General features: G+C 30.3%; 6 protein-coding genes across 7 annotated transcripts; 4 read left to right on the top strand and 2 right to left on the bottom strand.

The window, feature by feature from the left end:
• Positions 1 to 50,399: 50,399 nt before the first annotated feature.
• PIG-G (phosphatidylinositol glycan anchor biosynthesis class G) lies at positions 50,400 to 54,362 on the top strand. 2 transcript variants are annotated; one of them, XM_065509902.1, is made up of 8 exons: positions 50,400 to 50,582; positions 50,919 to 51,297; positions 51,385 to 51,698; positions 51,806 to 52,017; positions 52,082 to 52,278; positions 52,348 to 52,987; positions 53,299 to 53,750; positions 53,900 to 54,362. In XM_065509902.1, the coding sequence occupies exons 1-8, from the start codon at positions 50,410 to 50,412 to the stop codon at positions 54,332 to 54,334; spliced, it is 2,802 nt and encodes a 933-aa protein (XP_065365974.1). In that variant the 5' UTR covers positions 50,400 to 50,409; the 3' UTR covers positions 54,335 to 54,362. The 2 variants fall into 2 exon arrangements, with proteins under 2 accessions (XP_065365974.1, XP_065365979.1); XM_065509907.1 differs by lacking the exon at positions 50,400 to 50,582 and having other exon boundaries at positions 51,160 to 51,297; positions 51,364 to 51,698.
• A 1,442-nt stretch (positions 54,363 to 55,804) lies between these two features.
• Positions 55,805 to 59,592, top strand: Ipo9 (Importin 9). Its single transcript, XM_065509892.1, has 6 exons — positions 55,805 to 56,018; positions 56,153 to 56,806; positions 56,911 to 57,329; positions 57,402 to 57,787; positions 57,860 to 58,025; positions 58,088 to 59,592. The coding sequence occupies exons 1-6, from the start codon at positions 55,886 to 55,888 to the stop codon at positions 59,423 to 59,425; spliced, it is 3,096 nt and encodes a 1,031-aa protein (XP_065365964.1). The 5' UTR covers positions 55,805 to 55,885; the 3' UTR covers positions 59,426 to 59,592.
• Positions 59,593 to 61,692: 2,100 nt separating this feature from the next.
• Positions 61,693 to 71,677, bottom strand: LOC135958927 (transketolase-like protein 2). Its single transcript, XM_065509882.1, has 4 exons — positions 71,402 to 71,677; positions 64,040 to 64,375; positions 62,428 to 63,699; positions 61,693 to 62,361 (listed from the first exon to the last, which is right to left on the bottom strand). The coding sequence occupies exons 1-4, from the start codon at positions 71,503 to 71,505 to the stop codon at positions 62,184 to 62,186; spliced, it is 1,890 nt and encodes a 629-aa protein (XP_065365954.1). The 5' UTR covers positions 71,506 to 71,677; the 3' UTR covers positions 61,693 to 62,183.
• A 9,887-nt stretch (positions 71,678 to 81,564) lies between these two features.
• IKKbeta (I-kappaB kinase beta) lies at positions 81,565 to 135,586 on the top strand. The gene is made up of 6 exons (XM_065509870.1): positions 81,565 to 81,799; positions 124,340 to 124,743; positions 128,877 to 129,911; positions 129,967 to 130,139; positions 130,205 to 130,585; positions 134,292 to 135,586. The coding sequence occupies exons 1-6, from the start codon at positions 81,685 to 81,687 to the stop codon at positions 134,338 to 134,340; spliced, it is 2,157 nt and encodes a 718-aa protein (XP_065365942.1). The 5' UTR covers positions 81,565 to 81,684; the 3' UTR covers positions 134,341 to 135,586.
• Positions 135,587 to 137,132: 1,546 nt separating this feature from the next.
• On the top strand, positions 137,133 to 137,929 carry Jhbp5 (Juvenile hormone binding protein 5; the record flags this gene model as incomplete). Its single annotated transcript, XM_065498415.1, has 2 exons — positions 137,133 to 137,511; positions 137,578 to 137,929. Coding segments are annotated over 2 exons (681 nt in total), but the record flags the coding sequence as incomplete, so codon positions are not given.
• A 4,833-nt stretch (positions 137,930 to 142,762) lies between these two features.
• Jhbp4 (Juvenile hormone binding protein 4) lies at positions 142,763 to 143,766 on the bottom strand. Its single transcript, XM_065498414.1, has 3 exons — positions 143,563 to 143,766; positions 143,300 to 143,486; positions 142,763 to 143,236 (listed from the first exon to the last, which is right to left on the bottom strand). Exons 1-3 carry the CDS (start codon positions 143,742 to 143,744, stop codon positions 142,994 to 142,996), a joined length of 612 nt encoding a protein of 203 aa, XP_065354486.1. The 5' UTR covers positions 143,745 to 143,766; the 3' UTR covers positions 142,763 to 142,993.
• Between the last annotated feature and the right edge of the window lie 413 nt (positions 143,767 to 144,179).

Genomic DNA, 144,179 nt, shown 5'->3' with positions numbered 1-144,179 from the left:
ATACTGATCATAAATATCAAAAAGTGACCGCTATATGACAGTTCGTTTAACAGTTAACATAACATCGTTTACATTGATCAGAATACGATTTCATCCACTATGAATTGAAACATTATGGCGTTACGATGCAAACATAAAATGTTGCCAGGGCTATATATATGTATGTATGTGAATGTATGTGTATATGTATATACAGTATGAATATTTCGATATTTGCCAACCATTATCATATTATAGAAAAATAAAACCAAAAAATATCTCTCGAAAAAAGCAAAAAACAAAGTACTAGGAATAGAAATAATAAAAAAAAGAAATCATACTGGACCATATGTCGTAGATTTTTGTTGGTATCACATTGCTGTTGTTGTTTTTATTTATGTAAATGTCAATAAAGTAATAAAGTCACGTATTTTATTTAAAAACAAAAACTCACATGAAAAAAAATCGAAACGAAAAAAAAGTAAATGAAAGATCCAGACAGCAAGACAAGGTAGCTTTGAACAAAATTTAAAACATATGATTGTTACATACAAACATATCTACAGGAGCATAGATAGAAAAGTTTGCATATGTGTAGAGATACCTATAGATGCATGTGTGGAATCAAACAAAGTTGCCAGATTAAATTGAACTAAACCCCACTGGAAATACTTATAACAAAAAAAATCGTTGAAACTGAAATTTGTATTTATTTAGTAATTCGAAATGAAAAAAATCATTAATACATTTCTGGAGACGATACCAAAAAACTTGAGCGTGCTAAATTTTATGTAACTAATCATTAACCTCTCAAAGTTATACTTTTGAAACTAATAAGAGTACTGACAGTTTTTAACTGAAAGATTCCAATTAACATAAACTCGAGCCGCTAAAATTTGGACACTTTTTGGGGAAAAGTTTCAATAGGAGCTTAATATTTGGCACAATGGATGTTGATTTTGAGGTCAATAAATTAAATTCAAAAATTCGTAATGCCTTCGAATTCAGTCCTCAACTCATGTCAAGGAAACTGAAGAGGGATGTACCCTGGTGGGACAATTGTCTTGAGAAACTAAGGGCAGAGGAAAGACGATTATTCAACAGAGTCTAACATATAGGTGACTGGAGCACCTTTGTAGGTGCTCCTCACCCCACCGAATAAAATAGAGGAATCAGGAGATAAAAGATCAACGTGGCATAGCTATTTCAAGAAAATTGATAATCTCCCGGAAACTATTCGGCTACAAAAAACCTTATCTCGGAATCATACCATTGATCTATGTATGCTGAAACGTCCATATGGTACATAGACTGAATCACCGGAGGAGACCAGCAAACTTCTCCTGGATACTTACTATTTTGGTTCAATGCCTTTCAATTCAAACATGGGTCCCTCAATATCCAAAAGTATTCCCCGGTTGGTAGGTAGAATCTTTGGTGTAGAGCGGGTAAAGTGTGCGTTATCTAAATTTAGCCCATTCAAATCCCCAGGAAAAGATGGAATTTGTCCATGCTTTCTTCCAAAAGGAGGTGACATTATTGTCCCTCTACTATCGAGAATCTTCAAATCAAGTCTAAAGACCACTTTAACCACAAGGCTTGATGTTAAAGTGGTCGAACATACCAATTAATCTTTGCAAGTTTTTCTTGAGCGTTTATTGATATCCAGGGGGCCTTCGACAATGCGTCATACGGTGCTGTTTATCTAGCACTGCATAGGAAAGGGTTTCCGTACATTATAAAGAAATGGATTTTGGAAATACTGGCATCGAGGGTTATTAAGTTGGAGGACTTAGGAGGATCATCAAAAACTATACGAGCAACTAGAGGATGTCCACAAGGTCTGGTTATCGATGAACTACTGGCAGAACTTAATAACTTAGGATACCGTACATATTGTTACGAAGACGACTAAGTAATTTCTCTTACTGGGTGAGATAACGTAACGATATCTGATAGGATGCAGACTTCTCCGTATATAACATCCAAGTGGTGCTTGAAAAGAGGGTTGACTATCAACCCTCCCCAGGCAATTCTTGTGTTATTTACCAAACGGAGAGTTATTGAGTGGCTCATCTATAGGGTTTTCTAAAGAGGTAAAATATCTTGGGGTTGAAATTGATAGGACTCTCACATGGAATTCTCACTTATCCAACACTGTAAAAAACGCTACTAGGGCAATTTATGCCTACAATGATAAGGTTAATAATAACATATGCCGCCTTGGCATGGTGAAATAAAGAGGAACAGATGACTGCGAGATCATTACTTGATACTTTTCATTACTTTTGCTTGTCTGCAGATACACCCAGAGTCTCTGGCAGTAATCGAACTCGCAACCTTCAGATTAATAGTTCAGCACACTGTCGACTGGTCTATCGGGGCACCCATGCTCTGGGTCCACTCATGCTCTGGGTGTAATCCTATACATCCCACCCTTACACATATTGATAATGGAGGAAACCTATACATCCAGATTACTGGGGATATCCTGTGTCGGGTGATCTGGTTGGGCACATGCGCAATCTTGGCATCTTTGGCAATGATCCTAGTATTACAGTATTACACTACATGTCACCAACTTTGGTGTTACATAGGAAGTTTATGGTCCTTATACCTTAAAGGAATTAAGGCAGGATTATGTCGATCAAGTGTGGTTTACAGATGGTTCCAAACAGGCTAATGTTGACACTGGGGCTGGTATTTATGGGCCAATATTTCAGGCAGAAACTTATGGCATCCTTATACGATATAATGAATACTAAAAATAATAGGAAACTTGTTACGTTGGATAGTCAGGCTGCGATTAGAGCTTTTTCATCATATGAAGTAAGGTCTGGTGTCGTTAAGGACTGCTGAACATCTTTGAATGAACTCGGTGCGCACAATGAACTTACCTTCTGCTAGGTACCTATCTATTAAGGTCACGCTGGTAAAGAACGTGCTGATTGTCTGTCAAACAGGGGCGCCCGACGCATGTTCATAGGTCCTGAACCGTTCATTGGCATCCCACGTGGATACACTACGGAATGGCTCTGATCGCTTACCAAATAATATAGTTAGCTTCATACGTAGCCTCAATCTGATGGGATGAAAAATTTAAGGCTACAGAAAACATCCTATGGGTCGCAGTGCCTAAAGTGGGCGTGGCATCTATCATACAAAATATATAGTTTTACCCAGAAAAAATTTATTAAAAATGGCAAATGCTCTTTCGCCAAACAAATTATTTTCATTCTAAATTAAAACTTGTTTCACATAACAAATTAAATAAAATAAAAACGCTAGATATAAAACTGGATTTTACAAAAAATATGGTAACATTCTGCATTGAATATTTTGTTTTTATGTGTAATTTAAATACTCATGTTTATAATGTCCCAGCAGTTCTAGGAGTCTGTCCCGAACTAGTGATTTTACCTATCACTTACAGTGACAAATAATTACAAAACTAGCTAGTCTGCTAGCGGGTCCAAAGAAGTCAATGCATTAGATTCACATACCGGTTACATAGAGACAGTTACCTTACTAGCTACACGCAGAGAAAAACTATAGTTGAGCATGTTTACTGTAACCATTTCAATATTGTTACAAGTTTTTTAACAATATAATAGTCACAGTAACTATTTACATGATTGGGGTAACCATAATATGGTTAATTTACGATTCACATGATTGTATCAACCATATATACGGTTACAGTAAACAAGTATATGTTTGTGACAACTATTTATATGATGAAGGACTTACCATATCATGTTGTCGGCTTTTGGGTATCATAATCTGAGAACAACATAAATATGGTTGCCACAAACATATACATGTTTACTGTAACCATATATATGGTTGATACAAGCATGTGAATCGTAAATTAACCATATTATGGTTACCATAATCATGTAAATAGTTGCTGTGACTATAATATTGTTAAAAAACTTGTAACACTATTTAACCATGTACGGGTGCTAATTGACTTCAAGTAGTCTGTTAAAAAGACATCTTGACATCTCATCACCGATCTTGTAAACAAACCTTCCTGTGACAACTCTTCAATAGATAACTTCTCGTGAGTAAAGTAACTACTTTTTAAAGTACAGTACAAAATATACTACATTCTTGATTACTTAAAGTAACAATATACTTCACGCTAAAAAAACTAAACTGTATGAGAATTATATTAACACAAAAGTACAGTACGAAATAAACGTTTAAAGTGACTACACTCTAGATTTCTTAGAGACACTTAAGTGACAATTGACTTCATGCTAGATTACCAGGGATGTATAAAGTAACCTTCTCTATTAAATGACCCAATATATATTGGCGTCAGCCAAGTGATCAGACATTAGTGACAATTACTGCAAGCAGAAAAAAATATGGTTATACATGTTTACCATAAAACATTTCAAAATTTTATTATTTATATGATGGCGGCAATCATATATATAATTTCGTTCATAAATTTTACCCAAATCGTTTAGATAGATATTTCTTTAATCTTTCGGAAATAAATTTTTTTAATTTTTGACTTTTTTTGCAAAATCAAAAACTTTTTATTTTCCAAAATGGGCCCTTTTTTCTTAAAAGAAAGCTTAGGTCTCTTCCTTGAAGAGTGGGATGCTAGTTGGATATCTATCAAAATAAATGTTTTGTAACTCAAAACATACCATTTTGAAATTTTTTTCAAAATCAAACACTTTTTTTTTGCTTTTTTTTAAAATGGACTCCTTCTTTGTTAATTTTGTTTTACTCAAAAGAAAGCATAGGTACATATAGAGTTTATAAAAAACCGACTTTTTAAAAAACCGGTTTTTCGGTTAACCGAAAATTGGACTTTTCCAGAAAACCGGGTTTTCGGTTAACCGACATCGAAGAAACCGGTTAAACCGGTTAACCGTCATACATATTTATTTTTCATGTATGTATACTAGGGATATAACTATTGACATTTTTTGCAAATATGCAAATTGGAATAGTATAGTCGAATAGATCTTTAAAAAATATGAAAAACCACGCAATAAAGTTTTTCATTCAATATTTTCAATTATTTTGAAATACAATATATTTTATTTTAATAATAACCGCGGATATACTTCAAAATACAATTTTTAAATAAGGGAAGTAACCCTCACACTTATGAATATGAAATTATTTATATAATTTTTCAGGGAAAAAAAAATTTGGTGCATTTTAGAAATTGGTGTTGGTGCGTGATGTTTTTGATTCGAAATGATGTAAAAAAATTATTTTCGTTACTTATACAACATTGGCAATCACGTGGTGGTATGCCACAAATTTCTCCAAAATTAGTTATATCCCTAATGTATACTTTATTTATTTTATTATGTATACCTCATACGTTATCACATTCAATTTCAAATTGCTTAAACTAAATAATCATAGCATAATTTTTGGGTTGCACCTACTTATGCAAGGCGTATTAATAAGGTGAGTGCATAAAATCAGCTGTTTCGTAATTCGCTGTGGTTTAATGTACACTATATGTCAAACTTTGTTTATGTTTACATTTGTTATTGTAAATAACATAGTAATATTTTAATTCGCCTTGATTTTGACATTTACCGTACATTTTAACAAAAACAAATTGCCTGTTGTTTTTGCATTGTTGTATTTGTTGCCGGGACGCACTCACCTTGTTAATACGCCTTGTACTTATGTATAAAACGTATGATAACTATTTAATTCTGATAATAAGTATACGTCACCGGGTAAGCACATACTTTTGAGTAGTAATTCTGTAGCATAATTTTGGGATAAATTTAAAAAAAATAGGCGTATGATTGATATTTAACTCATATAGTACATATGAGTAGTTGAAATGCAAAACTCGTGCGTTACAAAAATTAAAAAAAATGAGATTACTATTGATTCTGGCAGCCCTTCTCTAGGTTGCAGTTTATTTAATTTTTTCAACTGTAGATTTCTAGTCAATAATGGAGTAACATCTAAGAATTTAATACATTCGACTAATTTGGTCCATTTAATAAGCCGCGACATGTTTTTCAAAAATTCGGTTTATGTGTAACGAGCGAGTTTTGCATTTCACCTACTCATATGTACATATCGTCATCTAAAATGCAAAATAACGTAACATCACTTTTCATAAGTTTATAGGAGAAGCAAATAACGATATATAATGAAAACTACTTGAGATATTGAAACAAAATTTTCAAATCTGAATTACAATGACTAGAAATATATTTTATGAAAAAAAAATTATTTTTTTCCAAACACAATTTAAGATATGTGGCTTACGTTTTTTTGAATTGTTATTTTCTGAAACAAAAAAACGCATCATCAATATAAATTTTTAAGAAGAAATAAAAACTTAAATAAAAAATTTTTTTTTTTTAAATAAAAGCAGTTTATATATACATTTTTAATTTTATTATGTTTTTTTATTTTAATTACTTACAATTACTTTTTTAAACTAAAAAAGTTTCTTCATTAAGACTGCAAAAAATATTAAATTGCAACAAATTTATTAAAAAAAAATAGGATACTACCTAAAATAAGGTAAAAATAATTTATTAATTAATTACTCCAAGCGTATACGTTATTTTGTTTAAGAAAATCATATACTTGATGATACTTTAGTTTTAATTTTGGTTATAACTTGGTTATAGTCAAAGTTTAAAATTTTGTACACATATGTAATATGATGTAGTGAATCGTAATCAATAATAAAATCAATTTCTAATTTTTTGATGATACGTTGTTTCGTATTTTAGGTGACGATATATGTGTAGTAAATATAAAATGTCCTATAAAGTATACACAGCTTTAAAATTTGTCAGAAATAGTTAATATTAAATAAATATAAATATACAAAAGTGGTAAGTCCATTTTATATTGTAAAAATTTCAAAATTATTATCTCAGTCAAATGGAATTGTGTATAAATTTGTTACTAAATATATAATACTAGTTTTAATTATTGGTTTATTCATTGAATTTCAACCAAAAAATGTAAATTAATTTTTTAATTAAATATTTGATAATTTTAAAATTTATTATCACCTCGACTTTCTGATATGAAACCGAAAACGTCCCAAAAAGAGCCTATAAGATGTAAACGCACTTCTTCTTAGCTCTGATTATTTGTCATTATAAATCATACCAAATAATTAATAAAACTTCATTATCAGATTTAAAAAATATTTCAAATCATGGATTTTAAAACGTTTTTTGTCTCTCCTGTAATATTTCTGAAAAGGACTTTGTACACTAAGCTAATGAAATGATTAATAAAATAAAATTTTAAGAACAAAACACTTTAATGAAGTCAAATTTATTGAAAGATGGTATGTACATCAAATTCAATTTAATGTTTGGTAAAATCATCACTAAGTTTATAATGAATTATTATTAAGATTTAGCTTAACTTCTAGAATTATGCGGAATTTAATTTTTAATAGCTTCATTATGTGCAATTAATTCTGAAAAAGTTTTTCAGTAAACTCATCGTCCTCTACTATTTAGAATCATTGTAATTCCTAAAAATATTAATCTAAAGAGGTTTGTATTGTAAATCAGCAGTATAGGTTTCAAATCAGACCAATAATGTGTATACAATGAATATAAAAAATGCACAAAAACATGTGATTTATTAATTTTAGTCCCAAATATTAAAAACCGGTTAACCGAGTGATAAAAACCGGTTAAACCGGTTAACCGAAAATCAACATTTTAAATTAACAGTTTCGCAAAAAACCGAGATTTCGAAGAAAAACCGGTTTTTCGGTTAACCGGTTTATAAACACTAGGTACATTTAAGACCCTTTTGTTCGCTTAGTGGAATGCCAGTGAGATATCTACCAAAATAAATGTTTTGTAACTCAAGTTTCTAACTCAGAGAGTTCTGGACCGATCTTGTTGGAAAATTGTGTCTAAATTACTAGTCCTGTTGCATAAAAAAACTTTGGTGGAAATTTCATCCCGATCGGAAGATATCGGTTTCAAATGTTGGTTCACTTGACGTAAAATCCCCATATTTTTTCGCAACTACTTTTATGATATTTTGTTGTTCTCGGATTATTGTTATTATAATCAAGAACATGGTTGCCATAAACATATATTTATGTACTACATTCATATATATGATTATTATAATCATGTTAATGGTAACTTAAACATATTAGGATTGATAATATTGTTAACAAACTTGTAAAAATTTTAAAATGGTTATGGTAAACATGTAAAACTATGTTTTTTCTCTGGTTGGGCTTATAAGGGGTATATTGACCATTTGCTTAACTGCTGGGGTAAGAATTGCCTGTTTGTTGTACAAAATAATACTATTACAGCTTCCAAAAAGAAATAACAACAACAAAAATAAAAACAAAACACATGTCTGATTGTCAGTTTATATGTCAATAACTTCAGTTTAAAAATTCTCTCTTCTACCTTACACACAAACATATGTGCAGGTCCATTCGCATGTGTACGGATAGGAAGGAGTGTGGGGATATGTAAGTGTAAATTTATATCTTTTTTCTTCTCCCTCAACTTTTCGTTAGACAATCAAAAATAACAAACATTTTTGTTTTAAGGATTTTATATCATTTTTTTATGATTTATTGATTGCTGTATACGAGTATTTCTTTTTTAAAATTGTGGTTGTTATTGTTGTCTTTTATATTCTTTAGATTTGTTTGTATTACTTTTTTTTATTTTGCCTTTTTTGTATATCTGGAGTAAACCTCATCGCAGCAACAAAAGTGTAAAATCAGTAATATTTCGCACAATACTCGTATATTCAGCCAATTGTTATTTTTTTGTTATATGGGAACATTTTTTTATAATACAATTCCTAAATAATTTTATGGTTATCTCTTTTTTTATTGTTTGGATTGCTTTTTTTCCATTTTGGTTCATCTTGTTTTGCTACAAACGAAAAAGTTTTATGACTTTATCCACCTCTCTGTGTTAAGCGACATTAAAATTGTATCCTTTTGTGTTACACAACTTAGAAAAAGGTGTTATAAATACCTATGAATTTTCTGTAGTTCGTTAAGTATGTACAAATCTTTTTTTTTTTTTTGGTAAAATATTTTTTGTCCTTAACCAAAAATAAAGTACGATTTTATCTCCAGAGAAGGTATTTTCTTGTTTTATTTTTAAGCTGTATAGAGTTATGTTTTTTATGAAAAATAACATTTGTTTTATAAAATCTAGAAACTACAAAATTTTGTTTTTAAAGCATTGAGTGTATAAAAAACTGGTATTTAAATTAAGTAAGTGAAGGATAAATTAAATCCAAATGAAATTCTTCAAATAGTGCTTTATGTCTATAAATATACAATCCTTGTCTTTATAGCAACTCCAACATTACCTTGTATCTATTACAGAACAACTTCGTAATGATCGTGGCGAAAGGGTTTAGCTAAAAACTCAGTTTCAACAAGTAAGAGTATTATATTAGGCTATGCTAAATTTAATATAATTCATTTAATCGCAATTTCTAATAATCGCAATTATCATTAAAAAAGCTCCGTTAAATGCGATTAAGTTATATTTTTTCTATATTGTACAGATACAAATCTTCTACAACATTTTTCATAAATTCATAGTTTGAGTAATAAAACTTGAAATATACCATTTAATGATTGGTATCCTAGACTTATTTTCTGTAAAAGTTGTCCTCTAGCATTGTGATGAAACCCAACATGTTTTGGGATCTAAGAGAAGCATAAGTTCTTTGTTATGTCCGTGAGTGGGCCAATATGTGATTTTCAGTTGTCCAGCTTCCTAGGGGTGCCAGTGCGTGGCCGCTCAAAGTTGGTCAGTATTTATGATCGGAATGAGCTGAAATTAAAAATATAAATAGCCCTCGAGAGGTATTTAGGTTTATTTATCTAGATATGAAGGGCCTACGGAGCACAGTGTCAGATTTTGCCATTTTAGAGGGACTAAAATCTGTAATTTGAAAACTATTAAAGGTAAAGCTACGAATTTTGGAACAAGTTATTATCTTGAAAATACATATCTTTTGTGAAAAATTGGGCAAAATCGGATAACTGCAACGAATTTTTATCAAACCCCCCCCCCCATCTAGAATTGTTCTATGTATTGTAGAAACTTAACTGGTGCCGCAACGATGATGAAATTTTGAGGTGCATTTACAAGGTGCATTTGAGGTGCATTTACAGTTGATGAGGTGCATCATCAAGGGATGACGTGATCTCAATCTACAATGATGGTTCAAAGACAGAAAGAGGCACGGGCTCGGGAATCTTTTCAGATGAACTGGACCTTCTGATGTCTATTCGATTACCCGATACCTGCATCGATACAGCCGCGAGAATAATCCGGGAACTGAATCTCGAAAATTCGACTATACATATCTACTTGGACAGCCTTGCATCAATCAAGGCTCTTAACTCCAACGTGACCAGGTCGAAATGTCTTCTCAATTGTATCAAATCACTGGCACAACTGACACAACATCACGTCGAGTTGATATGGGTTCCAGGACACGGGGGCATCCGGGGAAATGAAGTATCTGATGAGTGCGCAACCAACGGGTCGTCCATGGACGTATCTCTAGCGCAAAGGGATATTCACACTCCCCTGGTGACAGTATCGAGACTGATAGATGAATGGGCTTTGAGTGAGATGGAACTCAGGTGGTCAAATATCATCACTTGTAGAATATCAAGAATGCTCTGGCCCAATCTGACAGAGGATAGAACTAGGACTCTTTTGTATCTTAGCAAGAATTCGATCAGGCTTCTTACGGGTATAATTACTGGGCACTGTATGATTGGACATATGTCGGAACGTATGGGTTACCCACGTTATAGCTACTGTAGAAGTTGTTTAGATGAAGAGGAGGAGGAATCGGTACAGCACCTTCTATGTGAATGCCCAGCCTTACAAGAGCATAGACTACTACATCTTGGTAAAGCTCTTTTCCATGATCTGGACTGTCTCAGAGATGTGTCACTAGTAAATATGATCAGATTTATTAGAAGTACCGGTTGGTTCCCACGGTGATCACAGGAATCACATAGTCAACGAAATTAGGGAGGGTTATACTCAATTTCTTATCTAAAATGCTATCCACGGCCTCTTGAAGCCGTTCGAAACTCTGCTAGCCCTTAAAACATATACCACTCATATTTTAAATCTTACAAAAAAATTAAATATTTTTACTAATAGATGTTGTCATTGTACTCAAACGAGTACAGCCAACTTTATACCTTTCTATTTTTTTATTTTATTATTTTTAAGTATTCTTTGAAGCCTGTATGTTTGGTTGTTATTATTTTTTTTTTAAAAATAATGCAAGATTACCAACCAAATTTTAGTATTCTTTCAAATATTTACAAAATAGTTTTCTAAGTCACACACTGTATTCGCGTCATAATATAAACTGATATTTCTGCATAAGCAACAGAAACTACATACAAATTCTTTTTCTGCAGCTCTTATTATTGTGGTTTTGAAACTAAATAACGGTACAACGATTGTTTTTTATTTAGTTGAATACACGGAAAAATACAACTATACTCAGTTGAGTACGGTGACTTCTAATAGAAAAAGAAAAAGAGTGATCACTCATATTTCTGAAAAAAAAATTGATTTTTTATATAAAAACTAAAAAAATATCTAAATTCGCTAATAACTTGGCCAATAAGCTTTTAATCAAGAAAAGGAGTTCGATCTGTGATCACTCATATTTTTGAACAAAAATATGTACATTGATTTACATGTATTCTGTTGTTGCAGGTCTTAGGTTCTTTGTCTCTCAGTAACGCTTCTATGTATATTTTATTTTATGACCATAAAATTCATTGTACATATTTTAAAATCAAATGTAAATCAAACATAACCCAGGACAGGACAACGTCTGTCGGGAATGAAAATATCTCCTATAGTTTTTCCGTACCTGCGATTTAAATTTAGCAATTTCCTTACTGTTATTAATTTTAAGTAGAACCTATTCAGAATATTATAATCCATATAGTCCATATAAGTTTTACTAAAATTGGAAAACGTTAAACCTTAAATCGTGAAGGTCAAAGATTAAATTTTTCAATATTAGGAATTTATAAAGGAAATATAACGTAATGTTATATATTTTTGGGCCGATTTTAATGAAACTTGCGAAAAAATACACCTTAAGGTCCTAGATTTACAATAACTGCAAAAATGGAAATTATCAATTAAGAGCACTCTTCAAAATTTTAACAAAATGTTTTTTCTATACAACTGATTGTCACTCTAATATAGAAGCAAATAACAATTCACTACCTAAACTCTATAAGTTCATATACAGTTAATAAACTTATCTAAAAGTTAAATAAATTGTATTTACATATGTAAATTTTAGTAGCTAGATTAAGTAGTATTTAACATTAATAAATTGTTTAAAGAAATCAAAAGTATGTTATTACTCCTAAACCCTGTGATTTACCCAGAAATATAATTTTAATATTCTGTTAAACAGTCTCTAATCTTCAAAGCATTACACAAGGATATAAAACAGAATTTTATTAAAAAAGGAAAAAAAATAATATAAATATGTTTATTACTTAAATCAACATAAAATATTCAACTGTCTGGACTGTTGTTTTGGTGATTGAAGGTAAATTGAGTTTTATAGATGAACATACATATGGACTGAAAATTGTATTCAGTTATTGCTAACAATCAATACACTCATACATTTATATACATACATAAATGTACTTTAGACAAAAATAAATTAAGAAAATATAATAAACAAATATTTTTATTGTCAAGCATACAATGAAATTCATAAAGAAACATAAATACAAATGTTTAGTTGTTTATACATATTTTAGAATACCCAATTAGATATTCAATTTCCAGTTTAAAACATTTGCATTTACCTTTTTTGTTAAAAAGAATAAATAAGCAGAAAAGGGAAAATTAATAATTTGTATAGAACAGAAATGAATTGGATATTACTTGAAATCTAAAAGAGATTTTTATCTGGAAAAACTTGTTTGTCATTTAATTTAATTCAACCAGACACGGTTGTTTTTATGTCTGTACTGTGACATTGTCTGGAAGAGATAAAATGGGCTTGTGTCCTTAAAAACAACTGGATAATTTGAAGTTTAATTTAAATGCAAAACATTAGAGACACTTTTTTGTAAAATTAAATTAAAAATTATAATTTTATATCACTGATTTGCTACAACACCGTAGTAACTCAAAAAATTATGATGTTAAAAAAAAGTTTTACAAAAGAAAATAATTACTGAAATTAAGTTACAGTAAACTATAAAAAATGTCTTCCATGGAATAATTTAAAATCGCTGCCAGCAACCTTGAGGTATACAACCAGCTAATTTAAAATAAATATATTTTTCTCACTATCTCTTTTCATGTCCCATATTTTTCTTATCGTTACTACTTTTTTCTCATCTTCATTCATTATTCGTTCATTTATCATAATGCATTTCTTAAAGTTAAAGTTGAAAAGACTGAATGAAATTTAATTTAGCAGCAAGTAACAATTTTTTTTGCAAAAAGAAATTAAATAAAAACATTGAAAATGTGCATTTAAATTCATATAAATTACGCGCTTTCAGTAAAAGAAAAACAACACCCGACGAAGCGCAAAAGTAGGAATTAAATTAAACGTCAATCATATGACAGGAGAAAAGATGTAAAGGTAATTGAAACACGAAGCAAACAACAACAAAAACAATCCACAAAAAGGAGGGAATAAGAAAGAGCAAAAAATAACAAAAACAACAATCTTATCAACAATCAACCTTTTACAATTACAAACATGGATACAGCCATACACACTGACTGACTGAGTGACTGACTGGCAAACAAAACGCACAATTGCCAGCCAATATTAGGAATATTTATAAATTTAACTTAAATACAGAAACAAATCAGGTAGAACAATTTGAAATGAATGAATGAATAAATGCCGAGTACCCTTCCTCTTTCTCACTCTATATCAACATACATAGATCGAGAAGGTATTTTGTGTTTGAGCTAATGTTTGTAATTAATTTGATTTCTGCCCATATCTTTAATTTTATTCACCCTTTTGACAGGACTACATCACTCAATGACATCGGTGAAACATGATTAAGACCAGATGCTGAACATTTAGGTATCCAGTGTGGTTACACATTCTGGTACGTTCAGAAATCTACACATATTTATATTGACAAATGCAGAGCCGGACACAGAGGATATGAAACAGTTACTTCCTTTTTGCGACCCAAGTAGCTGCCTGGATTCAAGTCTGCTTGCATGCTTACCAATCGTCCAATGAACCGTTAACACTACTAAATGTCCTTCCGGTTTATGTTTTCCATTTCGTGTGATCTATTGTCAGCCATCTGAAGATAGTGTTTGAAGATGTCCCAAGCGGCATTGTGACACATACTGTATCTGAGATATTCTCTGATCAGCTCATTGCCTTAGTAGTCCCTATGACCCGGTAGACTGGACGATAGTGTGCTGGACAATCAATCCAAGGATTTCGGGTTCGATTCCTGCCGGAACCTTTGGATGTTTCTGCAGACAAGCAAAACGTTTCGCAGTTTGTGTTAGGGTGATGACAAATAGATTTTATAGCAAAAATTATAATGCTTGCACAAATTTTCTTTTCGCCTAAAACTTTACATGCCTCCCGCATCGCCAATATCTCAGCCCAAAAGACTCCTACTTTAACATGAAGGTGTATTGAGGACATTTAAACGATTGCAATACAGAAGACACAATATGAAACGCCACAGATCATCTTGGAAATGTGGAATCTCCATTTCTGCCTGAAAGGAATAAAAACTTTAAAAAAAACATATTTAAAGTCAGTGAGAGACGTTATTTAGTCAGAAGTTTTGTTTGAGAACGAGGTAAGTATATTCATTATCCTTGCATCTGCATACGTTCTGAGTCTATAACATGCAGAGTCTGATAGTCTTATCCTCCTACAAGTGGATATAGCGACTAAGTATAGGTCTATTAGAGTTAGATGCATTATAGTGTTCAGAGCTTCTGAACTTGACATAGTGTTGTATAAGTTGGCCAAGTGAATGAATATAATCGAGAAGATATTTCTAACAGTCCACGTTGGTATTAAAAATTCAAGTTTCGAAGTTTACTTCCCGTATTCTTCACGCTTCTGTACTTCCAACTGGCAAACGGTACAAATGTCGGGCAGTCTGAGAGAGTCCAAAATGTCAGGTTCATCAGAAACACGGCCTTTTTTAAGAATCGATTAGTCTTTAACAGGAAAGATATATTGCAACTCGTCTTTTGTCATTCTTGAGAATAAAAATGTATTTTGCCATTATCCAACAAACTGAATTTTATGAAGCCAGAGAATGATGGATCCGTTTGTCCACCATCAGTACTCGGTGTTTTATAAAATGGAAAACGATGAAATTATATCTTGGGTTTGATGGATTTCAAATGAGACGCACGTTTGTACACCATGCAAAATAGGTGTTTAGTAGAATATCCAGAGATTCCGCTGAAAATTATAATCAGAAGTCATCAGTCCTTTTTACATATGTTTATTGTAATGGAGTTCTCCCCGGATGGATCCGCTATAAATTTTTTTCTGCGTTATTGAGCGTTTACAGTAGTCTGGCTAAATGTCCCGAATTTTATGAGATTTTGCCGTAATTCTCACTTTTTCTAGATTTCCAAATTCTAAACTTCATTTATTGGGTAACTTCGTGTACGTAACAACTGTTCGCAGTTATTTTTCAACCGATGTTCTATTTTAAAATAGTATGTACTTCTGCTGGAGCAATCGATCAGAAGGTTATTAAAATAGTGATGTCGATCCATCTGCTGGCTGGTTGTCCATGAAATATGTACATAATTAAATATTATTTGGAACATATCATTATTTTACACTCCTTTACTGCAGAAGTATTAAAACCATATTTTTCGCTCTCCACAGCATCCAACATGGGTTCTTTGACTCCCTAATTAAAAGGATGTCATGTAGATGAAACTGAAATTTGCATAGGAGCGATTATCTTCTAGAGGACATTTCTGCTTTTTGGCTCCTTCATACTATAAGTACTCGACGGTCCGGTCCTTCCTCATTGAATAACGTCTTGGAGTATCTAGCCTTAATAATGTTTCTCTGACTTTTCTTTTTTTGGCGCTTACTCTTTGCCAATTATTTGTACTGCGATTTTTACTCGCACTTCCTAAGAGGTCGACTATTATAGGCGAAAAGTTCGTTCTCGGTTACGATATACATCTCTTGTTTATCTTTTTATTTTATTTGTAAAATGTTGTTTCCATGAGTATTCACTTAAGGCGATCCATGTAGTGACAAATAGTCCGATTTAACCACTGACTAGCTATTCAGGATATCGGTAACGCTATCTACAAGTTAAAAAAACTAATGGGAATTAAAGATGATGGTAGTTAGGACGGGAGCAGATATGTATCATACATTGGATGTATAACTTAAAAATGCGATATTTTTTACAAATGTGTAGCTTTTATTTTGAAACAATATAAATTAATTCAAAGTGTTGTTCATTGTTAACTATGACCTTTTCCCATCTTTCTGGCAACATATGGATTCCGAGCCAAAAGAACTGCTCATCATTTGAGGCCAAGAACAAATAAAGTCAATATCCGATACTCTGTTCCGAAGTGAAGCGTATCCCAGAGAGAGCGTTCTGCATCGATCGAAACAAATAGTAGTCGGACGGGGCACACAGTGCTTTGTTTTCATATAGGCAATGGACAAAAATAGAAGGAGTTATTGCAGACGAATAAAAATTAGTGGAATATTACCTTTTGGTAAGATTAAGAAAAAATATAATTCTTGAAAAAATCCGTGAAAGGACACGGGTACCTCCCATATATCCTGAACATATAATTTTGAATAAAATTCACAGTTATACTCCTAACATTTTAAAATTTGGTTATAGTCATTTTAATAAAGTTATTGTTGTTTGTGAAAATTTTTATCACAATCGCAGCACGGATTCGGGTGGCTGCCATACATCCTTTTCCTTAAAAAACCTATAAACCTGTATAAAATTATTAATTTTCAGAAATTATTGTTGTCTTATAATATTAGATGCAAAGTTATGAAAATTTTATCGGAAGGATATTCATAATTCCAAGACATCAAGATTTTAATATCCTGTATAACATCTAATTTTTTTTTTAAAATATTCGTAAAAATCGTTTCTTATTTTGGAACCAATTTGGTTATAATCATTTTAATAAAGCTATTGTTGTTTGTGAAAATTTTTATTACAATCGCAGCAAGGATTCGGGTGGCTGCCATACATCCTTTTCCTTAAAAAACCTATGAACCTGAATAAAATTATTAATTTTCAGAAATTATTGTTCTCTTATAATATCAGATTAATTTAGTAATTAACATTTTATTTCTAGCAAGGATTTACATAACTGCCAAATATCCTTTTGTAAAAAAAATACTGAAATATTTTATATATTTTCTAAATTCGGAAGGACGGATGGACGGACATTTTCAAGTATTGATAGCCTTATGGTTCAGCTGTAAAATTAGAAACTGGATGTTGGATTATATTTTAAGTGTTCCTAATATCAGCAGAAGCTCATATTAATATCTCAATCTAAGGCTATGTAGGTTATATTAAATTATTGAGTTACTTACATATACGGTAAAAATGTATTATTTATGGGTGCCATCAAAAACCAATTTTTTTTAAAGTTCTAGTCAAAACGGACAAATAATGATTTCACATTATAATAAATAAGAGATAGGCATTAGATAAAATTAAAGAAAAATTAAAATTGATTAACATGTTTTTTTTCAAAATTAAATCAAACTTTGGATTTTTTTTTTGATTTCAGCAAAAAAACATACAACATCAAGAACCAAATAAAGACCTATTAATACACTTTATGCCATTAAACTACTTTTGTTAAATAACGCAATATTTCTTAGTTATTTAAAAGAAAAAACGGTATTATTTTATAAAAAACCAAAAATCTGGAGCTATTTCCCAAAACCATCAAATTGAAAATTTACGAAATTGTAATTTATACATTTAAACGAAAACAAAATTTTAATAGTTTTCATACGAAAGGACAACTAATGATTACATTTTCTTATAGATAATACTTATGGCTATTCTATAGTAAAACATAATCAAAATAGATTAACACGTATTTTACTAATATTCCAACAAAGTTTTAGAATTTCAGGCTTACAATAAAAAAAATTTTAATTATTAAAAATTGCGCAGATTAAACTGTTAAAAATTTTTTGACAAAAACAGTAATTTTCCATAATTCCACATTCATATTCTTTCATTTGCAGCCAATCGCGAGTTTATATCTTTTAAAACGAACTTTTAACAATGATTTTAGTTAACCATAAAAAAAATATATTTTTCTCCATAAAATTTATGTTGAAAATGTACGAACTTTAGCGACCTCTAGTGACGACAAAAAGAGATATTTATAAAAAAGTCTTTTTTACACGAATGAGTTATTTAGTTGTCTATTGAAAAATATAAATTTCATTAACATCAAAGACATAATCTTGTTTTTGATTTTTGTCCACTGAACAAAGCACTGTGGGGCATGGTCTGGACTATAAAGTGGGTGAGCCTAAACTTCCCAACCACTTCATTCTAAATACTTTTTAACAGATATTTCAACATTGTCAGGATTGAATATTACGGTTTCATATCTGGCCGCATATTCTGGGCATTTTTCTGCCAATGCTCGCTTCAAACAAATCAGTTGCATTCGGTTGCATTCTGACCAGCAGCTCATAATAGATATGATCCTTTTGCTACCACCAAATATTGAGAATTACCTTAGCGTCATAGATATTTGGCTTTGGTATCTATTCGGCTGGTTGGCCTAATACGATCAAATACGATCTCTTAACCATCGTGTTATCGTCCATTTTTAATCGCAAGTAATGAATTGGTGCAATAATTAATATTGTTTATAGTGTTCAAGCTTAACTTCGGACATGCTTAATCGTATTTCAAGGTTTCTCGGCTTCAATTCGTAGGTCCTACTTCCCTTCTTTTGGATGAATCCTGCTGCTCGCAAACGTTTTGAAATTGCTGCTTGAGCAGTTCCCAATGAGTTTGCAAGCTCTTGTTGAGTTTTACAAAAATCTTCATGTTTGCACGTGGTATTGAATCACATATATGAGTATAAGGTCATTTTGTAAAATAATCTGAATAAATAACAATCAATTCGACAGATGTAGTTTCAAATTTATGGCCGCTATCAAAACTGTCAAAGTTCGGAAGTCCCTATTGGAAAACCCTTAATTTCGGAACTAAATTTTTATTTGAAACAAACAGTTCATGTTTCCTAAATCTCCTACTCATTTTAGTTAAAGTATTCGAATTCTAACATTGTACTCAATAACTGATTTACATTTTATGTTCCCAACATTTCCTGCTACCTAAATACATAAATGGGGGAAAATAGAAATTGTATTAAATTGTTTTCTACTTCTATTTAATAATAAAAGCTCCTCTTTTTTCTACGTAATTTTGCAAGAAATGGGTCACGACTTAAAAACTTATAATAAAATGTGAAAAAAAGCGAAACAGAAAAAAATAAATAAAAAACAAAATCAAAATAATTGCAACAATAATTGTTAAGATTTTAAAACAATTGCAATTATTTTTTCCTTGCAATATTTTTCTTATTTCTTTCTCCCTATGCTGGCAAATCGTCATTGATACTTACGTTGTCCATTCAAAAATAAATGAAAAAATAAAAATACAATAAAGAATTTAACAGTGAGGGGTGCGAAAAAGGGGAAGTAAATGTATAGCAACAATGGAAATAATAGCAACAATAACTACTGCAAATTACATTTAATTTTATGTTCTTTAAAAAGACATAATAATATTTAAAAATACAATACAAGAGTGTATACTTTTGGCCATGGTGAGTCTTATGTGACACACAAAAACATGTATTCATCTCAATCTGTCAATTTTATAATATTTTGAAAAAAAATATTATAAAGAATATAAAGTATATTTTTTTATATGTGAGAAGACAGCAGTTACTTTTGGTTGAATAGTTCTTTATGTAGAAATATCAGTGGAAAGAAATTTATATTTTCTTTTCAAATCATTTGACATCTGAATTTTAGGGACTTTACCGCAGCTTGAGTTCTTAGTGCATGTTTTTGTAATTCGTAAACACCCCTCACATCTTACAAAAATTCTATATAAATTGTCATCTAATTCGGTGCAGTAGTTCTTGAGTTTATCGATTACTAAGGAACAAATTCTTTTTTATTATTATAGATTTTAAAAGCTATTAAAAATTGTGTAAAGATCGAATATTTAGATTATATCCTTTCACTTCTTAGTGTTTCAAACACAATAACAAAACAAATACACCTTCTTATTGTATTAAAAATAACATAATTTTCTTCGGATTTCTATAAAAGATGGGTAGTATAAATTCATACGAATATATATTTGTATTATTAGACTGGTCCAAAACAATTAATTTGGGCCATATTTAAAAAACCAGTATTGCCGCATAATCAACATATTTAAGACTGCTCAAGCAGTATTTAGGAATGGGGTATTTCGTAAAGGTGATTGCTATCCACTTGTGGATAGCCAGAAGTGATTAATTTACTGAATTTCCCAAACAGCTCACTAATTGAGGGCATTGGTCAAATATTCCCAGGTTACCCAATCTGACGACAGCTAGAGTGAAAAGGCGTTCACTATGCTGAGTAACCTGAATGGCCCTTTAACACCGGTGCGACTGAGGTATGTAGGTGTCAGGAACAGGCGATTACAAAACCGCTGACAACCTCACACTTCTATACTCTGGAAAGCCAGAGAACCAACCAAAATCAAATGGTGTCGGCATACAATTGTCCAAGGAAGCCTGAAATGCTTTAATTAACTGGAAACCATGCGGAGATAGATTAATTCTTGCAAATTTCCTTCCAAATGCGCAACTGGGACCCAACAACAAAGGCCGCGAGAGTATAATGGCATCGATAGAATGACGGAGAATGGGTGGCAATTCTCTGAAATTCAGCCTGATGGCATGACGGAGAATCAGATCGACCATATCGCCATGAACAAATTTGCGCAGAAACCTTCTCGATGTGCGAGCTAAAAGAGGATCAGACTACTTTTCCGATCACCACCTTTTAATAGCTTCTATTCATCTTAAGTTCGCTGCAATCCGAATAACCCGAAACAAAACGCTTTTGCACATAACTCATATGCATAAGCTGCGGAAGAGCACTGACCAAGAGATTTTTATGCTATAACCAAAAAGCTCACTGGGAAAAACTTCCACCACTCCAACCACGAAGCCTTTAAAGAACTGCGAGGGAGTGTTAACAACACTACTCACTAAACAAAATCATAGCGCTCATTATAAATAACAGAATATCCTAAGCTATTTTGCCGGGACTTCGGAATGACAAAGCTGGGTTCCGTTCACAGAAGTCTTGTACTGATCACATCATTACCTTGCGGATGATGGCGAAAAATCTTTCGAAGTCGCCTTTTCTGTTCAACATTGTGCTTGACGTCATCATACGTAATACAACTCGAGCTAGCAGAGGAACAAGATGGGGCCTCATTGAACTCCTTGAATGTCTTGAATATACAGACGACATCTGCTTACTGTTACATAGCCACAGAGATATGGTATCAAGCGTCTAGAGTTCGAAGTGACAAAGGTTGATCTAAAGATAAATAAAAGTATGAGATGTAACATCCTTCTGTTACCTTGGTAGCATCATTACAAACACTGGCGGCTCTAGCAATGATGTAGCATACTGAATATCAAAAGCCAATCAAGCATTCGACATGTTATGTCCAATATGAAAATCAACTGTCATTTCTTTCAACATAAAAATAAAGTTGTTCAACAGCTGTGTCAATTCCGCATTCGCTATGCCAGCGAGATGTGGGACAAGCTGACACGTGACATAAATGCTGTGCAGATATTTGCCAACCCATGCTTGCGCAAATTCAAACGCAAATCTATGAAGCAGAACAAATCAACGACCATTCCAGATTGAAATACCCAATCGAAAATGGCAAAGCGGTCTTAGCTGGAGGAAAATCAAGCATAAATCATCTAACTGAACTGAATGGAATCAGTTTGCGGTGGCGCATTGTTCCTTATTGGAACCACAGGACATAGGGAGTCTCTGGCGGGAATCGAACCCGCAACCGTCAGATTTATAGTCTAACGCACTATCGTCAAGTCTATCGGTGTACCCGAGAAAAATGGTATTGAAAGTCAGCAAAATCGATTCATAATTATGAGATACGATCATAAAACACATTGTGAAAGTAAGTAAATTTAATTATAAAATAATCATGTACAAAATATATAATTAGTGGATGTGAATACAATTTCAATCTGGCCTGTAGCGGACCAGAAAACTAGTTCAATGTATTCTTTCAATTATTACAAATAAATTAACTTGAAGCCGAATAATACTTAATTTATCGTCAATCTTCTGATACAAATAATTATTCACCCTTATCGAGGTTGGCGTAAACGTCTTAAGCCTACGGCAGTTTAGTACTAGATTAAAGAAAAAGTTTTCATTTTATCTTTAATCTTTTACGCTAACCAAGATAAGGGTGATTATTTTCCTCACAACATTTTGGAACCAGTCTAATATACTACATATAATTTCTGTCCAAGAGAACGTCTTCTTTTACTTTGTTTAGGAAACAATTTTATTCAACTGCTAATAAATTACACAGCAATACTCTTAAGAAACACAAATAGCAAAGAAATCGTTTTATTTTCGTATTTTTTCCTCAGACTTTAAGTTTCAAAAAAAAAGCTAAGAAAAAATAAATCCTTTTCTAAATGAAAAAAAGAGGGGTACAAATTGTTGCAAACATACCAAAACTGCTGAAGAAACAAAAATAAAAAAAGACACTCAAAAAAGAAATTAAAACGTGGTATAAATTGCAAACGTTTAAAAAAATCAGGAGTTGACAACCTTAACAATGTTAAGGATACAAAGACTTTTCAACATTAAAATTATATATTCTGCTTCATAGATTATAGTTGTGAAATACTGATTAGAACAATTTAAATTATTTTTTCATCACTATAATTTTATTAGATTATACTAAAAACATTTCCGTAATTTGTATTGCCCAACAATGCCTTATTTAAGTATTAAACAACAAATATGTACTTTAATGCAAAACACTGTAGAAAAAAAATCCTTAGAAAAATACTGACTGAAATCTGGTACAAAACAAATATTGCTACGTAGACATGCCTACATACAATCCGCACAACCATCATACCCCCCACATCTAAATACAATCAAAAATTTGCCAAAAGCACTTTTAACATTCAAGTGCAGTAAGTGTACAAAACAAACAAAACAATAAAGAAGAAAATTTCCAAAATGAACAAGTCAGAAAATTATGGACAGCAGAGAGAGACTAAGTGGAATCCTTAACTAAGAAAATCTTCAAAAAGGATTAAAAGATTTTCATATAAAAAATTTTAATTTCAAATGTATTTGTAACTAAAGATAGTATTTAGATTTGATTGGAGTTTAACAAGCAATTTTAACAACTGCCAGGGGTTTTATAGTAATTCGATTCGAACATTAAATAGTATAAATTAAAACTAATAGAAAAAAACTCAAAACAAATAAAACAAATTTGCTGGAGAGCAAATGTAGCGTTCACTCTCTCTCTCTCTTTCTATCTTACAAAATACATGATTTTTATGGGTGAGTTCCCACTTGAAAGCAGGTTTAATTTCTCGCTTTAAATTGATCATTTATTTCCTTACACTGCACAGTTGGACATAATCAAAATAGTTTGAAAATAAATTTGCAATTTCTAACTCGCCATGAAACTTTACATAGGTGTCGCAGAGGAGATTTCGAGTTTATTTTTTTAATACGGACCAAAAAGACCCCTCATTAACAATATTTTTAAACAATTGCGAAGCATTTATATTTCCTAAAGTTTTTATATTATTTTAAAATGAATCTTAAAAGGATGTCTCTAAAGTAGAAAACGCCTAATATATGCCAACCAGGGCTGTCAGATGTGGCGATTTCTCGCCAAACGTGGCGATTTTTCATGCCTTTGGCGACCAAAATTTCCAATTGGCGACATGGCGATTTACAGACTAGTTGGCGATTTATTTGGCGATTTTTTAACAAATTATGTATTTGTTTTTCTTGAAATATTTTTTTTTTAATATATATTAACCCAATAGTTAATAAAAATAATCATTTATAATCTGATCATATGGATTCAAGAAGCATACATGATCAAATAATTTCAACGATATTATTTTTTTCTTCTAAAATGTTTAAGCCGTCATTTTTAAATAATAATGGAAATATTGATAACTTAATATGCTCACTAAAATTGACTATTGATTCGACGGATTCTTTGGAATCAGGAATCTATCTATTTTCGCACAGAATTTGAAATGAAATTACAAAATATAAAAATGGAGGAATATGAGGTAGAAATTTAAAAAGAAAATTGTTTTTTGTACTGAAAAAGCTTTTAAAAGAAATGCTTAAACGGTTACCAGAAAATATAGCTCTTTTTAAAGTATATAATGAATTTTCAATATTGAAATAAAATTTAATTTTCGGTAGTTCAAAATTCATTAACTTTATTTTTCAATCCAAAAGTATCTGCTGGGGAACATGAATTGCAATGGTCAAAATTAGCATATATCAATTGGGCTCAGATCTTTAAAGGTGAAATTCCAACAACATTTTTTAGATTTTTGGCCACAAGTAGTGTTTATAAACCGGTTAACCGAAAAACCGGTTTTTCTTCGAAATCTCGGTTTTTTGCGAACCGGTTAATTTAAAATGTTGATTTTCGGTTAACCGGTTTATCCGGTTTTTATCACTCGGTTAACCGGTTTTTAAAATTAAGGTCTAAAATTAGGAAATCTCATGGTTTTGTGCATTTTTTATATTCATTGTACACACATTATTGGTCTGATTTGAAACCTAAACTACTTTCCAATACAAACCTATTTAGATTGATATTTTTATAAATACAATGATTCAAAATAGTAGAGGATGATGAGTTTATTAAAAACTTTTTCAGAATAAATTGCACATAATGAAACTATTCAAAATTAAATTCCGCATAATTCTAGAAGTTAAGCTAAATTTTAATAATGATTCATTATAAACTTTGTGATGATTTTACCAAACGTTAATTTGAATTTGATGTTCATACCTTCTTTCAATCAATTCGTTAGCTTAGTGTACGAAGTCCTTTTCAGAAATATTACAGAAGAGACAAAAAACTTTCTAAAATCCGTGATTTGAAATATTTAAGAAATCTGATAATGGAGTTTTATTATTTATATATTTGATATGATTTATAATGACAAATAAGCACAGCTAAGAAGAAGTGCGTCTGCATCTTATGTCCTTTTTTGGGATTTGTAATATTTTCTGTTTCATATCAGAAAGTCGAGGTGATTATAAATTTCAAAATTGTCAAATATTTAATTAAAAAATTAATTTACATTTTTTGGTTGAAATTTAATGAATAAACCAATAATTATAGCAACTATTATATAGTTGGTAACATATTTATACTCAATTCCATTTGACTGAGATAATAATTTTGAAATTTTTACAAAATAAAATGGACTTAGCACTTTAGTATATTCATAGTTATTTAATATTAACCATTTCTGACTACTAAAAAAATTTTAAAGCCGTATATACTTTATTGGACATTTTATGTTTTCTACATATATATGACGGTTAACCGGTTTAACCGGTTTTTTCCACGTCGGTTAACCGAAAAACCGGTTTTCTAAAAATGGCCAATTTTCGGTTAACCGACAAACCGGTTTTGTAAAAAGTCGGTTTTTTATAAACACTAGCCACAAGTTTACAATTATTGAGATGCAGGTGGAACATTTCACTTTAAAGACTTAGCATTGGCAGTACTTAATATGTTAATTTTACCAACCAGCAACGCTTGCGTAGAAAGAGAATTTCAATATGAACTTTTAGATTCATTGATAAGAATAGTAAGTTATATGAATGTTAATAAATTTTTTTGCAATTCATTTCAGCCTACAGATAAAATGTTAAAAAAGTTTAATTCTAATACAATGTATACTTTTGATATCAATTTAGGCCTCATTTTGTATCTTCAAACGAATTTTCGTTTGCATTTTCGTTTGGAACGAAAAAATAAAAATTTGGTATTTTATAAAACGAAACGATATTTGCGTTTCAAGTAAATTTTTTGATGTGGTACCAAGTTTGAAAATATCGTTTTTCCGTCAACTTTCTGCCAAATAAATTAAATTATTTTTATTTATTTTCCAACAAATAAAATTTATTGGAAAAATTTTTAAATTTTTGATTGTTTTTTACATTTATTTGGAAAAAAAATTTTTGTTGTTGTAGTTTTTATGTATAAAAAGAAAAAACACATTCTCAAAAAAATGTTTTTTCTTTGAAAATTTAAAAATCTATGAAAAATGTATTGAAACGAAAAGAAATTCTCAACGTTTGATTTTGATGTTTCAAGCGCTCGTGAACGTTTTGTTCTGTTTTATAAAATTCAATTTTATATACAGAAACGAAAAATACGTTTTGAAAAATATGAAAATTCAAAAATGACAAATTTATTCGAAATAAACGTTTCGTTACGTATTACAAAATTAGGGCATTAATATAAATAACTAATGCACTAGATTTAAACCGAAATAAATTGACTTTATAATACATAAAATTAGTATGTATGTATGTATTTTACAATAAAAAACTCCAAAAAATTATTTTGGCGATATTTGGCGATTTTTCGTTTAGCTTTTGGCGATGGAGGTAAAAAAAATCTGACAACCCTGATGCCAACAGGTATTTTCCCAGGAACCTTCTCAATTTGTTTGATTAATTGAACGATCATTACTCGATTGGCTACCCTAGTGTTTAGTAGAATATACCAACATTTTTTTTTAATTTTTTGATTTGTTATTTGAAATGACACCAAATTTTATAACGATCTGTCTAATATTTAGTCATAGTTCCCATATAAGGTTCAAAAAATCATTTTAACGAGCATAGATTTCTTAAAAATATTGGTATCCAAATAAAATAAAATTCAATACAAATCAGTTTCATATATGTACATATACAGAAGACATGCCGACTAATTTTATGACGATCGCCTATATAGATTTTAAAAGAAATAGTGTAATAGTGCAATATTTGGAATTTTTCATGGAGAGACTGGAGTCAAAATGACTGTGTTTTTCGTGATTTTAAAAGTTCAGGGTCATTTGGACCCCAAGTGCTCTTAAGGGTTAATTTCCATTTTTGTGCTGTTATTGTAAATACTAGACTTCATGTTATATTTTTCTGAAGTTTCATCAAAATCGGCCCAAAAATATATAATATTTCGCTATCTTTCCATGAAAAATTCCAACTATTGAAAAATTTGACCTTTGACCCTCAAGATTTAAGGCTTAGCGTTTTCCGATTTTAGTAAAACATTCAGACTTTATTTAAATTGACCTGGAATATAATATTCTGAATTGGTTTTACTTAAAAATCATAACAGTAAGGGAATTGGTCTCATTCGCCAAAATATGAGCAAAAAATTTGTTTTTCTCGAAAATCGTAAAATTTAAATCGCAGGTACGGAAAGACTATAGGAGGTATTGACATACTTTTCTCACTATTTTATTCCCTATTATGTTTTCAATAAATCACCATGTGATGATCAAAAAAATTCTGAAATTTGTTTAACAAAATTTTTAAAAATTTGAAATTGGAGTTTTAAAACTGCCGTTAAAAAAATATTTTTCTGCGAATAGGTTAACTGTATCCTATGAAGATAAAAACTCATATACAAGTAAACATGGATATACATATTTTAAGTAAGAATAAACTTTTGTTTTAATATTTCTCAAAATATGTTAATTTTGTTCCTACATTTCTTGTTCTAGTGGCCTGAGGCACGTTAATGGCCTGACGATTTTTTAATAACCTTAACATTCTTTAACTAATTTTTGTCTTTTATATCTTATAAGAACGACAATTACGTACACATTTCGATTATTTTAAATTAAATTGCGAAAGTAATTATTTAATAGCTAAATTTTTAAAAAAAAAACTGACAAAAAATGAATTTTTTCCCCTTGTAAATGCACCTCAAAACTAAATCGAAAGTCGGCACGGGTTGCCCTTCTTAGAACAAGCTAAAAATTGTTTTGGTGATATTTGAGGTCATTACGAAAGTTTTCAGCGGGTACCGTTTCAACATTTCAAAAAATTTTATTTTACATAACTGATTCTATATGTTGCCCAAATTTGGAAATTCTACTTCCACAAAGTGGGTCAAAAGATCAATTGAAATATTACTTTTATTCTAGATGTTTACTAACACAAAAATTTTAAACTCAATTATTTCGAAATGGCAAACAAATTATACACTATTGTTTTATTAAGGGGACGATATATGTTAGTCTTATTTCAATATTATCTCTTCAATACTACATTTTCAGTACTATGTTACATATCCTATATACAACAAATAGTAATTCCATCGCGAATACCATACATAAACAGCAAATAGCTAACGATTTTTTTTTTTTTGTTAAACATACTCGTGGAGTAACAATTATAATTTCAATTTAAATGGTATTTTTGCCAAATTGGCAACACAACAAATATTCAAACCCTGAAAATGAAGAAAAAAAACAAAAAACAATTTAACGACATTGCAGTAGAATGGAGTTTAATTGTAAACAAAATAGAATAAATACATTAGAGTGGGAAAAATTTGAATATGGAAACATTTATGTCAAGTGCACAAATTTTAAAAAGCGATGTTTTCCAATCGGAATGAAATTTGCACCAAGGTTAGTCCTATGGGATAGTAATTTAGACACAATTTTTCAACAAAAACTCTCTGAGTTAGAAGGGGTCAAAATTATAAATTTTGGCCAAACAGGTGTTTATTCTCATCCTAAATAGTTGGGTATTCATTCGACTAATGATCGTTCGATTAATCGAATAATTTCTTACGAATAATTATTCGAACAATTTAAAAATGGCCATTTTCGAATAACAAATAATTCGAACAATTTTATGTAGAATAATCGATTAAAACAAATAAATGTTCATATATATTTAAATTTATTAAATTGCTTAAAATTTTTCATAATTTCAAATTTAAATAAGTAATAATGACTCACAAAAATTGTATTGTTTCTGAAATTCGACAAATAACTAAAGACAAAGGGACTTTCGATAACTGTATATCAGTGTTCCGATTACTCCTTCTATAAATAATAAAATATTACTGCAAGAAGTTACAATTCTATAAACAAATCTTTCAACATTTTTAACTTAGGACTTGAACCAATAAAAATAAAAAGTACGGAATAAAATATTTGTTATTTAGCTGGAGAAATATTAGAAGAATCGCAATTAATAATCAAAATTTTAACTTAGATTAAAGTGGAGTTGAATGTGATGGAGAATGTGATTTTGAAACGGTTGTCGATAGTGATATTGAGGATGACATTTATAATGATTACATTGAAATAGATGAAGGTCATGATCTTAAAATATATGTATAGAAGTGATGTTATCAATCATGCACTGCCTGACTTCAAATTAGCCACGTGACACTGACGTTCAAACTTTGGACAGATCCCCTTTATTGTGTAATACCACAAGACCACTTTATTAAGCAAAGATTCGGCAACGTTGATAGAGCTTGATGTATAATACAATTTGTTATAAATAATTCAGAAATAGTGAATAATTAATTCACTAAAGAATTAGTTACTCAGTTTAAACCCCGAATTAAAAAGCGACATAAAAAGTTCTTAATACGTTTATATTGTATTTGAATTCAGGATCATGTCCAACAAGCTCAAATTTTTTAAAGCAGAGCTCCAAAACGGAAGCTAATGGGTTTGCTAGTCAATTGTTTTGCAGATTGTTCGGGAGTTAATCTGATCAGAATATTTCTGTTGAAAATTTAATAATGGACTTTGTTTTCGAATGTTTTTTAATGGTCAATACTTGAATTGTTAACTTTAACGTTATTTTTGTTTTTCTTTAACAATAAAATATTAAAAAACCGACATCAAAACTTCATTCTTTACTTTTTTAAAAAAAATTAAAATCATTCTAATAATTCGATTAATTTTAAACGTGTGATCGAATTATTCGAACAAGTTAAAATCTCTTAATCGAATTATTCGTTTTATTCGACAAAGAGAAAAATCGAATAATTCGAATACCCTACTAAATAGTTTAGATAGCTATTTCTTCAATATTTCAAAAAATTAAATTTTCACTTTTTTCCAAAATCAAAAACTTTTCTTTCAAAATGGCTTAGGTCTATTCATTTAAGAGCTTTATGGTCGATTAGTGGGATGCGAGTTGAATATACATATATCAAAATAAAAATTTTAACTCAAAAATTTTATGTCTTAAGTTAGAAAACATTTATTTTGATAAATATCCCACTCGATAGATATCCCACTTTTTATTTATACATTATCAATTTGAATTTAACGGCCTGTAAAGACAACTTGCAACATTAATCATGTTTATAAACATTTGTATCAGTAAAAACCAAGGTTGCCAATTTAGCCATTTTCCGGCTAGATCTAGCGATTTTATTTTCATTTAGCCATAAAAATAGGCTAGATTTAATCTAGCCGGAAGATCTAGCCATTTTATTTTGCCCTAGCCATTTTAAACTTTTTTGGATAATTTTTGTAATTTTTTAACAATAAAACAATACACTATACAACAAAATCAATTTTTTTCCAAAATTACAAGGTCCGACCAATAAATTTTGATAGAGGAGTTAAAAAAAAGACACGTGTATCGGCGTTTTGAAAGTTTACATCTGAATTTCATTTGAGGGGGGGTTAAAGTTTCCCAACTCTGGCACATTCTTATTGTTAATCGTCATAAGAAACCATGTGATCCTTACATTTTAGGTATAAAATGTGTTCAGCAAAGTTATGTAAAATATTACGGAGAATATTTTTGTAGAATATGTTAACCCTCTAAATCCACAAGGCATGGGTCTTTTTTAACTTTATTTTAAACAAGTGCAAAAACCACCATTAAAACAGGGTTAAAATGTTCTGCAAAAAAATTATACGTGAAATTTTACTATATATATTTATATTTATACAAAAAGTCAGAAATAAGACATAACAAAAGAGAGCATAGGGTTAATTTCGCATTTATTAAGAATTTTATTTTAAAGAACATTTTAGGTATAAAATGTATTTAGCAAATTTATGTAAAATGTTACAAAGAACATTTTTGTAGAAGTTGTTAACCCTCTAAATCCCCGAGGCATGATTCTTTTTTGTCCTTTTTTTTAAAAAAAGAGCAACAAACACCATTAAAACAGGGATTGAAGGTGTTAAAATGTTCCGCAAAAATATTATCCGTGAAATTTTACTATAAGTCCCTAAATACACCAAAACGGAAAATTCAACCAGAAAGTCGGAAATAAGACACAACCAAAGAGAGCTTACGGTTAATTTCGTATTTATTAAGAATTTTATTATATTTACAGTCTATGTTTTTATAATAAAATGGTTTCATAGCATATCTCAGCTGTTTTAATTGAGAAATTTGAGCTGGAAGCTGGAAAGTTTTATATTTTCTTTTTAAGCTAGTTCTAAAGACATTTTTATATTTAATTATTTTACATGTAAAAAATATATTCAGCCCAATTATGAATAAAAATTTCGCGGGAGTTTTCTCCCTTTTCTCATTTTTCCTATTCAATTTCAATGAGAAAAAACTCCCGGGGAACAAACTACCGCGGAATTTTTTATTCATAATTGGGCTGATTATGTTTGCACTCTTTCTTCAAAATCACTCTATTACAATCAATTAAGAAGAGAAAAGTGTAAGGAGTACAAAAAAAGTTCGGTTAACGGTTAATTTTTACTTCGTTTCTTATCTATGTTTTAATCGTACGTTCGCGACCGAAAATATAATTTTATTGTAATTGCTTTGCATTAAACGTCAACTGCAGCCAGACAGAACACATTTTAATTAAGTTCGGTGTTACTAATTTGTAAATAATAAAAAAACTTCTGGGTTACAATTACATAAAGTTTTTTTTTATTTGCAAAATTTCGTACGTTCGCGATCGTAAGTAAATTTTTTTTCATAAAGAATGCATTTATTTTCTTAACACGTATCAGTATGATGCATTCGATCTTCTGTGACTCATAATAACTTTCTGAGTCGATCTGAAACGATGTTCGTTCGTTTGTCTGGCTGGCTGTCCATGTAAGCCTCGTGCGAAAGTACAGGTCGCAATTTTGTTTTTACTCATTTACTTAGTGTAGTGTATTATATGATAGGTCTTGACCGATCATACTTTCTTACTTGTTTGTTAAGGAAATTTGAAGATATTTATGGGCAAATGCATGGTTATAACAATAAAAAAACATATGGAAAAATCATACGTTCGCGACCCGTACTTTCGCGACCGGTACTTAAGCCAATTAAACAAAAAACCGATAGAAATATTTTATTGTATAAATACTGGATAGAGACCTACATTAATACACTTTTAAAATAAATTAATCGCTTTTAAATATTCCGTTCCTTTTTGCAGATTATTACATTTCACTAATGTCAGCCAAAGTTGACTTATATTTTGCGTAGGTTCGATACCACATGTTTATAACTATCATTATAAAAACTTAGAGCTACCAAAATGCTATTGAATCGCAAAAAAAATGCTTGGAAAAGTTTTTTTTTATATATTCTTTGGACATCAAAAGCGTACGAACGTACGTTCGTGACCCCAGGAAATGTCCATATTACATAAACTGTGAGTTAACACATAACCAGACTTCGTGATAATGGGGGTAAGAAATGTAATATTTGATGTACTAGTAAAGTCGATCTCACTAAATAAAAATACAATAGTTATGAATTTGTATTCAGTTATTTTGGATTTTAACCATTTCTAGCCATTTTTTATACCCTTCACCTTCGTGAGACCCCAGATATCTTCGTTATCCAAATCTTCAATAATTCTTTCAGACATGCTTTCGAGAATTTTGCTATTTAAAATCAGCAAAATCGGTCCACAAATGGCTGAGATATGAGGAAAAAACCAAGACAACCTCGATTTTTTACCTATATCTGGATTACTAAGACATTAATATAGACAATATGGATATCTAATGATAGATATTTCAAAGACATTTGCAACGACGTATATAATACCATAGTAAGTTGGACATACAAAGGGTCAAAATCGGGAAAATATTTTAACCCGAATTTTTTTTTCACAAAAAAAAAATTTTAAAATTTAAAAAAAAAAATTTAAAATTTAAAAAAAAAATTGAAAATTTAAAAAAAAAATTGAAAATTTTAATTTAAAAAAATTTTAAATTTAAATAAATTAAAATAATCGAAAAAAAAATTTTTCCAAAAAAATAAAAAAACAACTGGAAAAAAAATAAAAATATTTAAAATTTTTAAGTATAATTTGGTGAAGGGTAGATAAGATTCGGCACAACCGAATATAGCACTCTTACTTGTTATTTCTAAATCTATCCATTTTCTGAGCTGAAGAGTTGGCAATCTTGCTGATCATTTGTTGCATATAAAATTTGTCGCATGAAAAAAACCATAATTTTTCGCAAATATGAACAGAATACTAGGCTTAAAATAGAAATACTTCATGAGAATCCCTGCAGGCTAAACAGCGGCGTATACAACTATAAAATGTCATAAGCAAACATTTTTAAAACAAATTTTAGTCAAATTCTTAAACATTTTGGATTTTTCTCATATTTAGTCAAATTCTCAATGCTTGAGGTGTTAATTCGAAACGAAAAATTCAGATCATGAGAAATATATTCTACAAAAATTCAATAAAATAAGCCAAATGTAACTCCAAGGCTGTGAGCCTTGCTAAATTCAAAAACATTGCCGTATTCTATTTAATCACACTGTACCTATCCTAAAAAAATAGATTCTTGCTATAAGTATACGAATATTGTTTGTCTACCTACTTTTATGTCTGATTTTAACTATGTAGTTTTGTGGTTTCGGTATTTAAGCGTTTGTAATAATGACTATTTATTTTAAGTCGTTTTCGTTAACACCCCTACAATAACGGAAATACAAATACATTTCTGTTTAAATGTTTGTGCTTCAGTATCTATGTTAGGACATAGAAATGGAAATGCCAAACAAAATACAGAAAAAATTAAAAACAAAAACACACAAAACAAAAATAAGAAATAAAAATAGATGATACAAAAATAGACCAAAAATAAAATGAACATATCAATTTAAAACGGAAACCGGAAATGGTATTTAAAGTAATCACATTTTAAATCAAGATTAAACGTGCCAAATGTCAGAAGTTATTTATGTTTGTATGTAATATGTAGGCTTATATAAAAAGTGTTTGAAAAAATTTTAAATTGTTTTTGTAACAATTTAAGGGAACTATTAAAGACTGTTTATTTTCACTCAGAAAATTTCCCAAAAGTTAATATTAAACATAAACAAATATGTATGTAAATCTATTTTGACACATTTGAAAGAAATCTTTAAACTAACAGAAGTTATTATTATTATTTGTATTTATCATTAATTGTATTTAAAATCTGTACAAATAAAATTACCGTAATAGATTTCCATAAAGAACAGGTTAAATATGTGTCTTTAGCAAATAAAAGAAACGAGTTTTTGGGAAAACAAAAAATCAGAACAAACCTTTAGACACATGTTTGAAAGCACACCAAAAAAACAAAGATTGATGCCTAATTTTCTGTTACCAACAGCCATAACAAACAAACGTATGCCTCACAAGCTAATTTTATGGAAGAACTCTTAAAATACACATGAAACAGAAATTTGAGGGTTATAACGAATTTCATGTACCCTTTAGAAGAATTTTAATGAAACTGAAAATTAAGAATTGATGTTCAATACAAGTTTATGTCAAATATTCAGGGTTATTCCTGTTCTCACTTTCACCATTCACCTTATTTTTGAAACCACAATTACAACAATAGTATCTAATTTTCTCAGAATTATTTATTAGAAATTATTAATTCTATAATTTTCGAAATTTTATTTTATATTATATTGTTGTAATTATGCTTTCAAAAATAGGGTGATTGGTGAAAGTGAGAACAGGAATAGCCATGATTATAAAATTAATATTAATCATACGTACATTAGAATGCACACTGTTTCAGAGTTAAAATATTTTAGAAATTAATCGGCAATTTCTAACTGGTTTAGCTGATTGATACGAAATTTCTCATAATAGTAGTTGATGAAAACCAAAGACGCTGTGGATTATCATAGTAATGCACTTGGATGGGTAAAAAAAATGTTGAATTAAAGATTAGGTGAAGACGATTCCGTCAAATTTTAGAAGTTACATCTGGTATTTCGGATCCTTCCCCCCGTTATGTGCTGAACCTGGTCCGCGTGGATGGCCCTAAAAAAAAAATTTTTTTGTATTGCATCTCGATCTTGATTTTAATATACAATGTCGAACAAAACTAAAGCACGAACTTCCCCAACCTGACTTCCTACCCGAAACACTTATTATCTGTAGCCAGATGACAGCGGATGAGGTGGTCATATGACAAAGTTGTAGCAGATATCTACACTGGTGCATATTTCTCTCAAATGTTCTTGGTGCTATTTTAAGTGGAAGATTCGTATAAACGCAGACGTGAAATTTGTTTTTTAAAAAAGTTACCAAAAATAAAATATTATCAATTTTAGTTTATGTTTTCAACCAAAGGTACGTTTCTAACAGTAACATCTCAATTTACTGCAACTTTTTCTATTTGAATCAATAAATTTCATCACTTTTAAAGATGCTCAAGGGAACTTTTTTGTCCGATCAAGAAAAGATTCAAATTAAATTTTTTCACGATCAAGGATGTTCCAATAAAGAAATTGGACGTTCGGAAAGTGTGGTGCGAAATTACTTGAAGAAAGGTCAAAATTATGGAGTTAGCAAACCTACAAAGGGAAATACAAAACTAACAAGAAGACAACTTAATCTAATAAAACAAGAAGCAATCCGCAACAAATTGAATTCCACAGAAATAAAGAATAAATTGAATCTTCCAGTGACTTCCAAACACGTTGCACACATTTTACGAAACGATGAAAACATAAAATGGAAAAAGCCGAAATGTAAACCAATGCTAAAAAAGCACCATAAAGAAAACCGTCTAAAATTCGCAAGAAGATATATGAAATGGACAGATGAGTGAAAAGAAGTAATTTTTTCTAAATTTAGACGGTCCTGACTCATACTCATGCTATTGGCACGATTTGAGATCAAACGATGTTCAGATGTCAAAACGTAATTTCGGATAGTTTGGTCAGCGTTTTCTGCAGTTGGCAAGTCGAAAATATGTTTTGTTCCGACAAAAATTAATAGTGCGATTTATAACGAACTGTTGGAAGATGCTCTTCTCTCATTTATGGATTAAAAACTGGATGAATATTGCATATTCCAACAAGATAATGCTGCAATCCATGTTTCTAAGCAATCGAAATCTTGGTTTAATGAACATAGCATTCCTCTGTTGGACTGGCCGGCTTGTAGTCCGGACTTAAACCCAATGGAGAACTTGTGGGGATACATTGCCCGTAAAGTATATGCAAATAATGCCCAGAATGAAAGTATAATGACTGTGACAGAGCTGAAACTAAGAATTAAACAAGACTGGGAGGAAATTAATTCCAATCTGCTTAAAAAATGCCAGGCCGTATTTTTGAAACAATCCATAACAAAGGATCATCCACACATTATTAATAATGCTACAGTGGACCATAAATTAAAGTGCGTTTATAGGAAAATACCCTTAAAAATGGCTGTTAATCTCGAAAATTAAGTAAAAAAAATAAAGTACAAATTAATTTTTTTTTGTAAAAAATATTTTAAGTGAAGTCTTTAATAAACAAATTTGTAGCCCCCTAAATATGTTCATGTTTAATTTTTACAATTTAAAAAAAAAAAAGTGGGATATTATATTTGTGAATTCATCTTAAGGACAGGGGATATGCAATGTTTCTTATTTTTTTATTTGGACTAAAAATATATAAACTCGCAAGCGACATAGAATTGATCGTGTGAAAAATATGAATTTTCCACACGTAAGCCAGCAATAGTCAACGATTGGCGTTGTGCTTTGTTTAGTGGTTATAGCAAAGGCAAGACGAAACGGGAACTGTAGCCGATTGAATTCGAATGGTAAGTCATTGGAAATCATCGGTATGCGTGGAATCAGTACGTATTCGCCTTTGAATCTGCCACCGATGATTGTTGCCTCAATTAAATTTGGTGAACATTTTTTAATGGTCTTCCGTTGCATAATTTTGGCGTTTAAGTTCCGGAGAAGCATTATCGGTGATCCAAACCTCAATGTTAATACATGTGGCGGCATTCCGGCTGGTTCCAATGAATTCAAAAATTCAGTGGATAATTGAAGGCTTGTTCTTCGTTCATTACTGTGTCAATCGATTTTTATTTCATTGAGAATGTTTCGGCAGAAGAGTCTTGCAGCAAATTTTTTCGACTCGGTTCCAAAGTTATATAAATTTCAAGAATGCGGGCATTGATCGAAGAATAACTGGAAAAGTTTGGCGGAAGAGTCAGATCGCCTCCCATCGATTTGTTATTTCCTCGAAAATCAGGCAGAGTCCGGACGAGCACTTCGAGCACTTTCTTATGTGCCGTTGTGCATTCATCCCAAATGATAATTTTGCACGTTTTAAGGATTGTGACCATGCCGATATTTTTGGTGATTTAGCAAGTTGGTGATTCTGCCTGGTTCACATTCAATGGCAGTTTGAGTGCAGAGTTCGTCCGCCGATACAATTCCCGATGATGCCACTGCAGGTGTAATCCAATTTATAATGTTTTACCTGTCCCTCCTGGTGCATCGAGGAAAAAAATCCACCATTTCCGTTCGCGTTACTTAATTTTTTCGTAAGCATTTTATTGTTCAGGAACCAATCAAGTGCTGTTCTCATACCAGATCTCTTTCTTGCCAACTGTTTATGTCTCGTATAGAAGCCGTCATTCCTAGGTCAGTTTAGACTTTGTTGTTAATGTTTATCCACATGCCCTATAAAATATAATTTAATACTGCTGGCTATGGTCAGTTACGCGTGATTCCATGAGAATGTCTTCACTTAAACTTTCGCGATGCGTTTCCCACAGTTCTCGTGGATTAGATGGTGATCATGTTGTTAAAATAATAACGTTAGGTTGGGTATTCAGGCAGCCATCCAAAACCTTTCGTCTCGTACAGCTCACTTGAGTCCATTGATCGTTACGTTTGTGGTACCTGAAGAAAATTTGAAGATAAAGAAAAGAGAAAGAAAAGTAAAAGAAAAGGGAAGTCTATAGGTTGAGTAAGAGTGAAGTTGGCAAGAGAAAGAATGTAGGTAGAAATTTGCAAAGAAAGTGCGTATTTGTTTTGGATGGCAAATTTATTTTTGAGAGATTTCTAATTGGATTTCAGAATATTCCAATTATATTTTAGAATTTTCCATTTGTATTTCAGAAACATCTAATTGGTATGCCGAAACTTCCATTTCAGAAACTTCCATTCCATTTCATATATCAAAAAAGATGCTGTTAATGGCTCTTATTTAGGAAAAAATCTTTGCAAAATGGAAGATAACATTTCTGAGCTATCATTTGTTCTAGGACGATTTTCTATGCTATATCCTGTTTTGATGAAAAACGGATTTCTACAAAAAAAAAATTAAAATCTACTTTAACTTTAAGATCAAAAATTAAAAAATCTGACTAACAGTTTTAAGGTTATTAACAGTTTTACTTTAGATATTTTACCCGCAACTATAAATAAATATGACAAACTAAAGCGAATTTTGAAATTCTGAAGAAATTTAAATTTTGTATGGCCATGGAAAATATGTATACAAAAAGTTATCGAATTCAGATGAGTAACGTTTTGAAAATAATAATATCATACAAAAGTTGGCCTCGACTACGCTGCACGTGTTGCATTTGAAAGATTCAGTTTACTATCAATATTTTCATCATTGCTAAAGATATCTCGCGAATTACAACTATTGACTTCACATAACCTTCACCTGTGAAGTCCGGAACACAAAATTAGCTCTTCACCAAAATTATTTCTCACAAAACCTCTCAAGCTCGAAGTGCAAGAAAAATATTTCTCACACAATGCTGAATTTCCAATCATTCTAATCTTTTACATAACATGTTTTTACAATCTAAGTAAAAATTCTAGGTGATCAAAATTCATTGTTTTTGGAGCAGTCTAATCAACATCAATATGCCATTATCAAAAATCGTTTCTCTTAACCTCAAATATTAAAACAAAAGCTAAGAAATCTCATATTTGTTGCGAATAATTTATCTAATTAGCCAACAAACTTGTTTACTGTGTAGCAAACATAACGCTAAAATTAGCATACTTACTGTCCATGTGGCTGTGAGTGACACAAAGACAAACGTGAAGTAAAAACAAGTTGAGAACAAATACGAAATCTACGAGAACAGAACCGAATATTCAACACAAAGTTATGTATGACTTTGAACATTGCAATGTACAAACGAATAGTTGAGTTGCACACGTGAAGACTTACTGCATCTAACAAGCAGCCAGCCATTCAAGCAACTACAACTACTTGTGAGTAAACGGGAATAGACAAATAACAAATATGGTAAAAGCGTACCAACGTATGAACATCAACAGCAGTTGGAGTTTTTACTTACATAGTGGCGCTAGTTATATAGTATTGGCAGCAGGAGCTAAACAGCAGCACCAGGGAAATGGTGATGATATTAACATGGACTAGCTGAAACTAGCAAACAGAACTGAACAGGCAAGCGAATGAACGAACAAACAAACAAATCAATAAAACGCAATTCCTCTTCTGCTAACAACACATGGCAAAAGATGACAGAGAAATGGAAAGAGGGAGAGAGTGATGCAAGGACGAAGAACATGTGCTGTAGTTTTACAAAATTCTTTGTTTCATCAAGTACGGAGGCACTATTCAGCAAATAAGCCCCAAAACATTAGTTTATAAGCCTGATGTGTGTACGACTGTGTCAACACACATGCACATACACACGTAGCTATGAATATATGGGTGAGTTAGATTGTGTGTGTTTAAACACTTGTATATGTATATGCGCGCACAGTGGTCTTAAGAATATTAAGTTCTGAACATAAACAAAATAATTTACAAATGTTCAGTTTTATTTCGTGATTGTCCTAAAGTTCAGAACAGAGAACATAGTTCAACGTGGCTGCAAAAACATTGACGTCGACGAATTGAATTGAATTTTAAGATTCAAAGTCAAATTGCTGCCGAATTTTTGACGTTACTTACCAAGATGATATCGTCAACTATACAACCGAGTTTTTAAACTAATGGCACCCGACTTGCGGTGAAAAACCTGATGAATAATGTCATCGAAGCAACAATACTTAAAGGAAAGTACAAATGAGAACACGTTTTGATACCACAGATCCCGATGCCTCCGAACGACATGCCATTCGATTTTATACGTTTGGTGGTGGTTAAGGTGAGATATATTATTATTTCAGCAGAACTTCCAGCGATTACCGCACTCGTTAAAAATGACAAAAGTTCTCATAGGTTTATCATTGGCAGTCATTGCGTGTTTGCGACATTTACCCTGAAAATCCATGTTGCTCGCATGGTCAATTGTATGTCGCCAGTTCCCGTGTCGGAACACATTATTTCTTTACGCGCCAGACTACAAAACAAAAAATGTCGTGTATCTTAGAGCATTGCAGTGAACGAAATTATGATATCTGAAAATATTTCATATCGAATCGAGAACAAAAATTTGGCATAATTTTTGATATACCCCAGGTGCACCACTTTGGGGCATTGTGGCTATCCGTTTAGAAGTTACAGATTTATTTCGACTTTTTTTCAGTTCCCCCACTGTACACCGATTGCTCAATAAAGCTTATGGTTAATGTTTTTCATCGGTTTCAACGTGCGAGAGATGGCTTGTGCGGTTTAGAAGTGGTAATTTTGACACGAAAGACAAAGATCGCCCAGGCCACTCCAAAAAACTTTGAAGACAAAGAATTAGAGGCATTACTCCATGAAAATTGTTGTAAAACCCAACAAGAGATTGCAAAATCACTGGAAGCTACTCTAGCAACAATTCCAGAACATTTACGAGCATCAGGATTCATCCAAAAGCAGGGAAATTGGCTACCATACGAATTGATGCCGAGTGACCTTGATAGGCGAAATTCTGCCCGAACGCTATAAAAGAAAATCACCAAATCATTACTTGCAATGAAAATTAGCCCAGCTAACAGTCGAATCTATACCAAAGCCAAATATCCATTGCGCTAAGGTAATTCTCTGTAATTGGTGAAAGCAAAAGGATCCTATATATTATAAGCTGCTGAAATATGACCTGACCATCACAGGGAACCTATACCGAAGGCAACTCATTCGTTAAAAGCGAGCAGTGGCCGAAAAACGACCAGAATATGCGGAAAAATTTGAAACCCTAACATTCCATCTTGACAATGCTCGGCCACATGTTGCAATACCTGTTAAACAGTATTTAGAATGAAGTAGTTAGAATGTTTTACCTCAACTGATTTTAGTCCAGACCGTGCCCTGTCCGACTAATATTTGTTTCGGCCAATGCAGAACGCTCTCTCTCGGATACGCTTCACTTTGGAACAGAGTATCCGATATTGGCTTGATTCGTTCTTAGCAGTTCTTTTGGCGCGGAATCCATGTGATGCCAGAAATAGAAATAGAAAAAAAAGATTATAGCTAAAAATGGCCAATACTTTGGAAAAATTTATATTGTGCAAAAACTAAAAATGTGAAAAAATTCAAAATTTTTAAGCATACTCCCAATAAATTTCCACAACTTTCGTTTGACTTAAATAACGCCCAACGAGTTTTATCAGTTCAAAAGTTATAATGCATTTACTAAAATAACATTTATATTAATATTTATCATACGTCACCTGGGGCCAAGTCACCGCATTCGAAATCGAGTACTTTGTCATCGAAATTTAGTTAACGTGGTTCACGGCAGTCGTTATCGAAACGTATTTACTCGAAGTTGTACTCGATTGGTAATCTCTTATCGAAAACAAACAAACTCTGCCGTTTTGTGTTAAAAGTAAACAAATCATCCAAAAGAATGAAGTAAAATAATAAATAAACAAATATATACGTATTTTTCTGATATTTTCTCAAAATTAGTGTAAAAAATATAAATATTTTATTTAAAATTGTAAAATTTTGGGCTACAATTTGTTTTGTATTTTGTTTACGTTTTTCACAACTTTGCACATGGTACTTTGTGCTAATCAAAGTAAAAAACATTCTGAAATTTGCCCCTGGCCGATGATGAGGAATACAAAAAAACATTTAGATCCATTTTTATTAAAAGTTTTATGCATTTTTTTTCACAATTTAACAATTTATCACAAATGTATTTAATTTGTTTTTCTTTTTTGTTTTGTTTTTCTTATTGTCATATGCTTCAGCAATGTAAAAAATAGTAGTATGTAATATAAATTACGATCGACTACTATAACAATCTTTGCCAGGATTAGCTTATTCGGAGCCAGGATATAAAACACACCTTGTATTTAATTATTATTTTCAAAGTGTTTTATTCAGAAACATTAATATATATACATAACTCAGGACCTTGCAGGATATTAAAGGATTAACAGCAATTAACCGTGAAACGTCGAGTTAATTCAAGAGTTGGCTAAAGACTCCCCGAAGTGTCAGAAATCCTAAACATTTATTGGTAAGATTTTGTGGAGATTAGTGTGTTAGTCACTACTACGCCTGGAAACTATGGACATTAGTGTTCCTGTGCACTACAACTAATGTGTCTGGGAACTATGGCGTTGTAACACCAGTAGTGTCCCTGTACACTACAACTAATGTGTCTGGGAACTATGGCTGTGTAATACCAGTAGTATCCCTGTACACTACTTGAGTTGGACTTATTTGTGTTTATGTGCGGTTAGTAGTAAAGCTATTACAAACTTGTACCAACTGTCCGCATACGAACACAGCTCAACTAAAGTTGTGGTGATCAGCACTTCGACCACTAACCGATCGTCACAGAGTAGTAGTGATAAACATTACTACTACCATTATTGAGTTACTAATTTAAATATATGTGAATGTTAATTGCTGTTATGTTCTCTTATACTATTATAATACTTAACATTATTTATATTATTTAACATTATTTACGTTATTTAATATTATTTCTTGAGAGTAATAAATGAGATAAATAATTCAGAGTAATAAACTAAATATAATTCAGAGTAATAAACAAAATGCAATACAAAAATAAAGTGGCATTCATAAAAATTATAAACTTCATAATAATTTTATATGTATGTAACGAAAACTTCGTTACACTACCGTGATCCAAAACATTGCAGCCATCGAAATTTTTCTCTACACGAACGTGTACTCGATATCGAATGCCGTGATTTGTCCCCTGGTTTGAAAATAAAATCTAAAGAAATTACAGATTTCTGTAAATATAATAATATAATTTAAAGCAGAAATCAATTAAGTGATTAGAAGTTATCTAGTTTGTTATAAAATATACTTAATCTGCTCTATTATATAACAACATTTAAAAAAAAACAAATTTGAAAATTTAAAAAATTATAATTAAAAAAAGTTAAACAAAATTTATCAAATAAATAATATAATGAATAACGAAATATAATATTAATTAAAAAATATTCCATTTTCTTTAACAAAACACAATAATTAAAAAAATTTAATTTAAAAACTCGGTGGCGTATTATTAATGTTTATTAGAAGATGAAAAAAAATACTCATAACTTTTGAACCAAATAAGCCACGATTTTAGAGATGTTACTACTAAAACAAATGAGATTTCCATCTGTATATTATGAGATAATTTCGTTTTACTCTTTCACACACAAAACACAATAATTAAAAAAATTTAATTTAAAAACTCGGTGGCGTATTATTAATGTTTATTAGAAGATGAAAAAAAATACTCATAACTTTTGAACCAAATAAGCCACGATTTTAGAGATGTTACTACTAAAACAAATGAGATTTCCATCTGTATATTATGAGATAATTTCGTTTTACTCTTTCACAGAAATTTTGAACAAAGCTTTGCAATTAATCCCACTGTACCTCCAAATGAACGAATCAGTCTATTTTAGAGTAACAAACAAGGCAGCGAACGCTCTACTATAAAATCCTATTCACCGCACAGCGGAAACGGATGTTAACAAATGGCCAGCGGATATTATGCTGATTAGGATGCTAGAAGGTAAAATTTAAACGTGTTATTCTGCCACTGCAACTACAAATGCTACTACTACTACTACTACTTCAACTACTTTTAATACTGCTTGTTTCTATTGCTTTTGTATAGTAAAATATGTATCTTCATAGACTGGTTAGAAGTGAACAATTTTGTTTGACATGTTTAAAATGAGTTGCAGAGTATTTGACATTTATGTGTTTGCGCTTTTGTATGTCAGTTTTTCCAATACAATTCTTCTTTTAATATCATTTTGAAAATTGAAATGACCTCAGGCTAAGCTTATTTGTGATATGGCACAATTTTGTTGAAAAGAACAACTTAGGCTTAGCTGAAGTTTAAAGCTTACGCACGAACACTTTCACTAGACAGGAGGTTATTAAGTCGGATAACAGAAACACAAGGAAATTTCATGAATTTTAGTTTTATTATAAACATTGATACAACTAACAAAATGGGATACGTTTTCTTGTGGTATACGTTTTCTTATAAATATTAACAGAAATGTGCATGATTTGGTGCCTTTTATTTTTCACCAGACACACAGAGTTTTATAAAAATATTTTAAATTTTAATTTGTTTGAATTTTATACGATTTTCAATACGAAAAATGTCAACTCTGTTCAATAGTTTAAAGAAATATTATCATACGTATGATTAATATGCAATGTAAAAATCGACAAATATTAATTATACTTAAGTTATCGCACGACAGTAACTTACAGTAAATCGGTAACTTCGAAACGGTTAGTTTTGAAATTGAGCTTAAAACAACAAGGGGGTGCCGAGCCACAATGCCCCAAAGTGGGGCACCTAGGGTACATTAGGGTGGCCTTAATAAACAAAAGTTGGATTTTGGCCAGTCTCACCCCCCACCCAGTTTGGTGAACATTGGTAAAAAAAATCATCCTGGAAAAATTTTAGGTAAATCGGTTGGGGCTAAGATTGCCGCAAGCCCTCTGAAGTTTTGATATGCATTTACAAGGGTAGAAAATGAAATCTTTTCAGATTTTGTAAAAATATTACCATTAAAAAATTACTTTTGCAATTTAATTTAAAAGAATATAAATGTGTACGTAAGTAATTGTCGTTCTAATGAGACATTAAAAACAGAAATTGGTTAAAAAATGTTAAAGTTATTAAAAATTCCCCATTAACGTGTCTTACGTAGGAACAAAATTAACATATTTTGAGAAATCTATATAAATAAAAATCAAATGTCGTTCGTTGGTAATTGCATCAGTAGAGAACGGCCGGACCGATTTAGACAATTTTATGTTTTTACGGAATGAAAAATTGACCACGCCTACTTTTATGCCCACTTTTTTCGATTTATCTAAAATCGGAAAACGGCTACACCGATTTGGCTAATTTTTTGTTTAAATGATCATAGTAATCCAATTTAAGTTTTTACGGAAATAAAAATTGGCCAATAAGCTTTTAATCAAGAAAATGAGATCGATCTATGATCACTCATATTTCTAACCAAAAATCTATTTTTTATATAAAAACTCAAAATATCTAAATTCGCTAATAACTTGGCCAATAAGCGATTAATCAAGAAAAAGAGCTCGATCTCTGATCACTCATATTTCTGACCAAAAACCACTCATATTTCTTAACAAAAATCGAGCTCGATCTGTGATCACTCAAATTTCTGACCAAAATTCGATTTTTTATATAAAAGCCCAAAATATCTAAATTTGCTAATAACTTGGCCAATAGGCGTTTAATCAAGAAAAGGAGCTCGATCTGTGATCACTCATATTTCTTAACAAAAATCGATTTTTTATATAAAAACTCAAAATATCTAAATTCGCTAATAACTTGGCCAATAGGCGTTTAATCAAGAAAAAGAGCTCGATTCAATCCGATTTTTTATATAAAAACTCAAAATATATAAATTCGCTAATAACTTGGCCAATAAGCGTTTAATCAAGAAAAGCAGCTCGATGTGTGATCACTCATATTTCTGACCAAAATTCGATTTTTTATATAAAAACTCAAAATATCTTAAATCATTAATAACTTTGCCACTAAGGATCTCGATCTGTGATCACTCATATTTCTGACCAAAATTCGATTTTTTATATAAAAACTCAAAATATCTAAATTCGCTAATAACTTGACCAATAAGCGTTTAATCAAGAAAAAGAGCTCGATCTGTGATCACTCATATTTCCTAACAAAAACCGATTTTTTTATATCTAAACTCAAAATAAATTCGCTAATAACTTGGCCAATAAGCGTTGAAGCGAAGCTCGATCTGTGATCACTCATATTTCTGACCAAAATTCGATTTTTATATAAAAAGTAAAATATCTAAATTCGCTAATAACTTGGCCAATAAGCGTTTAATCAAGAAATGAAGCTCGATCTGTGATCACTCATATTTCTGACCAAAAATCGATTTTTTATATAAAAACTCACAATATCTAGAATCGCTAATAACTTGGCCAATAAGCGTTTAATCAAGAAAAGTAACGCTATCTGTGATCACTCATTTTTCAGAACAAAATTCGATTACTTATATAAAAACTCTAAATATGTACAGTGATTGACGTTACAAACTTAGGTTCTTTGTCTCTCAGTAGCGCTTCTATGTATATTTTATTCTATGTCATATATGAATATAAATTATCATTCAATAATACGGTTTTTTTTTTTTCTTTTTAACTATTTTAACCCTTTTCAAACCGCTTCTCACAAATCGAACGCAAGCATTTTTTTAACTTGGACAGGACAACGTCTGTCGGGTCAGCTAGTAAATAATAATTTTGTCTCTTAAATTAGCCGAGTGGGAGTGTTCATAAGAAATGTTTTCACGCGTATGATTAATAAACAATGTAAAAATTTAGTCAACATATATTAATTATACGTAAGTTACCACAGTTAGTTTGCCAGGTACTTTTCATCGCTGCACGGTGCCTCAGAACTTAATTTCATCGGCCAATTTTTTGTTAACACTGATTTAAAAAATTTCAATAATAAAATATTAAAACTAAGGTAGCCAAAAAATTAGATAAAAAAATATTGGTAATTGTGGTAATGATGTCAAAGACAAATATTTTTTTATAAAAAATGTGATTTCTGTAAATTTGATCAGAAGTAAATTATCATTACTCGCAAACTATTATAGATAATTGGCTGAATTTTTGTTGTTATGTTGGTAGGATATTAGTCTTTAAGAACTTGTATGATGTGTTACTGTACCGTTTATAACTGCTGTGTTCTCAGCTACTATATTTTAGTCAAATTTAAATTTTAGTGGAATACAACTCCTTATGGTCAAAATGGGGTAAACAAATTTTACTACCAGAAGAAAGGCCAAAGTGTCCTATTTAACCCCATATATACTTGTTGGCCTGTTTTGATCTGTTTGTTGAACACTTTTTTCATTTGAATGAAATTATTCCCAAATTGTTTTTATATTTTTATTTTACATGTTCATATGACTGGCGCAAAGTACAAATCGCAATTTTGAAGATATTGCGATAAAATTTGGTACATAAAATTTTTTCGGCCCGAGAACGAAGCCTATTGAAACTGACTGAAATCGGTCCATTATTTCACCTAGCACCCATACAAATGTTCTCCCGAAATTGGACTTTATCAGTCGCAAATGGTTAATTTATATAGATATCTACACAAATTTTGTTCCAAATAAATTTCATATATATAGAATTCATGACACCTAATTTCTCCCATATAAAGCCCGCTTCCGAAAATCACTTTAAAGAGCATAAATCTCTTTAAAATGATGATATAAACATAAAATGCAACAGTAATAACTTCCATATAGACATAAATCACACGACCTAATTTTATGGCGATCGGTCCATAATAACTCATTATAAAATGTGTGTATTTCTGCGAATTTATAAACGTGTATAAAAACACTGAGTGACTATTTAAACTGTTGTTGTATAAATTTAAATAAATAAAGAGTTGTTACAAATTTTAAACTACTAAACTGCTTTTGTTTTCCTCCGGATTAAAATCAAAAAATGTGTGACAAACACAAAATTTAATGCTAGGGCCATAGTACTGTTGATGGCCGTTTTTTTAATTTTAAATAGCTTTCAAATTAACATTAACTAAATTTTGTTCATTAATTGTTTACATTTTTTTAAGTACATTTCAAACAAAATGTAAACAAAAGTACCTTTTAAGCAACTCCGTAGAAAATTTTTCCCAAAAAAACCTGTTTGTTTTCTTCAGCTGATTTATAATTTACAGTAATACACACACTCAAGTTGAATTTATAGAAGGTGACGACCAAGGTGCATTTAATAAGGTGTCATGGGTAGCTTAGCTGATTATAGAAATAGCACGCGATGTCAAACTACACATATAATTAATATTCGCCGGTACGCATTTATGTCAAACTCCATATAAAAAAATTTGTGAATTCGCCTGTATTTATTACAATTCGCGACTTCTGCCACCTTGTTAAATACGCCTTGTTTAAGTGTGTGCAGAATTATGACCTCAGAATTATTTTTTTATTCGCTTGTTTAGATGTTTGAACTGTCAATTCACTTGTGTTTGTTGTATATTTGTTTTTGTACATGTTGTATTTGTTGTAGTTCTGTCGACACCTTCTATAAATTCAAGGTGCATTTCAAGGCATATTTAACAAGGTGACAGCAGTGGCGAATTGAAATAAATACAGACGAATTCACTTATTTTTTATATATAGAGTTTGACGTACGGGCGTAAGGTGCCATCGGCAGCACAGCTGATTATAGAAATAGCACGCACAAATGTCAAACTTCATATATAAAAAATATTTGAACGTACGCCCGTATGTCAAACTCTATATATAAAAAATAAGTGAATTCGCCTGTATTTATTTCAATTCGCCACTGCTGTCACCTTGTAAAATACGCCTTGCCAAAAACCTTCTGTACTGAGTACTCAAAGTCTAAACATTTACATCACTATAGGCAAAGCGAATTTATACAAGGTGAAGTCCAAGGCGAATTTATAGAAGGTGACGACAGAACTATAACATATACAAAAACAACAGGTACTTTGTTTTTGTAAAAAGATAAGTGAACTGTCAAAGTTGACTGTGGTTGCTTTTGGGTTTGTTGTATTTTTCGCCACAACAAACACAAGTGAATTGACAGTTCACTTGTCTAAACAAGTGAATAAAAAAAATAATCAGCTCAAGCGAATTTATATACCAGGTGGTGTTGATAGCACAGCTGATTAATGTGGTTTAATGTGGCACAGCTGATTAATGTGGGATTAATGGATTAACAAATTGCATGTGGTTTTTGTAAATGTTGTACTTGTTGTAGAATCGACACCACCTGGTATATAAATTCGCTTTGAATCAGCTGTTCTTCTGTCGTCACCTTCTATAGATTCGCCTTGGTGAAGTCCATGATATAATGATATACAGGGTGACATTAATCAAACAGCTGATTATTTTTTGCTCGAGTTTGTTTACAAATTTAATCTTGTCAAAATTTTTTTTTGCTGTAATTTGTATACATTAAGCAGCTGTTTTTTGACACTATAAAAGTTATTTGTTTTTGTATTGTTGTATTTGTTGCCGTAAAGCATACACCAAGGCGAATTGATACAAGTTGGAGTCAGTGAAACAACTGATAATTTTTTTTTGCTTTTTGGTTCTAACAACTGTCAAAGCTTGTTTTTATATTTAAATATCTACATATTCTAAGCTTATTAACAAAATATTTATTTTTTACATAAATAAATAAAGCACTCACTATTCAATTATCTACCTTATATTAAGTTTTAATACATATTTGTTTAATTTTTCATTTTTGTTTTTTGACATTTGTTAAGACCAATTGTTGTTTTTGTAGAACTGACACCACCTTGTATAAATTTGCCATGACTATAGGCAATGTCATGTGAATGAATTGCCAACCTTTTACAAAATGTCAATAATAGTATTTGTAATACCACAAATAAATTTATCAATTCATTTGATAAGAAATAAGTATTATTTATCTTTGAGTTAAAGCAACTGCTAAAAAATGACGAGGGATCAAAAAACTCCATTTAATTATTTATTTTATATGTTAAGTATTTTTGTTGCCGGTTCAATACTTTTTCTTGTAGGATTCTTTCCAATATCGAAAAAACTAATTGTCGAAGTTGGTCAACAACACTACGATAGTATTCAAGCCAACAAATTGGATGAGTACATGTAAGTATTTACATATGGATATTAGGCGAATAACTTAAATTGCTAAATTGGATTGGATATTAGGCGAATAACTTAAATTGCTAAATTTTCTTTTAAATTGCATTCAGAAGTCATTTAGTTAACTACACTTAATAATAAAAACCATTTTCCTGCTTAGTACCTTTTAGATTTATTTCGGTAATAGTTATCATATACTAGCATATACTATTTAAAGTTACTTAATTTTGATATTTTCACACTTTAAAAACAACAGTCGGTTTACCGGAAAATATGTTTTTTTAAATTCTTGCTTCAAAACTAACTTATTTTTTAAACATATTTGTTGAATAAATTTAGACTACAGCCACCTTCTCCGAAGTATGATAAAATCGTGTTGATGATAATTGATGCCTTGCGATCTGATTATCCCAATGCTACCAATATGCCTTTTGCTTACGAACACTCTTGTAATCATTTACTAATAAGAGTTGATATACCAACTGTAACTATGCCTCGATTAAAAAGTATGACCACAGGAACGATATCAAATTTTATTGACATTGTTTTAAATTTGGGTCATACCTCTGAACTGGAAGACTCAATATTGCATCGATTATTCGAAACAGATAAGAGGTCAGTGTTTGCTGGAGATCGTACATGGATTCAGTTATTTCCCAACAAATTTCTAAGGGCAGTTGTGAATACAGATTCGTTTTTTGTAAATGATTTTTACGAGGTGAGTGAGTATGAAAACCGTTCGTTATTTTAAAACAACAAGTAGGCACAACTTTAATGTAATAAGTATCGTTTTGAATGACTTCAGGGAGATATGAATGTAACTAACGCATTAAAGGCTGAACTTCAATTATCCGACTGGCATTTAATGGTGCTTCACTATTTGGGTCTAGATCATATTGGGCATGTCGAAGGCTCACATAGCGATAACATCTATAAAAAACTATTAGAAATGGACAATAATATAAAATATGTTGCGACAAGTGAGCACTCTAAGAAAAGTCTGCTACTAGTAACAGGCGACCATGGTATGCGTAACGGCGGCAGCCATGGTGGCAGTGATAAAGAAGAATTATATGTTCCGTTAATGGGATTCCATGATAATTGTGATAAACAGAAAAGGTAATTATAAAATATTGCATACTTAATGTAATGTTTGGCTAGCATATATTTTGTTGTCATTATTTTGCAAATATTATTCTTAATACCCAATGAAAATGTTATTAAAGGCCATATTCTGAATATAATCAAATCGATATGACTGCTACATTAGCCGTACTGTTAGATGTGAAGATACCACACACCTCAATAGGGTCTTTAATACCTGAACTTTTGGAAAGTTATTCGAAAGAAGAGCAATTGTATTTGTTTTATTACAATACATTGCATTTGATGGAGAAATGGAAAGCTGCATTCAACTTACCTGATGCACAATTTGAAGGTAAAGTTGCACATTTAAGAAAATTTGAAATACAATTCGCTATCATTGTTTAATAATTTTATAGATTATTTCTCCTGGTATACGGAGGCCAAGATGAGTCATAAGGAATTTATTGCCAGTAAAGGAACAAGTTTCTTGTCATACGAAAAAGCTAAACAGAATTATATACGTCTATCAAAAAATATTTCACAATTACTTTCTGAATCTTTGGTTCGATATGATATCCCACTAATAATTATTGCTTTGTCTCTAACAACATTGGTAAGTTTAAAATGTATACAAATTAAACATATTCATTTTTAATTCTTTGTTTTCCTCTGTTTATTTTAGTGTGCATTAAAGTTAATAACGAATGTACTTTTTGGCATCGTCCAGACTTCATTGGAAGTCAATCAGTTTTTATGGAAAACATTTTTAATGTGTTTTTCTCTCGCCGGTTGCATTAATATTCTTGCACATTTCTTCGACGTTTTAAATACACAAAACTTTGTAAATTCGTTTCTAGTCACTTTTCCAATAGCACTAAGTATTTATTTCGCATTAGATGTTTTCAAATTAATTTTTACTTTAATCGTACCTCCTTTGACTCACAATCGCAAAGTGGTCTTTAGACTGAGTATACCATTAGTTTTACTTTCATTGTTCTTATGTCACACTGTGTCTTTGGCATCATCGTCACTCATCGAGGAAGAACATCAAACATGGTATTATTTTACACCTTCTTTGTTGGTGTTTCTAACGTTGCAAAATTTTTACAAAAACGTAAAAGGAGTTTGGCAACAGCATAAATCGATCGAAATATTATGGAATGAATTTTGGAAAATGCGTTTTGTTTTTATTGTAATGCTGTCCATAATTATATGTCGACGTCTTAATCAAACCGGTGACAAATGGAGGCATTTAGTCGACCTTGGAGATATTTTGACAAGAAGCGAAAATCATGTTTATTTAACTTTAACTCTTCTAGCAGGTAAGACATTAAAATAACATAAAGTGATCAAAGTTTTTAAGTAAATGTAATTAACGGGTATGTGAAGAAAATCGATCGATTTGAAAAGATGTGATCGACAATTTCGATTTCTTATAATTTTCTAGAAAAATCAAGCCCAGATAACAAATAGTACATAACTCGATTTACTTTCGAGTAAACAAACCTATTTCATTGCACAAAATTGTGTAATTTTTTCAAATTTCAATACAGAATTTAAGTTAAACAAAATTTGCCAGTTCTTAACATTTAAATAAAATGCTTTTTTTATTCCTTTGTTTTTATAATTTCAGGTCTAGTATTGTTATTGTTATTACTCCAAAAACACCATTCACCTTTGGAGATATTTTTTTGCTTTATAGCTTTATCCTGCGTTTTCTTGTATCGGCAAACGAAGCAGCATTCGTTCATAGTTTTAATATTATTTTGGACAAGTGTTATTTGCACTGCATTTAGACACTACCGCGATATTTTTTGTAAACGTAAAAATTATGGATACGAAATTAAAGGAAATCTAGTGGAGTTGTTGAAGACAAATTTGACGTGTAGTTTTTTGATATCAGCACTTTTACATAAGCCACACAATGTAATTCTACTGCCCGCTTTGATGTATACCTTAGAAAAATCCTATAATCTCTGTGATAACCTGCACTTGAAAGACAAACGAGCTTATAATCGTTGTTATGTGCTGGTCTTAAAGACTGTGATAACCATATTTATATCAAATATGTTTTATTTTTTCCAGGTGAGTTATATTTAGCCCGTTCTGTGAATTGAGTACAAATTAATATTGCAGGTTTGAAATCATTCAATTTACAGAACAGAAAAATATCTGGATTACAATAACAACAAAAAATGCAGATTGTTATAAAGTTTATATTTTTCTAATTTTAGGGAAATTCAAATAGTTTGTCAACTATTGACTTGAATCCTGGTTATATTGGTTTGTCGTCCTATAACCCTTTTATTGTCGGGTTTCTCATTACAATAAACACATTCTGTGCTCCAATCAATGCATTCCTGTACCTGATGTGGCATATGTTTGCCACACAAAGAAACATGCTACCCGTGCGTCAGGAGAAGGAACAAATTTCCAATATGCAATTATTGGAAAGTACTGAAGAAGATTTGCATTTGGTTTACAGTTTATTTGCCGCTACCACTATCATGCCGGTAGCTGTCTATTGGTGTCTCCTTGTAGGTTTTCGGAACCATTTATTTATATATTCAGTATTTGCACCAAAAGCATTCTATGAATGTTTTCACCTCTTAGTATTTTATATAAATTTTATTGTAACAAATTTGTACTTTAGGCTTTTTTTAAAATAAACAAAATAAAATATTTTTAAATATGTAATGCGATTGTTTTAAAATGTGATAATGGGATTCAGATAAAATGAAATAATATCTGCGTAAAACTATTAAATGAAAAATCGCAAATAAATTATTATAACAAGTAGTAATTTCAATATATTAACTAACTAGTAACATTAAGTAAAATCTTTTGGAATATATCGAGAGGTGACTTTACTTACCCATCAACATACGTTCTGGCAAAACCATGGTATTAGCAATTGTTACCACCAACAAAAGTGCTGCAGATTTTGTGTTCCAATCTAGTAAATTGGAATTTTCTGAAATATAATTAAAAATTTCTGAAATTCAATTAGAAATTTCTGAAATATAATAAGAAACGAAATACAATTGGAAATGGTGTAGATGAAAAATCAAAATTGTTAGTAATTCTTTTTTTGACACGTTGGCAAAGAACATTTTTAAGACATCTATACTTGTAAATGATTGTCGGAAGTTGGCCTTATATGGAATTATAATAATTATTTGAGTTGAATTTTTATTTGCGCAATGACATTTTCGAGAGTGGTCCTTTATGGGAGCTATGGAAAATTGTAGACCGATCGCTACTAAATTTGGTAGCTTAACTATTCAGATATGGCAGTTGTATGGGGGCTAGGAGAAATAAAGGACCGATTACGACCAAATTCAAGACTTTGTCCCTGGGTCAATGGACAGACGCGCGTTATCCTTAGCAGATTGGTATACATACTTTAAATTTGTTTTCTTACTATTGAGTTTCTCAGCATTTGGTATGAGTCTCATTCCACCTCTATCCTTCACCACTTCTACCGGGTTAATTCATCCTTAGGTACGCGGAATAAAGTTGTACCTTTTGGATATTTATATTTGCAAAAAGTAACAAAAGTTAACAGTTTTTTAAACTTTACCCTTTTTCACATTTTTCAAATATGTATGTATATGGCGCGCACTTGAATGTAAACAACATAAACAGAACGTTTGATAGTTGGAGTACGAACATCTGATGATCACCTGGACTGACGAGTACATCTTATATGAATTCGAGATGCAGTGTCAACAAAACAGCTGCCGGCATATTGTTGTTGTTGATTAATAAAAAAAATTTAAAAACTGCCAAATGCAAAACGAAAAGAAAAATAAACTGAAAAGCAATAGCAAGGCGTATTTAACAAGGTGACAGCAGTGGCGAATTGAAATAAATACAGGCGAATTCACTAATTTTTTATATATAGAGTTTGACATACGGGCGTACGGGCGAATATTTTTTATATATGTAGTTTGACATTTGTGCGTGCTATTTCTATAATCAGCTGTGCTGCCGATGGCACCTTATTAAATGCACCTTGAGCAATAGCAAACAATTTGCAACAACAGCAACTGACAATTTGTCGAATGAAAGAAAAGCACGCCGCAAACTGTCAAACAGTAATAATTAAATTTTAAAACAAAATAGTACGCATCACAGTACGGTAGTGCACAATAAAGTGATAAATAATTAAAAAATTAAGACTGAATTAAACGAAATTGTGTAGAAAACAGAGCAACATGTCTTTGGCATTTCAAAATGCGGAATCCGTAAAGCAGGCCTTGTTCGAGGAGCTGCAAAATCTATTGAGTTCTGAGACCAATGTACGACAATCGGCTGAGCAAAGAATGAAACAATTGGAATTTACAGAAGGTTGGTTTAATACAAGGCGTTAATACGCCTTGGTTTAATAGAAATTAACACTCAGTGTAAATAATGCTGAGGGGTGGGGTTCATAAGCAAAATTCATATGTGTATATTACTCTTAATGGTCTTTTTATTTTAAGGTTATGGCGTCTATCTTTCCGAATTAATTATGAATCAATCGTTTGATTTGCCCTTAAGGCAAATTGCCTGCATTATGCTGACACGTTATGTTGAAAATCATTGGGGTGAATGTGACGAAGAGGGCAATCCCAACGAAGTCAGTGCTGGTGGTGTGGCTACTGAGCAGGCCAAACGCACCATACGAAATATTTTACCCAATGGCCTTTACGATCCCAACTCAAAGATAAGACTTTCGGTCGCCCATACCATTTCTACAATTGCCGCCACCGACTGGCCTGGTGTATGGACTGAGTTGTTTGACATTATTATTAAATGCTTGGGCGGCAATGAGGATTCAATACACGGCGCCATGCAAATATTGCAAGACTTTTCGTATGATGAAAAACAAATTAAAGAACTTGGTCCAGTCGTCATTTCAGAGGTCTATCGTATATTCGAATCTGAACAAAACTATTCGATAAAAACCCGAACATCTGCCATAAAGATTCTTAAGCCACTGTTTGTTTCAATCAGTTTGAATATCATTGATAAACAGGAACAGGCGTCCATGATGAATTCGATATTGACCAATTTTATGGAAAAGTTAATGCATTACTTATCAATGAATAGTGCAACGGCATCGAATTTTATGTTGCGCACGGAAATTGTAAAAAGTAAGTAGAAACAAGTAGAATATTATATATATTTATAATTTGTTAAAAATCTAAGAAATGAGAAATTATCTAAATGAAATCTAAAAATTTGTTTTTATCCTCAGTTCTAACATTCCTGGTAATCGAAACGCCCAAATATATTCAACCCTATATGGAACGCATTTTGCCCATAATTTGGCAATTGTTAACACAAATTGCCGATACTTATGTCAAGGTCACCATTAATCAAACCGAGCCAAGTCCTTTTCCTGTCACCGATGCTGACGATGAAGATGAGCTAACAAATTTCTCAGCAATGATTATACAAATAATGGAATTCATACAATGTATTATTGGAGCCGGCAAATTCCGTTCGACTATTAAGAACGTGTTAACCGATCTAATCTACATAATGATTGTTTATATACAAGTGCCCATGGAACAGATAGAAGATTGGAATGAAGATCCCGAAAAATTTGTGGAAGATGAAGATGAGGGCGGTGTGGAATTGACTATAAGAGTTTCGGGACAAGATGTTTTGGCTGTAAGTAGTAAAAGTTAATTTTTTTAATAGAAATATTCAGTTAATACATTTGCTTCTTAATGTTATTACAAGGCTTTAAATGATGAATTGGGACCTAAAGTGTTGACAGCTCTTCAGGAGGCTTTGGGACGTCACATGAATGTGGCGGAGGCTGAAAAATCTGCGGGCAATGTAAATTGGTGGAAAATTCAAGAGGCTTGCATGGTGGCAGTGCATGCGTTTAATGATCTTATTTTGGAGTCAGAAGAACAATTTGATTTACTCAATTATTTGACCCTTGTACGCAATTGGTTGAATCATCAAGAATGTCCCCATTTAGTGGGTCGTGCTCTATGGACTTTGAGCACATATTCCAAATCGAAACTATTCAATCCTCAAATGTTGGAGGAAATCCTAACAGTCACATTACAAAGTCTTCAAGCTGATAAATCGATAGTATTGAAAATAAGTGCCGTAAGGTAAATAAATGCAATTAAAATTATTTTCAAAACCAAAATGTTTAATAAATAAATTCTTTAACTTGTACCCAGGGCTATTTATGGTTTCGTGCAGGCTCACGAAAAATCCGATATTGATAAACGTTCCTTAATTCAAGCTAAACTTCCCGGATTTCTAGACGGCATAATGGCCATAATACCAGGTTGTAAAAGTTCCGTTCTGGGCATGCTACTCGAATCTCTTACAACCATAATAACGGTAAGAAAACTATAGATTTTACTCTACCAGCTTGTTATTAATTTTCCATTATTATTTTATAGTTTGATCCCTCATTTGCTGTCCAGGCCCAAACGAAACTGATTCCTTTAGCTATTGCAGTATTTCTTAAATATCCCGAAGATCCCTTCATTTTGGAAATTGTACAAGATCTAATTAAAGCTCTATGTCAAAATCCTCAATGTTTGCAGCCGCTGCAGGAGAAATTTATACCCACCATTGTTAGTATTGTAGCTTTGCAAGGTGAACAAGCCAACGCCGCCAAACAGGATATCGCCCTAGATGTACTCACCACCATTGTAAAGTATTCACAGGCTCCACTACCTCCTGCCTTAATAGAAAATGCATTCCCAGCCATGATTCATTGTGTTTTACGCTCCGACGATCAGGCTGTAATGGTTGCTGGTGGAGAGTGTTTGCGTGCTTTTATTTTTGTATCGCCCGAACAAATTTGTTCGTATAAAAACGGCGAAGGTCTAAACTACACCATGCAATTGACCACAATGTTGTTGAATCCAATGAACAATGAAATGACTGCTGGACAAATAGGTCGCTTGGTGATAACCATCATTACCAAAATGGGTAATTTGTTGGGTGAAAATGTAGATCTTTTGCTCAAGGCTGTCATCAGTAAAATGCAACTGGTGGAATGTTTGAAAGTCATCATGAGTTTAGTAGTGATATTTGCTCATCTCTTCCTCACACAAATGGATGCAGTTTTGAATTTCCTGTCCACCGTGCCTGGACCTACTGGCGAACCGGCCATGCAATTTGTTTTCAGCAACTGGCTGGCTAAGCAAACTTCTTTCTTTGGCACCTACGAGCGTAAAGTAACCACTATGGCTTTATGTAAACTTTTTGAATATGGAGTTACTACCCAAGATGCCCGTCTCACTTCTGTAACCATTAAAGATCTTGTCGAGACTGAGTCTACGGGCAATACGGCTCGTGTTAAAACGCGCTCTCAAAGCAATACCAATCATCAGTGGGTCGCTATGCCGGCTTTGGTAAAAATGTTTAAATTACTCATCAATGAACTGGATCATCTTAAAGAAGCCAACTTGGCTGACTACGAAACTGATTCGGATGATGACGAAGATCCTTCTTCTGGTGCGGCAGGCGACAAACCCGCCGGTTCTTCTCCACCTAAGCCACGTTTCATCTCTGATTTGTATTTCAACGATGATGATGAAGACAATACTGACGATGATCAGTTGACCCAAGAGCTGCTAAAGGATCCTCTATTCCAAGCTAATATGGAGGAAAATCTTACAAAATTCTTGCAAAACTTTTCAAGCAGTGAACACTTCCCCATGTTTGTTACTCATTTGACGGAATCCGAGAAGAATGTTTTAAAGTCCATACAAGTTGAAGTGGCATAAATTTGAATTTATTTCATTATCAACTATTTTTTGTTTGCAAATTCTTTTTCTAAGTGTTATACTAGAATTATGTATTTCTTTGATTAACTATTCATTTACTAATTTATGCTTTTAAAGTACTTTTTACATGTATTTCAAATAAATTGTAATTAAAATACTCAAACAAATTGTATTGTCTGACCCTCATTAACACGAAGTCTGGTTATGTGTTAACTAATAGTTATAACTGTTAGTTAACAGTTATTAAGATCAATATTTATCTAATAAGGTAACGATATGCATATCACAGACATGAAATTCGAAAGTGAAAACTAAATCATTTGCCAAAAACCTAAATCTTGCAACAACAAAATACTAGTTAGTCAATTGTCCAAACCACAACAACGATTTCGAAGTTTGAAAAAAATTACACTTTCAAATGAAAAAGTGGAAGAAACAATTAAAAATATTTAAACAAAAGAAATATTTTTAAAGATTTCTTGTATACTTTTAGGAGTGACAAATATAAATATTTCTATGTATATACATTTGTGTTTTACATGTGTAAACGTTACGCTCTCGCTCAAATTTTCGAAAAAGTGAAAACGTACAGTACATTCTTGACCTTGCCCCATTCTCCATGCTTCACAATTTTATCAGACGTTCCCCCTGCTATGTAAACCGTAAACCGAATTCATATAATTTGGTGTTCTTAAATCGAATCCACGTGATTTTCTTAAATTAATGTCGAACAAACAAATCTGTTTAAATGTACAAAATCGTGTATCGTGACATGAATTTGTTGACTATTAGTTTTGGAAAATCACTCGCTTTACAGAACATTGGGTTTATCTACCATCGACGTCACACAGTGGTATTGAAAAAACAAGTAAGAGAGCTATAATCTTATATACCCTTCACCAAATTGTACTTCAAAATACAAAATTTAAATATTTTTAGGTAAACAAAATTTAATTTTTTTTTTCAAAATTTTTTTTTGACAATTTAAAAAAAAATAAATTTTTTTTAAAATTTTTTTTTTTAATTTTTAAAAAAAAAATTTTAAAAAAATCGGGTTAAAATTGTTTTCCCGATTTTGACCCATTGTAGGTCTAACTTATATACATCGTTGCAATGGACTTTGAAATATCATTAGATATCCATATTGTCCATATTAATGACTTAGTAATCCAGATATAGATCAAAAATAGGCCAAAAATCTAGGTTGTCCCGGTTTTATTCCTTATTTCCATTTGTGAGCCGATTTTCTCTAGCAACCGAGCCGGGAAAATTCCCGATATATTGATGTATCAATCATGTTTGTAAGTTATATTGGGGTTACGGAAAGTTAATTTCAACATACAGGCGGACAGACGAATGGCTTCGCTATCTATAACGATCCAGAACATATATACCAGGGCACACTTAGAAAGGTGACTGCATCACTACAACAATACAAAAACAACAGGTACTTTGTTTTTGTTAAAAAGTAGGTGAACTGTCAAAGTTGCCTGTTGTTGTTTTTGCTTTTGGGTTTGTTGTATTTTTCGCCACAACAACCACAAGTGAATTGACAATTCAAACTGAATAAAAAAATCAGCTGTTTTATCGCAGTCACCTTTCTAAATGTGCCCTGATATATACATTGTGGGGTCGCAAATGAAAAATGTATAAATTACAAACGGAATGACAAACTTATATACGTACATATATATATCCTTGCCACTCATGTTGAAGGGTATAAAAAGGGGGAATAAATCTTGAACTGGGTAATACAAAATATGAGCCGTTCTATAGTCTTTCATATATGTAGTTTTATCAGTTTTCAAAAAAGTCAATTATTTTTTGAGTGTTTTTTTTTGGTTGTAAACATCAAAATTAAAAGTCATGTTTTCTCGTATATTTGACAAGTAATAATTTGGGTTAAATACGGATTAGAAACTTATTAACATCTACTTTAAATTATGTTTTATTTTTGAAATCGAATGTTTGGTTGAAAATTTATTTAAGAAATACTTAAATGTCATAAAACATTCAAAACCGTTTTTTTCGAAACGTCTTTTTTTGAGTTATGACATTCTTTTTTAGTAAATGAGCGATATACAGAATCTCCTTGTCGAGCACTACAATTACATATATATTATAGCTTGCTAGTATCTCCTAGCATTTGAAAATTATTTTTTCAAAATGTTTACCACCCTACTCCAGTTTTCTCAATTTCTTTTATTGGACTTATTACTTAGTATCCTTTTGTACCTAGTTCGCTATTTAATTTAGAATAAAACACATTTTTGTTTAACATTAGTATTATAGAGTAGTATAAGTTTATTTCAAACACTATGAAAAAAAGTATAAAAATTTCTATTGTTTGTATTTTTGTAATGTTTACAAAGTTAATAATGCTTGAGACAAAAATAGCCCCCTGAAACAATTATTTACTATTGTCTTTTTGATAATTATTTCTTATTTTTTTGTAGATGTATTTCATTGTTTGTTGATTGTGCAAAAATTAAAGGAATGAAATCTTAAGATTTATGACAACAAATGCTTTGTTAAGAATAAACACTACCATAAATTATGCCCAGATATTTACTTAAATTACTAACGAAATAATATTCCATAAAATAATAAAGTATAGAGATAAAGAGAAACAAATGCAGTATATATGCATCGTGTATGTGTTGTGTGGATAAATGCTAACAAATATAGAATGCATATATGCAGCTTCATTGATTAATTGATGGGTACATGGTATGTAGTACTATAAGAACTGCTTAATTTACAATTTAAGAACATCATTGACAGCAGTAACTACATGGCGAGCAGAAATGCCGAACATATCAATGAGAACAGTGGAGGGTCCAGAACGTGGCACTGCGGGCACAAACAAATGTTTGACAACAAAGTCACGCTTATCAGCCAAAGCTGAGAGAACAGCTTCTCCCAAACCACCTTGTCTGAAAAAAAGCAAAATATCAAATATTAAATATTTCCTAAGAAACATATTGCAAAGAAAAACTTACTGGTAATGATCTTCTACGACGACAATACGGCCACCACAGGCACGACCATTTTCAACAATCAAATCAACATCCAAAGGCTTAACAGTGAATGGATCAACGACACGAGCATGTACACCAGCCTTCTCCAATTCAGCAGCAGCATTCAAACATTCGTACAAAGTAATGCCAGCACCAATCAACAAAACTTGATCGTTGGCCGATTGCTTGACTACTTTACCTTTGCCAATAACGAAGGTTTCATTGTTATCGTACAATACGGCTGTGTTGGGACGAGAGGTACGAATGAAACATACACCCTTTTTATTGGCGGCCAATTCAACGGCACGTTCACAACTGACAGCATCAGAAGGATAGAACACAGTACTGCCTGGAATGGTACGGAACATGGCAACATCTTCCAAGCCCATCTGAGAGGGACCATCTTCACCAATACTAACACCACAGTGGGAACCAGCGAAATTGACATTGGTTTGTGAAATGGCGCCCATACGAATTTGATCGTAAGCACGAGTGAAGAAAGTGGCAAAAGTAGAGGCAAAAGCAATAGTACGATCGCGGCAAGCAGCACCAATGGCCACACCCACCAAATTCTGTTCGGCAATGAAGCATTCAATATAACGTTCGGGGAAGACCTTCTTCAATTTATCGGAGAAGGTGGAGTTCTTGGTATCACCATCCAAGGCAATAACACGGTCATTGTTTTGAGCCAACTTAGCCAAAGCAGTGCCATAAGCCAAACGGGTAGCAACTTGCTCACCCAACTTGTAGGCTGGTGGTGTGTTCAATTTCACATTTGTAATGTCTACAACTGGAGCAGGTTTGCTCTTGGTGGGAGTTTGAGGTGCCAAGGCGGCGGGACGAGCAGATGAATCGATCATTAATCCCTGCAAGTGCTTGATAACTTCATTGGCCTTGTCGCCCAAAGGTTTGCCGTGCCAATTATCCAAATCCTCAATGTTGGGGAAGAATTTGCCCTTGTAGGTCTTGGCAATAATGGCAGTGGGTTTGTTCTTAGTGGTGGCAGCTTCATGGAAAGCCTTGCACAATTCTTCAACATCATGACCATCTACGACCAAAGCATTGAAACCGAAAGCTTCCAAACGTTTGCGGTACACTTCCATTTGATGTTGCAACGAGGTGGGTTCGGATTGACCCAAACGGTTGACATCGAAAATGACACACAAATTATCCAATTTGTAGTAGCCGGCAAAATGTAGAGATTCCCAGATGGAACCTTCAGCAGATTCACCATCGCCAACCAAAACGTAAGTTCTGTGGGTAAGAAAAAACAGGGCAAAGTAAAATATGTGTGCAGAAAAAATTTTATATAGGGATCAATAAAATATTGAAGTTAAAAAATATTTTCCAAAGTTTTTGAAAAAAAAAATTTAAAAATGCACACCTTCCTTTTTATTAAATTTGTTTTTTTAAAAAACGCCTTTTTCAGAAAGGTCTTTATAAAAAAAATATGTATGTATGTACAACATTTTTTAAAAATTTAATTTAAAAAATTACAACTTTCTAAAAATTACAGAAGCATTTAAAATAATTTAATTGTTTAAAAAAAATAAAACTTTTATAGTTTTTCACAATGATTTTGCTCCAGACATACCTGTAATCAGCCTTGTCGAAATTCTTGCCAACGTAAGCCATACCAGCGGCAACAGCAACACCTTGACCCAAAGAGCCGGTACCAACATCGATGAAATTCAAACGAGGTGTAGGATGACCCTCCAAATCGGAATCAATTTTACGCAAATTTTGCAAGTCCTCAACTGGGAAAAGACCAGCTTCAGCCCAGGCAGCATATAAGATGGGGGCAGCATGACCCTTGGACAAAACGAAACGATCGCTTGAGGGATCACGAGGGAATTTCAAGTTCAAGCGCAAAGTATTGAAAAACAATACCGACATAATTTCGGCAATTGAGGCACATGATGTGGGATGGCTAAAAGAAATAAAAAGAAAATAAGATATACATTCACACATAGTAATAAATATTTTAAGAATTTGTTTGGCAAAATGAAAATATTTTTCGAAAGACTAAAAAAATAAAGTTATCTTATTTCCCTGCAGGTGATATTTTTAGATTTATAGCATGGATATTAAAAAGATAGTTTTGGATATTAAATACGATTTTTAAAAAACGTGTTATTTTTTGTAAAATTGCAGATTTTTAAAAAATCCTGTTTTGCAAAATTGCTGAATTTTTTAAAAAGTTTATAATTTTTGGTAAAATTGCAGATTTTTTAAAAAAATTGAAAATTGGTGGTTTTAAAAAAAAAATCTATGAATTTTTTAAAAATTGTTGATTTTTTAATACAATTTTCGATTTTACATTTTTTTCCTAAACATGATTTTTTTATAAAATTGTCGATATTTTGTGAAATTGAACATTTGACATTCCATGATTTAATGTGCATTTTGATTTGCATCTAATGAATTTTTTCATTTTTTTTTTTTGACTTTTTTAAAAAAAAAAATTAACTGTGATTTTGTCTTTTCTGTTTTTCTCAACGATTAACCTAATTATTATCTTAAAAATCACTATCAGTGATATAATACAACAACAAAGGATTAAGTCTTTGAATTTATCAATAAAATGAAAGTGGACCAGTTATTTTCGGTCTCTCTTATACATATATGTATATAATAGGGTATTCAATCGATTAACCGTTAATCGGTTAAACGATTAATTTTGGACGGTTAACTGTTCGAATAATTTAAAATTGCCGATTTTAAAAATAAAAAATAAACCGATTAATTTGTGTCGATTAACCGATTAACCGAAATTCCTTTTTTTGCACTTTAACATATTTTTTTGTATTTATTTTTCCATTTCAATTCAAATACAAATTTCAAATTAAAATTATATATTTTTTCGAACATCCGAAAAAATGTTTTTTGAGAATAACAACTGACATACATATTTAATTTATATGTATTTGAAACTTTGTTTACATTTACATGTAAAGAACTTAATGAAAGTCCCGGTCCACACTGTAAAACATTTGCTGCAAAACATTTGAGTTTGTTGATGAAAGGGGAAAGAGGAATGAAAAAGGGAACTTTGTTTCATGTACATGAAGTTTTTGTTGAGTAGACATTTATTCGTTCGTATTCGTACTGTACAGAAATGTCAAAACTGAAAAGCTAAAAATAAAAATGTTTTGCAGCAAATGTTTCACAGTGTGGACCGGGACAAACTAAACAAAACTATCAAAAGTATGTATTCAATATCTAAAACAATCCAAAAAGGACACCAATGGTATAACGAAAGATTTTATATGCTTAGAAAAAACTAAAAAAAAACTGAGATATTGGATATTCCGATATCTCCAATATCAACAATCAGAGAGAGAATTTTTTCCAAGTCAAGTTTTATTAAATCTAAAGAAAAAAATCGTTTAAAAGGAAAAAAAATATATTCTTTTTTTAAAAGATTATTTCAGAAGATCTCACTAAAATCCTAAAAAAAAAACTCAAATGTGTATACAAAAAGGATCTCAAATACCATATTTGCTATTATTTTTTGGTTGAATTGTTATGTTTTGTTTGTTTTTATGTTTTTGTACGCAAAATTCGTGGTTGTATTTTCAATTTAAATTAGACATTATTCGGTTAATCGAATAATTTTAAATTAACCGATTATTAACCGAATAAATATAAACCCCGATTAATTAGTTGCTCGGTTAACCGATTAAACCAGAAACCCGATGATTTGATATACATATACAGTATACCTATACACAGTATATAAACACGGAATAGGCGATATCTCAAAAACGCTTTATTTAATTTAAAATATAAAATAAGAAAGCATATATTGCAAATCGAAATAATACAAAATAATTGAATTAAAAGTAATTATTTTAAAATATAGAGGGTTTTGCATTCAGCAAAAATATTTTTTTCTTATAAATTAAATTTATACCACGGATGTACTTGTTTGGTCATTATTTTGCTATCAAAAACTCATTTTCATGAAAATCTAAGATAGAGGTTATTGAACCTCTATCAGTTTTTAAATTTTGAGTTTTCTTTCTGGTAGAAGTTTCCATTGTTTTGTCAATGCTAAGATATATAATTACATTCTAGGTAGGTATAATTGTATTTTTGCTACACATTAATGAAATTGAAATTTACTATATTTTAATACAAAATTAAGTAAATTTGAATTTATCTTAAAAATGTGATATGTATTTGATAAAAGGTAATGTTTTTGAAAACTGAAATTATGGAATAACTATATTCAAAAAAAGTTTTCATTATATTGTCATTCACTGTATGTATGCATTATTCATATGATCACTATGTATATATATTGTTATCGATTTTGTGTCTTCACTAGTATATACACTCAAAAATAAAATCTAAGTATGTATTAGTTTCTCACACACGTGGCCCCAAAACAATATGTGGGGGCTTGTCTTTTCCACTTATGTATGTATGTATATGTACTATACATATAGTATGTATGTATAGTTATTATGTCTGTACTCTATTTGCTCATAATTTGTTTATATTTGTATATCTTTTGATTATTTTCAAGAAATAGTTGTCTAGCCGGCTGCCGGCCGGCACATGTATGCAAAAATAAATAAATTAGTGTGTATACCACAAGTATTAAATATGTTTAATATGAAGCCCATGTAGATTTAAAAAGAGAACTTTTTAGCAATAAAATACTAAAAAGATTGGTTAAAGGGCACATAGCACATGTTTCGTTTTTGCGTATTTGGAAAAATTAAAGTGTTATCATTGTCTGTAGTATTGATAAAGAATCAAGAAAAAACTAGTGCGAACTATTAATATGTCTTGAATTAAATTGCGATAACCTACATTCATAATTTTTGCCAATATTTATACATACATAGTTATAATTTAGGTAAATAGTTTTTTTTTCAGAGAGGTGTGTCTGGTATGTAAATTTGTTTATATCGATTATCGGTTTCCGCATTAATTAAAGATATTTTAAATATTCATAATAGGCTTTTGTTTAACAAAAAATATGTTGTTTTTTATTGCTTTTAATTAAATTTTATAAAAAAACAACCTTGAACATTTACGAAAATTGCATACTAATTAGAAATTAGAAATTGCATACTTTAGAAAAAAACAAAAGTGAATTCGAACCTATACCTACTTTATGTAACTTATGAAACGGAAAAAGTTATAAATTCTATTTACCATTCTGTTTATAACAGGATTGTAGAAATTAGGGTTTTACAAATAGATTGTTCGAAGAAATTAGCAGATGAAAAATCGTTTTCGACTTTTTTCAGCAAAAAGTCGATTTTTCGAACAATACACTTAAACAGGTATTTGATGAAAATCGATCGTTTTAAAAACGAACGATTTGGAAAGGTGTGATGAATTTCGATCGATTTCAAAATTCAGAATTTATTATGGATGAAATGTGATACAAATAAAGCGAAAATGTCATCACATACTTTTTCATTTTCAAATCGTTTCATTTTCGAAATCGATTTCCATCACATACCCCATACAAAAAAATACCGTGTCATTAAAATTGTCAGAAAATGCCACCAACGTTTTTATTGTTTTAATCATGCAATAAGTATATAACTAATGAATTCTCAAAATAATTAATTCAATACATTTGAAGTACCAATGATTTAAGTCTATTGGTGTTTTCTTTTCTGACACAAAATGTTGCCTATATATTGTGTACCATTTATTAATTGTTACCCATGCCCTCATAATGTGTTGCATTTTTAACGATAACAATAGAACAAAATCATTAAAATTTATGCAATTTTCTTTTATGTAGCTTCTAATTAAAAAACTATACTTTTTGCTTACATAAAAAGTGGTGCATTTCTAACACTTTGATAAAATTGAGGGTGAAACATGTAGCATATATTCAGGGTTTTAGGGTAACATTATTAGAAAAGAACACGACCAAACTACATTTTTTTCAGAAAAGAGCACAAAGAAGGGTAAAAGGCAGAATAAATGCATCATTTATGCCAGAAAAGAAAATGGAATTAAGAATTAATTTTTTCGAACTTTTGATAAAATACTAAAAAAAAAAAAAATTCCTAAAGATTTTTTGGGGTTTTTGACCTATTCATTGAATATTTGGAAAAGTTTCCATTGAATTGTCAAACACTGTAGGTACATATGTCCATATATAATAAATGTAGTAATTTTAATTATTTAGTGAGTTTAAATATTAAAACGATTAATATTTTTCTTTGGGTGTCATACACAACACAAATGGATGTATGAGGTAAATGCATACCTACTAGGTATATAGTTTGTAAATTAATGAAAGTCCAAATAAAACGTAATCATAAATTAACATAATATGTATGTATAACTATTAACAAAAGTGCTTTTGTATTTTATTGCATTGTGTTAATAATAAAAAAAAACTGTTGCTAAATGACAAAATTCTGTTATCATTCGCAAATAAAAAGGTAATAGGAAATATGCACTACAATTGCGATGATTGGTTTAATAAAATCAGGCGATAATAATTTTAATAAGAGTGCAGGGTATGCAATTATTAGCTTTTAGAGATTGCAATGATTTTGATAATAAATTCCATAAGAGGGCTTTAAAAAAATAAAGTTGTTTCTAAAAAAAAATATTCTAAATATAACAAGATAATTGTCATTAATTATATATAAATTGTAGTTAATTAGGTTTATAACAAACGAATGGCTGACGTTTTTTAATTCCGAATTAAGATTTTAGTGAATTAAGCTCAAATTGAATTAATTAAATCAAAGCTCTGTACAAAGATGACTAATGTGAATAGTTTGCAGTCAATAACAATTAAAGTTTATAGCCTGTTTTTATAAATTTCAAAATAAATTCAAATTTCTTAACGAACTATTCGTCAACAAACAAATTTGTTTAAATTTAAACAACGCATTGTTGCAACGTTTTAAAATCAAATTTTGTATAGAAATTTAAAATTGTTTTTATAAATATGGATGGGGGTTATAATATATACAGATCAAATTAAAGGTTTGCGGCTCCCCCGCAGTCGCAATAGCATATAAACTGAAAAATCAAAATGATCCTAAATTGGCATATCAATGGTAAACTGTTGTTGGTTTACATAAAATAGCAAGTGAATCATCAAAAGTAAATTTCAATTATTCAAAGAATTTCATTTCAAAACTATAACATCCATTTAATAAATTTAAAAACATAATTTATTTCGTTACGTGACGAATTTAATGATTTAAAATTTTAAAAAAAACATGGGTTTATTTTAAACATATGTATGTATGAAAATCGTAATTTTCAAATAATTTTTGAGAAAAATTTATTATTATTTTCGGTTAGTGTTTCTGAATCACATAGATTGGAAACTCTGCATTGTTTCATATGAATAAAAATAGATTTTAACATACAATTTTACCTTTTTTTATTTATTTTTTTTAGGAGAATAAATAATTGCAATAAATAAACTTTTTAGTTTTAATTCAATTTATACACAAAAACACTTATTTGGGTTCTAATTTACATATTGTGTTTTTGGATTTACCTTTAAATACTAATACCTACGTATTAAAATTTAATTGTGATTGTTTTGCCATCTTATTGCAATTTTGTGGTAGATAAATAGTTATTAAAAATTGTATACAAAATCCTCTCAAATTTTACATTTTTGAATATTTAAGGCGTTAAACTTTATGCAATTATTTTATATTTTTTACGAAATCTTAAAATTTTCTATAAAATAAATCAATATTTATAAAAATGTTATCAAAGTTTTTCAAATATACCTATACTTTAAAACCGGTTAACCGTATTAAAAAAACAGTTTCTCAAAAAACCTCAAAGTTTTAGAACACCGAAATTTAAAAACCGGTTGACAAGTTTTCGGTTTTTGATACTCTAGTTAAAATACAAAATTTTATTTGCCTTTATTATCATTGTGTTTATTTTTAGAGAAAGGTTCGAGAATAACATTTAATATCAAATTGAGTTCAAATGTGAAATTCAAATATCTGTTTAGGTTAGTGAAACCTTTGAGAATTATGTTTCGAGATATCAAATGAAAATAATATAATTTTTCAAACATTTGACTATCAGGTTAGCTTGCCTAAGCTTTATATTAAATAAAATAATTGTAAACAGTTTTAGTGTTCCGTTATCTAAACAATTTATCGTTATATAGTAGTAAATATTCAAGATAATCCATTTTAAACAGTAAACATTTAGCTTTTGTTTGATATACAATTTAAAACTTTAATTTGCTAAACAGCAGAGATTAACAATGATAAAACAGAAAAGAAATTGTTTTTCACAATCTGGACGAAGGCGAATCTAATATTATGTTATTAGATTCGCCATGATCTGGACAATAAAAACTCTATACCTATAAAAATGCAATTTCTTTAACATGTAAGTTAATATTGAAATGAAACCCCTAAATTGTAACGTAACTTTTAGTACCTCAACAATATTAACCAACATTCTATTCTCTTCTCTCAAATACCCGAAACGTAATCATTAGTAAAGTGAGCAGTAATTTGAAATTTTGTTTGTCATTTTTTGCAAGTAATGTTGAACAAGGTCGAAAAAGGTCATTAATTAATATAATACAAAAGTTACTATATTAATCCTTATCAAAACATTTTAAGTTACTACCAAATAAATTTTGTTTATTAAACTAAAGTAAAATTCTCTATCATATTTAATGTTCTACCACACACGTGGTTTTCATTTTGAGGTTTGCTTTGGCAAAATTAAAACACATTGAAAATGGTTTAAAATTAAATAAAAAAATAATGAAAAAATCTGTTATTGCACTAAATTTCAATGCCATTGTAATTCTAATCTGAAGGTTAAACTACTTTTTCCCTCTCCAATAACAAAAACACTTTTACAATATTTAATTAATACCTATTTACATTATTTTTATAACCTTTAATAAAACGCACATACAACTGCAACGTTCAGTGGAAAAAACACATTCTAAACTCACCCAGATTTGGAGGCTTGCGTGGAGGTTATAGAATGTATACGCAAACGATGGGCAATATCTTTCAATTCTTGAACAGCTTTAGCTTCTGGCTTGTGGTAAGACATGATGGCGTTGTTTTGATTTTTATAGAAGTTTAATCACTAAATAATAACTCAAAAATTGTTTGCAAAGAAATAAACGTGCACTTTGTACTGATGAATCTTTTTATTTTCCCAGTGTTTTACTGTTTCCTGAGCTGTTTCGTTGTTTAGCAGCCGGCTTTCGAAATCAAACTGACAATTCAATTTTTTTAATACAACGTTAGTAGACGACCAAAGTAAATTAATAAAGTAGCGACAGTACTACAACAAATACAACATTTACAAAAACCACAAGCAATTTTGTTTTTGGTTTAAGGTCTGAGCTGTCAAAGTTGCCTGTTGTTGTTTTTGCTTTTGAGCTTGTTGTATTTTTCGCCACAACAACCACAAGTGAATTGACAGATTAGACCAAAGTAAAAAAAATAGTCAGCTGTTCTACTGAGTCTACTTTATTAATTTACTTTGTAGACGACTAGTGACGGTAGAGTTGCCACTGATGCGTATTCTTAAAGTGAATTCACATAAGGTGGTAGCAGTTCTATCAAAATCAATATTTGTCTTCCCAAAAGTCAAAAAACAAAACTGAAAAATTAAACAAATATGTATTAAAACTTAATGTAGTGTTGTGATTTGAATTTGAATTGTGAGGGTATTACTTATTAATGTAAAAAATAAATATTTTGTTAATAAGATTATAATATGTAGATATTTAAATATAAAAACACGCTTTGGCAACTGTTAGAACCAAATAGCGAAAAAAAATAATCAGCTGTTTGACTGACTCCCCCTTGTGTACACGTCCAAGGTGAATTCACATAAGGTGCTGTCAGTTCTATCAAAAACAAAAATTTGTCTTCCCAAAAGTCAAAATACTGAAAGTAAAATTAAAAATTAAACAAGTAAGAAAGCTATATTCGGCTGTGCCGAATCAAGGTGCATTTAATAAGGTGCCATCGGCAGAACAGCTGATTATAGAAATAGCACGCACAAATGTCAAACTACATATATAAAAAATATCCGCCCGTATGTCAAACTCTATATATAAAAAATAAGTGAATTCGCCTGTATTTATTTCAATTCGCCACTGCTGTCACCTTGTTAAATACACCTTGTGCCGAATAGTATCACCAAATTATACTTCAAAATAAAAATTTTAAATATTTTTAGGTAAACCGGTTAAAAAATGTTTTTCCTGATTTTGATCCATTGTAGGTCCGACTTACTTTGGTCTTATATACATCGTTTCAATGGACATTGAAATATCTATCATTAGATATCCATATTGTCTATATTAATGACTTAGTAATCCAGATATAGATAAAAAATCGAGGTTGTATCGGTTTTAATATTTTTTATTAATATTAGTATGTCTAAAATATTTCGCATTGAAATTAAAAAAAGGGAAATTTTTTCCAAAAACTTAATAACATTTTTCATTTTGATTCGTTATATTATTAATATCAAGTAATTTTAGCTCTTTAAATTCGGATTATTTTTATTATATGCCATCTTCTATACAGAAATGAACAGAAAGCTGGAGCGATAATGTATGCAATTTTTTTTTTTGTTTTTTTTTTTCAATGGAATAGCGATATAAAGTTGCCTTTTAATGAGTAAGTTAAACGCACGAAAGATTACTGCCTATTTTGATGTTTTGAGATGCCCCAACACAATTGAAAATCAAAAAATTGCCTACTTTTCATATGGTCATTAAACAACCTTATATTTTATAAACTTTAGTTTTTATTGAATATAAATATTTGTATGTATTGTTAGGCCAATATAATTATATCCAATAATTAAGAAATAAACCAAATTTTTACTTGAAAAACTAAATTCACATTTTATACGTTTTACAGCCCACATATGCCGAAGTGGGTACTTTTATACCCAATCCACAAAATCGTACTTGTAGCTTAGGAAAGTGGGCCTAATCACTTGGTTATTTTTTTACTGATAGAGGACATCCAAGGCTACTAGACATAAGGAAGACATTGGGGACTTCCACTCCCACCGTTTTCTAGAGCCATTTATTTCTGTATTATTATAATGATGTGGGGGCACCTCTATATATACGATCCACCAAATGAAATTTTTTGAGTATATTTAGGAGTTAAAAAGGCAACTTTTAACAGGTATTCTTAAGCGATTACAAAAAAAAATCAAAATCGCTCCACCCTAATGAACAGCTGTAAAAACATGTTGTTAAAACTTCATGTAAACACATGGTTTAACAACATAATGTTAGTGTTAATGTTATGCATTTCATGTCAGTTGTAGACAAGGGTTCTATAGTTGAAACAAAAAGTCGACTTTTTCGTTTTTTAAAAGGTCTACTTTCCGAAATTTCGACTTTTGGTAATTTATGAAAAGTCTTTTCTACTTTTTCCAGCAAAAAGTCGATTGTTCGAACAATCGACTTATAGAACCCTATTGCAGAACCAGTGATATGAAAACCGTGATGTAAATAAATATAAAATCGTCAATTTGATGACTAAAATCAAATCGCACTTTTCCACTTTAACAAAAATCGCCAAAATGGCGATAAATCGGAAAATCTGGCAACAGTGCAATTGAAGTATATTTGATAAAGGGTACTCGTTAGCCAGCTAATCATCAGCTGTTTTACCCCAACTGTCAAAATTTGTCTTTTGTATGGAAAGTTACAAAATGAAAAAAGTGTAAAATATTAAAAAATAATGAACATTTTGAAATATGAGTTTGAAAATATTGCGAAATACACATTTTTCTATATATTCTGCACGAGGATTTGTTATTTTCGAATTCTCATTTCATTATTTTTTGACAGTTGAGGTTGCTTTTGTAGCATTTGTTGTAGGGACGAATACACCCATAGTATGTATGTATATAATTTTTAAAATTTGGGGGTTTTGTTATTTCACAAGAAAATAAAGTGCGTTATACTAATAATATTTTACTAAAAGAATAATTTAGGTAAAATATGGCTGCTTATTTAATAATAAAAATTATATTTAATTCAATCTCTTAGATACTTATAGTTCATGAAAAAATAATGTTAACTTAATTACTGTTACAAATTTGTTCGCAGTTATGTAAAATGTATTAATTTTTGGGTAAGTAAATTTCCAAATAGATTGGTTTTTATTACAGTTTTAAATTGAAATTGTGGTATATATAATTACAGTTAACACAATATAGCAACTAAAAGTAAGGGTATATTTTATGATGGACTGCTTAAAAAATATGTTTGGATGCTATACATATGTATATGTTTCCAGCCAGTAGTAACACTATTTGTACGATAATTTAAAAGAACTCTATTATTAACAATTTTCCGTTTGTAGGACAAGTACCTAACACTTATGTGTTATGCTACAAACATACTGCAGCTATAGAGTCGATGATGATATTACAACAACATTCAGCTTAAATGTATGTACATAATTCACATTTCTTTTAATAATTTTGAAAAATATAATATGGATAACAGGGCTAAGATTTTAATGAACAAAAAAAAATAATATGATTTTGTGCCCATGCTCTATAACTGTATAAATACATAAGGTCGTATTCATAACCCCCTGTCTATACTTGACAAATATGTATCACTAGCTGACCCGGTGCGCTTCGCCACCCCAATTAGAAGAAAGAAATAGTACTATCAAGTCTCACTTTGTGAATCTAATTGTAAATGTCTAATTTCATATTTCTGGGTTCATTATTATAGAAAATGAAAAATGTGTACCTAATTTAAAATTTTTAGGTTTATTATTATAAAATATTCAAAAAGTACCATTGCAATAAGGAAATAGTACCATTCATTATCATTTTTAAATTCGCATTCACTAAACCATAACCCGTCAAGTTTGAATTTTTGATTTGTATATAATTTCCTATATTATCAACTAATTTTGTTTCTATAATACTTAATACTAGTATCGCCCGGTGGCCGAAATTCGACCACTTTTAAACGCTTTTTACTACTTTTATGAAAAGTATTTAAAAAAATTATGTTCTGCAAATCTAGAGAAAATAACCTTTTAAACCATATACATATGTTTCATCAATATTGGTGGACAATAGCATACTTAAAAGTGTACCACAAAAAAACGTGTTGCCTGTTTATATATAAGATTTAATAGATTATCACAAAACCGAAACCGATCGGTTTTTAATTTTTTAAAACCGAAACCGCGGTTTTGAAATTCTTCGATTTTTTAGAAATAAAAAGTCTCGCCCTATAATTCTCCCTCACTTAGGACCATATACGCTTAATTTCATATTTTTATGTCCATTATAACAGAAAATTCAAAAAGGACCATTAGAATATAGAAAAAGTACCAAAAAGCAGCCACTTGTGGATTCCCACTCACTCGGGTCCATATAAGCTTTATTGCATGTTTCTAGGTTCATTGGTGAATAAATTACAAAAAGTACCATTCGAATAAAGAAAAGGTACCGAAAAGTCTCCCCCTAGAATTCTCACTCACTTTAGAACATATACGATTAATTTCATATTTCTATGACCATTATTACAGAAAATTCAAAAAGTACCGTTACAATATATAAAAAGTACCAAAAATCAGGCACTTGTGGTCACTCCGGTCCATATAAGATTTACTTCATGTTTCTAGGTTCATTGGTGAAGAAATTACAAAAAGTACCATTAGAATAAAGAAAAAGAACCAAAAAGTCTCCCCCTAGAATTCTCACTGACTTAGGACCTTGTATGCTTAATTTCATGTTTCTAAGTCCATTGTTATAGAAAATTAACAAAAGTACCATTATAATAAAGAAAAAGTACCATGAAGTATCCGCTTGAATTTTCACTCACATAGGACCATATACGCTTAATTTCATATTTCTAGGTCCATTATTATAGAAAATTAAAAAAATACCATTCGAATATAGAAAAAGTACCAAAAAGCAGCCACTTGTGGATTCCCACTCACTCGGTCCATATAAGCTTTATTTAATGTTTCTAGGTTCATTGGTGAAGAAATTTAAAATAGTACCATTCGAATAAAGAAAAAGTACCAAAAAGTCTCCCCTTAGAATTCTCACTCACTTAGGACCATATATGTATGCTTAATTTCATGTTTCTAAGTCCATTGTCATATAAAATTGAAAAAGTACCATTAGATGAATAAAAAAGTACCTATAGTCCAGTTCTCACATTTTGGTACCTAAATATTATACCCTATTCCTAACACTAACTTCACTCAGATTCATATCAGCTAACTTTAATGTCGATAACTGAAATAATTTAAAATGTTAAAAAAGTATCATTAGGAGAAAAGTACCAATTTCCCTTTTTTTTCCTTGAACACCCCTCAAGTTTGAAATTTAAAAATATTCCATTTTGCCAAAATTGCTTCAGACATGTCTCAAAATATTAAAATCTGTGTTAATGTGCCCAAGAATAAATATGTTTTAAAAAAAGTACCAAACTGTTTACCCGGATTTGGCCCAATACACACCTTGGTACTCGAGTTTCAAATAACACCCTGTTAGTTAATTTTTGTATAAATCCAGGAGCCAATGTTAAAACAATTATCATAATTGGCTTAATAATTTCAAATATAATGTATTTTCCCGATTTTATCCCCTTTTTGGTACCTTTTTTTATCCCCATTGAGGTGGTAAAATTTTATTCAAATAAATTTCTGTAACGTGGTGGGAGCTCATAATAAAATATTCGTATGTCTATATCAAATTATAGAAAAACATATTGTTACGAAATTGTACTTGAATTCAAATATAACGATTTTAAGGGCTGATTTAAAAGTAGCATAATGCTTTCAAATAACAGTGCTGTAATGGCAGACTGTAACATATCTGTGGGCATTGTTAAATAAAAGCTTTCAGTTGATTTGATCGTAAGTTGGCAACGCTGTATTCGAATATTCAGTTAAAGAACATTGTAGAAAGTACGCCACAGATGGCGTATGTATTAGAAACCTCTAGACAGTTAAAGAGCTTTCTAGATGGTAATGCAGTGTTATAAATAGTGGCAGAGGTTGCAGTCGGGAGTGAGTTTATCAGAGACGCTTTTCGAATAAACATCATCTAAGTGCCTTAAAGTGTGTTGTGTTTTTCAAGTAAATTCGTGTACATTATAAATTGTGTCTGTAATTCTGAGAATTTATAAACGTGTATAAAAAACCTTGATTGGCTATTTAATTCTGTTGTTGTTGTACATTTTAAAGAAATAAAGAGTTGTTACAATTTTCAAACTACTAAACGGCTTTTATTTGCAATCAAAAGTATCCGGTTTATTTAAAGGAAATAAACCAGCGTTTTGAAAAGGTTAAAACGTAACAATATTTTATGAAAAATACCAAAAATAAACACAATTTTTATCCCTTAAGGGTTCGAATTTCCAAAAAGTACCAAACTTATATTTTTTATTATTTGATTTGATTGGTTTAAAAGATACATATGGTGCCAAAAAAGTACCAAAATAAGTGCCAGGGGTCCCCAAAGTAGGACATCTCGGGTATGTTCAATTTTAAAAATGATCCTATTTCTTCGTTTGTGTTCTGATTTCTAACTATCAATTATCTCTTATAGCTTAGGAGATATTCGCATTTGAAAATTAAATGTTCAACATTTTTACCCACCCTTATCCAGTTTTTTGATGACCGCGGTTCCAAATATTTCCCGATTTTCTCCATATTTATTTTTGTATATATCAAATAAAGAAGGAATTGTTTAAAAATCATGACTGAATCCAAAGTTACATGCATTTGAAATTAAAAAAGGCGATTTTTCGCTATTTTTTTTGGAAAAAGTACTTTTCATAGAGAGCGGAAACTCGAAAAAAACTCAAACAAAAAAAATTACTCAAAAAGTTACACACATAGGGTAACATAGAGACGAGACGGAATTGTCAAAAACCCAAGTCTGTTGTCAAAAACCTATCTCTTGCAACAACAAAATACATGCTAGTCAATGTATTTTGTTGTTGTATCAGAAATATTATTTGTTGTACTTTTATTTGACAAATCGGAGTGTCTCGTCTCTATGTATAATTCTCTATGGTTACACATACGAGTGTTGTTTTTGTTTTCACATAGTTTTTTTACTAATACATTCTCACCACTTAGGTTTTTGACAACTGAGTTAGGTCTTTGACAGTGCTCGATGATAAGATTCTATATATAATTTTTTTTTTAAATCGGAACACAAACGAGGAATTAGGATCATTTTTAAAATTGAACATACCCGAAGTGTAATACTTTGGGACCCCTGGCCCAGCTTCTGGTGGGCTCATGAGGTCCAAATTCTAAACTTAAACTCAACAACACTTCCTCTTTGCGTATGTGAAATTGGACTAAGGGTTTAGAAGTTACAGATTTATTTCCCTCTTTTTTTTCTCATACCACTGTGTGACGTTTGTTGTCAAGACAAAGTTGTCTAAGCAAAAGCACTAACAATTTTATCATAACGGAGCAATAATACTAATCAATGGAGATTATGCCTGCTAATTTTTTATTTTGACAACCATTTTGATGTTTATCATTATAAAAATTTATCATGTATAGACAGGGGGTAAACAAATTTTAAATTTAAACATTTTAAAGTCAAATTTTGTATGGAAATTTTGCTTTAAAAATACGGGGGATAAAATGGTGGCCAAAACAGAGTTTTACAAAAGTTGTTTAAACTAGTTTTAAAGGTAAAAAAAATATTCATGTGCTTGTAATATTTTTTATTAATGCTTTAAAAATGAGAATATGAAATTTATTTCAGAACATATTGGTTGATATTTCATTGGCCAAAACATATGCAACAAATTGCTTTGAAAACATTTATGTCTATAAAACTTAATATTTCGTGGCAAATCAGTGAAACTATCAAATTGGCAATAAATTTTGCAGGAATAGCGTTCCAAGCATCTACCAATTCTTGAAACATAATATCTGAATTAGTACAATTTTCGAGATTGATTCTTTGATTAACGATTTCCCAAAGGTTTAGATCTGGTAATTGTGGTGGCCATTCCATTACCCAAACTCTTTCCTGTGCTTACCACGATTTAACAACATGTGAAGAGTGCTTGGGGTTGTTATCGTGCTGAATAACTCATCGAAGAGGCATATTATCCTCAGCATTTGGTTTCATGTGTTACGTAAGACACGCGACTTCAAGCGCGATACTGCTGGAGGAGGCATGGTAATGGTATGGCGGTTATTTTTCTGCTGCTGCCAACTCCATAAATTAAGTTTATGGAGTTGGCCCATGATATAATGGATGAATTTATCCATCTTTATGGATTTATCTGTATGTATGTATGATCAAAATTATGAATTAATAATGAAATATGAAGACATCTAACTCAATTTAAAAGGTTGTGAAATATGCAATAAAAATCTTAAAACATGCAAATAATATTCACATAAATTCAAAATATTTTTAAAAAATTCGATGCTATTTTCTTACAATTTGTTATTCGGAAAATAAATTTATCATAATTGATTCTGGGTTACAGTCCACCACCATATATTTGCATCAATATCACAGCCCTATTAATCACAACATCAAAGAAAACAAGTAAGAGAGCTATATTCGGCTGTGCCGAATCTTATATACCCTTCACCAAAATATATTTTTTTAAAATATTTTTATTTAAACAAAATAAAATTTTTTTTAAATTGTTTTTAAAATATTTTTTAAAAATTTTATATTTCCAAATTGTTTTTAAAAAAGTTTTTTTCCAAATTTTTTTTTAATTTTTAAAAAAGTTTTTTTTTGGAAAAATAACTTATGACAAATAAAAATTTTTTGATGAATACAAATTTGGGTTAAAAAATATACATCGTTATATAGATATCTATCATTATATAGATCAAAAATGGGTCAAAAATCGAGGTTATCCCGGTTTTTTTCCTTATATCTTATTTTGTCGATTTTAAATAGTAACTGAGCCGGAAGAATTCCGGATATATTGATGTATGAATCATGTATGTATGTTATTTTGGCGCTACGGAAAGTTTATTTCAACATATAGAGGGACAGACGGATATGGCTAGTAAATTGTGGGTACTTTTGACTACTCAATACTAGGTTTCTATAAGTCGATTTATCGAACAATAGACATTTTGTCAAAAAAGGCTTACGTCATAAAATAGTCGATTAACTAAAATAGTCGAAAAGTAGATTCATTTTTATTTTTGTTGTAAAAATTTTATATAATACATTTTTTAATAAATTTAATAAAGTTTTATATTAAAAAAGTTGACTTTTCATAATAAGTCAACTTTATTAAAAAATTTTAAAAAGCCGACTTTCCGACTTTTTTAGACTATTTTCAACTTTTTACCATTTCTTGTAAAAAATATATAGTTTCTACATTTATTGATGCGCCTTTTGTAATGTTTAGCAATAAAAATAAAATTTATCAAGGCTATAATAGTTAGAAGAATGTTGAAAGAATTTTGTGTAGAAAAAAGCTTTATTTTATAATCATTTATTTATTATTTATATTAGCATACACTACAAAAAATGCAAGTGTACTAAATTGCAATAGTTTTAGTTTAATGTTGAAATTAAATAAAAATTTTAACAATCTAAAATGTCGAATTTTATCGACTTTTTTCCGACCAAAAAGTCGATTTCGACTTTTTTCAGCAAAAAGTCGATTTCGACTTTTTTCAGCAAAAAGTCGATTGTTCGAACAATCGACTTATAGAACCCTATTTTGTAGTCGAAGTACAACCTTTTAACTGAATTACTCAGCGTCTAAACGTGATCGATAATTTGTTTTAATTGATAAAAATGGTAATAAGAAAATATTTTTTTTGTCAAATTAAAATTGGAAAATAAATTCGAATATAGTTCTTAAGCTAAATGTTTTCCTGATGGGAAATATTGAAAAGTCGACTTCATTTATTACCAAAAGTCGACTATTCAAGGTTGCTTTTCGTTTCATCTATAGAACCCTAAATTTACTTCAATAACACAGACAAGTCCGGCAACTCATTCAACTAAACAGCTGACAACTGTCAAATTTTATTTCTTTTATCGGTGTGTCAATCACAGTAGTGTTTGCATAAATAAAGTTTATTTAGTTAGTTTCGTTTTTGTTATATTATAAATTCGTTTTGTATTGAAGTGAATTGTGCATTTGTTTCCGTAAATACACAACAATTCCGTACGTGCGTTATAAAGTTTTTTATTTGTTTTTGAGTGTATGGTGACCAATTTTAAAATAAAACAATGAATAAGCTGCCATTAAGATCTTCAGCGGAATGGCAACTTGTAAAGCCCCTTGGTGAGGGGGCGTTTGGTGAAGTCCACCACTGGAAACATCACCGAACTGGACAAGAAATTGGTAAATTATATTATTTTATTCTATAGAAAATAAAGATGATTCATAAGCAATTCTTAGAATTAATTTATTGTTTTGCTTATTGGCGCTTTTTCCATATACATACTGCTTATATTCATTCCATTGATAGTGTGATATTAAGGGAATCTAAATTATTTCGCCTGTATTTGTTTTCGTTTTTGTTATATTTTGCTTATATTAAATTTAATTAAATATGTATATACCAATGAAATAGCTCTAAATAGCAAACAAATTTTATCCAAATTGAAACAATAATTTATACAAATAAACAAGGGTTTTTATAGGTTAAATCTGTTATGTATTTACATGTTCCTATTTCCTTAAATTAATACCTACATATTTTGTTTATGAAGTTTGGTAAAAAATCTTTATACATATTACTAAACAAAAAAATTTTAAGTATCAACAAGAAATAGAAGAAACTAAATTGTGTACAAAAGAGAAGTGATAAAGCCAAAAATGTAAACAAAAGAGTAACAAAAACAAAAAAGTCTTTCAAACCTGTTATAAAATACATCGCACCTGTAATAAAATTGATAAATTTCTGATTTCTTAATGAGATTTTTATCAGAGGTTCAAGTTTTTATGCCGAACATATTGGGATCTTTATTTATCTTTCGCCTTCACTTAGTTCCCGAGTTATAGAGCTCTTTATTTCATTTTGTGAATTTTTATAATTTTATTAAATTTGATAATACGTATATATGTATGTATGTAATATATATATTATATATAATTATACATAGGTATGTTTTGTAAAATAACAATTAAATAATGATTTCTTTAAAAGATGCTCAAATTGCTACTTATAAATAGTTTTTGCAAATTTATATCTTTACTTCCTCTTAGAATTTATTCAGCAGCAGCAGCAAATTATATAGGTATTTAAGAAATTCTTATTAGTTCGAAATTTCCATTTTTATTTTTTTTAATTTAATAAAAAAGTATTTTTATTTGCGATTTTAATTTTTGGAAAAATAAATGATATTGTCGACATTTAAAAAATTATTGAATATTCGTATCATAGAGAAACATAGAGTGGAAACTAGAAAAAACTCATACAAAAAAATTACTCAAAAAAGTTACACCTACGAGTGTTGTTTATGTTTTCACATAGTTTTTTATACTAATGCATTCTCACCACTTAGGTTTCTGACAACTGAGTTAGGTCTTTGACAGGAGAGTTTCCGCTCTATGACACTATGGTTCGTATCTTATGAAGCTGATGTCGGAATTTATTTAAAATTCATTTGTGAGCTAATTACATCCTCTTTATTTTGTTTTAAATGCATTCTGATGCAAATCAAATTTTTAGATGCACATTCTAAACATTACATTTAAATAATTAGTAAAAATTAAACATTTTAATAATATAATAGAGTTTTTAAAATTCTCCAGTATTTGATAAATCAAAATCCTACTACTACATATTTAAATTTACAACCCATGTAAATAATTTTAAACAAACAAAAATTAAATTGTAGGTACATATTTAGGTACAATCGCGAGATTAAAAGAATATGGAAATGCCCACAGAACTTCAAAAGGTATGTGTTTACCGAATATTATCAAAATCGTAAGACCCAAGGAAAAGTTGTGTTTTCTTAGTATTCAGGATATACCTATACAGTAGATTCTCGAAAATGTCCAAATGGTAATTACTTTTCTAAGCGGTTTTCAAAATTGAAAAAAAAAATATAAGTACCTATGTATACAATACATTTAATGACTCAGTTTTCATCATTACAAAGAATAAACTTGGATTTCACTTGTACCGGCTGGTTTGAAGTTCAGTCACTCTTGACCATTTTCGTGCTCAGAAACTAAACACATACGTATACAATAATTTGTGCGGAGTGGTTTAAAGAAGCAGTGGAGACTTGTTTGTTTTTTTATTTTGTGTAATGGCTCTTGACCATTTTCATGCGCATATTGACAAGGTCTTCCACCTGATTTTATTCGTTATCATTTTATCAAGATATTGATGTTTTCAACAGTTTTCGAGAAGCTCACTTTTGGTTGTTTAATATCTTGCTCTATAATTGATCCGGTATTATTATCGATTACTTCAAAATCATCGTTATCTTCCGTAATTTGACCAATTTTCAATGTCATCAATGCTGATGTCAACATTTTCAACCACCTTCGATTTCAAGAATTCAACTTCTTGAAGTGTATCGTTCGACATCCGCTCAGAAAAGTTAACTTTTTAAAGCGGCACGTGGTCCAATTCCCAACAGTGTATAATATTTGAAAACTGTTTATAAATTTTAAAATTCTGAACTATAAGTTGGAATTGTTTCAAAGTAAAGGAGTTAGACTTTTAAAATATTGACTTTAGAGATTTTAAATATGTATACATGTGATTTTGCAATGATATGAAACTCGAAATATTCACTAAGAACCAAAAAACGAAAAAAATCATTAAATATATTAATTATATATTAGCGGACCCGGCGAACTTCGCTTCGCCCCAGTTTTAAGCCTTCAGATAATAGCTATTTTTGCTATAAAATTCTGAATAAAATCAAAACAAATTTCTGGCAGTTATATCGTACGTACAAAAAGTTACATGCATTAAAAGTTGGAACATCTAAAAATGGACGTATTTTTTAAGTTTTTTCTTAAAAAAAGACCCTATATTTTTCCTTTTTTAGAAAAAAATGTTCTTCGGGGCAATAATGACCTAAAAAGAAATATATTACAAAAGATATGGTTTATTAAATGAAAAAAACCCTTCGTCATAAGAAATTATATCTCAACCGACACAATTTTTTTTGTCAGTAGTTCATAAGAATGACAGCAAAAAAAGCTTAAGCGCCAAAAATTTACTGTTATTTTGCTGATATGAGAAAGCAATTGGAATCATTTTATGGATTGAAACAAAATGTATCTTCATACTAAATTTTGTTGCTCTAACGTAATTTAAACAAGAAATAAATAATAAAAAATTTCTCCTGTAAAATTTAGTTTTTGTCGCTTGAGCTTTTCTCTGTGTATAAATATAAAAGAGTATGAAAGATCATTTCAGATAAGATTATCAAGAATATGGAATACACTACCAATGGATTTAAGATGTTTCTCATTTTCGCTTTATACGTTCCGAAGGAAACTAATGAATTATATAGTTATACATGATCTATATTTTTTTCTTCTTCTCTTTAACTATTCCTCAAATTTTAAAAGATATACACTTTCATGATTTATAATTTTTGTTTTATTATTAAATCTTAATGATATTTTAAAAAAAGGGACTGATAACTATATTTTTTTATTTTCTTTTATTAAATTATATGTGAGGAGCCGCAGAACAAAAGGTACTTTTTCGAATTTTTTTAAAAATTGATTTTTTGGTATTTTTATAATATTTGGGTTGAATTCTTCTAGAAAAAATCAATTTTCCAAAATTTAAATTTTCAAAAAAGTACCTTTTGTTCTGCGGCTCCTCATATACATTTATATTTATTTATATCGAGCCCTTAGCGCCAAAATATCGTAAGCGACAAAACACAAATTTTACAGGAGAAGGTTTTTTTTTGATTATTTTGAAATTTATACATAGAATTAAAAATATTTTGATGAGATATATTATAATTTCGTTCAAGCTATTTATTGGCAGCAAAAAAATTATAGTTTGTTCACATTGTGCATTAATTATGGCGTTTACGATATATTTTTTTTATATTAGGCTACTTTTATGGAAAAAACTTGTCGCTTACGATATTTATATTTTTCTTGTTTATTTTGATTTAAAGCGATAATAAGTTTAATTCTATATACACATCTGCTCAAAATAATAGATACACCTAATTGGAAAAAATTTAAATGGCGGTAACATTGAAAATTTCCTCGCAAGCGTTAAGAATACATCATATTATTAAAATTTCTATCTGGCAATGTCATGTCAGTCAAAAATCTGGCAACTATTTGCTTTCATGTTGATTTTTAAAAACGAATTTATTTGAATTACAAAAAATTATTTGCTCATAAAAATAGATACACATCAGTAATTTGTAATTTGTTTATATACAATATTTTTTTTTGTGCAATTTTTTGTTCCTATTTATGTGAAACAGTAAGTATAATTTAAATTTTAGCAACAATTTTATAAAAAATAGGACTCTTTTGAAGAAAATGGGACGAAATCATCATTGTACCGAAGATGAGAAAAAAATTTTTCAAACGATGAGAAATCAAGGAAAATCATTACGGGAAATAGCAAAGAGCATAGGAAGATCTTTACATTTTGTCCAAAATGCTTTATCTAAAAAACAAAAAAGAGAAACTCGCGGTAGACCAAAGAAAACCAGTCCAGAAACAGATAGGCGGATCGTCCTTATGGTTAAAAAAGACCCTTTCATATCATCGAAAGCTATTTCTGCGGAGCTATGTAACGAAATCAGTCCACAAACAGTTCGTCGTCGTCTTTTACAAGCTAAATTGCCGGGAAGAATTGCCAGAAAAGTGCCACTAATGCGCCAAAAAAATATCAAGACAAGATTAGAATTTGCTAAAGAGCACTTACAATGGTCCGGGTGTGAAGGCGAAAAAAAATAGAGAAATATTTTATGGAGCGACGAAACAAAAATAAATTAGTTTGGAAACGACTGCCAAAGAAATGTACGCCGACCAAAAGGAAAATAATTCCACGTTAAATTTACAAAAAAGACGGTAAAACATGGCGGGGGAAACATAATGGTTTGGGGTTGCTTTTCATGGAATGGTGTTGGTCCGATATTCCGAATAGAAGATACCATGAATGCTAGTGGGTATAGAGACATATTGGAAAACGTAATGCTTCCATATGCATCGGAAAATATGCCATTAATATGGACATTCCAACAGGACAACGACCCAAAACATAGTTAAAGATTAGTTAAAAACTGGTTCTTGGAGAATAACGTACCTGTTTTAAGCTGGCCCAGCCAATCCCCTGATTTAAACCCAATAGAAAACTTGTGGAGTGAATTAAAGATAAGGCTTTCGAAGGAAGTTTTCAAAAATAAAGACGATTTATGGGAGAAAACGCAAAAAATATGGTACGAGATTCCATTGGAGAAGTGTCAGAACTTGATATCCAGTATGCCCAGAAGAGTGGAGAAAGTTTTACAAAACAAAGGTGGATATACTGGATACTAGCTTTACTTTAATAATAAACTAATTTTTTTAAGATAAAATTTATTAGCATTTGTTTAATAAGAATTTTTAAAAATGTATCTATTATTATGAGCACCAAATTTTTCGAAATTTAAGAAATTTAATTTACTTTATAATATTTATTATTAATTATGAAATATTTTGTTTTTGTTTTTTACTCTCCTTTTAACTATAAATAAAAATCGACTGAATTTTTTTATAATTTTACAATATACCATTATTTTTTTTTCGTTTTTAAAAAATAAATTTTGGTGTATCTATTATTTTGAGCAGATGTGTATATGTATTTATGTTTTGAATTTATTTAAATTAAATATTAATGAATTCAAAAGAATATAAATTATTAAGTTAAAAATAGTTACATGTAGTAAGTAGATACATTAGAAGAGTTAAAATACATTTATCAAATTTCAGTGTCTATCAGCATCCTTGTAGCTTTCTGCAAGCGTGTCCTCAATTTTATCATCACTTTTCATATTAATATGCTCCTGATAATATCTTTGAGGTATTACTTCTGTTTCACACAAATTCCTTAAGTCTCTAAATTTTTGAATATGAATGAAAATAGCAGTGTAAATTCTCTGCGAGATATTAAGTTTTCCCTAATTAAATTGCCACGTAAAAAACATAAGATAGACATGTTATACATCAGTGGATAGGGAATTTTTTCTATTTTTCAAAAATGTTTTTAGCTTTTGAAATTGAAAAATGCATGGAATACTTTTTTGAAAAATATAACAAAAAACAACAAAGATACAACATTTTAAAATTGAAATTAAACTTTAATTTATGAATATTATTTTATGAAATTTTACAGTTATATAGTTTTTTATGAAAATGGAAAATTAAAACCAATTTCTAAATTTGTTATCGTGAATCCCGCAATTCCTAAAAAAGTTTTGAAAATCCCAAAAATGAGATTTTTTAGTTTTTTGTCTATAATTATTTATAAAATATGTAATTAAGAACATATTGGGCCATCTAAAATGGGTTATTATATTTTGATATCGACTATGCGATTTGAAAATGTTTGCCCTAAATTTGAATTTTACATAAAAAATAGGCGTATTTTGGGTGGACCTCGTCCTCTCGGAACAAACATTTTCAAATTTTTTTCATTGGAAATATTTGATCAAAAAGTATAAATTCCTTATACATCTTCTTAGAAAATTTTTAAATAATTAAAAAAAAAATATTTAAAAATTAAATTTAAAAAATTTTTTTTATATGACATTTCTTGATAGTCCAACAAAGGAAAATTAATGAAAATCTGGAAATATTTGGATCCGTTATTATCAAACAACTGGAGTAGAGTGGGTAAAAATGTTAAAATTTAATTTTCAAATGCGAATATCTCCTAAGCTATAATAAATAATTGATAGGTACGACGAGGTTTTTTGTATTGATTGACGAGGAGATTCTACATGTGTAATTTTTTAGAAATCAGAACACAAACGAAGAAATGCGATTGTTTTAAAAATTTAACTTACCCGAAGTGTGCTAATTTGGGGACCCCTGTCCACGCCCCTGTTTGGCCCATGTGGCCCTTATTCAAAATTTAAACTTGAATACACTTCCTCTTTGCGCATGTGAAATTTCATTCAAACCGGACTAACCATATAGAAGTTACAGATTTAGTTCTCACTTTTTTTTATATACCACTGTGTGTCGCTTACGATAAAATTCGTTTCTGTAAAATGTAAATATTGACTTACGATAAAATCATACCTCCTATATTTTTGAAGTTATTATCAATTTTGATATTCTGAGAACACTAAAACATCAGTCGGTCCATAAAATTTTAATTTCTGGAATAAAAAAAATATTTAGAAAATGTCGCTTACGATAATTTGGCGCTAAGGGGTCGATATGTTTGCTTAAAAGAAAAAAATGTTAATAATTTTGTAATTACTTTTTGTTAAAAGTTAATATGTTTAATTATTTCATTTAGTAGCTTTTATTAGCCATTAATGGCCCCTAAGGATTGGTTATATAAATTGAAGATAAATAAATAAAATATTTATTATAAAAAAGAGTAACATGACTGACTGAATCATTCATCATCGCATAGCCTTTGAAGTTCGGGTAATGGATTCCTTTTACAATATATATATCCACTAAGAAGGCATCGTTAAAAGGGATAAACATACAAATCAGGTAAAACCTGTATCTCTTTATCTCCAAAACAAATAAGCCAAGCAGTAACATTTTAAATGTTTCCGCCTTTAATCAAAAAAGAGCCGACAGGTGTCTGATACCTTTTGGAAATTCGAAATGCTAAACGGGGAATCCCGTTCCCGAAAATCCCGGGGTTTTCGGGATTTCTTAAACCCCGAAGCCCGGGATTTTTTAATTTTAAATCCCGGGATTTTCGGGATTTTCCAAATCCGTTTTTCATAAATAAATAGGGGAAATTGTAATTTTTGTGTGCCTTGTTTATGCATTTTGACATTCTACATATCCGAATATCGCAAAGTGATGCTCAGGAAAGTTGTTAAGCTCAACTCCTGCTACAACATAGTTAATAAAGGAAGGCGGTATTTTTGGTTATTTTTGGGGCTCTGGATTATCAATTCGTCACATTTTTTTGTAAGATATCTAACAAAACTCTATTTAAATTCTCTTTAAACGAAATTGATTTTATCCCAGTGAGGAGCTCGAACAAAATGAAAATATTTCGATTGCTAAAAGATATTATTAATAAATGTAAAAAACCCAAATAACAATAACGAAACCAAGTTATAATGTAGATTTGCAACATGCAACATAAATAGATCACTTTATTTCTGAGGGAACAATAGGAAAATACTTGCAGATTTGTTGTAAGTATTTGCAAACGGTTTTGCCAATATGAAAGATGTTTTTCGGCGGCAGCATATGTCGGAAACAAAATTTGTTCCAGAATGGCTGACGAAACCATAGATGCAATAGTATGCTTTTTAGTGTCTAATAAAAATTAATTGCTAAATAAAAAATTTACTTTCAATTGTAAAGACATTTAGATTTCCCGAAAATCTCGAAACCCCGGATCGGGATTTCGGGATTCTTTACCAAATCCCGATCCCCGGGATTTTCAAAAATCTGTCCCGATTAGCATCTCTAATCTTACTCCTACGACAGTTTCGTACTAGATTAAAGATAAAATGCAAACTGTTTCTTTAATCTATACCTTAACTGTCGTAGGCGTAAGACGTTTACGCCAACCACGATAAGGGTGATTATGAATTGAAATGAATAAAATTAAAACTTTTTCTGTTTAGATTTTATTTGAAAACTAATATAAAAAGGCCCTAACTCGTGTTTTTTTGTATGTCCAGATTTTCGTTTTTTCTCGACTTAAAAAGAACGGGTTAGGGCCTTTTTATATTAAGGCATCGGTATGTATTTAAGAAATTTTTAATAATTGTTATGAATTGAAATCAAATCATACTATTTATTTTGAAACATTTTTCTGTGTATAAATAGAGTCAAATTATAATTATATCTCGAACGAAAACATTAATATTATATACTTTTTTTCCATGTTAATTGCTTTAACGTTCTGTAGCGCTATTATTTTGACCGGCACTATATCTTTGTAACTTTTCTAAAAATGAAGTTGAATTTAATTTTTTTTGTTTTAAAGATTGTTGATGATGAATTCAAATATTATTTAATAGTTTTTTTTTGTATATTTCTGAGAGGATACAACAAGAGCATAAACGAAATAATCACGAAATGTTTAAGGAAATATCGGTTTACTTGGTTTTTAAAATAATCATGATTTAAGTGGTTGCACGTACTTCGTTGTTTGTTTTCATAAGAATTTCTAATTCGTTCACATAACCCACAATATAATTTGTTATCTTTGGAAGAATTGGCAGGGGATATTAGTGTTTGCCATAGATGATACAGTAGCTAGTTATTTTTACATGCATATATATATATATTGTATACAATATTTTTTAACGAAATATTAAATAGTATGGCAAATAAAATATAGTAAAATTCTATCCAAAATATCACAATTCAACCAAATTACCTATGGGCATATGGGTTTTTTTAGAAGTAAGTACTTTCAAAGTACTTTTTAGGATTAAATTCTAAATGCTTGAAAAATGGCTTCAAACACTACGAAGCGCATCAAAAACAGTTTTGGGAGTTATTAAAGCAAATTGTATAAACAAAAGGTACCTACAAGATGCTAACCGGCGAAATTTATTCGGTTATATTTAACAGCAACTTTGTTGTTAAATAGTGTCAGTTAAGAATTAATGGTACATTGTGAAATTCATATTAGCCTAACTTGCGGTTAAAGTTCACGTTAACATTTAATCGTACATTGTGAAAATGGCCGTAAATGTACTTAATCTATGAAAATGTAAATCAAAGGATGAAACGAAACGGTTGGAATTTGGGTTAAAAACCTTATGACAAATTTTTTTCTGAAAATTGTGTTTGCAAACAAAACAATATTAGATTTTAACGGTCCAGATGGTTTTAGAGACTTCTGTTAAGGTTTGAACAATGAACACATGTATTATTCATACATCATTTTTTGTAGAGGTTTCGTAATGGTCAAGATATAATATCCTTCAACTAGAATGAATATTTAGAGTTTCAGTATCAACTAGTTTCCAGATCAATTAAGACACAAAGTATACAGAGGTATCATGAGACAGAAAATAATATCGTTTTCTGTTTGTCTCTTTCTATTTAAACTGCCCTTTTCATTGTTTTGTTTTTTTGTTTGTTTTGATTACATTACTTTTTCTACCATATTCGGGTTGTACATATACTGTCTCAAACAATTGTCTGTACTCCATACAGCTGAAAATATGTATATTTGATAATAATTCGAAAAATACTTACCAGATTCGATTAAAGTAAACGGCCCATAATCATAGTCAAACACTAAAGTCGGTTCTTTTTAGAAACAACTTTAAAATAAAAACCTGCTTTTAATTATTTTGCAACTATAGTCAAAATTAAATTATGTTTTAAATTGAACCGACTTTAACTGGGTGCCACCGCAATTGTAGAAAATATTTTCATACAATATACAACAAAATACAGACAAGTGGCAACGCTGAACAGCTGACATACAAAATTAAAAAAAACAATAATAAAAACCGGGACCAGGACAAAAAAAAAAATTTGTTTGTTGTGGAAAAATTAAATATATAAGATGAATATTGTTACGAAATTGTACTTGAATTCAAATATAACGATTTTAAGGGCTGATTTAAAAGTAGCATAATGCTTTCAAATAACAGTGCTGTAATAGCGAACTGTAACATATCTGTGGACATTATTAAATAAAAGCTTTCAGTTGATTTGATCGTAAGTTGGCAACGCTGTATTCGAATTCGAATATTCAGTTAAAGAACATTGTAGAAAGTACACCACAGATGGCGTATGTATTAGTAAGATCTAGAATATTCGAATTTTGACAGTTAAAGAACAATCTAGAGTGCAGATGGCAGTGTTATAAATAGTGGCAGAGGTTGCAGTCGTGAGTCAGTTTATCAGAGACGCTATTTGAATAAACATCAACTGAGTGCCTTAAAGTGTGCTGTATTTTTCAAGTGAATTCGTATACATTCACCTCTATCGCGAATCAATATTTCACATGAAATATGTTCCCATTTTTCGTTCATAAACTTTGTTCACGTGAAAAAATTCCTCATGTTGTGAAATTTTTTTTAGAATTTTAAATTTGGTTGGCGGAGTTGAAAAACTCTCAAATTGCCAGGTTATCCCACGTTGATTTTAGTTCCCGGTCGACCTATATCTTCATATAGGAAGCTGGAACTTTAAATCATTTATTAAAAAGTTAGGTTACGAAAACCAAAAACGATTGCATGTGGACAATGCAAACTTCGAGAAACTGGAACGCGGTACAGTTAGACGACGCCAAACATTATCCAATGCGAGAGTGAGCCGCAAAACTCTCCAAGGCAGCGAAAAAGGGACGGCCTGATTGCCCTTAAGCGATAATGACAATGACGCGCGAGCTCTTTCTCCACCCAGAGCTGAATTACGACTGGTGAAATTTTTAGATGAAATTTTGTAAACAATAAACAGCTGCTACGAACAAAATCAGCTATTGTGAATGAAAAGTTTAAGGGAAAATCACGATAGCAATTTTCCCTTCGAGGGAAATAAATATTTCATGGGAACATAAATTTCACATGTTTTTCACGATAGGGGTGAATATAAAGTGTCTGTATTTCTGAGAAGTTATAAACTGTCTGTTGTTGTACATTTTAAATAAATAAAGAGTTGTTACAATTTTCAAACTACTAAACGGCTTTTATTTGCAATCAAAAGTATCCGGTTTATTTAAAGGAAATAAACCAAACGTTTTGAAAAGGTTAAAACGTAACAATATCATAATTAGAATATTTTGGTACTAATTTTATTGATAACTGTTCAATAATTGCAAAATCTCTACCAATATCTTGTAACTTAAACATTTTTTACTTTCTGCCGAACTTTTTTACTTGGTGAAGAACAGCTGATGCTAGTTTTATATTTAAAGTCGACTTCAACGTCAGAAGTATACTTTAACTTGTCTATGATAGACCTAAAGTCCACTCTTGAGTAAAGTCGAGTTTAATTCTCTTAAAGTATTCTTTATTTCTGACTATGATTATGGGCCAATGTGTTTTAAAAATCCAACAAGTTATTATAAAAATTGTCAATTAATAGTAAAATAAAAATAAAAAATAAAATAAAAATTAATTCAAAATATTAACTCAAAAAATTGTCCGTACCCTATATATAAATTTACATACATATCAATTTATAAAATGCATTTTATGATGATGTATGATGTCCTTAATATTGAATGTGGTGTCCTTTAGCAGCAATTACATCTCTTAAGTCATTTTTCATCGATAAAGCCAGTTTTTCTGTAGTCTCTGCACCAATATACCACCATTCTTGAACGATGACATCTTTCAGCATTTGCTTAATAGTTATTTTATGCTGGCGAATTTTTTTTCTCCAAAATAACTCATAGATCTTCTATGAGGTTTAAATCTGGGGTCTGGGAAGCATCACCCACCACATCCTTAACGTTGTAGAGGAGCCATTCTCGCACAACCATAGAAGTGGGTTTTGTGGTCGTTGTCGTGCAAGAATGACGCTAGCTTTTAAATTTTCTTTTAAAATATTCAAATAACTAAATTTGTCCATCGTCCTTTCCCCAGACATGAGATTTTCCACACCTCCAGCTACCATTGCACCCTACACCATCACAGTTGATTCCATGAGCCGCAGATGCAATGAAGTTGTGTTTTTTAACCAAAGATATAAAGATGTGCTTCTAAAAGTTGAATCTTTTTAGAGTTTCTATTATTTTTTTCAGTAAAAATATTGATTCTTTACATTGTTAGTCATATAATGTATTAAAATATAAATGAAAATCGGAATGATTATGTTTTTTCATATGCTGTATGTCTGATAGACAAGATTGCATATAAATATTTTTTAACAAAACTAAACTTGACTAATATACTTACAAAGTTTAAAAAAAAGCATTCGTTTCTATTATTTTTTCCAACACTGTATATATAGGGTACGGACAATTTTTTGAGTTAACATTTTGAATTAATTTTAATTTTGTTGTTAAAAATAAATGTAAACCTTTTTTTATTTTACTATTAATTGGCAATTTTTATAATCATTTGTTCAATTTAAAAAAAAAAAAACATTTAATTTATTCGAATCGGGTAAGTATTTTTCGAATTATAATCAAATATGTTTTCAGCTGTATATGGGGTACGGACAATTGTTTGAGACAGTGTATATCGCGTTTTGCTCTTGAAGAGCTGAAAATTAAAATTTTTAATGATTGGCGCGGTATAAGGCTAAGAACACATTTCATAAATTTTATGAAATGCGCATTTATAAAACAATAAATAAAAATACTCAATATATCAATTGAAAAAAATCAAGATACATTCTTTTATTGAAATATGTAATATAAACTGAACTTATTTTTTGACGCAATTCAAAATGCACATTTTTGATATTTTGGCTTATAAATAGAACTAATAGTAATCAAATGAGAGAAAAGGAATTTTATCTGAACAACGTATGAGCAACAAGTATTTTGCCAATCAATACCAACTATTTGACGGGCATATAATGTACTAAAAAATTCTTAAATGGATAAATACATATATTTTCGTGGTCTCATACCAAAAAGCACATCATTAGTAAAACCACAAATAAGCTCTAAAAGAGTTGTAGTTTCTGATCATAAACCATGTTCTTAAAAACTGAAAATATGACTTACCGGTTTATTCAATATTTAAAAAATTAACATTTAGAAAAAACCGACAGCAGTTAATCAGATAAAAACGGGTTTTTTAACCGATAGAAAAACCCAGTTAGTCATCCTAATATAAGCATGATTGTGGATATTTAGTTTTCTTTAATTATTATTTTTTATTATTTATTTCTAGAATGCTTTGTCTTAATTTGTAAATTTATTTTTTGTAGCATTCAGTAAATGATTGAATGTTATGGTGTTATATACAATAGCTTTATAAACAATAGCATCATTTCAATTTAAAATGACTTCTTCTTTACTTTAAATTTTTAAGTATCACAGTAATTCGTAATTATTTTCTTATGCTATTTAAGTAAACAAATAAATGCTTTTAATTTTGAGGTTTTTTTTCGAGTTTTGTATATTTTTAAACTCGTACCAGTAAAAACTATCCAGTAACTTTTGTTGTTAAAAAATCTGTTATTTTATGATCAGTTTAAAATTAAAGTATGGACATACAAATGGCGGTATATTTAGTATAAAAGTATTTTATTAAAATCTTATTTCTTTTTCTGATGTTGGAAATGATTTTAACTAAAATAGTAAGTTAATTTACGTCACCGTATTTTTCCATTGCGAAAATGTGAACTTTCGCACAATCACAACAAGCATACGTATTAGCATGCATTGCATGCATTTTTGCAAGGGTAAAAAACGGTGACGTAAATTAACTTACTCGTAGTACAAAACGAAGATAATGCACTATTACAAATGCTTCCTAAAACAAGGGAAACCGTAAATGTAACTTCAAATGTTTGTTAATTTTAATCTATAGTTCAGTGGAAAATGCATGATTTTGCAAAATTCTAATATTTTTTTTTCACACTATGATTTTTTACTTGTCAAAACAAACATTTTGATAGCCATAATGTTCATCATGTTTGAAACCTTATGTCTACAAGATTGAATATTTGATAACACTAGAACTAGTATGAGTATTGGAAATAAAATTAACAAACTATTTCTTAAATCCTCTCCATACCATGTGGTTCTCTCTAAAGTATACACACAGCCTCAAAAGTGTGTAAACACCAGCGATTTTTTTGATTTTTTTAAGATAATGAAAATCATTATAGTCCGGCTTAAATATTTTTTTTTTTACAACCGAATCTATTATTCAACCCAATCTCTAACAAACCGAAACTTTAACATTTTAATCGATGGATAAATGTTAGGATTTTCATTATCTTAAAAAAATCAATAAATTTTTGGTGTATACACACTTTTGAGGCTCACTGTATACTATTTTAAGGTGAAGGGCATATTGAAAAACTAGAAGCGAAGGGGAGTGAAAAAAAATATTAAATATAATTACTCTCTGACAAATAATATTGGCTGACACAATGCAGTTATAATTGCAACAGGAAGGGCAAATGAAATTTAAAAATTGTACCAACAAGCATTAAAAATTGTAATTTTTTGAAACTGATTGTACCAAATCAAATTTTTATAAATCGTAACAATATTTTGTTTCACTTGAAATAAGATAAAAAATATAAAATATTTTTTTCATATATTGTACTAAAAAATATTTTAATATTTGAAAATATGTTATTCTGTATTTTTTTTAAATAGCAGAACATTTCTTTAATTTAACTGGTATGTATTATAAGACTAGAATAAAGAGGATTCCCTTCGATCATAGCCAGAAAATTAAAAATGTTCTCTCTTATCCTTGATTCTAAATTTTTTATCGATAAGTTAAAAAGTATCATTAGAAGAAAAAGTAAACTTATTAAAATTTTATTCGTTAATAAAACTTTTTACTAAATAAATTTTTAAAACATAAAAAAATCTAATTTTTACATTTATTTTTTAAGCTAGAAATAATTTTAAAATTGTACCAAATGAGTCATTGGTGTACCATGGTACTTTTCATTTTCGAATTGTACCAAAACAAGTAAGAGAGCTATATTCGGCTGTGCCGAATCTTATATACCCTTTACCAAATTATTCTTACAAATAATTTTTTTTTTAAAATATTTTTATTTAAACAAAATCAAAAATTTTTTTTTAATGTTTTAAAATATTTTAAAAAATTTTTTTTAAAAAAAGTTTTTACAATTTTTTTTTTTTAAATTTCTTTAATTAATTTTTTTGGAAAAAGAATTTATGACAAACAAAAATTTTTGATGAAAAAAAAAATCGGGTTAAAAAATATTTTTTCCGATTTTGACCCATTGTATGTCCAACTTACTATGGTCTTATATACGTCGTTGCAAAGGTCTTTGAAATATCTATCATTAGATATCCATATTGTCTATATTAATGACTTAGTAACCCAGATATAGGTCAAAGTAGGTCAAAAATCGAGGTTGTCCTAGTTTTTTCCTTATATCTCAGCCATTTGTGGACCAATTTTAAAATGGTATGTGTTTCTCCGAAATCGATAACAATTGGTAACTTTTTACAGAATTTTATACTTTTATAAGTCGGGTTAAAGTACAAAACGCTGTCAAAAGTTACCAATTGTTATCGATATTAGCGTAACATATATCATTTGTTGACTCAATATTGACGACGATGTCGACGACGCCAAGTAGAATAAGGGTGACTGATGTATGAATCGTGTATGTAAGTTATTTGGGGGCTTCGGAAAGTTGATTTCAACACACAGACGGACATACGGACATGGCTATATCGATTCCGCTATCTATAACGATCCAGAATATACATACACATCTGCTCAAAATAATAGATACACCAAAATTTATTTTTTAAAAACGAAAAAAAATAATGGTATATTGTAAAATTATAAAAAAAATTCAGTCGATTTTTATTTATAGTTAAAAGGAGAGTACAAAACAAAAACAAAATATTTCATAATTAATAATAAATATTATAAAGTAAATTAAATTTCTTAAATTTCGAAAAATTTGGTGCTCATAATAATAGATACATTTTTAAAAATTCTTATTAAACAAAAGCTAATAAATTTTATCTTAAAAAAATTAGTTTATTATTAAAGTAAAGCTAGTATCCAGTATATCCACCTTTGTTTTGTAAAACTTTCTCCACTCTTCTGGGCATACTGGATATCAAGTTCTGACACTTCTCCAATGGAATCTCGTACCATATTTTTTGCGTTTTCTCCCATAAATCGTCTTTATTTTTGAAAACTTCCTTCGAAAGCCTTATCTTTAATTCACTCCACAAGTATTCTATTGGGTTTAAATCAGGGGATTGGCTGGGCGAGCTTAAAACAGGTACGTTATTCTCCAAGAACCAGTTTTTAACTAATCTTGAACTATGTTTTGGGTCGTTGTCCTGCTGGAATGTCCATATTAATGGCATATTTTCCGATGCATATGGAAGCATTACGTTTTCCAATATGTCTCTATACCCACTAGCATTCATGGTATCTTCTTCTATTCGGAATATCGGACCAACACCATTCCATGAAAAGCAACCCCAAACCATTATGTTTCCCCCGCCATGTTTTACCGTCTTTTTTGTAAATTTAACGTGGAATTCTTTTCCTTTTGGTCGGCGTACATTTCTTTGGCAGTCGTTTCCAAACAAATTTATTTTTGTTTCGTCGCTCCATAAAATATTTCTCCATTTTTTTTTCGCCTTCACACCCGGACCATTGTAAGTGCTCTTTAGCAAATTCTAATCTTGTCTTGATATTTTTTTGGCGCATTAGTGGCACTTTTCTGGCAATTCTTCCCGGCAATTTAGCTTGTAAAAGACGACGACGAACTGTTTGTGGACTGATTTCGTTACATAGCTCCGCAGAAATAGCTTTCGATGATATGAAAGGGTCTTTTTTAACCATAAGGACGATCCGCCTATCTGTTTCTGGACTGGTTTTCTTTGGTCTACCGCGAGTTTCTCTTTTTTGTTTTTTAGATAAAGCATTTTGGACAAAATGTAAAGATCTTCCTATGGTCTTTGCTATTTCCCGTAATGATTTTCCTTGATTTCTCATCGTTTGAACAATTTTTTTCTCATCTTCGGTACAATGATGATTTCGTCCCATTTTCTTCAAAAGAGTCCTATTTTTTATAAAATTGTTGCTAAAATTTAAATTAACTTACTGTTTCACGTAAATAGGAACAAAAAATTGCACAAAAAAAAATTGTATATAAACAAATTACAAATTACTGATGTGTATCTATTTTTATGAGCAAATAATTTTTTGTAATTCAAATAAATTCGTTTTTAAAAATCAACATGAAAGCAAATAGTTGCCAGATTTTTGACTGACATGACATTGCCAGATAGAAATTTTAATAATATGATGTATTCTTAACGCTTGCGAGGAAATTTTCAATGTTACCGCCATTTAAATTTTTTCCAATTAGGTGTATCTATTATTTTGAGCAGATGTGTATATACTTTATGGGGTCGGAAATGAAAAATGTGGAAATTACAAACGGAATGACAAACTTGTACATATATACCCTTGCCACTCATGGTGAAGGGTATAATAATAATCTGAAGTAATTACTTTCCTATTTCAACAACTATTACAAACATTGCTATAACTTTAAAAAGCAAACTTATTAAAATTTTATTCGTTAATAAAACTTTTTACTAAATAAATTTTTAAAACATAAAAAAATAAAATTTTTACATTTATTTTTTAAGCTAGAAATAATTTTAAAATTGTACCAAATGAGTCATTGGTGTACCATGATACTTTTCATTTTCGAATTGTACCAAAAAAAGTACAATTGTACCAACTTTGCCATCCCTGAATTGAAACATTTAAATTATAATCTATTACGACCTACGGCAGAATTTTAAACAAAATATTTACGAGTAATTTACAAAAACTATCGAAAAGATTAAAACATAATTAAATTTTCAAAATCAAATTAAATTTGATTACTTAATTATTCCATTAAATAATTCATTACTAGCGGGTGGATTTTTATGCATTTATTATTGGAAAATATGCTTCAAAAAAATCAAAATTTGACCTAAAAATTTAAAAAATATTTTTGTGCAGAAACATAAAATAATTAACTATGAATCGCTCAAAAACTACATAACAGAGTTACCAGCAGTTAGGATTCTTTTAATTATAATAACAACAAAATTATAATTGGTCTTCTGAGAAAACGATGGATATGTTAATTCTAATATCCTGGCATTAATATTTGTTTAACGTCATAATCTTTAAAGCCTCCACCATGCGACTTGCCTTTTAAAATCATTAAAATGTTGATCGCACTTCATAGTCATTTCGTAATAAATGACTATGAAGTGCGGAAATCTTTTACAAATCGAAATTACAATGAAAACAAATATGAATGTTTTTGATACAATTAATGAATTTTTGATACTTAAAAAAACTCTAAACTTTTTTGAAGAAATATTTGTAAATGATAATTTTAATTCCTCATATAGGAGACTTACTGCCAGTTTCTCGATGGCAAAAAAAGAGAGTCGACCAAATTTGATGCTATTTCTATAACAAATTCGAAAAAATCTTTTTTTTGAGCCATATATTGCCCATTGGCGACAAAAAATTATATTTTTATTAAAAATTGGTATCATATTGTTACGAATTTGCATTAGCCAGCAACATAATTCGCGTTTACAAAAATTTCCATCAGTAGAAGCTTCTACTTATCAACAATGTTGATAGCATGCGGTTATTAGCATTGTTTGAAAGTATGGCAGCACTGAATGTTTAAGCTGCGAACATTAATTTCGAAAGCTCTAGAATTCGAATATAGTAGTTGTCTGTTAAGGTCATCGTAGAAAGTTCACGAAAGATGCCGTGTGTATAAATAGTGACAGAGGTTGCAGTCGTCAATGAGTTTATTACAGCAAAATGTGTGATTCGGATAGATAATTAGTCTACATGGTATTTGGATGTTCGAGAAAATACATGCATTTGCATATAAATTTGACGTCTATTCATTACAAATTAATTCATAGACTTAAAAACGTATTGAACTCATTCCTTTGCGAATTCATTCTTTATATAATTAATTTTTTATTGAACTAATTGCTTATTAATGAATAAATCTGTTACAAATAGGTTTTATACAATGTTTATAGCCTTCACCATGAAAGGTAACTTTGTCATTCCATTTGTAATTTTAACATTTTTCATTTGTGATCCCATAAAGTATACATATATATTCAGAATCGTTAAAGTTAGCAAAGTCGATATAGCCATGTCCGTGTGAATGTTATAAATCAAACATAGCACACTTACTAGCTTAATTTGGAAATAAGGTTTGAATGAATTAAGCTTAAATTGAAGTAATAATCATGTTTTACACAATAAGCAGAAAACATTGAAATTTAATAAAAATCAAAATTTAAAATACATATACTGAAAAAAAAATTCAAAAAGGCATTAAATTACTTGGGTGTGTAACACGTTCTAAATTTGCCAATCACGTTTCAATAAACTCAAACTTTTTTTTACTAAAACACTCGTACTTTTTTTTATACTCTACACCACTATATTTCTTTTCTTTTTTTTTAATATTTCTCCACTGAGTATCACTTAACGAATCGTCTTGTAGGTGCTAGCAAGTTTTCTTTGTCCATACCCCAAGTGCTGCCGGATAGTGCCTTGAGGACCTTGTTCCTATTTCGCAGTTTATGCGTGATTGCCGTGGCGTGTGCTGAGGAGGTAAAAAGGCTATCAAAACTGACCCCCAAGATTTTCGGGTGGTTCACTGTCGGAATTTGTACGCCGTCGACCATGATGCCTAAGTTGAGTTTTACCCCCTTCGTCCAGGTGGTGAAGAGTGTTGCCGATGACTTCGTTGGTGATAGCTGCAGGTTACGTGCAGTGAAGAAATTGTGGATTTCGTTGAGATAACCATTTAACAAACCTCAAAGCTCATCAACGTTGTGACCTGTCGCCAAGATGGTGCAGTCCTCCATAACCTGTGGAGGCACTGGGAGTTTAGAGAGGTAGAAGTTAAACAGGAGTGGCGACAAGACCCCGCCCTGAGGGACTCCTTGTTTAACTCTACGGGGTTTTGAGCATTTGTCTCTAAACTCCACGAACGACTGCCTGCCACTCAGATAATTCACTATCCATCTCTTCGTGTTGTTGGGCATTGTGGACTGCAGGATGTTTTGGAAGAGTGTGGCGTGACTGACAGTGTAGAATGCTTTCGACAGGTCAATTGCCATTAGGATAGTCCGTTCACAAGGCCTCTGCTGATATAAGCCCTGTGAGATCTGAGTGACTATGGCGGATAATGCTGTGGTGGTGCTGTGCATCTTACGGAATCCATGCTGGTGACGAGCTGCTGGTAGTTGACGGGTCAGCTGGGGTATGAGAAGAGCTTCGAGTGTCTTCGCTACAGGTGGCAGGCCTGTACGATATCCCAGGTTTTAGCAATGGGATCACTCGACCCATTTTCCAGACATCGGGCATAGTTAAGCTCCTCACTGACAGGTTAAAACCATTGTCATGTACTCGACTCCCCACTCGCCTAGGTGTTTTAGCATCAGCATGGATATCCCATCAGGTCCAATTGCCTTTGAAGGCTTAGCTGTGTTGATGGCTTTTGCAACTTCAGTTGGCGTGTAAAGTTGTGGTGTGTCCGAGACTGGAAGATCGTGTAGTTTGCGGATAATACTTCTTTTCGCCTTGTCTCTCTCGGTATGCTCAATGAATTGTCGGCAAAAAGCGCGCGCGCACCGTTTAGGGTCGGATATGGTGTTGTCTGCAAACTTAATCGCGACCCTATCATTCTTCTTTGTCGGGTTGGAGAGAGACCGAACTGTGCAACTTGCCAACTACAGAACTTAGGTTGCAGTTCTTCAAATGATCCAACCATTTGTTTCGCTTGTCCTCATTTACCAACCTACGGATATTCTACCAGCGAGAACTACGGATATTCTACCAGCGGGAATGAAGCGAGCGGCTGCTGCGGTGACGGTTTCGCTTCATCTCTGCTTTGTGTACATTGGAGGGAATCGATAGACCATTGAAGATGCGTTCGGTAAATTCTCTGAAGCCGTACCAGTCTGCTTTCTTTTGGTTGATGTAAGAGTGGCGTTCAGAGACGATGAAATCGTTGGGTCTGTCCAGACGTGATGCCCAGCCAACGTCTGGTTGGCTGGGCATCACGTACGATTTCTTACGTAATATACCAATTTTTATCGCAAGTAATGATTCAGTGCAAAAATTATTTTATTTTATAATATTCAAACATCATTTCGGACATTCGAATTCTTCTTTCAAGGTCTCTCGGCTTCAATTCGTATGGCAGACAATTTTCCTGTTTTTGGATGAATCCTGCTGCTCGCAAACGTTTTGAAATTGCCAATGATTTTGCAAGCTCTTGTTGAGTTCTTCAACAATAGATACGACTGCAAATTTCGTTTGAGTAACAGTGTTCGAATTTCTTTTGCAAACGATTTTTTACATTTCATTCATAAAATTTCGAATTGATGAAATTTTCCATTTGCTTATTAATATTATAGTTAATATGTATTAATAATTGTTCAATATTAAATACATATGAATGTGCTACTATTTTAATGATAAGCAACGTTATCAGTTTTAAAGTCTTCGTTAAAAAAAAATTAAGAAATCGCTATTAATAATTTCGTGTTTATTTTCCCTCAAAGTGTTTGTTGTGTTGTCAAAAAATAACTATAAAATTCCAAGAAAAAATGTATTGCTTTTAATGCATTTATTGCTTGTTTTATAGGTGTTATGCGTTAAGACTCAATATTTGTTTGAATTGTATGCTTGAATTGCCGAGCCTTTATTATATGAAATCAAATTAGCAATGAAATAATATGGTCACTTATATTTTTTCAATAATTCGTCTATCTTTTCAATGGGTTTAGAAAATTTTAAGTGTTCTTTATTAGGAATGAGCAGTGTGCCAAAAAAAATTCCAAGGATACCACTAGAGTTGCAAAAATGTGTTTTATCCGTCGACACTTCCGGTTTTTCATTTGAATCTCGTCGGTAGATGAAAACAGTTGTTCTTTTGAGATATCTTGGGGCCGTCAAATTTTTATTATATTTCTCAGGATATCTATCTGTGAATGTCTAGATGTTCAGGCATGTTTGGTTGTTAGGAATGCTAGCAGTCAAATTATTATAATTCCAATTCAAACAAATTATGTGTTTGAAAAACGTTGCGCTTAGATTATTCATAATATTGATATTGAACTTGCTGTATGTGCACATATACTTTATAGACAATTCATATGGCATTTGAAGTGAATCATATTTAATAACATTATGTAGCAATAATTAACCGCAGACACTGATTTATAATACATATGCTAATTAATTAATTTTTTGAAAACCACAACAGTAAGCTATAGAAAAGTAAATTATGCATCACAAGCGAGTCATACGGTCATATTTATTGTCCGTTTGTCTTTCTTTATGGTAAAGTCCCAGGAATGTTTTTTTGAATATCGGTCCATTAATGGCTGAAATGTTTTTTTTTTTTTTTTTTTTAAATATATATCTTAATTTTATGTTTATCAAAAAATTCAGATACCTAGAAAATGTTCAGAACTTGTTCTAAAATATCTAGTATTACGCCATTTCCAATTGTATTTCAGAATTTTCCATTTGTATTTCAGAAAATTCTAATAGCAATACCAATGAAAATTTCTGAAAAACAATTGGAAAATTCGGAAATACAATTAGTAACTTTTTTAGTATAAATTAAAAATTCTGAAATATAGTTGAAATATTCTGAAATACAATTAGAAAATTCTGAAATAAAAATGGAAACTTCTGAAATACAATTGGAATTTTTTTAAATATAATTCGAAATTTCAGAAATTCAATTGGAAATGGTGGATATGTATTTATATCGCCACCTTAAATACAAACGGACGTAAGTATAAAAAAATTCAAAATCGAGTTTTTGATTTAATAAGGTTCTTTTTTCAAGTTTTTTTTCACGCAAGTTTTTAGACCCCTGCGATCACAAATGACAACTTTATTAAAGAAATTCAAATGGAAGTTTGTCTTTATTATTATTGATTGTATAAAGGTTTTTGCTTCTCCTGTAAAATAAATAAATGTGTAGTTACGTCCGTTTGCATTTAAGGTGACAATACAATTGTATTGGGAATGTTGGATATCATACAATATTTCGATTTGCGGGAAAATTTGGGAAACGAGTCTTTTTCCAAAACCTTTGGATTATCTTGAAAATCCCTTTTATGTATGTTTATATAATGGCTGCTGAATGAACTCCTAAATATATTCGATAATTATAAGTCTTCTAAAGTCAATTCTATAAATTAACTATAGAAACAATAAAAATCTACTTCTTGAAATTAGTTCCTAACGTGACAATGTAAAACAAAAATTACTGACGTATGACTTAGTTCCAGAATTGTTCCTTAGAATGTGTGTTCTAGAATTTTGTTCCGTGGTCGACAATTTCAAACAAAAATCATTGATTAATAAATTAAATAACCTGTGTCAGCTGCGCAACGCTTCTTTAGAATCAGTTCTGGAGTTTACCATTTCAAACAGAAATCATTGATCCAACGCCAAACAAGAACGAGTACGGCTGTATGCATGTGTTCTATTGGATGTACGACTTAAAAATGAACGTTTTTTTTTAAATTTTTAGCTTTAATTTTGAAACATTTGTACAATATAAATTTATTCAAAGTTTTGGCCATTGTTAGCTATGACATTTTCCCATATTTCTGGCAACATATGGATTCAGATCCAAAAGAACTGTTTATCTTTTGAAGTCAAGCAGTCGGTCAGACAAAGGTCTGGACTATTAGGCGTGTGAGGCGAAACTTCTCAATCTCTTCATTATAAATAGTTTTAACAGGTGTGGCCGAGTGTTGTCATGTTGTCTTCATTGAGTAATCCCTTCAATTCATGGTCTTCAAAAATTTTTTTGAGCGATCTTTGTCTTCCGTGTCAAAATCACCACTTCTGAACCGAACAAACCATTTCACGCACGTTGAAACCGATGGAACACATTCACCATAAGCGGCAGCTTTTTCAAATTAAAGAAGTAAATACAAAATTTGACAAAGAACCGCGTTCAAAAAATACGTCATCTATTGTAAATCCCGCATTATTTAACTCATACACCCAATATAAACCAATATTTCGATGTGTAAAAGCAGGAAAAAGAACTGTCAAAGCGAATTAGGAATGTTTTGTGTAGACATGATAACGTCAGATGGCGAAGGTTGAAGGGGTGTGTACTGGAAAGTACACTTTCACTCAGAGACCCATGGTATCCATTGTGATATGCTTTAGGAATAGATCTAACTGTAAAGAGAAAAAAAAAATTAAAGAAGAGAGGTGAAATGTAATTCCGGTCTGAAGAACATAAAATATGTAAGTGTAATCCAGAATTCTCAAGATTTCTCTTAAAATAGCCAGCCTATTCCCATGATAAAGCCTAGTAGATTGCCTAGATCATATCTAGCTATATGCTCTAGTTCTTCGTTGAATCTATCTCCTAGCCATTTATGTCTGAGACTCTGTAATCTAGACCAAAATGTTTTCAACTGTTTACACAAAAGCTTCTCAAGGACCTCACACATTCTACAAAACTCCTGTGTGCCATTATCCCATTTATCACTCTTACTAAAGACCTGAGACTTCTCCTATCCAACGCAATTAGTATTTTGGTCGCTTTTGCATCCAACTTTGACAAATAGCATTGTATATCCTGCAATGCGTCCTACTGCTTCAGGTTTGGTTTGTAGAGTCACGGATTCGTTCAAAGATCAAACTGTAAAAGAGACATATAGGTGGTTTTACTCCCGGTCTTTACCTGATACCCAACACTGCCTGATTGTGTATAGTTCTACTAACGATTCTTGAGCTCTTTTGCAGTCCATCACAATGCTAGAATGTAGGGGAGAGGGGGGCAGCTTTTAACACTTTTTGCTTTCAAGCCTCATAAAAATTTATGTTTTTGAATTATTGACTTTTACATAATTTAACTAATATGTATGGAAATTAACTTTAGTTTAAGTGCAAGTAACTTACTTTTAGTTCGATTTATATATTTTTTTATCTGTTGAATGGATGAAGTCATTATGTTCAAAAGTGCCCGCCATACGGGGCAGCTTTGAACTGCAATTTTTATCTTGTATCGTTTTTGAACAAAAATTCATTAACAGATTTATTTATGAAGAAAAACCATAAACATTAACATAACATAAAAAAAATAAATTTATTTCACGACGACTGAAAAAACTAGCGAAAGTTGTTGACGTTGCTAGAAAATAAGGTTGCCATGTGAAAAACTCGGTTAAGGGTCGGAAAAAATTGTTAACTGAGATTTTATTAACATTGTTCAAAGTTGCCCCTGTTCAAACGTGCCCCCTTTTCCCCTACTATGTGATATTTCAAATCGCTAACTATGGCCTGGCTATCTACATAAATTGTCACTTCAGACCCCGGTGTGACATGCCTTATCAAGTTCGTGACTTTCCAGATCGCTAAGATATCTGCCTGGTAGACGCTGTAGTTATCCGGGTGTCTGTATGACACTTTAATGTCTTTATCTACAACAAAAACTCCGGCCCCTACTTGTAAACTCCTATGGCCTGAAATCTCCTAGCTTGACCTCGTACAAGTGTGGCCTACCCCTGTTGGTCTTATCGGAGAAGACTAAAAGGGTCTAAGCAAGTTCCTAGTCGCCACATAAGTTTCCCCAATGTTCAGAAATAAAGCATTCTAACTTGTTCATCTTATTTTACTGATCTATTAGTCATATTTTATGAAAATAAAACATTTGATTAAATGCTGTTTTTTTTAAGTTTGTTAACATGTTTAATAATGTTAAGAAATGTTACACAAAGAAATTCCTTAATTTATCAAAAACACTTTGGGAATCACATTCATATCGAATAGGTTTTTCTACAAAAATAAACAAATTATTTCAATCCGTATGTGGAGATTTACGAGTATCAAAATTAATAAATTATTATTCATCATTTTTTTTTGTTTTGTTTGTTTGTTTGTTTTAAACACAAATACAATGAAACCCCTTAGTTTGTTAATAATAATGTTTGTACAATTTTTTTAATTTAATTTTAAAATACAAACGCGTGTGTTTATACATTTCAACAGTAATGTACAGAATAATATGTATTGTGAGAGAAAAGTAATATCAGAACTCTTAGTTGTTGATTTGATTAGTATAGTTTAGATAGGTTACTAGACATTGTTTACTCTTGCAAGTGTAACTTTAAATATCACCTGTGATTTGTTCTAAATAAAAGCCTGTTATGATTTCTGGGGAACTCATAAGATGACTGTCTGACTATTGCTGGAACCCATTCAGCTGAATATCAGCAGCAAAATTTGTTCCGGCATCAGATATTGTGTAAACTCTTGTGTATTTGTTTAAATAAGAATTGGTCAAAAGTTACTATTTTGTTTTTTGTTACGATTCTGAATATGCATACAACTTCTACATGTTGGTGACTCTATTATTTTGTTAATCACTGTATGTGTTTAATAGGAGATTTTTGAACTGAGTACAACAAAACATTTCCCCTGAAAAAAAACGGTAGTGATTAAAATGCTCTGATAACACTGTGCACGAAATTAACACTTTTTTTCTGTCAAGAAGGGCACTCATTGGGTTAAACTAATTCGGGTACACTGAATTCAATGGAGCTAACCGTTTTTTATGTTAGCATGTATTTTCGAGATATACTGTTATTTCGAAAATGGAGGAGGTTGCATAACATATATTCGCGTAACTCAAAAACGGTTTAGTTTATTGAATAAACTGAAAACCCCGAAATTCCGCAATAAAATTACCTTCAAGTAAGGCTTAGCACCTTTTTAATCTTCGCAGTCGTTTTACAAATATAAATTTTTTTTCGCAAAAAAAAAAATAATTTTTTAGAAAAATTTCGAAATTTTTGGTTTTTAAAACGGCGTTAAAAATTGGAAAATTCTTATAAGCTATTAATTTTTTTCACACATATAGAAAACGAATTTCCAAATAAAACAAGCTTTAAATGATTAAAATCTGTCCAAAAGTTTTAATTTTATTCACAAAAGATTTGATAGATAACTCGTAGTAATTAGCTACATCGTGCACTGTTTTCAATGTTTAGTACTGCAATAGTCGGCAATGCAGTGCCGTTTTTACAAAACGGCAAGATTCTATAACTTTTATGTTCGTTGTTGATTTTGAATCCACTAATTTGACTATTGGAAAAGATAAGATATATGGGGCATTTCATGTCAAGTGAACCCACTTTTGAAATCGATGTCTTCCGATCGGGATGAAATTTGCACCAATGATATTGGATAGTAACTCAGACACAATTTTTCAACAAGATCGGTCGAGAACTCTCTGAGTTATGTTTTTTCTTATCCATGTAACTTATTACCTATTGTTCTTAGCAAAATGTGTCCCAAATAGTTTAGATAGCTCATTCTTCAATCTTTTTTTTCTTCTTAAAATAAAGCTTAGATATTTTCCTTGTTTGAGCTAAAAAAAAATTAAAAAGGGTCCATTTTGAAAAAAAAGTCAACAAAGTTTTTGATTTTGCAAAAAAAGTCAAAAATTGTATGTTTTGAGTTACAAAGATTTATTTTGATAGATCCCATCCCACTAAGCGACCAAATAGGTATTCAAGGAAAATATATATTAGCTTTATTTTAAGAAAAAAAAGAGCCCATTTTAAAAAGAAGTCAAAAAAGTTTTTGATTTCGGAAAAAAAATATTAAAAATTTTTTATTTTTTTTCCAAAGATTGAAGAAAGAGCTATCTAAGCTATTTGGGACACATTTTGCTAAGAACAATAGGTAATAAGTTACATGGATAAGAAAAAACGTATAGGAAATTGTGTTTTCTTTTCAAAAATATATACTATTTTTAAAAATTAAAAAATTTATAGTAGACTTTTTGTAAAAATGAGGGAATATTAAAAACATGTTAAGACTTTCTTAAAGGTATTTTTTGCGTAATTTCGGTTTTTTAATTTTTTACAATAAACTAAACCGTTTTTGAGTTACGCGAATATATCGAGTCATAACAGCAAAAAAGTTTTTTTTTAAATATCCTTGGTTGAAGTCTAAGTATATATTGCATTTATTTTATTTCATATATTTCCAAGATAACGGGTATTTATGTCGGCAGTTACACCCTTCCAATTTTATTAAAAACACAACTTAATGTTTAAATCTTTTTATATTGTTCAAATTATATTCATTTACACAAATTCAAATTAACATTTTTAACCTTAAAAGACTAATATTAATTAATTTGTTAAAACTACTAAAGACGTAAGCGGCACTTCTTGTTCACAAAATATGTAGAAAAAACAATAAATTGTACTTACGTCTAAATTGTTTTTGCTGTAAAATCATAACGGTACATTATACAGCGATGGTATTTTATGAGATGATGCGAATGATCGAGAACTATCGATATTTATCAAAAAACGAAAATTGATAGTCATGGCGCTTACGTCTTTTTGGCGGTTATGGCTCGATATGTTATGCAACCTCTTCCATTTTCGAAATAACGGTATATCTCGAAAATAGGAGCAAACCTAAAAAAACGGTTAGCACCAATGAATTCAGGGTACCCGAATTTAGTTAAATTAGTTGCACCGCTTGACAGTTTTTTCAACTAGCACAGTGTAATTATAATATATAGTTAATATCCGGTTTGATTTTTCCAAACTGCGTTTTTTTTTCAATTGTGGCAACCGAACATACTTTTGCACACAGCCAGAAATCATACATTTATTGAAATATTCTAATAAAAAAAAAAATAAGTAGTAATGTTTTGCTTTTATTATTTTATTAACAATAGTTTACAATTAACAAAACTTTAAGATTTTTATACCTACCAAAAGGTAGGTTGGTATATAGATTTTCTCATTCCGTTCGACGTTTAATAACCCTTAAAACACGATAGGGTCTAAACTAGTAGACCGAAATTAGGCACAACTTAACTTATGTGTCCAAAAATTAACAAAAAAGTTTAACCATTTACAAGGTTTTGAAACAAAAAGAATATATGAAGACACCCTAGGCCGATCAAAAAGTAAAAAAATCGTATAGCAGAAACGCAATCTACGGGAAATTCTAAGAAAGTTTCCCCAAGAAACCATAGGTCTAAAATCAAATCCTATCTTGTGCATTTCGTTTTTTATCCAACAAAAAAACTATTAAAAAAAAGATATATACTGAAATATCATTGGATAAAAGACGAAATGCGCAAGATAGGATTTGATTTTAGACCTATTGGTTTTTTGGGGAAAATTTCTTAGAATTTTCCGTAGAATGCGTTTCTGCTATACGATTTTTCGTGAAAAAAATCTACCCACCCTAATATATTCGCTATAGACCCGGTTCTGTTGCTATTTAAAATCGGCCCACAAATGGTTGAGATATAAGGAAAACACGAGGACAACGTCGATTTTTGACATATTTTTTTATCTATATTGGATTACTATATCATTACTATGGACAATATAGATATATAATGATAGATATTTCAAAGACCTTTTCAACGATGTATATAACGCAATAGTAAGTCGGGAAAAATATTTCTTAACACGATTTTTTTCACAAAAAGTCATACAATTTTTTCACTAATAAAATTAAAAGAAATTTTTTCCCAAAAAGAATTTTGAAATGAAAAAAAAAAATAATTTCAAAATTTTTTTAAATTTTGTTACCTAATAATTTAAATAAAATTTATTTTTTTAATTTTTTTTAATATTTAACATTTTTATTTTAAAGTTGTTTTAATTTAAAATTTTACCAATTAAATTTTCTCCAATCAAAATCATCAATAAGAGTTTAGTTAATTAAATATAATGTAGTACCCGGTTAAAAATTTGAAAATTGTTAGTTATGAATAATATGTTATTAGTTTTATTTTTACTATTTCACAGAAATATAATCTATTCCCTATTTTGTACAGAACAGATGGTGATCGTAGTTATAATGGTTTTTCCGCACGTGAGCGATATTTAATGTATGCATATTAGACCCGCCCTTAGAATAATTCATTTGGGTTGGATAGACCTTATTATGTTCTTTAGTATAAAACATTTATTGAGGCAAAATATAAAGCCAAGCGGTATCTTTGGTGGAAAGGGGCCACTTGAAAGACATCGATTAAAATTATGCAATCACAATAGATAGATAATTTAAGACAGAATATAAGTTGTATTTCAAACATAATTTAAATTGAAAAATAAAAAAATAAATAAATTGCCGATTTTACAACATATCTTCACATTTTAGAACAGGTCTAATATACACAAATACCTACATGCATATCATATGTATGAATATAGCTGGTTATCATGCAAACGAAATTAAAACATGAATAGATTTATCAAATAATCTCCATCTAATCAAAAATAATGATTTTATTTAAATACGGATCAAGGATGTTAGTACACAATTATTCATTTGATATCTTAAAAAAAAAACTCTCACCATACAGTGTGAAATTTTGTTTAATTGTTTTGTATAAAATTGCATGTTGTAAATTTAATGAGGCTTTGCTCAATTTTGGCACATATGTACATATGTTGTAGGCCCAAACAGGGATGTTAAATGGGGTTTTCAATTTTGTACCACCCTCCCAAAAAATGTACTTTTTGGACCTTCGCGGTACCATTTTTTTAGTTTATTGAAACATCAATAAAAAATACATCAAAATTCAATTGTGCACAAAAAAACAAATCTTAGCATTAACATTCATTATATCGCACTGGTTCCTCTAAAGAGAGTAACTCAAAATTTTTAAATGTTCACTTTTTGGTGGGCATATCTACCCGCTGTAAAAATCTTTACCCTTTCGCCAAAAAATACAGTTGTATCCATTTTCAAATTTCATTGTAATGTATTAAAAAAAATTTTTTTTTGTCTCAACTTAAAATTTTTAAATTTTAGTTGACTCTTTAGAGGAAACAGTGCGATATGTATGAATAAAATAAGGTGTATAAAAATCTTATGAATATGTATATGAGAGTTTTTAGAATTTTTACATCATAGCAACATGAATAAGTCAATCTTAATCAATCTTTTGTTTGTTTGAGAATTGATTATATTTTGAAATGAAAAAACTCTTGCCACTTTTACAGACGAATGTGGAATGGATAAAATTCCAGCAACGACTCTAGAAATGTCTGGAAACATATGGACATTCATCTGATTTTGTAAATTAGCTACTACCGATCAAAAACTACAAATGTTTTCATTCTTTAACAATATCAATATTGATATTAGTTGTAGAAATATGTACACATCTGCTCAAAATAATAGATACACCAAAATTTATTTTTTAAAAACGAAAAAAAATAATGGTATATTGTAAAATTATAAAAAAAATTCAGTCGATTTTTATTTATAGTTAAAAGGAGAGTAAAAAACAAAAACAAAATATTTCATAATTAATAATAAATATTATAAAGTAAATTAAATTTCTTAAATTTCGAAAAATTTGGTGCTCATAATAATAGATACATTTTTAAAAATTCTTATTAAACAAAAGCTAATAAATTGTATCTTAAAAAAATTAGTTTATTATTAAAGTAAAGCTAGTATCCAGTATATCCACCTTTGTTTTGTAAAACTTTCTCCACTGTTCTGGGCATACTGGATATCAAGTTCTGACACTTCTCCAATGGAATCTCGTACCATATTTTTTGCGTTTTCTCCCATAAATCGTCTTTATTTTTGAAAACTTCCTTCGAAAGCCTTATCTTTAATTCACTCCACAAGTTTTCTATTGGTTTTAAATCAGGGGATTGGCTGGGCCAGCTTAAAACAGGTACGTTATTCTCCAAGAACCAGTTTTTAACTAATCTTGAACTATGTTTTGGGTCGTTGTCCTGCTGGAATGTCCATATTAATGGCATATTTTCCGATGCATATGGAAGCATTACGTTTTCCAATATGTCTCTATACCCACTAGCATTCATGGTATCTTCTATTCGGAATATCGGACCAACACCATTCCATGAAAAGCAACCCCAAACCATTATGTTTCCCCCGCCATGTTTTACCGTCTTTTTTGTAAATTTAACGTGGAATTCTTTTCCTTTTGGTCGGCGTACATTTCTTTGGCAGTCGTTTCCAAACAAATTTATTTTTGTTTCGTCGCTCCATACAATATTTCTCCATTTTTTTTCGCCTTCACACCCGGACCATTGTAAGTGCTCTTTAGCAAATTCTAATCTTGTCTTGATATTTTTTTGGCGCATTAGTGGCACTTTTCTGGCAATTCTTCCCGGCAATTTAGCTTGTAAAAGACGACGACGAACTGTTTGTGGACTGATTTCGTTACATAGCTCCGCAGAAATAGCTTTCGATGATATGAAAGGGTCTTTTTTAACCATAAGGACGATCCGCCTATCTGTTTCTGGACTGGTTTTCTTTGGTCTACCGCGAGTTTCTCTTTTTTGTTTTTTAGATAAAGCATTTTGGACAAAATGTAAAGATCTTCCTATGCTCTTTGCTATTTCCCGTAATGATTTTCCTTGATTTCTCATCGTTTGAACAATTTTTTTCTCATCTTCGGTACAATGATGATTTCGTCCCATTTTCTTCAAAAGAGTCCTATTTTTTATAAAATTGTTGCTAAAATTTAAATTATACTTACTGTTTCACGTAAATAGGAACAAAAAATTGCACAAAAAAAAATTGTATATAAACAAATTACAAATTACTGATGTGTATCTATTTTTATGAGCAAATAATTTTTTGTAATTCAAATAAATTCGTTTTTAAAAATCAACATGAAAGCAAATAGTTGCCAGATTTTTGACTGACATGACATTGCCAGATAGAAATTTTAATAATATGATGTATTCTTAACGCTTGCGAGGAAATTTTCAATGTTACCGCCATTTAAATTTTTTCCAATTAGGTGTATCTATTATTTTGAGCAAAGGGCATGTGTTTTTCTCATGAAATTACGTGCTATTTGGCGGATTAAAAAAGCAAAATTTCATTTGGTGGATCGTGTATATAGAGGTGCCCTCACATCATTATAATAATACAGAAATAAATGTCTCTAAAAAACGGGGGGAGTGGAAGTCCCCAATGCCCTCCTTATGTCTTGTAGCCTTGGATGTCCTTTATCAGTAAAAAAAATAACCAAGTGATTAGGCCCACTTTCCTAAGCTACAAGTACGATTTTGTGGATTCGGTATAAAAATACCCAATTCGGCATATGTGTTCTGTAAAACGTATGAAATGTGAATTTAGTTTTTCAAGTAAAAATTAGGTTTTTTTTTAATTATTGGATATAATTATATTGGCCTAACAATACATAAAAATATTTATATTCAATAAAAACTAAAGTTTATAAAGTATAAGGTTGTTTAATGACCATATGAAAAGTAGGCAATTTTTGGATTTTCAATTGTATTGGGGCACCTCAAAACATCAAAATAGGTCAGTAATATTTCGTACGTTTAACTTACTCCTTATACTTAATAGTGAATTCCGCTAATAATTTGTTTGGTATATTAAAAATTTAAAGAGGGGAAAACATTTTTAAATTGTACCAAATGAATCGCGGTAGTACCACGGTACTTTTGTCGATCAAAATGTACCAAAAAAAAGTACAATTGTACCAACTTTAACATCCCTGGGCCCAAATCCTCTATGTAAATATGAAAAAGAAGTAAAATCTTTTTATGACAACATAATAAATAAAAGAAATTATTATATATGTACATATAATTTTTTAAATACAACTTTTCAGCTAATAAATTGTAATTTCAATACCATTAGATTTGTAAATACCCTATGGGGAAGGGAACTAACACAAAATTGTTCACTAGTTCCAAACACTTTATATGAAATAGACCTGCCACTTCAACATGACATTACCTAGGTAGGGGTAAATTTACACCTTTTAGGCACTCTACGACAGATCTTGGAACTAACACAAGTTTTGAATATTAATAGATTTGATTTTTGACAGATTTGTTTAAAATTCATTGAATAATTATCAAATTTTTGGCAGAATTGAACAAGTGTCACGAATGACCAGCAGGATTTTAATAGAATTCTGCGAAGTTGGATCAAGTGTGCTAATAATAATATTATTACAATAGCATAGAAAAATACTTAAGCAATCAGGTCGGCCGTGTTTAAGTACAAAATTCCATTTTCGATTATGTTTCAATAATATTTCTCTATAAATACATATAAAATTGATATTCTCATTATTTTTTTTTTTTAAATACAAACAACAAACTCAAAGTTGCCAGATAATTTGCTTCGCTGTACATAATTAGTATTTAAAATATCTCAGAAAATCCCCAAATATTGTTTTTCATTAAAGAATTTAAATTGGTCTATAAAATTTGTTTTTAAATTATTAAATAACAGATCAAATTGGTATTTGGTTCATAACCAGATTTTATAAATAATTTTCTATTTATGTTAACAAGGTTAACTACTCTTACCGCTAAGCTACAGTTACCCTTTAAATACTCTTTTCGGTTAATTACCGTTACCGCTAAGCTGTAGTAACCGAAATAACTGCAATTGCCGTTACCGAGATAATCGTAAATATCGTTACCAAAATTCTATAAATAATTTAAATACACAATTTTAATGAAGTTTAATAAAATCTACAAAATTTAAATTTTAATAAAATACCATCTTTGTCAACATACCACCAAAAAATTAGATTTTTGTTTGATTTGAAAATTGATTTTGTCATTCCGTTCGCAGACCCACCAAATTTATATATTTACAAAATTTATGCAAAAATTACGAATTTGGCACCTTAATGAAAATTAAGCTTGGACATTCTTCTTTTAAAATGTTTCCTCAAAAGTAAAGAAAATCTTGGGTTTTGACAAAGTTATGAAGAAAACTCAAAAAAAGTCCGACAAATCCGATTTTTATCAAAAGCTGTATGTTTTCGACGTATTTTTCCCCTTTTTAAGATTTTAAGATGCATCTTTTAAGTTGGCACCACTGTATTTGCATCACTCTCAATTGATTGAAAGTCTTAGTATGGCGAAACAAAAACAAAATAAAGGCCTGAATAAACTAAACAAAGTGAGTTGAACAACAACAACGACAACATGTATAAAAACAACAGGCAATATGTTTTGTTGTTTCTGGGTTTGTTGTATATTTGCAATACAATTTTGTTTATAAGTAAGAAAGTATAGTCGGTCAAGCTCGACCATATGATACCCTACACTGTTTATAAACATTTTTCTTTTAAAATTTATATAGGAGCTATTACTAATTATGGACCGATCGGTTTGGATATCTATATAACTAATATATTTATGAGAGCTTAACTATTCTCAGATCGTGCAGTTGTATGAGGGCTAGGAGAAATAATGCACCGATTCTAACCAAATTCAATAGGCTTCGTCCTTATCTTATATCTTTGAAATTGCGACCTGTAGTTTGATAATAAAGTTTACATGGACGGATCGACAGTCAGACGAACGGAGATCGCTTAATCGACTCAGAAAGTGAGTAGATTGGTACAGATTAAGGTTGGTGGTGTTGGGACAATATTTTTGCACGCTGCAAAGATCAGCACTAACCCAAAATACCATCCACACTATGATGGTGTAGGGTATAAAAACACATTTAAATTTCACAGCTCAATCATTTAAATAAGACAAGAAAAAATAATCAGCTCGTCTAAAAACATTAACTTGTGATGGGTTATGTTCATAAAAATAGGAGTGCCCTCAATTAAAAAAACAACGAATACATTTTTAACAATAACCTTTATATTTTAGAAATATTTATATGACCTAATGTGGATGTAATCATAAATCATTAAACTAATTCATAATTCAAGCTTCCCAGCAAAAACTTTACTTACTTAGTAAGGCATCAAGTAATATTGGAGCAAACTGAAAACTACATATTATTATTTGACTGAATAACTAGTTATTTTTGTTCGAGATTTCAAAAAATTCATCGGTCCTACTTATAAATGTACTGGGGAATCGAACCGACAAATTATTTGCTTGTGTTTGAGAGTATAGTTGCTAACTCACTGCTCCATGTACGAGTTATTTTATCGTAAGTTAATGATGGTTAACGAGGAACGGATTTTTGAGCTATGGTTTCTTCGACAAAGTTTCATGGAATGATCCATAGAACAAAACTCTCTCTCCTATTATTTTGAACAAGGGTGTATGCATAAATATTGTAAATACATATTTATGGTATTGATTTGAAAACATTGTTGCACAGTTTCCAAATATAAGTCTACTCACAAACAATGTTATTCACAATTGTTATTCTTATCAATTTGAAAATTATTAATAACATCACGTTTCTGAGCTTATAATATGTATACATTAGGGTAGGACTTATTTTGTAATATTTGGATTTTTCGGCTAATGCTCGCTTAAAACGAATCAGTTGCGTTCGGTACAGGTTATCTGTATTGGCCTGGTCAGATTTCAGCAGCTCATAATAGATGGAACCCGTTTGGTTTTGATGTCGATTTGGCTGCTTGTCCGTGCGATCTTTTATGCTTCGGGTTATTGTAATAGATCCACTTTTCATCGCAAGTAATGATTCATTGCAAAAATGATTTTCTTTTATAGCGTTCAAGCATCATTTCGGACATGCTAAATTGTCTTTCAAGGTCCCTCGTATGGACCCAATTTTCCAGCTATTGGATGAAGCTCATGTTCTTGGTCTTCAAACTTTTTTAGGCTGGCCTGGACGATCTTTGTCTTCCGTCACCAAATCACCACTTCTGAACCGCACAAACCATCTCTCGCACGTTGAAATCGATGGAACACATTCACCATAAACTTTAGTGAGCAATTGGTTTGTTTCAGCTCCTCGAACATTGTTGGTACAAAATTCGACATTGTCCAAGTAAACAAAACTTTGTTGTTTACAGAATAATGTTCAATAACTAAGTCAAAATAAATGACAGATATGTACCCTTCAAAATGACATACATATAAGTCATTAAAAACAAAAACCGCGTTCAAAAGATACGTCATCTATTGTAAATCTCGCATTTTTAAGTCAAAATATTGGGTAGATTTTTTTTGGAAATTTAAATAATTGAAATAAAATGTGTAACCTTTTAACGATATCCGCTAAAGTCTAAAGGTAGGGTCACACATGACAAACATTTGACGAAAAAGACGTAACCACTAAATACAATTTATTTGAATTCTTTTATTTATATCAAAAAGTTATTTTACTTTGGATGATTCAAAACAAAAAATTTAGTTTTATTTTATTTGATGCTGTTTAATCTTACAAAACAATTGTAAGAGTAAACACGTCAAACAAATTTGAGCTAAAAAAAAGTGGTTACGCTTTTTTGAGCAAATATTTGCTACCTTAAGTCATTGGGAGTACCGTAAATCAAAAATGTTGAAAATAAGAAATCATATATATGACATTGTTCTTTGTTAAAAACATAAACAAATGCGTTTTATTTATTATTAAAAAACCAAACAAAATTTAAATCGTTTATATCTCTGACATTTTTGGATTGATTGGGCTGGTTATCAATAGCAAAATTCAGTAATTTTGCTATACAATGTATGTATGTAGGGAATGAATATTGTGAAAATTGCAATTATAATGACTAACTTATTATACTGATAATATTTAACACTCAAAGTGAAGGGTATAAAACAGCACAACTAGAAGCTTTTATCTTAAGCAACAGCTGTATTAGCTTTTTTGTATTTTTTTTTTTGCTGTAATCAGCAAGCATCACTTTGGGATATCGTATATAACAAAAAAAAAACATAAATACTTTAAGTGTGGTCCTGCAATTTGCTTATTACTCACAGTCATCATATGGTATTGTTATGTTAACAAATAAAATCATAAAAATTAAGTAAAAGTACAACAATCTTTATTGAGTAATGCCTCCAATTCTTGGTCTTCAAACTTGTGCGGCTGGCCTGGGTGATCTTTGTCTACCGTGTCAAAATCACCACTTCTGAGCCGCACAAACCATCTCTAGCACGTTGAAATCGATGCATAGTGGTTTAGAAATTATTATATTTTTTTTTGGAAATTATTCGGTATCTTGGGAACTATTGGAGATATTGTTATGAAATTTCATATGGTTTGACCTGAGGTGTTTTCGATGGTTGATTTACGTTTGTTCAGCTTCCTACCGCTAATGGGGGCCATCGCGTAGCCCCTCAAAGTTGGTCACCTCGGGTATAAATTTTTTAAAAAAAAATCGCCAAAAATCCATTTATGATCCGAATGAGCTGAAGTTTTGAATATAAATAGTCCTTGAGAATGGCTTGCCCCCTTTGGCAAATTTGTACGTTTTTTCATATAAAATATGGTATACCAAAATTTCTGTTAAGTCAGTGTGTTTCAATACAAAATTTACATTTGATATGTTATGTGCTGTTTTTCTATAGCGAACGAGTACTTTGAGTGGAAATTTAACATGTGTTTTGTTATTGTAACAAAAACAAAATATATGTAAAACGTCCACTCAAAGCACTCGTTCGCTATAGAAAAACAGCACATTAGTAACATTTTGTAGGCATTATATGAAAAAACGTACAAATTTGTCGAAGAGGGCAAGCTTTGTGGAACTTCTGAGAAGTAAAAAAAAGATGTTTTATATAAGCATTTGATATTGTTGAAAACCTTAGGACTTGAGGATTGTAAAATTAAATGATTTTATAAAATTTTGGGACGTCATTTAGCTTAAAAACTAAAAAAAATATAATATGTATGGTGATTTTCCACAAATAAAAATATAAAATTTGAATTAATGTAAAATTTTAACAATTAAAGATATCATAACAAAATTTGGAACCAATATAGACTCAAATGTCCTTAAATCAATGGCATTAGACTTTTAGACATTTTTTATTTTCAAATACCGAAATTCCTAAAACGTCACAGTAGGTACTTTTCTAAAAAAAGTGACGTGATTTACGGTGTGATAGTAAAAACACTTAGTAAATATTTAAGAAACATATGGGATTATACAAATATGGAACTATAATTTGAAAGTAAATTTTTAATTAGGCTTAAGTTCATTTTTATTATAATTTATTTGTAATAATTCAAAGAATATCACTGAATACTAAAATTTTTAGACAATTGGCAAATTGGAATGCATTTTCTACCCTGCCAAGGGCGTCATCAACAATCTTCATTGTCAAGGTCTATTTGTAAATATCATCTATTTAACTTACTAATATTTGAAATTTCGTCTAATTTACAAATAATATAAATATGAATTAGGCTTCCCATATTCTAATTCCTAATAATAGTAAGTTAAATAGATGATATTTACAAATAGACCTTGACAATGAAGATTGTTGATGACGCCCTTGGCAGGGTAGAAAATGCATTCCAATTTGCCAATTGTCTAAAAATTTTAGTATTCAGTGATATTCTTTGAATTATTACAAATAAATTATAATAAAAATGAACTTAAGCCTAATTAAAAATTTACTTTCAAATTATATATATAAAAAGTTCGAATAATTACCAAAAAGCTATAAATACAAATATGGAACTTTTTTGTGGATTGGTGCTTTGCCTTTTCAGAATTTTTTACTCAAATCTATTTTTTTTTTAAATTTGCCAAGTTTGGATAGTTTTGGGGGGTGATATGTCTGCTTAAGTGAGCCAAATTTTTCTTTACTCGCTTTTGCAATAAGTTATCTTTCCGGATCATATAAAAATTCTATATAGTCTCGAAGAATATTTTTTCAACAAAGAAACAATATATGGGCTTTTTTGAGACAAAACGTAAAAAAACACGGCCCTTTTTAAAAGTCCATCTTTGGATGCGTATAACTTTTTATAGGGAAGAGATAACTGTTAGCAAGTTTTTTTATTTTATTTAGAATTTTATCGCCAATATAGCTGATATTTTAAAAATAAATTTCGTCCCTCCGTAGGACCGCCATATCTAAAAAACCATAAAAAGATCGAGCAAAATTAAAAAAAATAAATCTATAAACCTGAATATCTCTTCCACTAATAGAGATAACCTACACTTGTAAGAGAATTTTTTTCTCAAGGACTATTCATTTATTTATTTCAGCTCATACGGAATAAATAGATTTTTGGCGATTTTTTTAAAAAAAATTGATACCCAAAGTGACCAACTTTAAGGGGCTACGCACTGGCCCCATTAGCGGTAGGAAACGAACAATGAACTCGAAAACAGCTCAGCTCAAAACATATGAAATTTCGTAACAATATCTTTAATAGTTCCCAATATACCGAATTATTTCCAAAAAAAGTTTCTAAACCACAGTGGGATGGAACACATTCACCATTAGCTTTGGTGAGCAATCGGGAATTTTTTTCAACTTAAAGAAGTAATGCAAAACTTCCTGCATAAGACGTTTTGTTGGCACAAAGTTCCACATTTTCGTAGCAAAAAAAAAAGTGGTTTACACTATAATGTTTAATAAATAAGTGAGAATAAATGACAGATATGTATACTTCAAAATGTCAGATTAAAAACAAAAACTTCGTTCAAAATGTACGCCATACATTTTCCGCATTTTTAAGTCATACATCCAATAACATTTGCACTTTGCAAATCGTATTACCATTTTATCTGTATTTCAGACTCGTATTTCACTCGATATATTTACAAACTATATGATCTCATTATATACATATCAGGTAGGCCTCCATTTACGCGGTTTGTTGGGCACAAAAAGAGCGTGTAAATCAAATTCGCGTAAAACGAGGTTCTAATTTAGAATGAAATGCTTTTGTGGGACCAATAATTTTTTATTTCGCGTAAAACAATACATCATTCACATAACAAAAAATAAATTGCGACTTAAAAATCACGTTAAATAGAAAACACATACATATATACATACATACTTAAATGAAGGCAGACGTAACTACACAAAAATTGAGTTTTTGATTCATTGAACAATTGCCAAGAATACTCTATTATTATTGATTTTATAACGTATCCTGTAAAAACAATAAAAATGTAGTTACTCCCGTTTGCATTTAAGGCGACGATATACATACATATACTTTAAGTAAACTATTTTATTTGTACTTTAAAAAACATACTTAAAACGCCATGCTTAAAACCAAAGTAATTTAAAAAGACTCAACTAAAAAATTATTTCTTATTGAAAATTAAGGAAAAAAATGCCATTAAAAAAAAACAAAATATTCTAACCCCCATTTTCTCAATACCTGGTTATCGTTTTTCGTAACGATAAACCTCCAATTAATATTTTGTTTGTATGAGAACTGTCAGTTTATCGTCACGATAAAAAATAACCAGAGATTGAGAAAATGCGGGGTAACATAAAAGAAATCAAAACATAACAAACAATTCATAAAAATTAACAAAGTTTTCAAAAATGAAATCTGTTGTGTTTTTTTCGTTTCTTGTTGTTTGTTGCCGCGTTATATAAAAATCGTGTAAAAAAGTCGAGTATTTGAAAAAATGGGTGCTAATATGAGTTCGCGTTATATCGAAATCGCGTAAATAAAGTACCGCGTAAATGGAGGCTTACCTGTATATATATCACTCATTTACTGCAACAACGTCATAACTCAAAATCCGTGTTTTTTGAATACAAAATATGCGCCGTTCTATAGTCGTTCAAGTAGTTTTATCAGTTTTCATAAAATTCAATTAGTTTTTGTGTGCGAGTGTTTTTTGTTGTAAACATCAAAATTCATATTTTCTCGTATATTTGACAAGTAAAAATTTTTATTACAAACATCTACTATTTTAATCAGGTTTTATTTCTGAAGTCGCATGATTTGTTGAAACATTATTTAAAAAATAGTAAAGCCGATACGACTTTTTTTAAATTATGACGTTGTTGCAGCAAATGAGCGATATGTATTTCTATAACATGCGCTCACTCTATTAATAAACATGATATTCAGTTTTACATACATTCGTTCTTCTTTCATTAATTGTTTAAGTTTGTTGTAATAAAAACACGATTAAATTCTAGGAAATTTGATAATATAACTTATTATGACATACTCGCACCAACTACTGAACTAGTGTGAAAATATAAAAATATATTAAAATTATATTGAAAGCCAAATGCACTGTTTGTCTATTTATTTACTTATTATTTGTTTATTTTATAATTTACAGCCACCAAACGTTTGAAAGACAATCCAAAATTAAAACCAGACGAAATAAGCATTTTGCTTAAACGCTGGTTAGAAGAATACAAATGGATGCAAGATCTTGAAATCCCCTACATTGTGCGTGGAGTACCCGTTGATCGGGAGTTTTTACAGCACTTGGTTGGAACAAATCAAGTAGAGCATTCATTACCGGTCATTGTAATGGAATATTGTAATGGTGGCGATCTGAGAAGTCATCTGAATCAAATACGAAATGTAAATGGTCTGACAGAGTATGAAGTGCGAAATATTTTGTATGCCCTACTTTGTGCAATCCAATATTTGCATGAAACGGTTAAAATTGAACATCGTGATATCAAGCCCGAAAATATTGTTTCTCATGTCGAGGGCAATAAAAAAATCTATAAGGTAAATTTTAATTTGTTGGTTAAAATGTTTGAAATTATCATTAACAATTAATTTTTCCACAAAAATAAACTCAAAACTCACAATATTAACCATTAGTTTAAGAGTAAACTATTGTTCTTCAAAAAAAAAAACGACGATGAAACCATCTCCCAAAAATCTGTTTTAACCACATCCCAAGAAACTTGAAATTTTCAATATTTCATTATTGGGTGAAACAAAAATGTCCTTACTTCTTCCAAATTTGTTAGGTTCTTTATGGTCATACAAAATTTAAAGTGGCTCAAACATTTTATATTCGCTTTAGTTTGTCTTTCATATTTGATATAAGAATAATGATGTAAAATTGCTCAATTTCAATTGTTCGATGTTGAAACAAAAAATTGTCCTTGAACTAAGGATAAATTCAAAAAGTCATCTTCCATTTTCTAAATAGTTTCCTCAATTATAAGTAATTGGATGGTTAACAACTCATACAAAATTAAAAAAGTCATCTTCCATTTTCTAAATAGTTTCCTCAATTATAAGCCATTGGATGGTTAACAACTCATACAAAATCTCGAGATAATAATCATTAAGTATTATATCATTATACCCTCCACCACCACAAGTGGTGAATGTAGTATATATATTTCCTTGATCCTTATGAAATTCTATGTCGATTGAGCCATGTCCGTCCGTCTGTGTGTAGGTGTAAAACATGCTCACGTACAACACACACAAACAAACTTATTAAACTTTCCAAAAAAATGTTTATTATTGTCCTAAGCAGTTTGGTATTGAAAATCAGCAAAATCTGTACAGTAGAACCCAAGTTATGAACAAAAATGTGAGAAAACCGAAAAAAAAAATTTCCAAATATTTATTGTTATTTGTGTAAATATATTGCAGATAATTCCATACAATTTTATGCTCTTTATTTTTATGATAAAACTATTAACTCTGTTTCAAATTATAGGAATCGGTCCATGATTTCTCATAGTCCCCATACAAATTTCTTCCGGAAATATAGGTCTAAAATGACTACAGAATTGCAGTGTCCACAAGAAACCACAAGACTAAATTTTTCGTGGATCGGCCCATATTTGACCATAGCTCTTATATAAAGTTCACTTGCGAAAATCACTTAAACTTAAATTAAGTGGGAATTCGACACAAATAATCCTCATGTATACAAAAGTCGCTATACCGAATTCTATGAAGATCGGCTCATACTAACACTAACCTGCATAAGTATTTAAAAAATATCAATATCAAACCAAAATTTTACACAGATGCGTAATTTATAATTAAAAATCATACTACTAAATTTTGAGAATATATGTCCATATTTGACCAAGCTCCCATATAAGGTCCAATTCCGAAAATCAGTTAAGTACTCATAAATCTCTTATAAATAACTTTAATATGCTAAAATTCGACACAAATAATACTTATATAAATAGAAATCACTGTACAGCATTTCATGAAGATTGGCACATAATTGGTCATAGTTCCGATATATGGACCATTTTCGAAAAAAATATTAACCTTAATAAATATCTAAAACATATCGATATCAAAATAAAATTATACACAGATCAGTAATTTGTATCCAGTTATCATACTATTGGATTTTGTGAATATCGGTCCATATTTGACCATAGCTCCCATATAAGGTCCACTCCCGAAAATCACTAAAACCCTTATAAATTTCTTAGAAATTTGAAACAAAAAAATTTCATAATATATAAAAATCGCTGTACAAAATTTTATGATGATCGGCCCATAATTGGTCATAGCCTCCATATAGAACCACTTCCGAAAAACACATTAAACCTACAGAAATATCCAAAAAAAAATTGTGCTGAACCAACATTTTACACCGATCTGTATCCAAGAATCGTACTACACGATTATTTTAAATATCGGTCCATAATTCGCCATCAAATCACTTTACAGTATTATATGGTGATAGGCCCATATATTGAACCAAAACCCATATAAGTTCCACTTGCGATAATTACTAAAATACCCATAAAACTCTTGTAAAGATGAAATTCAATTAAAATACATAATAGAAATACAAACAGAATAGGTCGTAGCTCACATATTTGGTATCGATAAAAAATTCAACAGAAATTAGTTTCAAGTGGTCAGAAATCATACTGCTTGATTATGTGACTATGGGTTCATAACTATATATAAGGCTCATATCCGGAAAATTCATTTGTCATTCCGTTTGTAATTTCTACATTTTTCATTTGCGATCCCACAAACTACAGTGAGAGTCACTCAAAATCGTATAACATATTTATTTTTTTTTTTTTTTAAATATTATGAAATTATACAGGCAATAATAGGTGATTATATAAAAAATTAAAAGTCATTTTATTAATTGTAACAAAAAATATGTATTTCAACAAAAAAGTTAACAAAACCTCAATTCCTTAAAAAAATATTGATGAAAATTAAAGAACATCACAAAATTCATATTTCACTTAAATTCGTACACTTACATTAAATTATAATTAAAACTTTAAAAATTAAAAAAAAATTAATATTAAATAATCCTAATACATTGTAGGGTATCCTTTGCTATTTTTAGTGCCTTTACGATTTTTAATGAAGCGTTGATATTCTCGGCACTGACAGTGTTACCCAATTTTTTTTATTTGTAGATAAGGGCAATTATTAATATAGACAATATGGATATCCAATGATAGATATTTCAAAGTCCATAGCAACGATGTATTATATAAGGCTATAGTAAGTTGGTGTAATGTTAACCAATTACACTATGCACGAAATTGACAATTTTCTTTTCTGTCAAGCGGGGCACCCGGAGGGTTAAATTAATTCGAGTACGCTGAATCTAGTTGTGCTAACCGTGTTTTTAGGTTAGCTCTTCTTTTCGAGATATACCGTTATTTCGAAAATGGAGGAGGTTGCACAACATATATCCGCGTAACTGAAAAACGGTTTAGCTTATTGAATAAAATAAAAAAACCGAAATTCTATATCGCAATAAAATTTCCTTTGAGCCTTACAAACTTTTATTTAATCTGCGCAGTCGTTTTAGAAAAATAATTTTTTTTTGGAAAAATAATTTTTTTTTGGAAAACAATTTTTTTTTTGTTGGAAATTTTCGATGTTTTTTAAAACAGCATAAAAAAAATTTAATTAAAAAAGTTCTAGTCTTACTTAAAGGAAATTTTATTGTGGAATTTCGGTTTTTTTTAAGTCAAATTTTATAAAAAAAATACCTGCTGCATAATGGACAACGAAACATATGTTCTGGAAAATTTTTCGCAGCGTCCGGGTCAATATTTTTATGTTGCTGATTATTCATAAGACTTCTTAATGTGTCCACTTATTTTTGGCCAGATTTGGCATCCTGTCACTTTGGTAAGCAAGGTCTTGAATGGTACAAGAACAATAATGTGGTATTTGTACCAAGAGGGACAAATCCTCCAAATAGAGTGGAGCTAAGGCCAGTGGATTGGGCTCTTGTTAAAAGAGAATTTAAACGGAGATGGACTACCTGTTCGAACAAAGTGACAGAAACCACTATAAAAACCTTAATGGAAGGGAAAACTGTAAGTTTAGTGGTCTCTTTTTTTATTAACATTTATGTATGTATGTTTAGATTTTTTCGATCACACTCCTATCCCCGGAATACAAATTTGTTACGATAATTTTAATTCAAGATAGCATAACTAAATTTAAAACTGAAATTTTGTAGAATAACCGCTTTAATCGTGCAATGGCTCATATTTAAATAAAATCTTTGGAATATCGAAGGTGGCTTTTTTGAGATATCCTTTCACTAAGGACTATTTGTTATGCTAGATTTCTAGAAAAAAACTTTCAAATCTATGATTCATTAGCTTTAATATAAGATCAAAATTGATAAAATCTGCCAAACATTTCTAAGGTTATTAACAGTTTTACTTTAGGTATTTTGCACGCATATATTAAAATACATATATGAATATACCAAACTAAAGCGAATTTTGAAATTCTTAAGAACTTAAAATTTTGTATGGTAACAGAAAACATGTATACAAAATATTGTTGAATTCAGCAGAGTTCAAAAATTAAATTTGTTATCGAAATTTTTCATATAGATTTGTTTTTTTTTTATATATTTTCAGCTCACTGATTTCGGTTACGCACGTGAAATTCCTGAGAGTACTGTAGCACAAAGTGTGGTTGGTACCCGCAACTATGTAGCACCTGAAGTAATTGATCCTGGCACTTATACAAAAACTGTCGATTATTGGTCCATTGGCATAGTGGCCTACGAAATAGTATGTGGCACTCAACCATTCATACCACATCAGACATTTGTGAATCGCATGAGGAGTATACAAAATAAGACCAAAAAATGCATTGCTATTGTTCAAAATGTCGAAGATCCAGCTAATGAAGATTTTCAATTTATTAATCATTTACCAAAACTAAATCAGTCGAGTATAATTTTTAACAAGTATATGGAAGATTGGTTACGTTTAGCATTGGATAAACACTACAAGACAAGAGGCTGCAATAATAATAATGAATTGAAATTCTTTACTGATTTTAATGTAATATTTGAAAAAAAAATTGTTTCAGTATTTTCGATAAAGACATACAAGAAATACTATTATGACATCGAAGAATACTCTAGTGTGCATGAGTTTTTCCAAAAAATTTCTTATGATAATGGTATTGATATAAATAATATATTTGTTATCTATCCACCTTTACATCCACACAAAAATTCACAAAATCCTGTGGATTACTTTGTGTCAGATTGGTATGACACCACTAATGCCGATAATCCACCCGTTATGTTGTTTGTAGGCGAGTTTTTAATACAAAGTCAATGTAATATAGCTGAGGAAAAACATTTCAATCTAACGGATACGATTAGAGCATGCATGTGCATGAATCCACACGATGACAACATTCCATTGTGGTTGTTGCAGCAGTTTGAGAAAGATATTCATTTTATATTAACAAATGAACAGCATCACTTAGAATGCTATCTAATGGGACTGCATAACTACATCATAGAAATCGAATATCAGATGTTTTTGTTTAAAGATTCAATAGATAGGTTGAACAAAAAATCATCAGAGTTAATTGGCAGTGTTAAACATGCCAATGTAGTTTTGAATGTGATTTTTAATATTCAAAATGGGCAGGTATGTTTTAAAGAATAACGAAATACAGACTCAATAATGAACTTTTAAGTTTTAGATTGCAAATCCAGCTAAAGAAAAAGCTAATTTCTTTGCTATAAAATGCCAAGAGTTTGAGGAACATATTTTACCTATGTTCAATAACATTTACAGTACAACTTTACAAAATGTCCGAGGGTTGGCTAGCAGTCAAATGTACAAAGAACAAAAAGAAAAAGACATTTTTCAACTGTAAGTATTTCTACAGAGTAAAAAAATGAATGCATTTATTTTCAGTGGTCTTATTATATTTTTAGTTTAAAGTATCGCAAAGGTCTTTCAAGAGATTATAACCCTGACGAGCGCCTACAGAATGCTCAATGCGCTTTTGAAACGTGCATGCAGGCATTTAAGGGATTTATTAAAAGTACTGCATGGAATACAGTTCGTGAAAATATAAATGTACAATTACAAGAATTCAATAAATTACGCCAAAATGTTCAACATGTATTGAACGAAATTGAGCGCTTGGAAAATGAGTTGTATGTATACACCGGATCTCTCATAAGACAACTAAAAGACGATACTATATTGCCTATGACTATGAATTCATTGCACATCGATGGAGTACGTTATCCTCACACATCAGCAGTTTTTGATAATGAAACTCCTCAACTGCTTAACGATTTTCAGTCTCTGTAAGTACACATATCATTAAATATTGTTTTTTTTAAACACTAGGGATGCCAGTCTTAAATTAATTAGCAATATCGATTTACAATTAATTTAATTCTAAAAAATTCATTTATTTTAGCACATTAAAACCCATGCTACATGCTATATAGATAATAGAGTTCACAAAAAATTCGAATTACGAATTGTTCTATGTATTGTAGAAATTTGAAGACAATTATGTTATGAATTTTAAATAAAATCTATTCAGAATATTATAGTCCAGATAATTTTAAATATACTTCGTTAGCTTTACTAAAACCGGACAACGTTAACTCTTAAATCGTGAATTTTAAATTTGCCAATATTTGGAAATTCCAAGGCCAAACAAACAAGTAGGTCTTAATATCCAAAATTTTAACTGAAATATTTCGTATTATTTTAGATACCTTACTTGTACTTAAGTTTAACCACAAAATATTAATTAAGACCTTCAGTTAGTTTTTAATGTTTAAATTTAATTCATATAAATTGCGAATAAAACGCAAGATTCACTCTTCTCTACACCATTTCCAGTTGCAATTCAGAAAATACAAAATGATGCTGAATTGATGAAAATCCAATTAATATTTAGAAAATACAAATTGAAATTCAGAAATCTATTCTACATGTAAACTTGTACATACCCTGTAATTTTTATAGTTTTGTTTCTCTCTATGACCATTCTTAGGATATTATATGAGGTTAGAATATTTTTAGGATTCTGCGCAAACATCGATGAAGAAGTACGCATTTAAAGCTATAGTTGAAAATGTTACTTTTGGTTCATCTCGATATTTTAGGAGACTTAGGAGAATAAATGAGACTTAAGAGGCCAATTGCTGTTAATGTACTGTTAAGTTGTTGAAAACATCTTTATTCTTTACCATTTATGTAGAACGCTTTGTTATAAGAGTTTATATATATTTCCTTGGTCTTTGCTAAATTGATGTTCAGCGTAATCGAGATCATTCAGCCTTCTCTGAAAACCCCACGAAATTACCCTTCCTTCACGGAGGAATCTATCACTAATGCAGCCTTTTGTTTATTTATCTAGTTTATTTATAATAATTCACAGTTTACAATCAAGCCCATAAGTAGGCCATATATGATTGCTTAGACTAACAATTGATGATTATACTCAATGAAGATTAGATAAGTTTAAAGAAATGAAAGTAAAAAAAGGAAAGAAAAGTGAAGGAAGAATGTAAGAAAATCAATTACATGGTGTAATAGTAATGTAATGCTAGGCCACTTTTGTTATTCATCAGCACTTTCAACAATATATATAAGAAGGACTTTTTTAAAATGAATCGGAGAAAATGTAAATACCCTGATCCGCAATAGGATCAGGTTAGGAGTTAGAATTCTTCCAATTCTAACTTCAAACGATTTTTCAAATGTGGCACATGTAATTCTTGGGAGTGTAATCTGTGGGTTTCTAGAGTTTGTGGAAAACTTTAACAATTGATATAAGTATGGAGGGCATCTATACTTAATAGTCTTTTAAAATAGTAATAATGATCTTAATTCCATAAATTTTAGAAAGCCACAGCCATAAAATCTGTTTTCATAGAAAGTAGTATGGTCATAAATACGTAATTTATAGATTTTACTATCTCAAACCTTTCGCATGTTATTAATGAGCCCTTCCTTCAGATCATCAAAACTGATTAGTCCTCCAGAATTCTTCAATAATTTTACTGATGTAGCGAGTGCTTGTTTCTGGTGTTGTTTTCAGAACTTATTGTTTTTTAGGGTTATTATGTAGTCTATATTCTCGGGACATTCTATCGATATATCAATTCTTGAACTCCTTACGATTTACACCACTTATATCTGACCTACAATGGAATACAACTCTCATGTATGAGCCGGTGTTTCGAAGTCAATTTTGGAGTTACTCACTTTTTGTCAGAACTTGAAAAGCGACATAATGGAGGTTGTACGCCTAGGTGAGGACATACTAAAACCGTTTTCAAAGATTTTGAAACACCCTCAAAATTTTGAGTTATTTTGAAAAAACTGTTTTAGGTAGGTAGGTCGTAGTACTTTAGTACCTCTAACTCACGCATTTTTAGACCGATTTCAAATGGATAGGTAAGGAATCAAGCTTTCATAAAATGTATAAAAATCTATATTCCAAGAAATTGTGTAAGTTTTTGTAAATAGTTTCGCTTTCTTTTTTATTTTTTTTTCGTAATTTTTCAAATTCAACAATAGTTATTTTAATTTTTGTCTATGAAACCCTATTTTTGCACAGTATCTTAAAGACAATTTTATGTAGACAAAAACGATATATTAGTTGTTAAAATCGGTTTATACTTGCAAAAGTTATTAAGCTTTTACGAAAAAGTTTTACAAAACTTACCTTGTAAATTATAAATTGTACATTTTTTTTATTTTAGTTTTTTGTTTTTTTTTTTATTCATATGGGCTGGGGAGAAAATACTAAAACAGGTGTTAATGAAAAGTTGAATAACTTTTATAATTTTCATCCGATTTGAATAATTAAACCAATGGTTTGTTAAGAACTAAATTTCCTTAATACACTGTTATAAATTTGTATAAGCTTCCATATCAAAATAAGCAATGAAAAGCGACTAAATTCAAAAAAGTAGATAAATTTTGTTTTTCTTTTAGATATCCTTAACAAAAACAATACTTATAACTAACAAATGTATCAAAAAATGCACGTCATTTTAAAGCGTAATAAGTTTTCTTTCCAACCCCGTTTAAAAATTTAAAGTCGGACAGAGACTGAATGAGTTACAGATCGACAAGTTCACGGACATCACTCAAAACGGTTTCTTTAGAATAACTTCTGAATTTGAGGGTGTTTCGGAAAATTTTTGACACAAATTCTAATGTACTCAGCAAGCCCTATAACCTACGATAGGTCGTTTTCCAAGTTTTTTTCCATCGTAGCACCGTGTAATAATCCTATTAAAAATTGTTTTTGTATTTTATTAAAATTTTTCGACATCGTAAACTCATTATAAATAGAAATTAATAAAAATCATAAAATTTCATGCATATCTCAAATTCAAAAAATTGAAAAAACATGTTTGATTCTTATTTACAATTTTGTAATTTAAAATCTGCAAGTCTGCAAAGTTAGATCTTTACACTGTGATGTAGTTTTTGTTGCCATCCGGGATATGTCCAGGTTCTTCAGAGGTCTTCTTTTTAGTTAAGACTAGCTACATAATTCAATCCAACGAGATAAATGCTTCGGCTCTCTGTCGGCTAACGACTTATTATGTTAAAATATGGCTATGGATTAAATCCGAGGAGATAAATTCTTCAGCTCTCGTCGGCTACCATATCTTATTAGCTTATCCAACAATGATTAATAATTTCCAGAGAAAAGCTAAATAAGTATTTGCTTCAACTTCTGAAGTTGAGAAATCGCTTAGCATTAATTTAAGAATTTGTGTACCATGCAATTTCCAAATTTTTTTTTTTACCAAAAATATTTTTCACCAAACTTGTTTTAATCATATTTTTTTTCACCAAAAATAGTTTTAATATATTTCTTAAAGTATACTTTGGTGAAGGGTATATAAGATTCGGCACAGCCGAATATAGCACCCTGATTTGTTTTTATTAGTGCATGATTTTTTTTGATTAAACTTTGCTATATTATAATTTTAAAACTTATTTATATGTATTTTATTTGTTATATTTCAGCATAAAGGACATGGAAACAATGAATGTGGAGGAATATGAATTGCCATAAATTTATTGTATATATTTTTCTATATATATAATTCATCAATTTAAATTTAACATATACATATACACATACAACGCATATATGTGTATATGTAAATTAGGGTGTGGCGATTTGTATGGATAAAAATTTGTCGATATTGTGCCATCGATTTTTCGATAGATATTGGCATGAGGAAAAAACAGTTCCACTACGACATATCAAAAAAATCATTTTTGAGGCGCCCAAATTAAATTTTTTTTTAATGTTTCTGAATTTTTTTTTTGATTTGTCGAAGTGGAACTATATTTTACTCATGTCAAAAGCTATCGATGGCACAATATTGATTGATTAATCAACCCACACTAATTTATATACATGTTATTCATAAGTTTTGTTTAAGTTATTTTAGGATACAAATTAATTTAGATTTTTTACGTTAAATTTACTTTGTCAAATAAGAACGTATGAAATCTTATGAATTCGAATAGAATTAAAAATAGACTGAAAAAATCCATTTCTTTTTTACGAAACTAATTTCGTAGCCATTAGTTGGACATGAGAAATTTTCTTCCATATTAAGTAAACAAATTTAATTTGTTTTTTTTTAATTAAAAAAATTTACGATTTTTTCGGTAGATATTAATCAATTTTTGTTTATTAAAAAAAATATATATATTTTAAAGAAATTAGCAAAAGCCCAATTTCGTAAATATTAAGTAAGGATTTAGTCAGTGTATATAGATTGGAGCTGCCCTTAAAAATTTGCTGTGACGGATCTTAGTGCCGGAAGTCAATTGAATGTTGTACAATTAGGTAAATAAGACCCATCCAATGCAAATATATTATTCAAGGGCAGGTCTAATGTAGATGTATTTTGAATATTACATGTAAATATTTATGTATATAAATTTGTTTATTGTTTTACCTTAAAACGTTGTTAGTTTACAGAGATTGTGATAGATAGAATTACACAATTCACAAACTTTGTTGTATCGTTGTATAAATTTTAAACTGCTTTGTTGTTTTTTTAATTTTAAAAATGTATCTGCCTGACAATTACTATACTACAATACAACATAGATTGTGAATTGGGCAATTGGATATATAAATATTTTTATAATAAACCCAGTTGGAAATTTCATATTGCTGCTGTTTCTCATACATTTTTATTTTCAATGCACGAAATTTCCAACTGGTATATTTTTAATATTATTATATTTATGTAAGTATATAAAAAAATTAAAAAATAAAGCTGTAACTACCAAGACAATTTCTTTTGTTTTTTTTTTTCTTTTAAACTTATACGCTTACTTTGCAATGTCAAACATGTTTGATATGTCAGCATAAATTTACTTTATAATACATGTCTGCAAAAGAAATTATTCACAGTTAATTAACCATTCATAGTTAAAAGTTATTGTTTAAACAAGAATGGCTCATTTTAAATCAATTTATAATATTTTATGGACCTTATTGTTCATTTGGAGTTTAGTGTTTGCAGCACCATCCTCAAAAACGGAACGTTCAAAATTACGTAAGTACAAATTGTGAAAACTGAACAGATTTATAGAATAATTACTTCGTAATTCGATTCGAAAGGAAACATTTTTGTATTACAATGTATTTTGCATACAAATGCGATCAGTTTCATTTTCGATTTGGGTTATATTAAAATCAGAAATATTTATCGGCGTCGTCTACATTCAAGTGGCATGGCTTTAATTTGTCTGTATCTCGGCTTCTAAGTTCTGTATTTATATCATCAAAGGTTTTTCCGCAACTTAAAAAACTGAAATGACAATGGGCCAATTTCGGGGAAAATCTTCAAAAGAATACCAATATAAGTAAATATCTATATAGATTTTTTATAAAATAAATAAGGATGTATGTCCTAGACATAATGCTTTAATTTAACGTTTAATATTCTGAACGTGCTCAAATTTTGGAAATATTAGCAGCTAACAAATTTAGATATTTTGAATTATCAAAAAATCTGTTATTAAGTCGACCTGTGAAAGCCAGCCTATACAGATTGAGTCGAAAAATTTTGTATGTAAATCATTCATTCATTGGCTTAATTTCAAAGACCTCAAAGCATCAATTTTTTGTGCCACAACATCCAGTTTTCTGTCCCCAATGGTCGCAGAACGAAAAGATCATTAATTATTAAGGATCATAACAGGCTGCCAGTCATTTTCATAAGCAACTAAAAATACATAACCATGGCTATTCCTGTTCTCACTTTCACCATTCACCCTATTTTTGAAAGTATAATTACAACAATAATTAAGGTTAAAAAAATTACGTGTAAACATCTCTAATAAGAAATTCTGAAAAAATAGATACTATTGTTGTAATTGTGATTTCAAAAATAAGGTGAATGGTGAAAGTGAGAACAGGAATAACCCTGATTATGATATAACAGGATCGTCAAAATTTTCTAAATTTTTGAGAAGACATAATTTCCCAATCAAAAATGTTGCACTTAGCTCTGCCGAACCCAGCATAGGACAATCACAAAGTATCGTGTATCTCGTAAAATCTACACTGTTTGAGTTTTGTGAGGATGTCTACATTTATGTAGACGGAATGACATTTGCCAGTAAGCTATTAAAAACTGACTTAACAAATTTCGATGTATTATCTTGCAAACTGTAGTTTACGTGGACGGACAGACATTAATAAATCGATTCAGAAAGTTTTTCTGATTTAAAATACTGTATTGGCCATTCACATAATAAATCTCCGGAGATTTTACATTTCTTAAACAAGACAGAAATTATCAAAAATAATATAAATTACATTTTCCCCTCCATATAGCATCATTTGTCAAAGTCTGTCGTCGTAATGATCCGCAATTAAACAAATGCGCCCGTAATGCTTTGTACTCCCTAAAAGATCGTTTACAGGATGGTATACCTGAATTGCATATACCGGCCATAGAACCATTGGTAATACCCGAAATAAAAATGAATCAAGATACCGGAGCGGTTTATGTGAAATCGACCTATAAAAATATACACATTTATGGTTTGTCCAATTTCACAATTAAATCGCTGGCCATTGAACCATCGAAAATGAAATTCACTACAACCATGATGTTTTCGAACATCACAATAAATGCCGATTATGAAATCGATGGTAAAATAATGATGATGCCTTTGACAGGTTCGGGACCCTGTAATGCCAATTTCAGTAAGTTATTTTAATTGTTAAAAAAAATATCAAACTATAAACTGATTTCAATGAACTTGTTTTTAGCCGATGTTGCCTTGACTACAGTTATATTGGGTGAACGTCAAAAGAAAAATGGTCGCAACTATTTGAAAATTAAGGACATCAAAGTCAACTATGATGTTGGCAAAGTGAAATTAAATTTGAACGATTTATTCAATGGTGATAATGATTTGGGTGATCGTATGAATTCATTTTTGAATGAAAATTGGGATTCTTTGTCGGAGGAACTGAGACCACTGCTGCAGAAGGCCTTAACCGAGGTGGTGCAATCATCGACTGATAAACTTTTCAAAACTTATAGTTATGATGATTTGTTACCATTGTAAATATTTATATAGAAGTTGAGAAAATTAATTACAACATTTAAGCAATTATAAAAATTTAAATTAAATATCAAACACATTTATTATTCATTTTTAATTACTGCATAATAAATATTAATTAACTAATAGTTCACGACATTAATAATTTATTTGTTTTATAATAAAAGTACAATAATGTAATTCCATTTTGTTTCTACCCAGATTTTATGTAAATTCTGTAATAACTTCTACACACTAGTATTTTTTTGTGACCTCCAATATTTCGTGTAATGTAAAGTTGATTTATCGTAGCTTCTATGATCATATTTTGAACAGCATGCCAATTTTTATTTAATTTCGTACAAATGTACTAAAATACCTAAAATGTACTACTTTTCATAGAAAAATGTGTGAAAGTTGTTGTAGAAAAACTACCATAATTTTTGAACCTACTGGAATGCCAATTTTCACAGATTTAGTTGTTTATATTGGTTAAAATCGAATCACGGGTTCCAAAGTTATTCAATCCTAAACATTGCTAATTTTTCATAAAAATTTGCAAGATTTCCAACTTTAGAAACCTAAAAAATAAAACGATATGGTCTTGGTTTATAGTCATAAAATGCGCATTTAAGCACACAGTGGGGGAAAACATTTAAAAAAACAAGTAAGAGAGCTATATTCGGCTGTGAAAAAAAAATTCGGATTAAAAAATATTTTTTCCGATTTTGATCCATTTGTCCAACATATTTATATACGTCGTTGCAAAGGTATTTGAAATATCTATCATTAGATATCCATATTGTCTATATTAATGACTTAGTAATCCAGATATAGGTAAAAAATCGAGGTTGTCCTGGTTTTTTCCTCATATCTCACCCATTTGTGAACCGATTTTGCTGATTTTAAATAGGAAACTTCTCGAAAGCATGTCTGACAGAATTATTGAAGATTTGGATCCCGAAGATATCTGGGGAATTCAGAAAATTGATTTCAACAGACAGACATGGCTTAATCGACTCCGATATCTATAAGGATCCAGAATATATATACTTTATAGGGTCGGAAATGAAAAATGTAGAAATTACAAATGGAATGACAAACTTATATATACCCTTCTCACGAAGGTGAAGGGTATAACAAGCTGCGAAGTGGTCGCCCAAAGAAACTACAGTAGTTTCCGCTTAATTGTCCTCTACAGGGTCGGAAACATAGACAACAACTAGATATGTAACTGAGAGCCAAAAACCTAAGTCTGTTGTCAGAAACCCAATTCATGAGAATGTATTGCATGTATTTTGTTTTTGTATCACCCGCAGCGTTGCCGTTTTGGGCTTTTCCTACCAAATTTGGTAGGATTTTTTTCGTTTGGTAGGAAGGTAGTTTAAATTGATGTTTGGTAGGTTGGATTAAAAAGTATTTATTTACAAGATAGATTTATCGCATTATTAGAGATCACTAAGGCAGATGCAGTTTCAACTTTCCAACTTATAACAGATTTCTTTTCGGCACATAACTAGGGTTTTTAATTTCCCGACCTTTTTTGATTCCCGGGAATCGGGAAATTTTTTTCTACATTCCCGGGTACCCGGCTATTCCCGAAATATATATGATACTGTAAATTAGGAATATTATAGCCAAATTTTATATAAAAACTTAGCGTTATAATTATTAAATATCAGAGCTTCGAATTAATTAATAAAATTTGAGCTTAATTCACTAAAATCTTAATCCGTAATTGAAAAATGTCAGCCTTTTATTCCATAAATCAATTCCTAATATTTAATTTTTTAGATTCATTCCAAAGCCTTTGTTTAAACTGAATTAAATTTAAAGTTAATTAATAACAGAATTTATTCAAACTTTGAATGATTAAATTTTTGTTAAATCAAATCATTTACAAAATTAATTGAAAAAAATTTTCTTAAGCCTTTTTGTACTAGATTTGAATTGAAGAAAAATTTAATCAATTAATAAATTTGAGAAGCTATTTTGTTATGTATTTGAAGAAGAAATTTAAAGAAATTAGAATGATTCAATAAGAAATAAATTCTATAAATAATGAATTCATTTTTTAAATTTTCATACGAGAAACCACAAATAAATAATAATAGTAAGCGATCTATTATTGCCGAGATATAAGCAAAAAACTGTATGAAAAACTTTTCACTGTTTGTTGGCGAAAAAAATGGAGTTCTTAGTTGTTTTCAATGTATTTTCGTCAGTTTTTAATTCCCGGGATTCCCGACTAAAAATCCCAAGAATCGGGTAGTGAAAAATTGGCAAAATTCCCGGGAAATTTGTACCGGGATAAAAACCCTACACATAACGTTCCTTTAAAAAACTTGATCGGATTGGTAACAGACGGTGCTAACGTTATGGCTGGTGACGTTACTTACTAATGAAACTGACTTGTTTTACATTAAGTGCACATGCCACTCACTCCAACTCTGCTCCAGTTATGCATGTAACTTGTTACCAAAAAATATTGAGCTTCTTTGTGGTAATATATATACTTTTTTCTCTCATAGTCCCAAAAGAATTAACGAGCTTAAAGAATTTCAGGAATACTGTTCTGTAAAATCTTATAAAATCTTTAGAAGGTGTTATTGCAAGAATTATAGAACAATGGGACAGTTTATAATTGTATTTTATATCACGTTTTTATGACGTAAATGGTATAAGAGCAGCAGCAGAACTGGAAGAAAGTATGTCTAATAAAGTCAAAACTTGTTTTTTATTCTTGACATACATACATATGTATATGATTTTAAAAAAATGGTAGGTTTAAAACGATTTTGGTAGTTTTTTGACAAAAATTTGGTAGGAATAAGATTTGTTCAGTGGCAACGCTGATCACCCGTATGTGTGAAAAGAGAGTCATATTTTACTCTCTCTTTCCATTCTATGCGTTTATTCTGAAAAATGTAGAAATTACAAACGGAATGACAAACTTATATATACCCTTCTCACGAAGGTAAAGGGTCCGATTTTAAAAATGTTTCCTCCATGACTATAGTGGAGGTGTTCTGAGTTTAAGTTTTGAATTTTAAACACTAAGGCCCCAAAGTGGGGTATCTCTGGTATATGAAACATTTAAAATGATTGAAAGGATTTTTTTTTATTTTGAAACATTTGTACAATATAAATTTATTCAAAGTATTGGCCATTGTTAGCTATGACCATTTGCCATCTTTCCGGCAACATATGGAAAGAACTGCTCATCTTTTGTAGTTGTGATGCAGTATGCTTAGTCTGACCAGGTTCTTCAAAGGTCTGCTTCCTTTGAAATCTTTACCACAGAGCTGTAAATATATATTAGAGAATTCGACGAGATAAACGTTTTGGCTCTCGGTCGGCTAACGACTTATTATTTGTAAATACTGTCTATGGATGCAATCCGAGCAGATAACTTTTTCAGTTCTCATCGGCTAACTACAACTTATTGGCTATGACTAGCTAATGAGTACAATTCGACGAGATAAATGCTTCGACTCTCGGTCGGCTAACTACGGTATTAGTACGAAGTTCATGGTTTTTCTTAGATGTCTTATGTTAGAATTCACATAAACAGTTTGGGAATTATTGCAACAAATTAGAATTCACATAAACTGTTTGGGAATTATTGACATCAATATACTAACATATATTGTATTAGTATTAATTAGAAGGAATCAAGCCAATATCGGATACTCTGTTTCAAAGTGAAGCGTATCCCAGAGAGAGCGTTTTGCACGGTTGGGCACGGTCTAGACTATAAAGTGGTTGAGGCAAAACTTCCTAACCACTTCATTCTAAATACGTTTTAACATGCATTGCAACATTCTGCGCGTTCTTCGGCCATTGCTCGCTTCAAACGAATCAGTTGCTTTCGGTACATGTTCCCTGTGATGGTCTGGTCAGATTTCAGCAGCTCATAATTACCTAAGTGCCATGGATATTTGGCTTTGGTTTCGATCTCTTACGCTTCGGGTTATCGTTCGGTACAGGTTCCCTGTGATAGTCGGTTCAGATTTCAGCAGCTCATAATAGATATGACACTTTTGCTCCCACGAAATACAGAAAATTACCTTAGTTCCATGAATATTTGGCTTTTGTCGATTCGGCTGGTCGCCAGGCTTCACATACGGTCTTTTACGCTTCGGGTTATCATAATGGATCCATTTTTCATCGCAAGTAATGATTCCGTGCAAAATTTACCATTTTCGAAGCAAAAAAAAAAAAAAACTTTGTTGTTTACACTATAATGTTCAATAACTATGTAAGTGAGAATAAATGACAGATATGTACCCTTCAAAATTACATATAATTTATAGATAAACTGAAATTGTTGGTTGTTGGAAAATCGGAAATCCCTGAAACGTCCTGGGATAAAATATCAGTGCCCAATATCCGAAAATCCTGGAACGCCTTGATTGAATTCAGTACAGAATGGAGTGAAGAGGTATCCTCTGAAGAGGATACCATGCCCTTAAATATTTTACAAAATATAATTCAGGAAGTAAAAGATCATCGTCTTTCATCTATTAGTACACTTGTAGCTGTACAGTGTGAAATTAAAACAAGTAAGAGAGCTATATTCGGCTGTGCCGAATCTTATATACCCTTCACCAAAAATTTTGAAATATATTTAGGTTAACAAAATTTCTTTTTTTTTCCAAAGTTGTTTTTTTAATTTTTTGGAAAAAAAAAATTTCGAATTGTTTTTAAAAAATTTTTTGTTGTTTTTTCAATTTTTTTTTAATAAATATTAATTTTTTAATAACGGAATGACAAACTTATATATACACTTCTCACGAAGGTGGAGGGTATAAAAATGGAAATATTTTTGTAATTCTGAAATGTTTAGTTCGAATTTAATGAAGCCTCACATGGCTATAGAAAAGATATGAAATAAATCAAACAGATTTTCTCATTTTTATTTTAACAATTATTAAAAACAATTTTATTTCAAATTTGCAGCCTATTTATAGAACAAGATTGAGTACATGTACACATGTACAATATTCGTTCGGCTTACCCGATCTTGTTCTATAAACAGGCTGTTAATCTATTCTATATAAACAAATTTATAAAACTAAAATAAATACAACAAAATATTAAATACAAAATACATATGTATAACATTAACAATTCAATTAAACTAACCACATTTTCAATGGCAATTTCGAGAATACATTATTCCATAAGCCATGGAATATATCGGCCAAACCCTTTTCCAAATCTGGTCTCAATTCGTTTATAACCTCATTACCGTTCTGATTAAGAAACCCGTTAATGGATGCGGCCAAAATTTCATTGCCATTGAAAAGATTCTTTAGGTGAATGCGCATAAAGCCCACATTAAAAGTGACTTTCATATCATCAATATGTATGATTTCCTAAAATATATACAATACATAAATTTAACAAACATTCCTAGTATATCCCTCAAAACTACTTACTTCTGGTGAATTTCTCAAACTGATGCGAGTATAAACCGCAGTCTTAACATCTTTTAAGGCCATATTTACATCACCATTACCGATAAGTGGCAATACCAAGATGTGACCATTGAGATTATATTTGGCTTTGATCCGCAATATTGGTATTTCCAATTCAAAATTAAGGATTTTCTTCTCCAGATCTAGACTGTTTGGAGTGGAAAAGTGGAATTTTGTTTGAAATTAGTATTAAGTGTTAATGGAAAATATTAAAAATAACATACACTGCTCGTTTCACGGTGGCATTTGATGGCCCACTTACGATTAGATTTTGAAAACCACCGGCTAATATTAAATTGCCACTGCCTTTTTGTACAGACACCTGATCGATGTGTAACGGTTCAAAACCCTTTACTCCAATTTCTGGTATACCAGCTGCCAGCGCCGGAAAACATCCTTCAAACATTTTGCGAAAACATTTATTTTCGTTGGGTTTATCTCGTGGACAGGTTTTTAACCAAGTGGCTGAAATGGAAGAACAGAAAGTAAACATGGAATTAGTGATCTCACAGCAAAAAAAAAAGTCAAATGTTTGAAGATGACACTTTGATTTTATATGAAATGTACATAATTTTAAGGTCCAATATAATGCGGGCACCTATTAGTGTGCATTATGTATAAAAACATTTATCTGGTTCACTCGATTTGGTAAATTAAATAAATTAAAATTTATTTTACATTTTTTCCTTTTCAGTTTTGGGGGGTGGGGGGAAATATTTGTTCATCCACCTGGATTCACGCCTGTTATAGTGTAAACAATTTATGTGTCGATTATGGATGGCAATTTGGGCAACTGACAACGCAACTGAAGTTCGATTGCCATCCATAATCGACCCATTAG

This window comes from Calliphora vicina, chromosome 1 (genome assembly GCF_958450345.1).
Source record: "Calliphora vicina chromosome 1, idCalVici1.1, whole genome shotgun sequence".
NCBI lineage: Eukaryota > Metazoa > Arthropoda > Insecta > Diptera > Calliphoridae > Calliphora > Calliphora vicina.
The sequence above is the reverse complement of the archived record's forward strand: the minus strand, read 5'-3'. Positions and strand labels throughout refer to the sequence as shown.

Excerpts from the sequence above, each read along its gene's own strand:
- Jhbp4 (XM_065498414.1), bottom strand. The coding sequence starts at position 143,744 with ATGTTTGAAGGATGTTTTCCGGCGCTGGCAGCTGGTATACCAGAAATT. Across the intron at positions 143,487-143,562 it reads GCCACCGTGAAACGAGCAGT|TCTAGATCTGGAGAAGAAAA; the intron begins GTATGTTATTTT and ends CACTCCAAACAG. Across the intron at positions 143,237-143,299 it reads GTTTGAGAAATTCACCAGAA|GAAATCATACATATTGATGA; the intron begins GTAAGTAGTTTT and ends TATATATTTTAG.
- Ipo9 (XM_065509892.1), top strand. The coding sequence starts at position 55,886 with ATGTCTTTGGCATTTCAAAATGCGGAATCCGTAAAGCAGGCCTTGTTC. Across the intron at positions 56,807-56,910 it reads GCGCACGGAAATTGTAAAAA|TTCTAACATTCCTGGTAATC; the intron begins GTAAGTAGAAAC and ends TTTTATCCTCAG. Across the intron at positions 57,788-57,859 it reads TTGAAAATAAGTGCCGTAAG|GGCTATTTATGGTTTCGTGC; the intron begins GTAAATAAATGC and ends ACTTGTACCCAG.
- PIG-G (XM_065509902.1), top strand. The coding sequence starts at position 50,410 with ATGACGAGGGATCAAAAAACTCCATTTAATTATTTATTTTATATGTTA. Across the intron at positions 51,699-51,805 it reads AATTGTGATAAACAGAAAAG|GCCATATTCTGAATATAATC; the intron begins GTAATTATAAAA and ends ATGTTATTAAAG. Across the intron at positions 52,988-53,298 it reads AACTTTAACTCTTCTAGCAG|GTCTAGTATTGTTATTGTTA; the intron begins GTAAGACATTAA and ends TTATAATTTCAG.
- IKKbeta (XM_065509870.1), top strand. The coding sequence starts at position 81,685 with ATGAATAAGCTGCCATTAAGATCTTCAGCGGAATGGCAACTTGTAAAG. Across the intron at positions 81,800-124,339 it reads CCGAACTGGACAAGAAATTG|CCACCAAACGTTTGAAAGAC; the intron begins GTAAATTATATT and ends TATAATTTACAG. Across the intron at positions 130,586-134,291 it reads CTTAACGATTTTCAGTCTCT|CATAAAGGACATGGAAACAA; the intron begins GTAAGTACACAT and ends GTTATATTTCAG.
- LOC135958927 (XM_065509882.1), bottom strand. The coding sequence starts at position 71,505 with ATGTCTTACCACAAGCCAGAAGCTAAAGCTGTTCAAGAATTGAAAGAT. Across the intron at positions 64,376-71,401 it reads ACGCAAGCCTCCAAATCTGG|CCATCCCACATCATGTGCCT; the intron begins GTGAGTTTAGAA and ends TATTTCTTTTAG. Across the intron at positions 63,700-64,039 it reads TTCGACAAGGCTGATTACAG|AACTTACGTTTTGGTTGGCG; the intron begins GTATGTCTGGAG and ends TCTTACCCACAG.